The 123,476-nt window shown below is 40.3% G+C and overlaps 1 protein-coding gene across 2 annotated transcripts; it reads left to right on the forward strand.

Moving 5' to 3' along the window:
- Positions 1-8,126: 8,126 nt before the first annotated feature.
- Positions 8,127-113,023, forward strand: LOC121515515 (protein inscuteable homolog). 2 transcript variants are annotated; one of them, XM_041796323.1, is made up of 13 exons: positions 8,127-8,353; positions 51,882-51,974; positions 74,493-74,859; positions 75,379-75,431; positions 76,460-76,583; positions 77,653-77,766; positions 85,599-85,724; positions 96,506-96,677; positions 98,367-98,545; positions 99,905-99,971; positions 105,017-105,172; positions 108,660-108,736; positions 111,925-113,023. In XM_041796323.1, exons 2-13 carry the CDS (start codon positions 51,901-51,903, stop codon positions 112,051-112,053), a joined length of 1,638 nt encoding a protein of 545 aa, XP_041652257.1. In that variant the 5' UTR covers positions 8,127-8,353; positions 51,882-51,900; the 3' UTR covers positions 112,054-113,023. The 2 variants fall into 2 exon arrangements, with proteins under 2 accessions (XP_041652257.1, XP_041652258.1); XM_041796324.1 differs by lacking the exon at positions 8,127-8,353 and adding an exon at positions 26,694-26,838.
- Positions 113,024-123,476: the final 10,453 nt, after the last annotated feature.

A 123,476-nucleotide genomic window follows, 5' to 3' on the forward strand; every position in this document is an offset into this window, starting at 1 on the left:
AAATGTAGAGGGTGAAAGGAATGTGGCAAAATGTAGGAAAATTCAGTCCATATTCAAATTAAGGCTTGGGAGAAGATCTATTTTCCAGCAAGACAATGAGCCAAAGCTTACACAGAAATGGTTTAAAGACAACATGGTGAATGTTCTGGAGTCAAAGTCCAGACCTCAATCCAAAAAAGAATTTGTGGCTGGACTTTAAAAGAGCTGTTCACGTCTGATTTGTGTGTTACCTGACAGAGCTTGAGCAGTTTAGCAAAGAAGAATGGAGTAAAATTGCAGAGTCCAGATGTGCAAGCCTGATTGAGACCTATCCACACAGACTCAGTGCTGTGATTTCAGCCAACGGTGCATCTACTAAATACTGACATGAAGGGATTGAATAGTCATGCAGTCATTCATTTCATATTAGATATGTTTATTTAAATAACATTACTTTGTAGAAATCTGTTTTCCCTTTGACATCAAAGACTGTTTTTTGGGTAAAAAAAAAAAAAAATTATATTGACGATGAATGATTTATAAAATCAACAAAAGAGTACAAAAAAGTCCAAGTAGAAGAATACTTTTTATAGACTGTATTAAATTGAGCAAACAAGTTCACAAGAATATACTAGTAAATGTTTGAAGATAAAAGACCAAAAGAGACAGGGAAACTAAAATTAAGCAAAAAATAAGAACTGAAAAAAAAAAGAAAAAATATTCCAACATCTTCAAACTGCACATCTGCTCCATGCACCTCACCTTACTGACCTTCATAAGTTTAATCACATGAATGATAAATGGACATTTTGGAAGTCCTGTTCTTACAACTGCACTCCAACAGATGGCAACATAATTACCCCAACTAAAGTTTCACTGCAGCTCTGCAGAGTCTCACAGGTCAGACTTGAATTAAGAAACAACATAATTGTGATCAAAAAAGTCTCCATAAGTAATAAATAAGACCTCAGTGATCAGATAAATATCTGTTTTTATGGTAAATACAAGAAGGAAAATCCAAAAAGGTGAAACAAGGAGGACAGAAATCATGATAACTGAAGGTTTTTCAGTGTCTTTATGTCCTTATCAGAGCTGTTCATGCATCATTGAGGTGTAATAGTAACCTGTTAAACACACCTGTAGGTGTATCATGAATAGGAGTCAGTGAGCCAGCGCCAAATGACAAGGATGTTTGGTTTTAATGGGGTTTGATTAATGAAAAATGGTTAATTACATGTCATATTGGTTTGCAAATAACACGTTAAACTTTAAACCTCCAACTACAAAAGATAAAGGCTGAAGGTTGTCTACTGCAGACATTAAACATAAATGACTCTATTCTGCAGAAGTTGCACTTCATCGGGGTTTCCTTATCCAACATTTTTACCATTTATGAGTTAAAGAACGCGTTCTGTTTTTGGGACTAACGATGAAAAGTGAAAAACAAAAATGAAAGGAAATAAGAAATTATTTTTAATAAAGAGCATGACAGTGTAATTATTCTATTCGCCATCACTTACATTATGTCAGGTGCAAAAACAGTTTATATGTTCCTGTTTGTTTACACCAGGATTAATACTGTCTTTTAGTCTTCCCCATGCTGTCCCTATTGTTGATTTGTAATGAGCTCTGCTAAATTAAGGTGAACATCCTGATTATCTCAGACTGTAGGACTTACCTTACAGCTGATGGATGGCCAGATTTCATGTCCGTCCAGGCAAAGTGTCAGTCTGAAACAGTTGTGCCAGGTCTGAAAACTAATCAGTGTTATTTGAGGGGAACAAGGTGGTATTTATGGGCAGGTTGTACTGGTGGCCGATAGCAATAGCTGCCGCCGGTATAGATATAGACTTCAGGGTCGAACGCTGATGACGTCAGACTCTGATTTTTGCTGTGTATAGATCGCGCCACTTTAAAACTATTTTTGTGCTGTTTTAAGCGCACCCTTATTTTGATTATTAATCACCACAGACTCTGAATGTCTACCGAGTCCTAGTTCCAAACCGGTAGCTCTAATTTCTGTTGCGATTGTAAGTTTTTACAAGTCAAATCTTTGAGCGGTCTCACCGCCTTCAGCACACAGTGTTGTTTACTTTAGCAAGATATGACATCTACCTCACACGACATAAGGACTATTCACTGCGAGGGTTGTTTAACCCTTAGAGAGGACATCCGGAGGCTCTCTGAGGAGCTGCAGAGGAAGGACACCATGCCATCAAGCTACATCGACATGGCAGCCTCTGAGTCCAAAATCTACTGGCCATCCAGACTGAAATCTCAGACACCATGCTGTGGGATCCCATGCACCCACGTCCTTCCTCCTGCTCAACACCTAATCCCCGGGAATCCTGGACAGAGGTTGTGGTCCGAGGAGACAAAAACAGGAGGAAACAATCATATTCTCCCCCACCACTCCTCGTCAGTAATCATTACACGGCGCTGCAGGACAATGCCTTGGGAGATCCAGGTGAAGCTGGACTAAACACCGACATGGCGGGCTGCCCTCCTGGGTCTACACACTGCGCCTCGGATGCAGTTGGCGCTGCCGCTACCTCTGCGCCTCCTGCCACCGGTGCTGTCACCATCTCCACAGCAGCAGCTACACCTGCCTGTGTCCCCTCTCCACCCCCTGGTGTAGCTTCCACTTTATGCCCTGCGGCGTCGTCGTCATCTGACGTCTTCCTGCCCTTCCTCAACACCCTCTATGGGAGGTATCCCAGATGAATGTGAAATATATCAGTTTACAACACCCGACCTGTGCTCGTGATTTGCATGCTAACACCTGTATGGTCTGGGGATTGTGCATAGCGTGAGTGCTCATGCTGTACAAGTTAAGTCAGTACATACTGCAAAGGAGAAGCATCCTTTGAAAAGTGTCAGACACAGGTAGATGTCAGATCATTTGTCTCGTATGCACAACTTAAATACAGTCCCCTCCAAAAGTATTGCAACAGTGAAGCCGTTTTCTTTCTTTTTGCTGTAGATTGAAAACATTTGGGTTTGACATCAAAGGTGAATATGAGACAGGAGACCAACATTTCAGCTTTTATTTCCAAGTATTTACATCTGGATTTGATACACAACTTAGGAGATAGCTTTATTTGTAACAGAACACCAAATTTTGGATGAAAAAACTAATAATATAGGGTTCAAGTCTGGAGACTGACTTGGTCAGTCTAAAACCTTCCACTCCTTGCTCCTGATGAACTCCTTTGTTGTTTTGCCAGTGTGTTTTGGGTCATTATCTTGCTGCATGATGAAGGATCTCCCAATCAGTTTGGTATCTTTCCTTAAACTGGCAGGCAAAATGTTTCTGTAGACCTCTGAGTTCATTTTGCTGCTGCCATCATGTGTTACATCATCAATGAAGATTAATGAGCCCGTCCCTGAAGAAGCCATGACATTACCTCCACTGTATTTCACAGATGAGCTTGTATGTTTGGGATCATGAGCAGATCCTTTCTTTCTCCAAACTTAAACCTGTCCATCACTTTAGTAAAGGTTCATCTTTTTCTCATCAGTCCAGAAAACTTTGTTTAGAAGGTTTGAGGCGCCTCCCTGTGAATTTTGGCAAATTCCAGCCTGGCCTTCCTGTTCTTCTTGCTAATGAGTGGTTAGCATCTTCTGGTGTAGTCTCTGTACTTTGGTTCATGACATCTTCGGTGAACAGTAGATGGTGATACCTTCATTCCTGCCCTCTGGAGGTTGTTGCTAATGTCACTAACAGTAGATGGTGATACCTTCACTCCTGTCCTCTGGAGGTTGTTGCTGATGTCACTAACAGTAGATGGTGATACCTTCACTCCTGTCCTCTGGAGGTTGTTGCTAATGTCACTAACAGTAGATGGTGATACCTTCACTCCTGTCCTCTGGAGGTTGTTGCTGATGTTGCTAACAGTAGATGGTGATACCTTCACTCCTGTCCTCTGATTTCACTAACAGTTGTTTTAGGGTCTTTCTTTACAGCCCTCACAATGTTTCTGTCATCAACTGCTGCTGTTTACCTTGGGCTACCTATTTGACATCTGTTACTGAGTACACCATTAGTTTCTTTTTTCTTTAGGACATTCCAAATAGTTGTATTGGTGAGTGTTTGAAAATGTGATCACCATGGATGAGAAAATACAATTTTTTCCTGGTAAAGAACCAAATAGTCATTTCCAAAGTTTGAAAGAATATTATAAATCAATATCAAACATTTATGTGGCAGTATTGATTTGTTTCTGAGTAATTTAGGTTCCTGTTGTTTTTCTTTGCTAGATAAAGTCATGCATCATTAATGATATTGTAGTTATAAACCAGCTGAGTGATTTCTTTCTATGTTTTTGCATTTTTGGAATTTATTACTGAAAGAGTGGCTGTGAGAGTCCTAATATGCTTCTGTTGTTATCAGAATAAACAGCACGCTGGTGCCAAAAATGAAAGTGCTTGGTTCATCACTCAATGCAGGAGACAGTACACAACCACTATATAAGCATCAGATGAATATTTTTTAGGTCTGCATCAGTAAATTAAACATTTACTTTAACATCAGTCAGGCTAGTTTCACAAACTGGAGCAGATAAACATGGAAATGCATGATTAGAGTGAGATGTGTGAACTCTGATAATCTCTAAACACCGTGCACATATCTTCTCAGGTATTTAAGATGCAGCCTTTCCTGAAAAATCCCAGACAGAAAGCTTAAAAAAGCAGCTTAAAGAGAATAAATAAAAGCCCTGCTGCCATTTTTGGATGACAAATAGGTGATGTAAGTTTGGAAATGGAGGGGATAATGAGCCCATTCAATAAGGGTGAAATTGAAAAACACGATACAGTCGATGCTGTTCGTTTGCACGGATGGATGCCAAGTGTGCGCTGGAGCAAATGCAGGATATTTGTCACAGTTTGGATCTCTCAGCCAAGCACACAAAGAGCTGTCAGGATTAAGAGTAAAGATGCTGTTTTGTAAAACATCTTTAGTTTGGACAGAATAAAAGGAAAATATAGCAGGCATCGTCACTGGGCATGTTTGAGCACTTAAGCGATTACTTTCTACTGATCTATGATGGAATAGGTAAGAAGAGTATGCGCGCTTATGGTATAGAAGAATAGACAGGAACGGGGATTTATGCTCTTTCCTCCCTCAGCTTTTAAACCCTCATCTGTCAGTAGTTTTTACAGTCTTTCCACTCATGCTCCCTCTCTGTCGTAGTATCTGTCTGCTGAAGCTCTACACGGAAACTTTTCCTGCATGACTGAAGAGGAAAATCATAACCCCTCTTCTCTATGCTCTGATAATTGAGGAGGATGGGAGGTTGAGGGCTGATTCGTGGGTCGTTTTGGGTTTGAAGTGTCTTTCCTCAGCAGTAATCTAACAATCCCACTATGCCAATGAGAATAGCGGTCCTAATGGCACACAGCTGCTTTGAATGGGGCCCTTACAGTTGGAAATTAGACGCTTCGTACGAGAAATAAACGACAAGCAAGCAAGCCCCCCATCTCCAGAGAGAAGACGTGCCGCTAGTCCAGTTCCCAGAAATCTTCACCACAAACCAATTTCTAAACCTGAGGCTTTGGAAGACGCTGCTTTTTAATGTTTTGGGGGGAAAAGAGAGGGAGGAATGCGTCATTCACTGAGAGCTACGTCCACTGGTGGGGAAATCATTCGGCGCCACAATATGCGACTAGGAACTCAAATGTGACCAAAATTCCTCGGCCATTTAAGTTTTAAACTGTTGTACTGTCAAGGAAATAGCCCAAACTGCATACTTCCACACTTCTCATACTAAATATAAGGTCAGATTGAGTATATGCATTCTGTAATTCATGGTATGCAGTTTTCTGCAGGCGTATGTAGGAATTGCATGGACGTATACTAGACTGACCGCACCTTTTCCCATAAAATCCAGAGTATATTAGCGGTCTTTTATCTTCAAGTCTGTCAAACATGTAAAGGGTTTAAACTGTCCTCCTGTGTTTCTCCAGTCCATAACCTGCAGCTTCTGTCCAGCTGTGTTGCTCTTTCTGTACCATACTTTTTGCTGTATGGAGTTTGGGCATCTACTAGCTAAAATATGGTAATTTAGCTCTCAGCCTATGGTGCAGCGTGGGAAATTAATGACAGGCATCAGGCTGCAGACCTCTATGCAGGGGCGGTTTGGGCTCATCTGTTGCAGACCTCTACAATGGAGTGAACTCCACCGTGGAGCGGGAGGTTACGTACAAGCATCAGATGGAGTGGCATAAAGCGGCGGTTCTCAACTGGTCTAGCCTCAGGACCCACCAGACCCTCTTACGAGAAACCGTGACCCAAATATCCAAAACATTTTCAACAACACATGTTTAGATAATTGTTGAAGTTTGGAGCATGATTGGACCAATATATGAAAAATAGAAGGGACACAGTCAAGTGACAAGTGTAAATATTAATATAAAAGTGTTAAATTGACAAAAATGCAGCAAATTTTGCATACTCTAGTGCAGTTTACTGCAAAAATCATTTTTTTCCTGTTATATCAGTGCATAATGTGTGGAAGAGTGCTCTGGAGTGTTCTTAGATTTTGTTCTTAGTTACTTAAAGGTGACATGCAAAAATCTCTATTTCAGGCTTTTTTAACTAATGTGCCCCTGGCTTGTCCACAACCCCCTGAAGTACCAGAAAAATCCATTCCCTCACCCTCTCTGTTTCTCTACCTTTCAGAGAATGTGTGCTGAAACAAGCTGTTCTCAGATTTTCCCCTCATGATGTCATGTGAGGAGTTAGCCCCACCCACAGGTTCAGTTGGCTGTCACCACTTGGAAGAAAGTTTGTCCCTCCTCTCCTCAGGAGAGCCATATCCATGAAACCAAATCCATTACCTGAGAGGAGCGGAGTCAGACAGCTCAGTAACATTTAAAGCCACCAACACAGAAACAGCTCGTTCTGAGCAGGGCTGAAACAGAGGGGTTTTTAGACATGCAAAAATCCAATACTGGAGTGTTTTTTTCAGCAACAGACTTCACGGTCATGTTTTGGGGACCTCTGGGACCAATATAAAGTAGTTTTAAAAGGGTAAAATATGTGACCTTTAAATATAAGAAACAATTCTAAAATCATTGTAAAATCTGTATACATGTAGTTTAAGAACAAATTCCCTCCTTAGAACTGTTGGTGTATGAAGCTCATTGAGACTTTTACTCTGTTATATCCATAAAATGTGTCACAGAAGTCATTTTGTCTTGGTATTACCTTTGCACTTAGTTATGCTCCTCTAAATGTGCGTATTTGAGTTATCCCTTGTTGAATTTACCAGGAAATGAGGTAAAATTTTTGAGGAAATTAGCTGTGTACATTCAGATTTAAGCTAAAGCTAATATTTATTGACTACATACAGTGTAACACACCCTTATGTGCACACTGGAGCGTGTGTGGAGCCGCCCCCTTCCCATAATCACGTCTTAATTATTCACTCCAGAATACGTAGCGAGGCGAACTACAGCAATTCGGCCCAGCTGAGCCTCGCTCTTAATGGGAACCAGCCGACTGCCGTTTATATTTTCATTTTCCTTCCTCGTTTTTAAAGCTCCCAATTTTTCCATAAGGGAGTCATTTCCAAGGCCGATGTGAAACCAGACACCCTGGAGAAATCATGGTTAGGGTCCAGAAACAACATCAGGCTGGTCCGACATCCTCTCACCTTCCCCAAACCCCCTTTCCCGTCCTGTGTGACTGTTCCTGGGAAGGTAAACACCCTTTCACCGAGTCAGAGACGGGATTTCATTCTGCTGCAATTGCAAGTTCGCTCATCTGGTCTTCTCTCTCTCTCTGCGTCCCTCCCTCTCCCTCTTTCTTCTCCCCTCCCTCCCTCTGCTGCCACATCTGGAACCCAGCTCCCCATTTATTTATGTGGTCTGTGTTGTTTCTTCTTTTTTTAAGTCTTATTTAAAAGTCCTTTACCTTGTCTTGTTGGCAGTTTCTCTTCATCTGATGAGGTCTGCAATTACATCCCACCATAACTGGTCACTCTGCAATTACTCCACTCCACCACAGAATCTTTCTACCCCCAACCCCTCCTCTGAGCAGCACCGCTGCTCATATGGCAGACCAAAATAGAATAGTTTCATGTCTGTTTGGATGGCGGCCCAGCTGAAACTATGCTCTGCTGCTTGACTGACAGTGGGATGTGGTGCTTTTTTCTCTCCCACAAAAACCTTTAAGGGCCAGTCTCGTTCAGACTCAGAGCAGTGCTTCTCCGGCAGGCTTTGGTGCTGGTCGGCCCAGCTGGGCTCCAGGACGGGACACGCAGCGACACGGTTAGAGAGACTGTTTCCAGTGAAGAAGACGAGAACCACGAGCTGCTGCTATGAACCCTCCTGGGAACACTTAATCTTCAGATGCCGGCTGAGAGAATGGGTGAGTTTAGCAGCCAGTTCAGGCTCTTTCAGAAACTTTGAGTCCATTCATGAACTTTAATTCAACTTAGAGACAAAGCTCCCTTTAAATGACTTCAACTGACTTAGTGTGCAGCAGGTACATCCTGATTTAGATGGAAAACTTAATACAGGATATCCTGCTGGGTTATTCATGGACTGACTGTAAAGGAGTATTTCGTAGTAGTCAGTGCAGCTGTCACATCATGCAAGGTGCCTGCAGTGCTTTCGTTTTAAACCACTGGTCTTTTCTGACCAAAGTCTAAATAAGAAGCCTTGAAGCTCATTTGTAAAGTGGCATTTCAGCAAAAACTCTTCTTATTTAAACACTAACGCTATTATTGATCAGGTGCCGCCATTACAAGAAGGCTACCCAGTCCTGTTAAACATTTTTTTAGCTCTAATAAGCTTTGGTTTTACAATATCACTCTGCTAACAGTCAGGAAAAGCTAAAAAACGAAATGACATAAACTAAATCCAAGTGATGAACAGGATTAACACCCTGTTTCTTGATGTATGAAAAAGAGAACTTATGTAATGAAGTCCCTGGGAATAACTGACATGCATTTTATTTTAAGATATTTCTGATTAATAAAATCTCAATCATCATCATTATTTTAAAATGAATTTGTAGTTGCTGAAAGTGAATTTCTTCAGTGTTGTCATGTTAATCCTGACCCTTATCAAAATTTTGATAAACCTGAAGTTCCTTATTTTATTTCAGAACAAACGTTTTTTACAAGCAAGGAGTGAAATACGCCAAGCTTAAGGCAGTAAATTCACGAAATAAAGGCAGTTTCTTTAGTTGATCTTTTTGTTAAATTGTCAGCCTTTGCAGGATTACTAATTTAGCAGGAAAATGCAAGCTTTCACACTGTGGCTAGTATTTTCTGAGCACACATCTGACCAAGAAAACACTCGCTGTAGCCTGCGGTAGAAGAGTTTTGGGCCGAGGAGTAGAGCGTTTAACATTGCATGATGTTTGTTCCCTTTCATATGAATATTTGTCTGTATGGAGTGCTATTTTCTTTTGTTTTTAAGTACGACATATCCATGCGAAGGTCCCCGGTTCACTTCGTGGTCAGGGCCTTTCTGTGCGGAGTTTGCATGTTCTCCCCGAGCATGTGTGGGTTCTCTCCGGGCTCTGATTTCCTCCCAACACCAAAAACATGCTTGTTAGGTTAATTGTTTAGTCTAAATTGGACGTAGGTCTGAATATGAGTATGCCCACTTGTTCAACTCTATATGTCTGTCTGTGATTGACTGCAACTAGTCCAAGGTGTACCCCACCTCTAACCCAATGACAGCTGGGATAGGCTCCAGCCCCCCCGTGACCCCTAACAGAATAAACCATGTAGAAAATGGATGGATGTACATGTGAATGTAAATGCACTAGGTGCACAGCTGGGACTGTTTTCAAACTAGTAGCTCTTTCTGTGAGAGAGCAGTCATACGACGGAAATAACAGACGTCAGAAATTCATCCATGTCCAGAGTAGCTACTTAAGCCAAGGTTGGCCATTGTGTCCCACCAAACTAAGCACTGCAAACCAGTAGCAGAATAGGCCTGAAACAGCGTTAATTTTGTCAACTAAAACTATGACTGAAAATGTTGGTAGACAGCCTTTTTCTTCATGACAAAAACTAGACTAAAACTAACAAAAAACAGGTCTGCGATGACTAAAACTAGACTAAAATGTAATGTAGTTTTTGTCGGACATTCAAAATCTATGATGTTTCTCCACTGTGGGTAAATCTGTCAAAAAATAATGCAACTGTAGTTATTTAGCCTCTCAGCTGTAGAAAGCAGGGACCTCAGGTTTGGCAGGGTCTAAAATGTTTTTGAGTTTTCGTCGACTAAAATTAGACTAAAACTAACAAGGATAGAAATGATTAAAATGTGACCAAAACTAAAAGACATTTCATCTTAAGACTAAAATTAGAACTAGCTGTCAAAATTAACACTTGCCTGAAAGCACACGGTGTATGCCCGCTGTGTGTACAAGATGTGTCTGAGCTGACAGATCTGTCTGGGGTCCTGCGTCTTCATCATGCACCTTGCGATGACCTCACAAACACTGTTGATTACGGCAACTCCACATGGACAAATATGTAAATATTTTAATCATTCATCTTTAGAGGAATGTTTTTGTTTTTTTACTTAAAGTGACAGATTTTAAGTCTTCTTACTTTTTTACGTAGGTATGTTACGTATGTTTACGTATGTATGTGAGTATGAATATCATCACGACACTAAAGTTAGCTTTCAACCCGGACAGATCTGCCATGAGCTCAAAACTGACGTACGAACCAGACCATTGCACCCCCCAAGCAATGGTGCAGCTTTAGGAGTAAAGCAGTTTGCTACTGTAAAATGCATTGTTGCCTCAAATCTTTATTTCTCTTGGCTTTTAAATAGTTGGACATAAATAGCAAAATAAATAACACAAGTTTATTTTAATACAGAATTGTAATACTTAAGCAGGGCCATTCCAGCTTTCTGCTGTGTCATTCAGCCTAATTTAACCCAAAGAGTAAAGGCGGTAGGAAAGAATTGTTTTTGATGTTTATATTTTAAGCACATAGTACTCTCATTTATGCCACCTTTGTGTGAACTCACATTTTACTGATGAATGTAAATAACCTTCTCTGTGTCCTTTATCTGAAACTATGGTCTGTTTTTGTTCTGAGTCATGCTGGAGCTGAACACCAGCGTGGTTCGAGCTGTTTTGGCTGGTCTGGTTTGTGTGGGAGTGAAGGAGGCTGAAGAAAACAACAGAGATTGTAGAGTGAGACTGAGGACACAGCTACCACTGGTCTACTAAAGGCTTCTGTTAGAGTGATGTGGTGATTTCTGTTTGAATGATGGTGGAAGAGACGATTACAGATTACAAGAGAGAGGTTTAATTATGTCTTTCCTTATGAAAAGTTTTGGCGACTTTGTTTTCTGTCTATGAACGTGGCGGCTGACTATGGATGACTCAGACTTTAGTAGCTGCAAGTTTATTTATCATTCACCTCTTTTCATGCTTCCCTTACCCAGTTTTAGTGTTTTACTCTTCAAACCCTGAACCCTCGCTCACACGCTTCAAAGTCCTGAGCTGGAAAAACGACAAACACTCAGAGTGCTAACACAAAGTAAGAGCGAAGATGCCACCAGCAGCTGAAGAATTTCTGCGGCTGTACTCGTCATGTTTTTTTCTACATAATTATATGACAAACCACCACATGGAGCTGAAGATTGAGCTATATATATATGAATTTCTTCCGGTTAGTGAGTTAGTGAGACTTGTTTATTTTTTTCCTTCCTACTTTGGTGGAAAATGGGTCAAATACAGCATTTGATTTAATTTAGCTGTGGACAGTTGTCAATGTTTTTATTCATGTTGTTTCCTCCAATCTAACAAAGTAGTGTTTGTAAAAATGTTGGTAGATGCTGTTCATGTAAACATTTATATTTATATATTTATTCACAATATGGAAAAAAGTATTGGGACACCTGGCAATTACACCATCAGAAACTATAATGATATTGTACTTTAATATGGCCTTCTTTGAAGGCTTCCCACAAGATTTTGGTGTATTTCTGTGGGAATCTGTGTCCATTCATTCTGTAGAGTATTTATAAGGTCAGTCACCGATGTTTGAAGAGAAGGCCTGGCTCGCAATCTCCGTTCCGAATCATCCCAAAGGTGCTCCATAGGGCTGAGGCCAGGGCTCTGTGCCGGCCAGTCAAGTCCTTCCACATTGAACTCCTCTAACCATGTCTTTATAGTCCTTGCTTTATGCAATGGGGCACAGTCATGTTGGAATAGAAAAGGGCCCTCCCTAAACTGTTGCCACAGAGTTGGAGGCATAGCATTGTCTAAAATCTCTTGGTATGACGAAGCATTAAGATTGGCCTTCACTGAAAATAAGGGGTTGAAAAACAGCCCCATACCATTACCTCTCCTCAGGTAACATTCTCCCGACATCTGCCAAACCCAGACTCGCCCATCTGACTGTCAAAAAGAGAAGTGTGATTCGCCACTCCACAGAACACGTTCCCACTGCTCCACAGTCCACAGTGTCAGTGTGATTTACACCACTCCGCTCCATCTGATGTTTGGCATAGGACTTGGGGTTGTGAGGCTTGAATGCAACTGTCTGGCCATGAAAACCCATTCAAAGAATCTCCCACCACACAGTTTTAGTGCTTTCATTAATGCTAGAGGAAATTCAGAAATCTTCAGATATGGAATCAGCAGAGTGGTGGCGACTTCTACACACAGTACGCCTTAGCAGTCGTCGACCCCACTCTGTGATTTTACATGGTCTTCCACTTCGTGGCGAGTCTCTGTTGTTCCTAAACGCTTCCACTTTCTAATACTATCACTCACAGTTGACTTTGGAGTATCCAGAAGGGATGAAGTTTCATAAAACCCTCTTATTGCAAAGATGGCATCCATCACAGTACCATGCTTGAAGTCACTGCGCTCTCCAGAACACATTTAGGATCAAAATTTTTTGTAAATGGAGCCTGCATGGCTAGGAACTTAATTTTATACACCTGTGGCAAAAGGTCTGATCCAAACACCTGAATTTAACTTGATTTTTTCACAGCAAACATAATACAAACTATGTAACCTAAATGCATTTAGAGACACAAGATAAGGAATTTCTAAAAGTAAATATTTATCAAAATTGATTTGTAAATTACTCAAAGCATCTTCAACCAGATGTATCTACCTCCAAGTCAATTAACTTCCTCTTAAAGCATCCAATGAGACCAGTTCATTAAGTTTCAGTTCGCTTTGCAGATTCAACACCACTGGCAGGCCTGAAGGGGCTTCATCTGTCTTTTTTCTCAAGGACCATTGAGCACCTTTGGGATGAGTTGGAATGGTGATTGCGAACCAGCCCTTTTTGTCCAACATCAGTACCTTGACCTCATAAATGCTCTACAGCATGAATGGGCTCAAATTCACTCAAAAACACTCCAGAAGCTTGTGGAAAGCCTTACCAGAAGAGCGGAGGCTATTTTAGCTGCAAAAGAGGACCAACTGCGTATCAAAAGGCCTCCAAATACTCTCTAGCTATGGCAGCTGGTTTCATCCAGAAAGTGCAGATAGGTATTGAGTTTGGTTTATATCCTCGCTTTAACTGAACAGTACCAGAGTCCATGAAAGCAGAGCAAGAGCCACATTTTCAAGCGGTCTTAGAGTCACCAGAGTTCAGTGGACAGCTTTCATACCAGTGCAATAGAAACTGAACCAAACATGACAAACAGACTAAGTTTGTTTTGACAAAACTGCTTAGGTGTGAAAGCATCCTCATCCACAAATCCCACATGTTCTCTTTGTGCAGCAAGTGTAGAAATGGGCAAAACCCAACAAGCATGCTTACTTTGGAGGACAAATGAAGGTTTTGTTTCATCATCTGAGGACTACTAGGTCTCTAGAATTACCAAACATATAAAGTTTAGTAAAAACATCTCAAATCTCTGGCTCTGCTCTGATTTGTCATATCATGCTACTCGGTAAGCTCTGCATTTGGTCACCACGACCTTTTAGCATGATTTACAGTGACATGTTGGCATTTTGGGGTAGTAATTGACTATGCAAAGTGTTGCAATTGATGCTTGTACAACTCCTAAAAGCAAATGATACCTTAGAATCCGTTTATAAGTATTTTGAAAAAAGGCGGCATGCTCCATGCTGGCCGTAACGGCTCATTTAGCAACTGCAAATGACAAACTACGACAAACACTTCCTGTAAACATCTGTTCAAATCTCCTATTGAATGATATATGACTGGCTGTGGATAAACTCTGTGGCACAGTTCCTCTCTGTCGTGCATTCTCCTCTGGCCCGCCTGTTCTACAGCTGAGGGCGTGGTGGCTCGGTTTACATGAACCACACATGCAGGTGTGGCCCTCACTGTGCTGTCACACTGTTTAATTAGGTTTTATACCCACGGGCGGGGGCATCTCCTGGTTTCCGCTGTAAAATGTGTCTCAGTCTCACCCACACACTCATTGTTTAGCGTCTTTGCTGGTGTCGTCTGATGAGCTGTGACTATCATCACTGAGGGTGCAACTGAACTTTGTGACTGCAGCTAACGACGGAAGCATGAAGCTGCACTTTGCTTCACACTAGTCAGGTTTCGGGTCAAAAGAGCTGTATTCAAACTTGTGCTCATGCTTAAACCTTTTTCTCTCTACAAAGACTGATAACTCTTCTAAAGCTCACCATCAAGGTTTCTACAGGATCCCACCCTCATCACTGCCAAGCGTCCATCATCCTCCATCAGCAGTTCTTTCCACTGGCTGTGGTACTTTCTTTCTTTCTTTGTGTGATTCCAGTTTTCCAGCCCTCCTCTTTGTTTCTGTGTGGCCTGTAAGAGTCAGAGCTGGGTCATTTTGGTTCTCCTCCCACAAATCTGGGGTTCCCCAGAAGCTTTTTCTCAGACAGACTTGGCCTTTCCCCTGAATGTTGCAATCCAGATGCCCAATTATTGCATTCTCTGCAGGGAAAATAACTCTGGGTTTTATATGTTTTAGTCCTTGAATTGCTAATTGTAATTCAAAAAGACCCATCATATTGTTTAACTCGAGGAAGACTTGAAAAAACTAATGGCTCTTCTAAGCCTTTTGTGCCCAATAACATACAAAAACCATCACAGAAGTGCTTTCATTGGTAGCTTCAAGTAATTTTAAAGATGTGCACTTCAGTCTGTTCAAAGTATCCCTGTGGTGTTTGTATTAAGTTTCTGGATCTTATTATGGGGCCATGATTTGGTTAAAGGGAGCACTCAGCTATTACTTAACCTTGCAAAGCAGATGGATATGCCCATTTCTTTGTTTTTCACTGGCCAATCCATCTTGCAAAGCTCCCATCTGAACCATTTGGGCCCGGTTAGAAAGTGACAGGACCAATCAGCAATGAGGGGCAGTGCTCTCAGGTGCAGCAGTGTTGTGACATAAACAAGCAGCAGCAAGAGCTGGTGCAGTTATGGAGGAAGAGCTCAGCGTGGATGCTGCTAAAGCACCAGTATTATCAGAACTTGACAACATTTCTTTGTTGAAAGAAGAACAAAGAACAGCAGGGAGTTTTCTTTTCAAAACGACAAAAGTCGAGTACTTACATGTCTGTAGTCGCCATGGTTCGCGTTATTCCTCAGTAGCTGCACATGCGCAGCTTGATATTGGCTACGTCATGTGTTTTGTTGCTCTGATTGGCCCGTAGACATGTGAAACACATCCATCTGACTTGTCAGGTTAGCTATTACTGTTATTTGGACAAATAAACTGATGTAGTAATTGTCTATTTTGTCCATTGGTATTATCAATTTCCATCACTGACATCAAACTACTTAATGGTTTTGTTCCACATTATTAAGCAAGTTGCACCTCACGGAGATGCACCTCACACAGTCTGCTCCACAGAAGTTTCTCTGCAACATTTGGGGGATTTACTTCACTCGACAGAGTCACTGACAACTGTGTCAAGGAGGTCAATGTGTCTGCTACTTTCTCTCACTTTTATTGTGCTTCCACCGTCCACTGTAGTGAGTGACTTCACAGTAGTCACATGCCTGCAAAATGTCTTTTTATGAGTGAAAAATCGGATCAGATGGCTAAGTTTAATAATATGTTTGATGGAGACAGAGGAGGCTGCGGATCAAGAGATAGAGCTGGTTCCCTTACAGTCATACATCCAGTATTTTCAAACCAGGGCATTCCACTCCAATTGCAAGGGGTGCAAAATCAGTCGTAAGGATATATGAAGTGTGTAGGTAGCCTAAAGTGAACATTTTAAGCAAGTATTTTTGCACAAAAAACCAGCTTAATTTTGCAGCCCAGAGAGTTTCTGCTTGTTTTAACCAAACTGGAGAGGGAAAATTGCAGTTTTTGGATGTGGAGGTTTGGAATCTTTCACTGCTTTCTTTAAACCTTCACCATCAAAGATCCCAGTCTGTCCAGCAGACAACATTCAAAACAGCTCTACTTCCCGCAGTAATACATTTTCACACTTGCACTGCTTCAGAGACAACAGCGTCTCCGCTTGCTACCTTTGAGCTGCTGATCTTTGACCTTGGAGGGGAACAGACAACAACATCCTCCACATGGAGCCAGCTGCTTGTCTCCAACATTAATCAAAGATGGAGGCACTTTTATGGCCTCCAAACAGCTGGAATCAAAGAAGGTTGGGTAAATAATGTAAAAACACACAAAAAATATATACAACCCCAATTCCAAAAAAGTTGGGATGCTATGTAAATCTCATAAACACAGTTTATTCACAATACAACCTGAACAACATATCAGATATTGGTACTGAGACATTTTACCATTCTAAGAAAAATATTTAGAATTTGATGGCAGGAACACATCTCAAAAAAGAAGGGACAGGGCCATGTTTACCGTTGTGTAGCATCCTCTCTTCGTTTAACAACAATCTGTTAACATCTGGAAAGTGAGGAGACTAGTTTTGGAGTTTTGGGAGAGGAATGTTGTCCCATTCTGATGTTGGATAGTAGCTTCCAACAGTCCTGGATCTTCTTTGTTGAATTTTTTCTCTCTCTCGCTCTAAAGCCTCTATCTACTTTTTCGCATTGATAGATCCTTTCCAGATGTGTAAGCTGTCCACGCCATAGGCACGAATGCATCCCCATACTATCAGAGATTCAGGCTTTAGGACTGTGCACTGATAACAAGCTGGATGGTCCCTCTCCTCTTCAGTCCTCAGGACACGTTGCCTGTTGTTGCCAAAAAGAATTCAAATTTTAAATAATCTGACCACAGAACAGTTATCCATTTTGCCTGAGTCCATTTTGAAAGAGCTCTCGCCCATATATGGCTACTTCTTTACATGTTACAGTTTTGACATGCATTTGTGAATGGCAAGGCGAACTGTGTTGACAGACAGTGATTTCAGGAAGTGTCTTGAGTCCATGCAGTGATTTCCAGTGCAGAATAATGCCTGTTTTTTAATGCAGTGCTGTCTGAGGGCCCAAGATCACAAGCATCCAAAACTGACCTTCAGCCTTGTCCCTTTCTCAGAAAGATTTCTCCAAATTCTTGAGATCTTTTGATGATATTATGGACTGTAGGTGGGGGGATATTCAAAGTCTTTTAGACTCTTTTAGACCCCATTTTTCAGGCGTAGGAGAACCGCTGCCCATCTTTACTTTTGAGAGTCTCTGCCTCTCTAAAATGCTCCTTTTATACCCAGTCATGCCACTGACCTGGTACCAGTTAACTTAATTAGTTAAAAATGCTTCCTAAGTTGTATTTCATTAGTACCACTTACTTTTCCAGCCTTTTGTTGCCCTGTCCCTACTTTTTGAGATGTGTTGCTGGCATAAAAAATCAGACAGCACGAATATAAAACTGTAAAATGTCTCAGTTTCAACATCTATTATGTTGCTCATGTTCTATTATAAACTAGAAGAGCACTTGGAGAGCGCAGATCTCCACCATTAGCCCTACCTCCCAATAGTGAAGAATCCTTTAAAAAATTCCTGGGTCTATGGGTGGACTGTCAAGGTGGAAGCGTTGCCTGCCGATGCCAACAGATGCACTGACAGTCTCATCCATGGTCTCACCGGATGACTGGAAGTCATGGCAGAGGGTGAATATTCCTCTATCCCTCCCAGCATTGTGAGTATTCTTGCTATAATTTGCTCTCTTTTTCTCTGTTATGCTCCGACTCGTCTCCCCAACCGAGCGTGCATCTTTCAAACTCTATAAGCTCCAAAACTTTGAATAGAAACACACCCACAAATGCTGCTGGGATTAAAGTTACTCATGTCCGCCATCTCCTGGTGTAAAGTGGTAACAGCACAGACCTCCGTCATTACCCCTATCTCCCACTAGTAAAGCATCCTTTAAAAAAAATTCCTGGATCCAGACGGTGATCCGGATCAGTCCCAAAATATAATCAGTACTTACTTATGCCATTTCTGACATTTTCTGAAAATTCCATCAAAATCCATCCTTGACTTTTTGAGTTATGAGTATGAGTATAAAATATGGGTTCATGAGATTTGACAACCATGTTTTGTTTTGTTTTACATTTACACAGCGGCCCAACTTTTTTGGAATTGGGGTTTTATATTTATATTCTAAACCTTCTGCTCTTGCTTGAACAATACGAGAGAATGAGAACTTACAATACTAATCAGCCTGAACTTAAAAAGTATAGTTTTTTAATGAAGTATTGATATTTTGAGAAGCCAGATCTCAGACCTCTCTCTCTGACATTTAACACTTTACACTAATCAAAGCCTACAAAGCCCGTCTTTAAAATCCCTTACATCATAATAGCTGGACGTTGAGTGTGCGTCACGTGTACATGTGGGCGACGGCGACTGTTGACACATCACTGCCACGGTGTTCATGACTCAGTGGAGCCTCTCAATTAGGAGAGTGCAGGTATAAATTTTTGCGTAGGTGGACCCAATATGGCAGCCACTCCGGGGCCCTCGGCTGAGGGATAAATCAATATGAGACTGGTTTGAATTAGAGCGTCAACCTGCAGCTCTCTTGCGTTGACCTCTTTCTCTGCTGTCTCTTTTTCTTCCCATCTCCATCCGCTAATTGGATGGAGGTCAGTCCGTTTAGCCATCTCTTCTGTCTTTGCGATCTCCTGTATTTGCTCTGCGGTCTTCATTACAGTTCATTGGGGAGATGATGAAAGGAAATGGAGACTCTAGTACTTTTGTGCATTTGTTTGCTGTGTAATTCACGGATGGTAGAAAGGTCAACACTCCCTCCTCCTTGTGAAAGTCTTGACGCTCATAGAAGCCCCTCAGGAAGTCTTGAGGAGTTACTATGGCTCCTTCTCTTGAGTGGTGTCCTTTTCTGTTTGGGTAACCTCTGAGACCTCAGCACTACCATCTCTGGTGGCTCAAACAGCTTTGTATGGAAGCAGTAGCTCTGGCTTTGAAAGTGTGAATTCAACTGCTATTTACCTGAGCATTACACTACTTTTCAGTATAGATTTTATTTAGATTTCTGCTTTCAAGTAATGGATATTTTCCCTTTGGTTAAGACATATTTTACAGAAAAGACTTTAAATGATTTGTAGTCTTAACTAGAGCCCACCAGTTTGGGAAACAGCAAGCATATCTCAGTGAGGTGACACTGACACCAAATTGTAGCTAATGAATACAACCCAATTCCAAAAAAGCTGGGGTGCTGTGTAAAATGTAACTAAAAACAGAATGCAATGATTTTCTAATCTCATAAGCCCATATTTTATTCACAATAGAACATAAACAACAAATCAGATGTTGAAACTGAAACACTTTAGCATATCTTGAAAAATATCAGCTTATTTTGATTTTGATGCCAGCAACAAAAGTTAGGACAGGGCCACAAAAGGCTGGAAAAATAAGTGGTACTTATGAAAAATAGCAGCAGGAGAATTTTGCAACTAATTAGGCTGATTGGCAACAGGTCAGTAACATTACTGGGTATAAAAGGAGCATTTTAAAGAGGCTCTCAGAAGTAAAGATGGGCAGAGGTTCTCCAATCTGTGAAAATCTGGAGAAATCTCTGGGTGCAAGGTTAAAGGTCAATATTGGATGCTTGTGGTCTTCTGGCCCTCAGGCGGCACTGGAATAAAAACAGCTGGAAATCACTGCATGAGCTCAGGAACACTTCCAGAAATCAGTCTGTCTACACAGTTCACTGTACCATCCACAAATGCAAGTTAAAGCTGAGTCACACAAAGACAAAGCCATGGGTGAACACAATCTCTCTGCCACAGCTCATTTAAAATGGACCGAGCCAGAATGGAAAACTGTTCTGTGGTTATATGAATCAAATTTTGGAATTCTTTTTGGAAACAACAGGAGAGGGACCATCCAGCCTGTTAACAGCACACACTTTAAAAGCCTGCATCTCTTATGGAATGGGGTTGCATTAGTTTCTATGGTGTGGACAGCTTACACATCTGGAAAGGATCTATCAATACTGAAGAGTAGACTTGGAGCAACATATGCTCCCATCTAGACCAGTGGTTCTCAACTCTTCTAGCCTCAGGACCCACCAGTCTCTCTTATACCAAATCGTGACACAAATTTTGCAAAAACAAAAAAACAAACAAACAAAAAACGTCAACAACGCATGTTTAGTTAATTGAATATTTTGCAGTTTTAAGCATGATTCGACCAAATTTCATGATATGTAAAAGAGAAGGGACAAAACTTACAAGTCTTACACCCTATTTTCCCATCATTATGTGTAAATTTTTGCAGAGATCTTGATAAATTACTTTATTATCATGGGAAATGAGCTGTATTCATTGGAAGAAAAGGTGTTAAATTAGTTGGAATACTGGCCAAACATTTAAATTTAACCAATTTCACAGAAAAACAGGGTAACATATAAGCTATCGATGCATGTCCACTGAGGACTTCAGGACTTTTGCCATTTTTTTTTACAGACACTGATTCGAGACCCACTGAAACTGCTCCACGACCCACCAGTTAAGAACCACTGATCTAGACAACGTCTCTTTTAGGGAAGGCCTTGCATAATTCAATGCTGAACCACATACTACATAACCTGACACGCCAGATGGATTTGTTTCACACATCCATCTTGGAAAGCTTCAATAGGAAACGTTTGAGAAAAGGCAGAGCATTTGAAAAAATTAACGTTCTGTCGTCAAGTTCTGCTAAAACTGGCGCTTTAGCAGCATCCACGCTAAGCTCTTCATCCATAACTGCACCAGCTCTTGCTGCTACTTGTTTACGTCACGACTCTGCTGCGCCTGAAAGTACTGCCCCTCATTGCTGATTGGTCCTGTCAATTTCTAACCGGGCCCAAACAGTTCAGATGGGAGCTTTGCAAGATGGATTCGCCAGAGAGAAACATGAAAACGAGCGTATCCATCTGCTTTGCAAGGTTACATACTACATCCATCACAACAGCATGGCTTCACAGTAGAAGATGCTGACTTGGCCTGTTGGCAGTCCAGACCTTTCACCAAATAAAAAAGATTGGGAGCACCATGAAAGTTAAAATCCATCAGAGAAGATCCAGGGCTGTTGGAAGCTAGAATCCTAACATTCCTCTCCCACAACTCCAGCTACTGAAGAATGCAATGCAAATCAATGCATTCTGCTTTTATATTTTATACACTGGCCCAACTTTTTTGGAAATGGGGTTGTACATCAATTCTGTACTTAAACTTTGTAGGGGCTTTTTTAATCAGAGTTGTTTCCCGTAAAAACCATTGCTGAAATATGGCATATACAACTGCAGTGTCTTGAAAGTGCTTGTTTTTCGCATACCTCTTAAGCCCCAGTGATGTAAAATTGATAAAAAGCAAAATTGTAATGTTTTCGAGGTGCGGCTGGCCTTGGGGTTACGTTGCATGCCATTGTACAAAGGCTGTAATCCTCAAAGTGGGTGGCCTCTTTGACTTTAACTCTTGAATCCTTCCTTGCACGTCACTCTCTCCTCCTGGTTTCCTTCCCTATCAACTGCCCTGTCCCTCAAATTAACCATAAAATAAAGATCAAGAATAAACAATCACCAAAGCAGATATTTGGTCTTTATATTCCTGCATTTAAAACATTCCTGTATTTTTAATTATTCCACTCATACTCACTTTGTAATACAAACTATGCCTTTAGAGTTTTGGGAGTTTTTCTTCTCTTTCCCGTCATTATTTTTATGTTATTTTTAAGTGTTTTGTTTGGTTTATTTCAGTAAAGTGCAAATAGTTTGAGTGCTTTGTGGTTCAAAGCAACAATAATGTGCAATTTCAGCTTTTTTTCATCACATTGTTACATATTTATTTCCTAGCTTATGCTGTATTTTGGAAATGAGACATGGCAGACTGTGTTTCAGACGTAATTATCCAGAAAACTCTCACGTGTTTACTTTTGGTGCCCAAAGTGGAAAAAATAGCACTGAAATGTGTTTGAAGTACCACGTGTGTGCTTGGTGGGCACATATGGAGCTTTTTTTTATTGCATACCTTGCGATTTCTGTGGCCGATATTTACTTATCACATTGACCCCATGTGTGTCCCATTTAGCGTGCGTGTGCCTTCAGCTCTGCAGTAGAATAACAGTCAAAAGGAAAACGCCTTGAAATTTTCCACCCTGCCCTGAAGTGCTGCTCTGTGTTCCTCGGCTTAGATCTGGGCAGTGAACCTTTCCTCCACCCCTGATTCTTCTTCCCCTCTCCTTTAAACCTCCTAATTTACTCCCATGTCCTAATGCCAAACAGCTGCAGAGTCGACTCCTGAAGAACTGCTGCTCTTGCGTCCTCCTCCCCTCCCTTTGTGCTCCGCCGTTTTGTGTGTGGCCCCAAATTTCAGGTCACTCTCAAACCAAAACCTTGTGTGTAGAGCGAGTCTCCTCCCTGGGTTTATTTACGATCCGGCTGCTGGATATGACATCACGAATTTACATCGTAGGTGCCCGTGGGCGGAGATGGATAGACAGACAGGCAGCTGTAAATCCAGCGTATGGATCGTGTTTGACGGCGATGTTTTGTAGTCACCTGCTCTCCCTGACATGTTAAGCTGGGCCGTAACTGGGCCAATGCCATTTCCAAAGCACTCCATCTATCTGAAGGGGCTGCTTGACATTAATGCCAGTGAGGTCATCCTCAGCGTGATTGACAGGAGAGGATCAGGCAATGATGCTGAGGGTTGAGAGCTCCTGCTGCTGTCGGGAATCTGCTTCAAAGGATTGCTTTGGCCACGTGCCTGCAGTCTGACCTGGAGACTGATTTCACGCACTTTTCAAGAATTAATCACTGACTCCAAAACTTTGGACACAACATGAAAGACAATGCTGGAAATCGCAAAAGATATGGTACTGTTCTGATCATGATTGCATAGCAACATGAAACTTAAGTCTGTTTTTCAGGAAAGGTTTGATACCTCATGTTTTTTTTGCATCTGTCAAAGTCATTTGAATTTGGCATTGATTATTCAGAACAGGCTGCAGATCACTTCTCAGTGAAACTTCACTTTAAACACAGTGTTTTGCCAGTGTATTATTTATGTGGATATCAACCATAGAACAGAACTAATAAGGCCAAAATTTGCAATACTACAATTCAGTACAGTGCCGTGGTGCACAAACTTGAGCCATATGAAGATCACCATCTGGATGGCTGGACCCAGTGTGTTTTTTCAAGCAGTGAGAAAGCCACGGACTCATCTTCAGTGCACATTCGAAGAATTATGCACATTGAATATAAAGCATCAGATGTAGTAAGCAAGGTTTGAGTGTGTGATTTTTGTTTCTGTTGGGTTACGGACCCAAAAAAAACACGTCTAAAAATAAGACTGAATGTGGAATGGCCTTTAGGGTCATCAGAATTTTAAAACCTCACCGTAGTACCTTTAAAAATAAGGCAACATCAGTACCTGTTTTTATACCTCAGCAACAGAAAAATATAGAAATATTTTAAAAAAGCAACCAATATTTGGTAACTTCCTGACATTTTCGGAAATACTTCCATGTTTAAATAATTGTAGCAATGTTTTGAGCAATTTAGACATTTTTTTCATGGATTCTTTGCTCCCTTGTGCACCTGTCTCATGACAATGTCAAACTTTTGATACCTTTTGAGACTATATACGATCAAAATTGTAAATTGTAATATTCTTAAACACAAGATTTAAAATACTGGCAAATTTGACAAGCATTTTAAGAGATATAAGCAACAAAATGAGGAAAAAAAAACAATAACTGAGAACAAATTACACAAATTTCTCTTTTTTTTCAGACGGACCCAAATAAATAAATAAAGATCACTACATGATCTAGCGACCTGATTTAGCAGATTCTTACAGGCCAAATAAAAACAACAAAAATCCAAAGTCTTGAGTTTTTATGGCACTCTCCTCTTCACTCAGACTGAGGTCTTGCTGTTTTGTGAAGAACTCAGACTAAAGGCCCATTTATACTCCCTTTACATACGAAAATGTATACGTCCTTTACAAACAATGTTGCCATCACTGCTCACATACTTCCATGCGTCCTTTACGTTGGCATGGATGTTAACCAATACACCCACGGGGGGGTGGGCAGCCCAGCCCAGAGTCAAAAGTTTATGACAACAACAAACTCAAAAGCAAACATGGCGACTGTGGAGGAGGTAATAATAATGTACCTCTTGCATAAAAGACAAAAATGGAGGCAGCGTTTCTAACCAGCTCGCACAACTTTTCCTCAACAATTTCCGCCATTGTTATTTCCTCTTTGTGTCTCACTAGAGCTACGCATCGGGTAGTGATATCAACACTGCCCCACGGTTTCCAGTGGTACTGCTCTGTTTGGCCCGTACCCATAAGCTTTATAGAAACATGCGGAAACACAGACAAAATGAACACAGAGCACGGACAGACGGCTCTTTCCGTTTCCGGATTCGTATTTAACGTTGAGCATAAATGGGCCTTAAGGCCTGCCACACACTATAGGATTTTAAGCCAAGATTTGACCCCCCGACAATTGTGGGGGCGCATACCTCGTTGCAAATGATTATTTGTCTGAGTAGTCTGCATGTGTGTGGTGTCAACACGATAAATTTACTGCTCCAAATCGCATCATAGCCTCCCAGACCCTGAATTGTAAATGTCAAACATGTTTGATTTTCTGGCATGTCAGGTTAGGATTTGTCTATATGTGAGATAAAAGTCAAAATAAGAAGTTTTAAAGGACAAGTATGAGATTATATTTTTAATTGTGAGTCTAAAAGGTCAAAATATAGGATTAAAAGTAAAAGTAGGAGTTCAAAAGGTCAAAACCTGAGATAAAATTCAAAATCATGAGTTGTAAAAGTGAAAATATGACTAAAAATTTAAAACTGTGCATCTGTAAGGACAAAATATAGGATTATATATAAAAGTCAAAATCATATGTTAATTCACAGTTGGGTCATGCAAAGTTGAAAATTTGAAATGAAAACACAAAGTAATTTCTTTTCCCATATTCCAAACTTTTTATTTGATTATTTTTACTCTTTACTTTTTCTAGATTTTTATGACTTTACAAGGATATTTTAAATTATCAGGGCTAACATTACATTTTTATACTGGAGGGAATCTGCAGACCTCATACTAGTTGGCCAGGTACAATAACATCTATTGATCTTGTGGTCCACGGACTGGATTTGCCCCCCAGGCCTTGAGTTTGACACCTCTGGTTTAGACCAAAAGATTCAGATGTTTCCATCATGGGACAGAACTAAATCAGTACTTCAGAACTGTGACAGTTTGGGGCAAATACAAATACAGCTAGACCCCTAATAAACCTTTTTTTAAACCCTCATAAAGATATGAACCATTATGACCAAAACTGTTCTTGAACAAGGCGATAAATATGTTTATCTCTGACATGTAAACGGACATCTTAACATGAATTATGAATGTGACTTGTAATTCTGCAGCCAGACTCAGGTGGACTCTTGATGAGCTGCAGACTTTTACACTTAAACATTTTTGGAGGCTTCTGCTTGGTTTTGTTCTTCTGGCTTTTGCCCTTCTCTGTTGTGCAACTCACTGCACAAACATCACTGATGATGTTTAGGACTGAGGTTCTCCAAGGTGAACACTGTCAGAACTTTCATCAGCTTATTTCTTCACATTGCGGCTCTGTTTTGCGTTTCAGTTTGGCTTGACTTTATGTGGGTTTGCACAAAGACCCAGTCGAAGCCTCAAGTTTCTAAATGGATGCCCTCCCGTCTCTTGCCTTTAACCTCGCCGTTCTGTCTTCCACCTCTACGATGACTCAGCAGGACGTTTCAAAGGGGACACACAGTTTTATTTCTCCAATCTGATTGGGTTTTCCCCTCTTTTCTGCCACGAGGCTTGCATTTCAGCCAATCCTGTTCTGTGTCAGCAGTGGGTGTGGACGTGGCTTCAGTCATTCATGACAACACCCTTCAATCCTGTTATTTTGGACACCACACTGGCTTGTAAGTGACTGATGTTGCAGATTTTCTGTCCTCCTTCAGTCACGTCTGTTTTTTTTTGCCACAAGGCTAAAAAAAGAAGTTTTACGAGACTCGACAGGATCAGTTTGACTGTAAAGTAGCACTAAACACACTTTGTGGCCTGCTATGTGAGTAATGCTGCAGAGTGATGACAAAGTACTTTGTTAGCAACATGTGTCAGGTTGATTATAGTCATAGAGTCTACTTTTACCTGACCATGCTGTAAACCTGCCTCCAATTATGTCTGTGTGGCTCCCTATTAGCCATGTGGTGTGCGTTTGAGCCCTCTGTCCCGGCCTTCTCATTCATTATTAAGCAGCTCCTGATGTTTTTGCTGCACCGGTGTCGGGTACCAGCTCGATCCCCTTCACTGAGCCACTCACCAGTCTCTCTTTGAAACAGTTCTGGATGTTTTCTTCTCTCTCCAGCTAACTCTTGATGGAGTTGGGAAGCTTAAAATGCATTTGGATATTTCTCTTGGCATGACGAAGGGGCTGTTTGAGGTCTCAGGAGGTATGTTGTTGCTATCATCCTTTTTTTCCCTGTTGAAAATTAAAATTACGGGAAGTTTTATAGCCGACCATAAAGTACTAAGACGACTGCGCTCACTTTAGCAGACTTGTGGTGAGGCGATATAGTTATTTATGTGGCTGAATTTCATCTTTTTGTGGTGGAAAAATGTGTCTCAGGGTTTAGGCGTGTGAGGAATGAAGGGCTGGTGAGATTGCTGCTGCCTTGAAGTATAACTGCTATCAGTCGTAGCGATCTGTCCACTTTTATTAGAGTGACAGTCAACAGGGAGGCAGCAAAGTTGAGGTTTCGTGTCTGTGTGAACATGTCTGTGCAACTTGACCCCGTCTGATCTCATCTCCATAAGCGCAGGTTGCCTGGAAACCCCAAGAGGACACTTTCACATTATTATGCCAAAGTAAAAAATGCTCCTAGACACAAATAGATCGCAAAGTTTTTGGCCTTAGAAGGAGAGATTCATATTTAGTCCCAGGCAGATGTTTGCTGAGAGTTTTAATCCACTAAACTGTCTGCAGACAGAGAGACATGAGACTATTATGGCCTCTCTCCTAGACAAAACCAAAAGAGGCCTAATTCCCAGTAAACATTTTATAGAGTGTTTTTACTGTACGCACGGCTAAGAATAGCTATTTGTCATGTTTATGGTGGTTCTGGGGGACAAAATACAAGTTAAATCTATAAAAGTTAATGATGCCATAAAATACAACAATACGTCACAAAACTCAACTTTGACTTTCCTATGTCATGGATAACACAAATAATGATTTATGTAGTTGTAATGGTGCATATGTTTGTTGTTACCTCAAAGACTGCTACACAAGGAAGCATACATTGTAACTGGAAGCTGCTGTTCTGTTGCTGTATTTCATTCATGCTTTCTGCTTCCTACTTGCAATGGACCACAACGTCCCTGCAATGGTAGATAGAATGTGTAAGAGGCAGGGTTGAAAACAGCAAAAGGTTCACTCTTGGCTGCTCCAATGGTAGATAAACTTGATAACATGCCCTCTAAGGTGCCCTCTTAGTAAAAAATATGATAGCATGCACCCTGGACAAATTGTGATAAAGTGCCCTTTGTTTGCTCGGTAGGTGGATAAGATTTGACTTTTTGCCCCCTACAATTCTCTTTCAGAGGACAAAATGTGACAAAGTGCCTTCGAAGTTGCTTGTCCAGTGGGCCAAACGAGAAAAAATGCCCTCTGACAAGACAATCTATGATAAAGAGCCGTCTTAGTTGCCCTATGAGTGAACAAAATTTGACAGTGTCCTTGCTGCTCTTCCAGGGAGCAAAAACAAGATAAACTACCCCCTAACTAGAAAAATTATGATAAAGTGCTCCCTTAGTTGCCCTTTAAGTGGGCAAAATTTGACAAAGTGCTCTCTAGACTTTCCTTCCAGTGGACAAAACTGTGATGAGGTGCACGCTTTGTTGCTCCTTAGATGGACAAAATTGACAATTTGCCCTCGAGGTTGCTCTTCCAGAGGACTAAACCATATGAAGTGCTCTCTTGCTTGCCCTCTAACTGGACAAACTGGGATAAAGTGCCTTATTGGTGCCCCATAAGTGGACATATTTGACAAAGTGCCATTGAGGGTGCCTTCCCAGTGGACAAACTGCGGTAAAGTGCCCTCTTGGTTGCTAAGTAAGAAAATAAAATTCACAACATGTCCTCAAGGTGTTTCTTCCAGCAGACAAACTGTGATAAAGTGCCCCCTTGGTTGCAGTCTAAGTGGACAAAGTTTGACAAAGTGCCCTCTCTAGGCCGTGCACCCAATGAACCAGAAGTACCCTCTTGGTTGCTCTCTTAGTTCGCAAAATTTGCCAAAGTGCCCTCTGCTGCTCTTCCAATGGACCAAACATGATAAAGTGCCCTCCAAATGGACGAAATTTGACAAAATCTGGCAGTGGCCTCTGGTGTGCTCTTCATGTGGACTAAAAGTGATGAAGTTCCCTTTAAGGTATCTCTCCCAGTGGATAAAATTTGACAAATTGCCCTCTTTGGTGCCCTGTAAATGGTCAAAACCCGATAAAGTGCCTTCTAGAGCACTCATGTCCAGTATTGGAGAAAATGCAATTGAGTGTAGTAAGTTTTGTAGTTTAAGGTTCATTTTCACGGCCATCCTCACCTGCATATCTTTAATGGCTAGATGAGTTGTACTACCATGCATTCTTTGTTAAAATCATGTTTTGTTGAAATTCGTTTTGAGATTTTCTGAAAAATAGTTTGAATATGAAAATGTTGTTGAAGTATTTAACCCACATATTGGAGCGATTTTAGCCCAAGGAGATCTTTACTGTGACTCAAGTAATAGAGTTTCCTCTTCATCCACCACTGTCAATAACCTGGCTAAAGGTTGTGTAAAATGGTGAGCAAACGTCTCATTTCTTAAACGTCAGTGGACAAAAGGTAAAAGAGTGAGTATGATCCCTTAGGTACGTTGAGATCTGAGTTTCACTCTGGGTATTACTGAATGGGTGCAGAATGAGTGACAGACGTTTAGGGATCATTTCATGTGTCAGGAGGCCGTGTTCTCTTCAGACTAACAGAAGCTGAACTGAACATTCTCAGGCTAGAGGATTTTTTAAGTTGGAAAGACTTACAGAGACATATACAGTCCATGAAAAAGAAACACACTCTTCTCTTTCTGTCAGTGTTAACTTTTTAAAACTTTGCTCTCTAATAAACTATCAGTGATAGGACTGTTTGTCCCAGAACAATTCACTGAGTGAAGTGTTGCCAGAAAGACAGCATAAAGAAAATTCTCATCGACCACTTTGCCAATCATCTTAATGAAGCCCAGCAGAGCCTTTTACAGCTCCAGTAACATTTTAAAGACTATTTTACCAGCTGCTCAACTTTAACTGACTTTATTTAGCTCTATTTTTGAATACTTAATTATCCACTGTACACCTACTCCTCATGTTAAATGTGGTGGGGAGGATGTTATGCCAAACTCAGACATTATGTGTGTTTGTGTATGCATTTTCAGATAAATAAGAGGAATGTGGAGCAGATTAGGATAAAAGAGCTACTTTAATGAAGAGATGTATGGAAAACAATGGTGTTGTGAGTTGTCCTGAATCACTCCTGTGCATAGGGTCATTGTCTATTGGGAGGTGAATCTTCTAGCCAGTCTGAGGTCCTGCGTGCTGCAGAGCAGGCTTTCACTGAGGATATCTCTGTACTTGGCTCCATTCAATTTTCCCTCCACCATGACCAGTTTCCTAGTCCCTGCTGCTGAAAAGCATCCCCACAGCATGATGCTGCCACCACCTTGCTTCACTGTTTGGATGGTATTGGGTAGGTGATGAGTGGTGCATGGTTTCCGCCTGACATAACATTTAGGATTGAGGCCAAACAGTTCAATGTTAATTTCGTCAGACCAGAGGAGCTTGTTTCTTACAGTCTTAGGGTCCTACGGGGGCTGTTTTTTTTTTTGCAAACTCCAAGCAGGATTTCATGTGTTTTGCACTGGGGAGAGGCTGCTGTCTAGCCCCTTTACCATAAAGCCCAGATCAGTGGAGGGCTTCAGTGATGGTTGTCCATCTGGAACTTTATCCCATCCCGACACAGGGTCTTTGGAGCTCAGTCAGTGACCATTAGGTTCTTGGTCTCCTCTTTTACTAAGGCCCTTCTCACCTGATGGCTCAGTTTGGCCAAGTGACCAGCTTTTGGAAGAGTCCTGGTTGTGCCAAACTTCTTCCATTCAAGAATCATGGAGGCCACTGTGCTCTTGGGAACCTTCAGTGAAGGACATGCCTTGCCTTCCTCTGACCAATCATGGATAATCAGGAACCAAGATCTAAGTGAACACATACAAACTTAAATGACCACATACTTTTAAAAAACTCTGCTACTACTGAATGACGTAGAGCTCCATTTAAATACCTCTGACCCTGAACACCTACCAACCCTGAACCTCCCACGTTTAAGAAATATTTCTGCTACAAGCTCTTACTCTAAGAATATCTATTCAGAGAAGCATTATCGTAAGAGAAGTGTTTTTACAGCATTACCTATTTTACCCACAATCCAATTCCCATGCGGCCCCTTGTTATTCTTCGTCCTCTGGAGTATTTTCAGTCTTCCTCCTTCCCCAAAACCTCTCCGTCCACTTTATTTTGGTTGTGAAATGATGATGATGGACACAGGACCGGCGGTTCCTCTCCTGTCCTCCTACACGGTTATCTTTGACATCACAGCATCTGTGACGATCCTGAAGCCTCTGTCAGCATCAGCCCAAGACATGTCAAGACTTTGACGCTGGTTTTCTATCATTAGCCACACAGATATAGCAGTGCTGCTGCAGAGTAAGGTGCAGTGCAGCACTTTTAAATAAACTCAAACAGCCATTGGTGACGATGCACATGATGTAACACTGCATCTACATGCACATGGAGGGAAAATTGCGATCAGTAAAATAAACAGCCAGAGTCAGCCAACAGCCAATATCAAGCATCCATGGGAACAACCCACAGCACACTGACTGGCATGATCCCAGGCTAACTGTAAACAATGAGTTTAGAAGAAAAATCTCCAAGACAGTCTCATCAAACTCTAAAATGCCTTTTTAAAGACCCTGTAAAGTGAAATCCAAACTTTGTGTCTTAACACTAGATATGTTGGAATAAGGTTGCTGTAAACATGTGAAAACACCCAGATCTATGTGTTTCCAAATTTTAGATTTCGATCATTAGAAAGTTTTTCACCTCTTTCCTGGCTGGGTTTAATTTGGGCGGGGCTAATGAGCGGTCTGGTGATGCCACCCACCCACCAGAGCATGTGAGCAGAGTGGAGCGATGAGATTTCCCGCTCCTCGCTCATAGAGCTGTTCCTTGCGCCCGCTCGTCCGCTCAGAGGGGATTCACGCCGCTCCGCTCATTATCGCTCCACCGCTCACTCAAATTTCTTCCCGCTCCACTCCAATCACTCATTGCTCACTCAACGAAGACACGGAAGCGCATTACCATTACCATCTTCTCAGTTTCAGACACTGGGAAATACTAATGTTTTTAAAAAATGACAATGGTGTTAATATTAGTATATCAGCACTGTGCAGGCATCTCAAGTCTCTCGCATTATTCCGGCGGAAAGCCCAGTCTGACATGCTGGATGTCGCTGTCTCTCTGCAGGAGCAGTGAAACGAACACGGGATGCTTCACGGATACAAATTCTTGCAGATGCATTCTGGGTGAGACATGCTTGAGACGCATGGTGTGAGCGGTACCGGAGCGAAATTGGAGCGCAAGATAAGGTGCCGGTCCACCTTTTTTGAAAAAACCACTCCGCGCTCTGGCCAAAATCCTTCCGCTCGCATCCCCCGCTCGCTCCCGCTCCACTCACATGCTCTGCCGCCCACACTAAGGAATAACTATAGACTGTAAAGATTGGACAAAGTCTGTGTGATATCAGCTGTCTACTTACAATAGGTGGACTCAAACAGCTTTTGAAGCCAATCTGTTGCGGCTTCCATATTGAAATCGCTGTCTCAACCAAACTCTGGATAAACCTAACAGCCCGCCCAATAAATGCGACTTACTGTCAGCCTGCTAGCTAGCATTCTGGTTGACAGAAATGGAGCCTCTGCCTGCCGAGCTATCTGTCAATCAAATGAGATGTGCCAATCAGCTTTCATCCTAAATATAATCCAAACGATCGTGGTACAAAAAAAATCACCCCCCGAACAGTGGGAGCGCAATAAGACACTAGCTAATGAGACACGTCTGTTGTTTTGAACCAGGCTCTAAACCGGATTATTTCTAGTGTCAAAACCGGCTGTTTAACATGTGTCCAGACGGGACTTCTGGTTTTCCTGCAGCCAGCCTCAAGTGGACATAGCAGTTTTTTGCACTTCCACATTGGCTTCATTTTTCAGGACCAGAGGTTGCCGCTTGGGTTTTTCCTAAATATAATCAAGACGATTGTGGTACAAATCCAGCCTGTGGTGCAGTTATACCCGGCCCACCAGATCATACGATATTTTTATTATAACTGGCCCACCGGTATGAGGTCTGCAGATTTCCTCCAGTATAAAAATGTAAACTTTACTTTGATGATTTATAAAACATTAGAAAAAGTAAAGATTAGAAATAAATTGATAAAAAGTCAGGAAAGTTGGAAAGAAATTTGTGTTTTCGCTATATTAAATTTTGTGTCTCACAGTTTTGACCAAAAGTTATGTTTTTATTTTATATTTTAACCTTTAAATCTCATAAATTTGATTTTTATCTCATATTTTTACCATTTAGATGAATAATTTTAAATTTTAAATCTTGTTTTGACCTTTTAAAATCATTATTTTGACTTCTTTTAACTCATGTTTGACCTGTTTTAACTCCTAACTTTGGGCCAGATCCTCAAAAGGATTGCACTGCTTTTGCGACCGCTAAACCTGTGCAAATGACAGAAAAAAATAGCGTGCAATCCTCAAAGCATACGCAAAGGGTGAAATGCACGCAAACTGAACCCAAACTGCACTGCCACTCCTCGCTGCGCCGGTCCAATTTGCATGCATGTAAATTAGGGAATATTCATAAATTCAGCGCAAAATTGCCCCCTTCCTATGCAAATGAGCCTCATTGCAAATACCACCTAATCCTCAAAGACCAGCGCTAATTGCCACAGGCAGTAAAGCGGTGCTATTTACCACCAGTGAGACCCGTGTATTAAATCCGTGCAATATCTCTTTCTCCCTTTCTCACTCTCTCTCTCACTCACAATGATTGCAAATTGCTCTCAATTGGTGGTAACTGTGGAGCATAGCCTATATAAGGGCTGTCATGCCAGGACTCTGCGGTAATCATGGCAGCAGTGATTGTAGCCAGGCGAAGGCGCCGTGGCAGGCGAGATGGCAGGTGCGCACAAGAAAGGATTTATTGGAGGAGAGTATCACTTTTTGATCTAAGCGACAATGAAATCATCTGCAGATACCGGTTGCCAGGCCGCATGATCCTTGCGCTACTAGATGCCATGTGGCTTATTGCAATCAGAGGCGCAAATAGCGCTCAGCTGCCAAACTGTGTGGGCGTTGTAGCACCTGCATATGATTAGAGCAAATTCTTTTGAGGATAAGGCGCTAAAACAGGGCAGATTGCATGAGCTAGTTCTGTGCAAATACACGGTGCTATTAGCAGGAGCAATCCATTCTTTGTGGATCTGGCCATTTGACTTTTGTTTCAATTTTTGCCTTAAAAAAACTGAAGATTTTTTATTCTATCTCAGGTTTTTGACCTTTTAAAGTCATAGTTTTGACTTTTATCCCACATTTTGACCTTTTTCGAAATCCTAACTTTGACTTTTATCTCATTTTATTACCATAAAAACTCATGATTTAAAATTTTATTTCAAATTTTGACATTTTAAACTTATGATTTCGATGTTTATCTCATGTTTTGACTGTTTACCTCATGTTTTGACTGTTAAAATTCATGATTTTGACCTTTAAATGTCATGTTTTTGCCTTTTTTACTTGTAAGTTTGACTTTTTATCTCAGATTTTGAGTTTTTATGTTATCATGTTGACCTTTTAATCACTAAATAATTTATCATAAGTGCTAAGTTTTTTACTCCCATAATTCATTTCTGGTGAAAAAAAGGTTGACATTTTATTGCTTAATATCCACCTTGTTATCTTTATTTATTTATATAGACTTGAAATTGTTCAGCCCTCAGGTTAGACCCAAGTTCACAATTCGGCCCCTGCTGTGATTGAGTTTGACACCCCTGCTTTACAGGATCCTTAAGAAATGTAAAAAACCAAGAAACTAACTCTTTTTTTCTGTAATTGGATGATGTTTTGGATTTATTGTCCTTTTTATTTTTGAAATCAGTAAAAATGATTAGATTTGAAGACTAGTACTTTTACTTTTACCTAAGTAAATTTGAACTACAGTAACTACTTTTACTTCAGTACAACAGTGATGTACTTTTTCCATCTCCATGATTTTATGGGGAGATCTGTCCCTGAGTCTGTATTGTCATCCACAGGTTGCCAGTCACTCACAGGGCTGACATGTGGACATATGCAACCATGTAAATGAACCAGCAACCAGCCGAATGCAACAACAAACCCACTGAATAGTTAGAGTGGCCATTGTGGGGGGACTGGAGCAAACCCGGAGAAAACCCTATCTTGCACGGGGATGATCATATGAACTCCACTCAGAAAAAAAGTCCCTGTCCCACTGTGAAATGGAACAAGGAACTTTCTTCCTGTGAGAAATTTGTGCCAGCCACCGTTCATGCAGACCCAACTTCTAGCAAAAGCACATGAGAGCTTCTATATCCTCCATGGCTCTGTCGGACCAGCTGACATTCCTGTTACTGTTCAGTTCTTCAGTTCCTCTATTCAGGTCCTCTCGTCCCCAGTCTTGCAACATTGAGCATTTTCAGTGTCCCCTTCAAATTCCATGCCAGCACATTTTTTCTGCTTTTATTTAACCCTCCCAATCAGCCATTCATAGAAGAACCAGAACTTGTCTATAATCCCTCTAACAAGTGAGCAAAACCAGCCAAATATTGTTTTTATTGTCCCAGACTGCATGTCTTCCCTGCTCCTGTCTTCTGGTTCTTCAGCTTGGATATTATCTGGTCCTCCTGGCTGCTGAAGGTCCACGGATGCTGGCTCTTTGGTGATACTGCTCTGTTGGAGGCTGTCTGATACGAACAGATGCTGCTGGACCTCCAGGGGTTTGATGCGCTGATCTGGATCCAAATGCATCATTTTTTCTATCAGGTCCACCAACTGAGCGTGCTCTTTGCTGTGTCCTCTCATAGCACTCAAAAAATCCACCAGCCTCTTTAATGTGTAGCATCTGTTGTCTGAGTGTTAATAACCGGTCTCGCTCTCATACTCCTCTGGTGTCATTAACCTCCAGGGCTCTGGACCATCAACTTGATAGTAATAGTCTGATGTGTACTCTCCTCGTTCCAGGACAGAGACTGGAAGCTGTCCCTGCATGTCTGTGATGTATTTTAGCATATCATATTTTGTTTTTCCAGGGTACAGAGGGAATCCTGTGGCAATCTCTGCAGCTACTGTACCAAGAGACCACATGTCAGCGGTCTCATTGAACTGGCAGCCCAGAGTCACCTCAGGGGCTCTGTACCATCTGGTCCCGATACACACACCAGCCTCACAGTGAGATACCGGACACGCCAGGCCGAAGTCAATCAGTTTTACCCTGAGAGGCTTCTTATGGTGGTCCACTACCATCACATTCTTTGTCTTCAGGTCTACCTGCACAATCCCCATGGAGCCCAGGTGGGACAGAGCAGTGGACAGCTGATACAAAATAGACCCTATCTCTGCCATGGGGACTTCACTGAGGCACGTTTTGTTGATATATTCAGCCAAGCTCTGATCCAGGAGCTCAAAAACAAGGCAAACACTGGTCTCTACAAAGAAGTAGCCGTTCCACTCAACAATGCAGCTTTCCTCTGGGTCAAGAGTATGCAGTCGCTTCAGGATGGATATTTCCTCTCTTGCCCGCCGAAATGTGTGAGGGCTGTTTTTGTTGACCTTGATGGCTGCATACTTGTCAGTGTGGATGTTGCGACACTTAGCCACAACACCAAAACTGCCCTCCCCAAGGACTGATTCGACTTCATAATGCTCTCCGAGAAAAGTCCTTTCTGGAAGACTAAAATCTCTTTCTTCCCTCATGGTGATTTGAACTTACAGATATGAAAGATGATGGCCGAATTCTATTGATATCAGTCAATGTTAAAACTTAACCAGTGATGACCTGATCCTGTTTCTCACTTTATCACACACTTTGCCTAGAGTGACTTAGCTATTACCTCATCAGGGTTTTGCTTTAATCTTTGATTTGATCTTTGGTCCAATCAGATTCTAGCATTTTTTAACAGTGTGACAGGATTGGTCTTTCCTGGAGTGGGCGTGGCTTCAGCTCTTCCAACTGACACGCCCACGCCATCCTGGAACAGATTTTCTTTGATCTTTGGTCCAGTCAGATTCTAGCATTTTTTAACAGTGTGACAGGATTGATCTTTCCTGGAGTGGGCGTGGCTTCAGCTCTTTCAACTGACACACCCACACCATCCTGGAGCAGATTTTTCTGCCTCATTTTTCATGATTTTGATGCTCAATTTTATAAACTTTGAGATGTTTCATTTGACTGAAATTTCACCTGTGGTTCATAACATAGTAGCCTGTCATAACAAACCTAAATACAGCTTTTTTTCAATCACTTTACAGGGTCTTTAAAGCATTTGTAAAGTAAATTTGTTCACTGCAAACAAGAGAACCTTTAAACTGATTTCCCAAACTACGTGTTAAACATTTAAAAACAAGTGGCTGTCCACAGATTTTCAAGGCTGTGGCAGCTGCCTTGCAATCAGTCAACTGCTTTTCAGGTGCAGTGATAAAAGTGCGTTTGTGTGTGTGTGTTGGCGTGCTAAGCCCACATGTGTGAGTGTGTGTGTTGTCTTGTCTTTGGCAATGTCAATCAAAATTAAAACCCACAATTCCTTTCTCAATAAAAGTTTTTAATGTGTTCAAATGGAAATGGAAATAATGAAATTTATCTCTTCAGTGTTGCCAACTTAGCGACTTAGCGAGTTTTCAGATCCTTCCAGCGACTCTTTTTCAAAAAAGCGACTAGCGACAAATCTAGCGACTTTCTCTGGTGTTACTGGAGACTTTTGGAGACTCCGACATTAAAGCATGTATCGTTGTTGCCCCTTTCCGTGGGCCCCTCCCCATCCCAAAGCACTCACAGGCAGCACTGTCCTCGCAGCAGTCTGTCTTGGCTGCAGTCAGAGCAGGAGATGCTCACACCCCCAAGTCAGACTGCAGATTAACTGCTCTGTGGAGGTGCCTTAACAGTTTTTCTATTGTCTCTTTTTGGTCAATTTGAAGTTGTAAATGAAGACTTTATACAAAAAATATTTTTAAATTTTATGGTTAAAAATGTTAATATTTCACTGGAATTTGATGTAGGCTTGTAAGTGGACCATAAGGTTTAAAACTAAACAAAAAGTAAGAAAGCTAAACTTCTAAGAAAAATAGAATAATTAATAGAATAATAAACTAAAAATAAAACTAAAGTTACTCTGCCAGAGTATCTCTCGAGTCATTTTTGCCTGTCCAAAGCCCAGAAAAAGGATGAGGGTTGGAATTGTGATGTTATAAAAACAAGAATTGACAGAAGCAAGTTCATTTGTACTTCTATACATCTTAAAGATCTTTTTACCCACTTTTTGTCTTTCTCATGACGTTTTCCTTCTCTCCTACAGCGTCCATTACAGTTATGCATGATTTTGCAAATTAGGTGATGACGTCATTTAGCGACTTCTGGCAACTTTTAGGACAGCCAATAGCTACTTTCCTTACTGAGGAGTTGGCAACACTACATCTCTTCTGCCCCTGCTCTCATCAAGACCTTGACACGAACTGCATGTTTGTATAAAATTCAATTAAAGGACTCTATTTGAGCATTCTTTAGCAAAAGTTAGATGCATGTGTGCACAAACTTCTCAGCCTCATGCTCCAGTAACTGCTATTAAACTGTGACTAGGCCACGTGAGTAAAAGTCACAAAAAACTGCAGACATTTGCAGGATTATGGCTAATACATGTCTCACTCTGGAAGAATTTCTCATCTTCACAAAGCTGTCTTCTGTCCTGTCCTCCTGGTCACTTTTTTTAATGATTTGTAACTACTCCCACAATTTTTTCGTACACTTCAGACACTCTTCTCATGTTATCGCATATTACTCGTAAGATTATTTTAGCAATTCATTGCACCATTGTCAGGCCTTTATGTCTTACTTTAAAAATACTTCTCATTTAGCTGTTTGCGCCAAGAGTAAATTCATCATTTTTTACTAAACTTTTTAAATATTGTTCATATGTTGTGTTTTCTATTCAAGTTGTTAAGTTTTATCAAGTCAGATGACAGATTTTGACTTATTTTTCTCAAATGCGCAAAATCAAAATAGCGCAATAAAAAACTGGTAATGGAAACACTTGAATTTTGAAAAAAAAAAAAACCTAAAATTTCACTAAAAAGTGTTTACACTTTCAAGAGGAGGTTTTTCAGGCGTTTTGATACAGAAATATATCGCAAAAGTGTAATGGAAACACTTTTTCCACATTTACAAGTCACGGGAATTGATGTACGATGTCACATGACCAATCACTCTGAGACAACATGGTGCAGTTCACGTGGACAGAAGAAGAGATGAGACTTTTCTAAACATCATACTTACGCCCTTATGCGTGGCTTTTGCCATACATACAGACTCGACTTTACCTCTTAACTACCATCCGTTGCCTTCGTCTTTTGTTCAGAATTATCAAGGCAACCGCCGTAGATGTAACCAAAACCGTACCAACACGCAACAGGTTTTGAGCGTCAAGCTTCCTTGCAGCAGATTCATGCGAGATGAGATTTTACGAGAACTGCGAGGCCAACGCCCAAAACTCCCTTCAATGGAAATGCATTCAAAGTGTACTTAATCGAAATTTAAGAGATATCGCTTTTATTTTGCGAAAAACTGTAATGGAAACCCAGCTACTGTCCAGCTACATGCTGCTTCAGCCTGGACTTGGACATGACCTTGTAATGACAAGTCAGATCTATTGTCATAAACGACCTTGCGATGAAACTAGCACGCCCCTCTTGCGATTTCCACTTGTGGAAATTATCTAGTTTTTTATTTCAGTGCCAATTCGTGTTTTGATGCCATCCTATCTTTTTCATACAATAGGCATGTTTACATGGACCACTTGTAATCCGAGTAAATGCCTGATCGGAATGAAAATGCTTCATATACACACTCAATTTGGAATGAAATGTTCCGATCTGACACATTCGGAAAGGAATTCCATTCCGAACAAGAGGGGTGGTTTATGTCGATCCTCGTTCGGATCAGCATCCATGAAAACACTTGATCTGATCACCTCTCCCTGTTTGGGGCGTTTTTGTTTTACTGCGCATGCCTGCCCCATGTGACATGCTTCGTTGTTCTCCTCCTTTGAATGGACTACAGCAGAAGCCTATGTACAGCTGAGCTTGCTGCTTTGACAGGGGAAGCACCAGAAACATCAGAACCGTCTGCAGCACACGTAAAAGGTCTATTTCTAAGTACAGTGAAGTAAAAATAAAGATAATATAAAGTACAAACATGAATGAGTGTACAAACCAATATTTTCGCGCAGGGATGAGTTTAAAAACATGAGTGAGTGATCTGATGGTGTAAAGCAGAGTTCCTTACTTTTATCCAGAAATATTTCAACATCAGAAAGCCAAGGGCCAGACATTGGATTTTTTCCACCCATTACACCATTAAAATGTTTTGGATGTTCTAAGATATAATCTAAACAGGACAGGCATAAATGTGCTATGTATTTTTTACATTTTTAACTCATAGACTCATAGACATAGACTCATAGAGCTACACCCCTCATCTACTGAGTGAAAACTTGACTTTAGGGCAGGTATGAGCCCTACGGTCATTCTTCTGCATATCCGTTCTATCAGAATCCCTCTTACCCTGCATGCGTCATGAACTGACCTATCTCCGTATGTAATTTTGGATGCCTTTTAGCACTGCACCTAGTCATAGGACAGCCTGTGTACAGATTAGGATTAAATTTGTAGTTATAGAGAATTTGTTTTTACAGTTATGAGAAGAATTTTTACCATTTGATGAGACCCGGAGTTTAGTTGATATTAGTTTGGCATTTAAAATTTTTATAATAAGGGGTTAAATCAGGCTGACACTGAACTGAATCACTCACCAAAGTAAGGTACGATGTTTGCGTCTGTGGCTGATTGACTTTTACGCAGGGAAAGTATTTGCTATTTCCTGACAGCAGCTGTTTGAATCCCCCACAGATAGAAGTTTGGTTTTTAAAAGGCAAAAACCTCTGGCTCTGCTATTTGTTATGGCCTAAAGATGCAGACAGGGCTGGACTCTAGAGAGCGAATTGCAGCTGTGCACGGTGGTTAAATTCTTCATCTTAAAAAAAAAAATAAATAAATAAATTTAAAAAACATCAAAAGTAGACAAAATAAATTAATCTCCTTCAGTCTAAAAATTCATGCAGTCTGTATCAGCCTATTTTAGACAGCATGTTTGCAGAGCTGAGAGGATGCGTTGGTGTGCACCCTGCTGTGCGTCTTTTTATAATGTTCCTCCCTGCTCTAAAGAGAGTTCAATGTACGTTAAGCTATTTAAATCATTTATTGCATCATATTACCTTTCCTTGCTATAATTATAGATAGATCGTGATAAGTGAGTGGAAATTTGAAATATGTAAATATTGTAAATTAACATTAAAAAATATCCATCTTTTTCCCCAAACGTCTCACGGGCTGGATGACACCTGCTGGCACCAGACCTGGCCCACTGGCCATCATTTGGGGATGGCTAGTCTAAGTCAGGCGGTTTGTTTACAGATGCAGAAGAAGAATTTCTTCTACGGCAAATTGTTGGTAGATCTTGAAAAAAAGGCTCATGTAACCACAGCTAATGAGTGTTTCAAAACCAATTCATTTTTTTTCAGTTTCATTTTTTTCTTCTTTTTTTTTTCGGATGACAACTGAAATTTACAATGTCAATTTTTAAAGTAATTATTCTGGGTCCATACAGGTTCCCTCTGCTCTGGTTTTAGAACAACAGTTGTACAGTTGGCCTGAATCCTTGTATACTCTCAATAATTATCTTAGAATAACAAAGCTGTCATCCTGTTTATTTGGAGAGGACTTGAACAAAATCTGTATTATTGTATTATCAGGATTATACGGACTGACCTCTGCCTTCACATTGAACACTGACTTTAGCGAAGTGTCAGCCTGGGAAGAAATAAATGTACCTAAAATAAGCTAGCCATGCCTGGGTTATCTGAGGAATGTGCCACATTTAAACTACTGTGATTAAAGTCAAGAGGCCTGTTGTGTCAGCAGAAGACAAGTGTGGCTCTCCAGTGGTCTGGGTCAGAGCATGTGTTTACTAAACTAAGAAAGCTTCATGATGTGTTAATACATGATGTTACCTAAATTCAGAATGACTTGTTAATGTTCCTCTAGCTTTTTATGACGTGACAGCTTACATTTCGCTCCTGTGCCACCATAACCTATTTTCGCCTGTTTATGCTTTGACAGCAAATCCACAGCTTAGCTTTGCTGTCAGGGGCCTTTACTGACATGAGCAGTATATATAATAATATGCCTAACCTAATACTACACAAACCAGCAAAAAGAGCAAAACAGAGTCAGGAGTTAGCACACCTGAAGTCCAAAATCAAAGAAGATCTGAGCCAGGTGTAGATTTATTGTGACTCATAAAGAAAATCAAACTTTTAGAGTTTGCTCTTCATAAAACGCATCTGCTGTGAACCATGCTTTTTCTCGCTGATGTTTATCACAAGTTTCCACTGGATGAAACGTATGATGTTGGAGTGGATAAACATTGGCAGCATTTGATCATACTGCCACGTTTGCCGAGAAGGTAAGAGTTGAGACCGCATAGCCACTAAAATAGCTGAGGAAGAGGATGGAAGACTTTTTTGTGCTTGTTCAGCCAATGATTTGATTTTCTTATTTAATTTTATTTTAAGTATTAATTATTGCACAGATTATTTATTAAAAACCTTTTATCCTTTTTTTCCCACCCATTTCTGTCACTTTTAAAACCCCTATATATCCCCTTTTTGCCCATTACTGCAACATCTTTTTGCAACTTTTTTCTGAATTATACCATTTTGCTGCATTTTGCCCATTTTCAACACTTTCTACCCATTTCTTGCCACTTTGTATCCTTTTTTCCACTTTTGCATATTTTTGTCCCACTAAGCCACTTTTTGCAACTTTTCACCCATTTTACATTGTTTTTTTCCTCTTAATTTTGCCACTTTTGACTGATTCATGGCATTTTTTTTTAACTTCAGTAACCCATTCTTGCCACTTCTCACCCATTTTTGGTCTCTTTTCAAATTTATTCAGTTAGTCCATGTATTTTGGGAATTGTTGCTTTGGTAACAGTGGGTTTTATTAAGGTTAAATATAAAATATGGTTATCACAGCTTAACTTTACAATGGACCATGATTTTGACTAACTTCATGGGCCCCCAGTTTGGCTGGGCCCCAGAAGGCTCTCCCCTTCATCCCCCCTTATTGACGGCCTTGTCTGTAGCCATTAAATTTACACTAGAGTACACACAGTATACTTAACACAGACTGGCAGTCCCACCATGCCAAGCTGGCCTATTACATTTTTGAGGAGGTGCACTTGAGGTTATGTGCACAGGTTCAGGGCTAGATTTGAATTTACACCAGGTGTAAGTGTCAGACAGGCTTTATTGAACAGCTTACATCTATTTTTGGGAGTTTTAAATCAGTCAAGTCAAGAATATTTGGTATTACTCCGAGGCTCCATGACCTTAGCATGGCACTAAAACAGACAGAAGTCTGAATATATATTTAAACAAAAAAGCTTTACTTGTAGACTATTAACCCTCTTAAGAGGAAAGCAGACTGGTTAAAAAGCCACCCCTGCATTATACAACACAAATGAGCTGACTCACCAAGTGTCAGGCAGTAGCGGTTCACACCAGGCATTATCTCCTGCCCTGTGGGGTCTCTCTGTGCAAGTACAAGGGCCCACTTTGAGCCAGCCCTCTGTGTGTGGGATGGGAATGTTGGGTCCATGTCTCAGCACAGCCTGCTTCTAGCTTGTTCCCACCCTACCAGCCATACTGTACCCATCCTTCTCTGCTCTCCTTTCCACATGACAGCTCTGTGGTGGGACTGTGACCGCCGTCTCCTCCTGTGAACCCAGATCCCAGCTCAGCAATAGGACATGAGCAGCACGGCACCAGCTAGTTGCTGATGTCCACTGATTTTAAGGGCCAAAGTCCAGAGACATCTTCTTTAGCAGAAGATTTCTTCAGCCTGTGCAAGTTAAGACAGCAGCAGGAGAAAACCATTAATAATCAGCGGTTCTGAAATACTGCCAGAACATAAGGAATGAGTTACAGGAAACTGCAAGGACATTAAAGTACTAGCCTTCCTCACTTTGTCCTGAACTCCATCACGCTGCTTCAGTCTAGTTTTGGCCTCTGAAAATGGTGAGTGGCTTTGCTTGTTCCATCTGATTTCCTCTGTTTGAGTTCTTTTGTTTTTCTCCAGTAGAAATTCATTGCTTTTGGCACTGGCAGAACTGAAGTGAAGCCATGGTGGTGTGGTATTTTGTTTTCTGTAGACCAGTTTTGTATTCATTTTGTGGTTTTTACCCAGAATCTGCAAAAGGCATTCTACTTTACCACAGAATATTATAAAAAGGTCTGGAAATGTATTTTTAACCAATGATTTTGCGGCAATGGAGAGCTCAGACAGTGAGGTCAGTGGACGACGAGTGCTTGGTGGTGCATTAGCATGCACAAAATGTTCCTTTAGTAAGACAAAATAAAGACTTTAAAAGAGACCTTAAACTTAAGCAGGCTGTTAGTGAACAAGAAGAGGATATATCTAGTGTGACAGTTCACTTAAAACAATATTTATTCACCAGTCACGAATACTTTAACTTTAGAAAGGGACAATTTTGGTTGCCAGGTCTTGTTAAGGCTATCACAGTCAAAATATTTCATGCATTAATACACCCAAGTCCTGGGGTGTATTACCTTCAGTGTAAAATTAGTTGAAGTTCCTCGCTAAGAAAGCAGCATTTGATCTGATAAATGCTGCAGGGAGCTGCTTTTAGTCCATCCACTGTTTTTAAAGAATTGTCCATGTGCTCTTAATTTTGCAAAGCAGATGCATTGGTCAGATTCCATTTCTGTCCGGCAGATCCATGTTGCAAAGCTTCAGTCTGAAGTGATTGTTCCAGCCAGGTCTGAAAATGGTCTGAGACTAATCAGCGTCCTTTGAGGAGAACAAGGGGGTAGCTACAGGCGAGGTTAACTTGCATTCTAGGCTGGTAGCAGTGGCTGCTGGCGGTGTAGCAATCAACTTGGATGTAGCTATAGTATAGCAGCAGAACCGGACCACATCCCTTCATTGTTCTTTGCTCTTCATATAATAAGGAAATGTGGTTCAATTTTGATAAAGCTTCCGCCACACTATTCTATAACTTCATTAGAGCTACATCGGTGGCAGCCCTCGCTACCTGCTTCCAGTACAGCTACATCCCACCTGTAGCTACCGGCTCATTCAAATGACACTAGCTAAACTTTGAATCTAAATTAATTCCTGATTGGAATAAAAATGCTTCATATAAATGGTTGTTTATGCTGATATTTGTTCGGATCAGCATCCATGGAAACACTCGATCTGATTAGACTGTAACATGGTGGGAGCGAAACAAGACTGGTCTGTTGCCCAGATAACTTTTAACTCGAGACTTTAAAATAGCTCAGAATAAAGTGGTGCAGTCGTGGTTGAAAACCCAGAAGTTTGCATCGCATGGGTTCCCTCGGCGTCCAGCCTGTGGGATTTTCAATGGGTTTTTGGATTATTGCTGAAAATAAGATCTGTGTCCAATAAAAGTTCATGAAACTTACACATTTTGTCCATAAATATAATAAGTAAAAAGCTAACGTCATGTTATATTTAACTACAACACAGTCAACTGAATGTAACGTCATAACCTGCGGACACAAGTGAACGGCAGGCTCAGTTGCCGCTCTTCGGATGATGACATATGGTCTTCCCGACAAATGCTGTAGTCCTTGTTAGCTATCTTTTAGCAACCGCCTTTATCAAGATGTGAAAATATACACGATTCAAAGGTGGGGCACGTTTTCTATGTATTTTATCTCGTAGAATAAAACGTTAAACTCTCTTGAGCTTGTGTTCACCACAGACCTTATTTCAGGCATTTAACCAAAAACTCATTCAAAAAAATCCCATAGACTTCCAGACAAGGGGACCGGAAGTGCTAAAATGCTAACTTACTTCCACGTTTTAGGACTCATTCCTGGACCACTCTATTGGCACTTTACTAAGCCCTGCCCCCCTTGGTTACTGTTGCTACATTGGGCAAGCTTTCACATCCGCAGTGCTGAATACCTAGTTTTCCAATGTGTAAGTAGGCGTTACTCTGAAGGAAGTACTGTCAAATTTCAGTAGATTTGGTCACTGGGATGATGCTGTGCATGTCAGATCAGTTTTATTCAGATCAAACGTATGATGCATGAGCATGCACATCTGAATCAGATCACATCTTTAAGCGTCAGAGAGAAGAGAGAAGTTTAAATCGGCAGTAGTAATAAATGTAATTGCATTGTGAAGAAACTGCTCATGTAACAACAGCTACTGATTGGTCATTTGGTCTGTTGTCAGACCTGGCACAACCATTTCAGATTGGGGCTCTGCAAGACAGATTTTCCTGATGACGGCCATAGAACCTGGCCAATCCATCTGCTTTGCAAGGTTACCTAGCCCACCCTCTCAAAAAATATCTGTTTCCCCACCAGATTTGAAGACTGGGCCATGAAAGGCCGTGACAGAAGAGATGCCGTCGAACTTGACTTTGGCTGCCTACTAACACATGGCTCCCTGGGCCTTGCAGTGAATCCTTGGTTCCCCATATGCCTAAAACTGCACACAGCTGTGATTCTGTTAATCCATTAATGCAAGGGGTGCTCGTGATGTAGACACCTCAGCACCCCCCAAAAACCACAATCGGTGTCCAGGCATGTTACAAGGGATGAAAAGGCCCAGATAAAAGCTGTTGAGCTTGACCTTGGCTGCTGACTGGCACATGGCGCGGCGGGCCTTGCAGGGAATCCTTGGCGCCCTGCATGCCTAAAACTGCACATGGCTGTAATCTCCTTTCATTGCAAGACCTTGTTTTATTAGTTTGACAATAAGTACTTCTACTACTGGATATCATTTGAAGCACTAAATACATTTTTAAATTGAGGGGAGAAACTGCAAAATGGTCCCTTTGGTCATAAGAACCCCCTCCTGCTATACTAACTACAAGCCTGACAGCAGAACCTCTAAGTCTGGTTTTACTCTGATTCTGTATGGATTTAAATGGAGAGGCTGGCTTATTGTGTAAAGCTCAGCTATGTAATTGTTCATCCTAAGATTAGTCAAATATTGAGTTACACAGCCAGGACGTACGAAGGCTTCTAATGGAAGTAGAAGTTAGCGTGACTACAGTAACATTACAGGAAACATCTCAGAAAAATTGCGAGTGACAGAAGCATTCACATGAGCCCACTCCAACATTTAAATCCCACTCTACACACATGCAAAGAATGAGCCCAAGTTCTGCAGTGAATCAGGAAGGCACTGCGCACTGATTTCTCTCACACATCCAACTTTCTGAGTGCTTGTTATTTTACCGGGCATGTGACATAAGGCTGAGACAGAGGTGTCCTTTGTTAGGCTTACCTACAACTGACACGTTCTCCCCAGCAACCGAGTGGGGAAACCCTCAGGGCCACTCAAGTTTCAGCCCAGACATGAAAAGAAATGTCCACCCCTGCAAGAAAATTAGCCAGGAACTTGTCAAAGCTGACCATCTGCTAGGAAGCTCATTTTTCTGCAGCACTTGGTGCACTTTAAAATATTTAAACTGCCAGGCCTGTTGCTTCACAAATGTCCAGCTATTAATCTCCAAACAGCCATAAAAATCTTATTGATGGCCTGCAATTTTATTATAGTGATTGTCTGTTTTTATCTGAAAGATTCACATCATCATTACTAGGCATTTTTTTTCCACTTGTACTGTTATTGCAAAGCCAAAACCTAGTTTTTAGTTTTAATTGAGTTTTTAGTTTAATTCATTTAGTTAAAAACAGTTTTTTTCAGTACAATAAAGCCTAACTAAAATGTAAACCCCTTTTCTCTAACCAAAATTTCCCCTTTTCCTAGTGTCAATAATGTGTATGGGTAAACTGATTAGAATATTTGGAAAGTTATGCCAGACTTCATAGCTAAGCCATGTTGTGCACAAATGTTAGAATGCCAGAGAATAACAGAAAAAAAACATTAAGGGAAAAATAATGAAATAATTGTCTGTCTGTGTGTATGTGTGTGTGTGTGTGTGTGTGTGTTTGGGGTGGTGGGGGGGTGGGGGGGGGGGACAAAATTTGGCTGAAAGGGGCAAAAGGTGGAGAAGATGGAGGGGGAACGGTGAAAAGTTGCAAAAATGGGTCAATTAAGGCAAAAAGGGAGCAAGAAATGGGAGGGGGAATTGATGAAAAGCAGTTAAAAAGTGGCAAAAATGGGTCAAAATATGAAAAAGGGGGCAAAAGTGGGAGGGGAAATGATGAAAAGTGGTTTGAAAATGGCAACAATGGAATAAAAGAGGCAAAAAAAATGGGTCAAGAGAAGCAAAAAGTGGATAAGATGGAAGGTATAATAGTAAAAAGTGGCAAAAATTGGTTAAAAGATGCAAAAAGGTTCATAAAGGCCAGAAAAGGGTTCAAAATAGAAGGGAAAATGGTGGCAAGTGGCTAATAATGGCAAAAATAGGTTAAAATATCAAAAAATGGGTCAAGACAATAAAAAATGGGAGGACAAATGGTGGAAAGCGGATAAAAGATGGCAAAATTTAATAAAAGATGCAGAAATAGGTCAAGTAAAGAAAAAGGGGGCAAAAAAGGGAGGGCAAATGGTGAGAAGTGGTTGAAAGCAGCTAAAATTGGATTGAAGTGAAAAAATTGTAGACATAACTTGAAAATTGGTCAGAATCAGTGATTAAAAAAGAGAGTTAGTGGCGCGAGTAAGTTGTTTCAGCATCAGAACCCAATAATAGCTTGACATACTTCTCAGCTCTAAAATGTTAAAATGTTAGTAAAACAGTTAGCCAGGACGTTAGCACCAATGCTACTGCTCCAAAACACATGCATTGACATCAGTGAATCACAACTGGGGAGGGCCCATTGCCTGGGTGGGGCCCACATAGTTCTGTGGGCCGGCCTGGGTCTAGTGTGCAGGTTGGAGGATTATAATGATTAAAAAAACCTGTTGAAACTAGTTTTAGTGTTTTAAAAAGCCAGGTTAGATTTGAAAACCATTGGATCTGCAGCCTTTCTACAGGATCATTAACTGTACAAAACTAAATCTATCCCGCGGGATGTAAAAGAAACAGTCCTGGACTGAAGAACAACCTGCTGTAACCTTTGACCTCATCTGTAGAAAAATACCCCTCTCTTTCTCCTCCTTCATGCATCGTTTACAGTCCTGCAGCCACTCACAGCAGAGCGCCACAGATCACTTTCAGCGTGATGGTCCTTAACACGGCACTTAGTGGCACACTCTAAGTGCTCAGGACTGAATTGCTTGATTGGACAACTCATCTCCATTTGTATGGTAATCCACTGAAGAGCAGCGAGGCACATGTAATGGAATCTGCTGGATCTGTGTCGTTGGCGGTGACCCTTTGCTCAATTATGGGGCCGGTATAATTAATCTACCTCTCTATTGTAATAATCTAACAGTGCAATTATAGCAGCTGTGTTATTTTGTATTGTTCTCTATTCATGCTGGCTGTAAAGCTGCGTGTGCGTCACCCCCCCTTCTAAGACTGTGTTCCTACTCTCAGACTTCCATGATCCTGGCACAGGATTGGGATAATTTTTGATTCGCTGCAATGCTTTCTCTGAAAATGGCCTTTAAGGAGCCATGCCAAGACTGCAGTTAAAAGACCCCCCTCCTTATCCCTCCCTATCTTTCTCTGCATTTTCTGCTTCTATTTTTATGTGCATCAGTTTAACGAGTCAGTCTCTTCACCAAGTCATCCGTCTGGATAATCAGTCACTTTAACCCCCTAAAAAAAAAGTGCTTTATCCAGGAGACGTCGCGCCGGTTTTTGTCATAATTACGTAACCCGATGAGTTTCTGAGAATTGAAAGCAAACTCCTCTTCATCTCTAAACCACGACAGGATGGATCAGTTATTTTGTCACTGCGGCACTGAGAAAAATGGGCCATCAAAGCTGTGACGTTGCACACCTTCCATTATTCGCCATTTCTTTATAGTGCGTTCCCCTGTTTACGTGCATCGATCCCATAACGCTCTGGCAGTTATTAATAAAAAGCATGGTTGAAAACCGCTCCGTGACTCTGGGGGGGGGGGGGGTCATACGTGTTTGTGTTCACTGCTGGTCTCGCTTTGTAACTACCTGCTAATTATACCGCGCAGTAAACATGAAATGTGTAGCCACGCCACTGCAGGATATCATTAACTAAAAGGATTAGAGCGTGCTTGGGGCAGGAGGGCGTCCGTGGCTTCTCCTGGTTGAAAATGGACTAATCTAAATGGGATACATCAATAAAACGGTGGAATAAAGTTGCGGGCACTTAAGAGCGTCAGGCTCAAAGTAGGAAAGAGAGTCACTGGCTGGCAGCCATCCAATAAATTAGAAGATAAGAAATATTATTCCACTGGCACAGCAGCGGCTTGCAGCTATTTAAAACAGTGAGGTTTATTGATAATTGAATTACTTGGAGGAAAAAAAGACAAGACAAGAATAGAATGCTTGGAGGCGGATCAATAAAGAGATGTTGTGGCAGATAACGCTGCAGAGGGAAGCAGGGAGGATGCAGAGTGTCTGTGAGTAAGATGGCATGTGCAGGATATTTAGTTGAAATTTGAGCAATTCTCATAATCAGAATCAGCAACTGGTTTATTGTTAGGAGTGCTCACAAAACCAAGAGATTCATCTTGCTTTTTTGGGGTAAAAATGTGAAGTCTTTGTAAGATTTAATGAAACAAAAATCACCAAAGTGCAATGGAGGGGCACTGACCATTTCACCAACAGGGAGAGTAATGATGTTGTATTCAAATTCATGTACTTTAGTATGGAGTTTACCCTCTTTTACAGCCTCCACTCTTTTTGGAAGAGTGTTTCTGTAGGAAATGTGTCCATTCATTCTACAGAGCATTTATAAGGTCAGGCACTGATGTTGGATGAAATGGCCTGGCTTGCAGTCTCTATTCCAGTTCACCCTGAAGATGCTCCATAGGGGTGGGATCACGGCTCTGTGCAGGCCAGTCAAGTTCTTCCACACCAAACTCATCAACCCAAGTCTTAATAGTCTGTGCAGTCATGTTAGAATAGAAAAGGACCTTCCCCAAACTGTTGCGGCAAAGTTGAAAGCATAGCATTGTCCGAAATGTCTTGTTATGCTGAAGCATTAAGATTGGCCTTCACTGGAGATGAGGAGCCTAGCCCAAACCCTAAAAAAAAAAAACCCATACCATTATCCCTTCTCCATTAAACTTCACAGTTGGCACAATGCAGTCAGGCAGGTAACGTTCTCTCAGCATCCGCCAAACCCAGACTCACCCATCTGACTGCCAAATGGAGAGGCATGGTTCATCACTCCTCAAAGGATGGTTCCACTGCTTTACACCACTCTATCCAACACTTGGCATTGGACTTGGGGATGTGAGGCTTGCATGCAGCTGCTCAGCCTTGGAAACCCATTCCATAAGGCTTCCATGGCGCGGTTTTTGTGCTTACGTTAATGCCAGTGGAAGTTCAGAATTCTTCAGCAATGGAATGGTGTTGGCTGTTTCTTTTTCTCTTGGCCTGGAAGGTCAGTTGGAATTCACTGGGTGCTAAAATCTGCTGTTATTACCACTTCACTTCAAAATAAAAGCCCCATGATTACAGCTACACTACTCTGACATTTAAGAATATGCAAAGTGCTCAAAGAAGTTTTCTTAATAATCTCAGTTGCTTCTAAAGTATTAATTTTCATAACATTTTTTTGCTCATTTCAGGTTTTTCCAGTATAAAACCATGCCAAAATATTCAAATTGGAATTTATTATCTTTCAAATGCAAATTCAAATGCAAATTTACTTGTCTAGAAGGTCTAAAATGTCAAAATATGAAATGTTTTTCACTTAGTTTTGATTGATTTAGTTTCTCTTAAAGGTATCTGTTAAAAAGTAACTTACTGTAAAGAAGAGAGGAAGATAAATTCAGCTATTGTTCTATGTGGCTAAAGTCAGAAAATGAGATGTAAACTCTCGCCTCCAGAGTTACTTATATCCTGTAACCTTAATGTCCACGTTTTTATTTTCCAGGTGCTGAGCTGAAGTAAAAATGGCGTCGGACAGAATGGCGACTCCTCAGAGCAGCTCCAGACAGAGCAGCTCGCTCTCTTCATCTCCCATGAGGTATGTAACTCATCATCATCATGCATCAGACTAACTTTAGTGAAGTATATATAAATAGATTGATATTTTTCTTTTAAAGTAGAATGGTTAGTTAAACTCTACTGAAATAACCAAGTATTTGTTCTCAGTTAAATTCCACATCTGTCCACATCACATCCATGTAGCAATCCAACACGTCTATAACAGCCATGATAGAAATAACCCCGTCCTGACCACATGTGGCAAGCTTTGGCCTCTATCTCCGTCCGATAATGAGCTGTAATGGTGTCAGTGGTGTGACAGGCGCTGGTATCCCTGCCGCTCGTAGATTAAGGTGAAAGGGTCTAGATTTGTCATTCGGTCTCGCTGGTCTGTGAGGAGATGAATTTATCTCAGACATGTTTGGTAACAGAGCAGGATGCTGTGAGAGAGCCAGGCTGTATTTATACTCTCAAAAGTTTGTGAGAAAAATGCATAACAACAAATAAAACTTCACTGTATCGATGGATTTTAGAGACTACACTGAGTACAGGTACCCTATAGGTAAAATATACCCTCCAATAAAGACTGCCATAGAAAAATGTATGAATTGATAAATAATTTAATTTTTTTTAAAATAAATACTGTTATTAACTTCAGTCCTCACCATATATAATGAATATTACCTGCATTACAAAATTTGAACCCCTTTAGTTCCAGTTGTTGTGATTAGAACTTGATTTTTTGTTAAAACAAAAAACACAGAAAGTAAATTAATTTCCATCACATTTAAAAAATTGAGTTTTTTGGGTGGAATTATCTGAGCCCAGGAAAGTCAAAGATTGGCATAAAGTTTGATTTTTACAGTCTTTATTTTTTGTATAGCGTCAGATTGTATAAAAAGTGAGACACCCATGTCCCTAAGGATAAAAAATACCCTGTGCCACAGAAAAATACAGTACTGTGCAGAAGTATGTGTAAGAAGCATGTAGAACGCTAACAGTTCTTCACAGGTCCTGATGTCCCACAACCCTGGGCTGAAGAGAGGAGGGAGGGCGGCCAGAGTCAGTGTCGACACATTTGACATGTACGCGTGTCGCTCAGCAGCCAAGGTCAAGCTTAACAGCATTTCTTTTGTCCGGGCCTTTGCATCCCTGGTAATACGCCCAGCAACCACCAACAGTTTTCAGGTGCTTAGAACGTACACACAACAACCAGGGGGTTGTGACAATCTTCCTACCCGCCCTAACAGTACCCTAGGCTATATTTAGGCACCACATCTACCCATAACTCCGCCCTAAAGCTGTGATTTTTGTTTTGTTTCATCAGATTATTTTCCCATGCCCTTGGTAATGTACAAAGACGTCCCGAGCATGACCTGGGTTGTGTCAATACTCCTTTCCGCCCGATGGGGCCCTCAGGTGGACGTACTCGCTGTTACACGCCTTACTTCAGCCTCAAATTTCAGCCCAAACATTTCTAAAACTTCTGCACAGTACTGTATTTGTATTAATGTATCATTCCTAATTTTTTAATACTATAAGTAACTTCAGTCCTCACCATATAATGAATTTTCTTTCTGTTTCAAAATCTTAACCCCTTAAATGCCAGTTTTTGTGATTAGTGCTTGACTATTTTTCAATCCTCCTGTGTCCCGAAGGACACATATGCCAAATGCATCAACGCAAACAAAGTTAACCGAAAAAGAAAGTCCGAAAGGGTAAAAAATGCCCTTAGGGACACAAGAGGGTTAAACCTGTTCTCTGTTACGTCTCAAGGAGATGTGATTGAGTCTGTTATCTTGTAAATACCTTGGATTTTTGAATTGAACTTTAAATCAAGCAACTATCTGATGACCAAAAAGCACCATTTTGGTCTCATCAGACCAAATACCTTTCTTCATTCACTGCACTCAGGTGATTCCTATTTCACTAATTGTAAGACTACTAGCACCAGTAGGCTGGACTGTGTTGTATTAGGTCAGTCACTTTAACGGGGTGAATATTTAAGCAGTCACTTATTTTGCCTTACATATTTTTATTTAATTTGCATTACTTTGAAGAAATCTGTTTCCACTTTTACATTAAAGAGTTTTTTGTTCATTTTTGGTAAAAAGAAAGAGCTAAATTATATTGACCATGATTGATTTATAAAGTCAATAAAAGGGTAAAACATCCAAGGGGGTGAAAGATTGATATGATTGAATCGGTTGGCCTTTATTGACCACACAAAAACAGAATCATTGGCATATCTGAATATATAAGGCTAAACCCAATCTCCTTCCCGATGTGAGATTTTATTCATGTGAAAAGTGCTGAAAGCTGCAGTCCTCACTCTGTGACTCAGTCACAAGACTTACTTTTGCCATCTGTGCCCAAAGTCCATCTGGAAATGGGTGGAAGGATTTTTAGGTATGCTGCTGCTGAAGCCTGGAATCTGCTGCAGGAACATATGTGTCTGAGGAAGCTGCTCTCTTCTCAAACGTAGATTAAAGGTGTTGCAGGAAGATGCATCGGGTTGTAGATGTTTTTACTGATGACTTTGTGCTCTGTGACCAGGATTTGATCGATCTGTGTTTGTCAGAGTCTGTAACTCTGGTGAATTTGCTGCTGCCTGTCTTGGCCAGGACACTGAGATTATGGATCTCATGGAAAGTTTCCTGATGAAAGATTTGAATATAATTATTATATGAAACAAATGGGACTTAAAATCTGAGTAATCTTACATTTTTGCTTGCTAAATTGAATGTTCCTAGCACACCTGTACTGTTCGTGTTCCATATGGTTGGCAGCTATGAGTTCAGTGTTGAAACTCAGTTGAAAAAGGGTGAAACCAAGTAGATTTGTCCAAGATGTTAACTGCTGCAAATGTGCTGCACGTTAGAGAAAACTCCTGTTTCTAATATGTTGACTTATTTATTTTGAGTTTCAACTTTTTTATTTTCAGAAAAAGAGAGGTGCATTACAAAAGTACAAAAAGAAGAAAAATAGACCCCCCCAACCCAATCCATCCCGGTCCTCTTCTTTCATAATTAAGGCATTAGCGACTTGTATACTAACTTATTTACTCTATTACTTTATGTATTTTAGCATTTGAACAGTGATAAAACTGATTCTGGCAGTGTTTCTTCCTAATTATTTTTCAGCATTTGGTGAAATCTGTCTGATGTGAACACGACAGCTCAGAGACATCCCAAAGAGAGCATTTGAAGAATTCCCCTCAGAGATAAAAAGAAAAAAAAAAAAGACATGCCAGGTCAGGTACCTGACACAGCTGATTGATACCTAATGGAGCGGGATATTGGAGGGTCTCGGGGGCATATGATGGTGACAAGTATCAGACTTGCTGTGGAAGTCGTGTGATCAAATACAGCTCTACTCATTTAATTTCATCACTGCTGACTGGGGAGCACTCTTCACTGCCATTTTAGCCAGTATCAGAGATGTGTAACGGTTGCCTTCACTAACTTTTAGACCAGTCATTCTAAACCTTTTCAGCCCAGACGAACTGCAGGACCATGGAGGTCAGCAAAACCACGGCCAATCGTAAAGTTAAGCTGTGATATCCATATTTTATATTTAACCTGAATAATAACAACTCTTATCAGATAAACAAATGTTTCTTTGTGCTATACTAGAGAGCCTTCTTAAAGATGTAAATTTCTCCTCTTAAAAACAGAATTAAAATGAGTTACAATGGCTAAAATGGGTTAAAATGGCTAGAATGATTTTAAAATGGCAAAAACTGGTGGAAAAGGTGGGGAATGAGATTTTGAAAGCAGCAGAAATGGTTTAGAAATGGCAAAAAGCAGAAAAAAGTGGCAAAAAAATAAGCAAAAATGGCAAAAATGGATTCAAGTGGCATAAACGGGCATTGAAATGGTAAAAAGGGATCAGAAAGTAGCTAAAATAGGCTTAAACTGGCAAACATGGGTGGGAAATCTGGTGAAATGGAGAGGAAAAATGGTTAAAACTGGCACAAATGGGTTACCTGATGCAGAAAAATAAGCAGAAATGGGTTAAACTGGCAAAAATGAACATAAAAATTGGTTAATAGTGGCATTAATTGGTCAACAGAGACAACAATAGGCAGAAAGTGGCAATAATTGTTTTAGAGGTGGCAAAAACAGGCAGATAAAATGTGGTGAAAAGGGTTTAAAATAGACAATAAAGGGTTTTAAGTGGCAAAAATGTGTTAAAATCAGACAAAATCGGTGTAAAGGGGAAAATGTGTAATTAAAAATAAGCAAAAATGGATTAAAGTGGCATTAACAGCATAAAAAATAGTAAAATGGGATTAGAAAGTAGCTGAAATGGGTTTAAAGTGGTAAAAATGGTCAGAAAATTTGGTGAAATGGAGAGAAAACATGGTTTTAAAGGGCAAAAATTGGTTAACTGGCAAAGTGGAAAATGTGTAAGTTAAAAAAATTTTCTCAGTTTATTTAAGGCATCTGGAGACCCCCTCTTAGTTTCTCGCAACCCCCAAGGGGGTTCTGTCCCCCACATTGAGAACCATTGCTTTAGACGTCTTTTCAGTGGAAACATACATTCAGGATTTCACAGCAGTCCATTTCTGCTGAATCTCAGACTAAATAAACTTTTAAAGATGTTCAGAAATGGTAAGGCTCAGTTTATGGACTGGTATCTCTGAAGCTGCTGATTTAAATCACATCCTCCCCTCCTTCATATCTGTCCTGGGAAATATTTACCAGCTGATATTTGTTTGTTCGTTGTCTTCAAACCAATAAAGTGGTCTTAGCCAGGATCGTAAATCAACAAAGATTCAGTCAATAGAGAGAGGTGCAGAGGTCAAAACCTTTGTGACAATTCAAACACTTAGAAAAACAGGCAAACGCTCCCTCTTCTTCTCTTACACAAGATCTGAAAACATCTGTCCTTGGTTTGATTGCACATTTGAGGTGCAGCACAAAAACGTCAGTGATGGAGACCAAATAATCCCGGAAAATCTGCCGGACAGATGCAACGGGGCAAAACACGATCAAACGGTAAAAGCTGAAGCAAAACCAGACGAGCTGTTTCCACACTGTCACGAAATGTTGACTTGGAGCACAAACCTGCCAGCTGACTGGGACATGAACAGCTAGTTTAAATCATGAAATCAGTACTTGGAGGTTATTATCATTACTTTTCCCCAGTGAAAGTGTAGGGGTAGAGGCATCTGGGCCTGTGACCACAGCTGACCTGTTTCTGCTCTGGCAGCAGCCACAATTTCAGTTTCACAGCCTTTCTCACCAGCGTTTGTTGTTGGTAGGTTAAAAAAAGTTGACTCCATTTTCTTCAGTAGCATGTTTAACATTGTTTTAATTCTGGAGCTTTCAGCTATGTGACTGGGTGGTGGCCAGGGGGCAAAAAAGGTTGGCAGATACCATTAACACTCATGGTGCTGCAACACTGGCATTTCATTCTCTCTCTCTTAAACCCATGCATATTTGTACAAGTATACATTACCTGACAAGTGATTTAAAATATACATTTTTGCCACTTTGGACCCACATACAGCACCTGGACAGGTCAGGTCAGGTATGGGAGTATATGCAGGTTCGGCACTTTGCCACATCAACCTTGGTCCTGTACTGCTCTCACCTGATGGCCATCCTACTGGCCTGTGCCAGGCCCATGCCCCATCTCCCCAGGTATCCTCCCAGTAGCCCCCTCACAAAGTCCAGCCAATAATAACCAAAGATGCGCCAAACAAAAGTTGTCTCAAAAAAGTCCAGTCGGCACCTTTGGCCATCAGTCATAGTTCAGGCCTATAGTAAAACCCAGAGGACAGAAAGACTGAACTTTGACTGGGACACCATTTAAATCAGTAAAATTAGAAAAGTGTGAACCAGAACTTGGCTTCGGTGATGTTGAAGCGTCAGTATGTCTCCTTAAACCACTATCTGAACACACTTCAAATACAGTACCTGCCTGTATGTTTGGGTCTTCTGGGGTTTATTAGCATGATTCAGGTGTATTTACAGTAGAAATTCTATACTTCACGAAAAAATGGCCCAGTTTTTAAAATTTCTTCCCAGAATGCATTGTGTTCTACAGTACAATACTGTAAGAATTTGGTCGTATTTTTACAGCAATTTGTCATAGTGCAGTTTAACTTCTTTTATTGTGAGCACAATATTTCAGTGATGCATTGAGGGATTTTTGCCAAATTGGTCACAAAGCTTCACTTGAACTTGAGGGTTAACTCATTAACTTTTGGAGGTCAAAGGTCACTGCATCCTTAACTATTGTAAGGTTGCAGTGACCTTTCACCATATTTTCATACATCAGTTGAAGCCCAATACACCAAACTAGCTCTTTAATCCAAAGTTCACCACAAAAAATGCACCTATATTATTCCAGAAATAAGTTTTCTGCTGATCACGCTGTCGGAGAAACTACCCAGCCCTTTGTCCAGGCATTTAACCACCACTAGTTTCACCTCTCTTAACCACCCCCCTCCTCAGCCTTTCTTGTGTTTCATGAACTCCAGGCCAAAAAAAACTCACCCAAAGCCCGTTGTGTGTTTTCAAACCTTCACGGCTATCACCTCTCAAATAAACGTAACCAGAAAGTCTCTTATTTTTGCAGATCTACTAGACAAACTCCTACCACCGCTGTGATTAATGTGTTTGTTGTAGAGTGTCAGACGCTGATGTTTTGTCTTTTAGTGGCTGAAGCCTGTTCATCAGCTGCTCTGATGGAGTCTATTCCAGTCATCGATAATAAATGTGAATATATATCTTCTGACAGTTGTGTGTTTACAAATGCTTACACAGCACCACAGAAGACGCGTAATGAATGCCCTTGGATATCAAATCAGTACAGCTGTCACGCCATACAACGGTAAACACACGAACAAACAAACTTGCTGTCTTTGTCTGTCCGTTCCTCTCGCACACTCAGACATAAATCCTATTTGTTCAGCACATGGCTCAGTAACAGTCTGTAAATCGACTGATGAAAGGAGCCAAATGACTGAATTGTATTAGAATCAATTGCAAACACAGATGGGGCTCCCACACATGCACTCAGATGACAAACATCTCCACAACAGAACCAGCGGTCTTCTGGGATCGGTTTATCTGGACAATCAGAGCCTCAGGTTACAGACTGGCTCAGTAGAGGGCAGCTTCAGCAGGTTTCTGACTGTCATGTGTCTGTTCTGTCTTAGTTTGTTGTGGATTTGTGTTTGCAGCCTGTGCAGGAGTGATCAAAGTTATGTAAGAGTGGCCATACTGATGAGAAAGGAAAAAGACTAAAGAATAAAAAGGAACAAGAGAGAGGGTCAGCTTGAGCTGGTTTAAGACTCAAAGGAGAATCCTTCAGCTTTCTCTCTGATAGTCAGTCAGGCTGGTTCCAGAAGTTGATTATTAGAATAATGTCACAGCAAACCAAAGTAGACTGACTGCGAGCTATCTGAGTGTGAAACGATGGTCTAAGCTCCAGGTTCTTATAAACTATGCTTTGAATAATGCATGTTTATCTGCAATCTCAAGGAAAACAACTAGACCACCCAAAATCCTATAGCAGTGTTACTCAACCCTGCTTAACCTAAATGCCAAGTTGCTGAAAAATACCTTTCCAAAAGCCATATGTAAGTGGTGAAAAGTGGCAGCAATGGGTTAAAGTGGCAATAAAAATAAGTTAAAGGTGGCAACTATGGGTGAAAGCAGCAATAAGTGGCAAAAAAATGGTAAAAAGGGACAAAGTAGGCATAAATGGGAAAAAATGGTGAAAAGTGACCAAAAAAGTAGCAAAAATGGGGGGATGTGATAAAAAATTAATTACAGGTGGCAAGAATAGTCAAAATATGGCAAAAACTTGACAAAAATGAGTGATAATTGACTAAACCAGGAAAAAAACAGCAAAAATGTGGCAAAAATGAGGGGGGTGGGGGGCATTAAATGGCAGCTGAAATGGGCAAGAAGTTGCAAAAAAGGGGAAAATTGCAAAACGCATAAAAAAGAGTCAAAAACTGATAAAAAGCGGTGAATCAGGATAAAAGTGGCAAAAATGGTCAAAAAGCGACAAAAACATGGCAAAAAAATGAATGAAAATTGACTAAAACAGGTCAGAAGCAACAAAAATGAGGCAAAAAAATTGAGAGAAAGTGGCATTTAATGGCAAATGGCAGATGAAATGGGCAAAAAAGGGGAATACAACTGCAAAAAGCAGGTTAAAATAGGCAAAAGCTGGTTAAAAAAGGGTAAAAATGGGATAAAAGAGGCAAAAATGGGAAAAAAGGTGTAAAAAAAAAAAGTGGCAAAAAGGGAAAACAATTGCAAAAAGCAAGATAAAATAGGCAAATAAACTGGTTTAAAATGATAAAAATGCGATAAAAGTGGCAAAAAATGGGCAAAAAGGAGTGGCAGAAGCCGGCTTAAATCTGTAAAAATGATTTAAAGTGGCAAAAAATGGAAAAAGGGGCAAAAAGCTCAAATAAGGGCAATGGAAATATACAGACAAAAAATAAAGGTTGACAATTAAAGTCAGCTGTATATGTGTGGGAAACTAACTGATTAGCTTCCCTTTTGTCAGGTTTTTCGGGGGAATATTATTTTAAATATGAAATAAAGGAGCCACAATCATCTCTAAAGAGCCACATGTGGCTCAAGAGCGATGAGTATCACCGTCCTAGATTGTCATAACAATATCTCAGATAGTGCAGCCCATGAATTTTTGCTGCCAGCTCTTGGTTACAACTACACACACTATGAATAAAAGCAGTCCAATGCCACCACCAAGAGATTGAACGGCAGTAGATTGGAAAACAGTTAAAAACAGTGGCGTCCGAGCTCTGTGGCCTCGATTAAAGTGGTCAAATGTCCAACCACTCCTTCTTTGCAGTATTGAAAGGATGACAGAAAATTTTAAAGGCTGTCATTTTGACTGACTGGAATAATGAGGACGACCCTCACACAGACAGACACACCTCACCTATTTTGCACGACTGGCCCATCAAGGCGGTCATTAAATCTATTAAAAACTGACTCCTTTTGTAGCCTGTAGGCTTTATCACAGACGTCGATGCTGTAGATTACTGAACACCCAAACTATCCACGCTGACAGCTCACTGAGAGGCTGGTCTGGAGGTGTCCCAGCACGTCAGTCTACAGAGGGCTACAGCTGCTGTTGTGGTGCAGCGGGTCAGCATGCTTCAAACTTTGTGGAGAGTTTAAAGCAGTGAGCATGTTGCGCAAACTGGACAATGGGTTTAATTCAAGATTGAGGAAATAGTTTGGTTTTATAAATTACTTCTCGGTGCAGGCTCTGCAAAGAATCATCAGCACACAGAGGCTGAGCCATTACAGAGCTTTGTCCTGGAAATGTTGTTGTCTTTACATGCAGTTTACGTTTTTTTTTTCTGATCTTACACCTTGATGGTAGGACACAAAAGACACTTTTAGATTAATCTGGAGACAGACAGGCGTAGCAAATCTGTTCAGTGAGGAGTTTTGGATTAACGGCCTCACTGAATGTTTTGATACAACATCTGTCCAGTTCTCAATCGTCCACAGACTTCATGGACTCTGACCGGCACGCCACGCAGCTCCTCTGGAAAAACACTGCAACATGTGTTAGTTCATGCTTTTATTCCGTTCTCTGGACCCGACTCAATCTGCTCCGTCTGTTCCCATCACAGTTTTCTGATATGGAAGTTATTCAGAGAGATGTAAGCGGGATGAAGGCCCTTCCTGTTATCCGGCGTCTGTTTTTCATGGATATCACAGCCTGACGCCTGATGTCACTCATGAACAAATGGAAATTTCAGTCAAATACCACAACAGAACCACAGTCCACGGCTACAGAATGAATGGAAATGTGGGCAGAATGAGCTGTGAGATTTTGAGGAGCAGACCATTATGGCTTTGGCTTCCAGTGACAGAAGAAACAAGGACACTGTTGTCCCAGAAAGAATTAAAATGGAGGCAGATATACAAAGAGGCTGACTAGGATGCTAAAGAATTCCTCTACTGCTTAGAAACCAGAATATCTGAGCACACCAAGGCTACAGCTGCACCGGGGAGGAACAAATTGCAGCCTCGCTGCGTAAAGAAGTGACAGATGAGCTCAGCAAATGGTTAAAGCATATGGCTAATGGTACTTTTGGATGTGAGGGTCACGCCTTGAGTTTGCGGGCGAAGGTCGAGTCTGCGCTCCTCCTGAAGTAGCGCCTGGTAAGCGGCCTCTGACTGGTACAGCTGAATCCTGGCAGCCGAGGCAGACATCTGACTTCCAGATGTTTCAGATGGCCTCTAATGTTTAGCCAAGGGTAGACTCACCTAAACCAGAACACTCTGTCTGTTTTTTATTTATTCTCTGTCTCAGGGTCTGACTCAGTCCAACTTAATTCTCTCTGTTGTTTGTTCTCTTTCTCATGACTTACACTCCAGCTCTCACACACGCCTGTTTACATCCAGACACATAAAAATACCCACTGAGTTAACACAACATGAGACCTAATAGTCCTGATATTGTGGCATCTTTTTTTTAGTTACAGTGTTTTTAAAATGTTCTCCCCCCTTTTATTGATTTTATTAATCATTTAAAGTCAATATAATTCTCTTTAATGTCAAAGTGAAAACAGATTTCTATGAAGTAATGACTATTAACTAAAAATATGTAATGTAAAATAAGCGTCTGCATAAATATTTTCCCCTTCAAGTCAGTATTTAGTCCATACACCTTCGTGGATGGGTCTCAATCAGGCTTCCACATCTGGACTCTGCAATTTTACTCCATTCTTCTTTGCAAATTGCTCAAGCTCTGCCAGGTTACACAGGGATCAGACATGAACAGCCCTTTTATAGTCCAGCCACAAATTCTCTGGATGAGGTCTGGGCTTTGACTCGCCACTCCAGAACATTCACCTAAGCCGTTTTTGTGTAGCTTTTGCAGTATGCTTTGAGTCATTGTTTTGCTAAATAAAACTGATACTGATTATGATGTTCCTTTATTTTGCTGCATTCATTTTACTCTCTACCTTTTCAAGCCTTCCAGGGCAGGCTGCTGAGAAGCATCCCCACAGCATGATGCTGCCACTACCATGCTTCACATTGGGGATGGTGTTTTTGTGGTGTCCACCAAACAAAGCATCGTGTCGGATGACCTATAACCACCATTTTGGTCTCATCAGACCAAAGAACTTTCTTCCACTTGACTGTGGAGTCTCCAAAATGCCTTCTGGTGAACTCTAGTCCAGATTCAATCTGAGTTTTCTCTTTGCCACTCTCCCATAAAGCTTTGACTGATGAAGAATCCAGCCAAGAGTTGTTGTATGCAGAGTTTCTCTTATCTGCAGCTGCTGAAGCTTGTAACTCCTTCAGAGTAGTCATAGGTGTCTTGGTGGCCTCTCTCACTAGTCTCCTTCTTGCATGGTCACTCAGTTTGTGAGGACGGCCTGATCTAGGCAAATTTACACATGTGCCATATTCCTTCCATTTCTGGATGTTGAATTTAAATTTTCAGTGCCTTTGAAATTTTTTTTGAATCCATTTCCTGACTTATACTTTTCAGTATCATTTCCTCTGAGTTTCTTGAGGTGTTCTTTTGTCTTCATGGTGTAGTGGTAGCCCTGGACCCTCCAGTCACTGGTGTCTTTAAAACACAGGTGATCCCTATTTCACTAATTGTGAGACTACTAGCACCAACAGGCTGGTCTGTTGAATTAGGTCAGTCATTTTAAAGGGGTTAAGTATTTTATATTTTTGATTGCTGTTTTTCCACCAAATTAAATCATAGTCATTAGTACTCAGGTAGCTGGTTTGCTTGGTTTATGCATTAAAAATGTTGACATGGGGGATATGAATGGGGAATTTTACTTCTGGACCTACAACTGCAGAATAAGTGGATGGGCACTGTTAGACTCTATAAACTGCCTTCAAGACTTATCAATCTACACCTGTCCTCCAGACAGACACAGCTTCATTTCATCCTCTGCTCATGATCTATGAAGTGTCGTATGTAGCTTTTTATAATACGAGGTAAAAGTGCAGTAAAGTTCATCCACCCCTGAAGAACAGATCACCTCCTGATGTTCAATAAAAGCCCAACCTGAGCGACAACCGTTCCTCCACGAATGTCTCAAACCGCTGCACTAGCTAACGTGAAACACCTCACTCAGAGCTGGTCGTGTGTGAGGCAGAGACGTGACTCTCTCTCCGGTTTAAAGCACATTTATATTGTCATTTATTTCCCTTATCTTCATGATGCGATTAGCTAGCATCCCACAGACAGCACACGCTAAGAGATTAATGCTCACAGTGTTTTCATGCGGATGCTGTTGCTGTTTTTAGCCTCAAACTGACTCACACCCTGTGATGGAATTCAGTCGTTTGTGTGTTTCTGTTTTCTTTCTTTGTCTGCTGAAGGTTTCCCTCTTTGAAAAAAAAAACGCTGATGATTCAATCTTTAAAGACGCTGGATGTGAAAGAGTCTTAGCTTTGAAAAATGGACGAGGTAACTGGATCATTTGAGGGACATTTTACTCATGAAATTGCATCAGTGACTTATTTTCATTTGTTGGAGGATTACTGAATATCAATTTTATGATGAATCACTGCAGCTGGTCAGAAATCCCTGTGTTTGAGGGGAAATTAATATTTATTATATGTTGGCTGGAGCTACAAAAAGAATAATAAAGCAATGCAGTTTTTTATCTTTAATGGTTTCAGAGCAAAGTTTGAGTTTTATGACTTTATAAACCATGGATGTAGTCTTTGTGTCATCACAAGCTGGCCTTGCAAAGCAGATGGATATGCCCGTTTCCTTGTTTCTCACTGGTGAATCCATCTTGCAAAGCTCCTGTCTGAACTGACTGGGCCCGGTTAGAAAGTGACAGGACCAATCAGCAACGAGGGGCAGTACAGCAGTGAGTTGTTTCTTTTTAAAAAACGACAATAGTCGAGGACTGACATGTCTACAGTCGCCATGGTTCGCGTTGTTCCTTGGAAGCTGTGCACGCGCACCTCGATTGCGGCTACGTCATGTATTTGTTGCACTGATTGGCTCATAAAGATGTGACAGACAGAACGTTCATCCAATCACACTGAGTTTTTTTTCAAATCCTCTGCCCTTTCCCAAACGCTTAGTATTGATTGTTTTCTGGCGTGTCAGGTTAGATAGGCTCCTTATCAGAGAAGGCCAATCTTAATGCTTCAGCATACCAAGACATTCTGGACAATGCTATGCTCCCAACTTTGTGGCAACAGTTTGGGGAAGGCCCTTTCCTATTCCAATGTGACTGCAAGGTCCAAGACAAGGTTCAATGAGTTTGGTGTGGAAGAACTTGACTGGCAGAGTCCTGACCTCAACCCCATCTAGCATCTTTGGAAAGAACTGGAAAGGATATTACATGCCAGGCCTTCTGGTCCAACATCAATGCCTGACTTCATAAATAAAAACCTCCAAAATCTTGTGGAAAGCCTTCTAAGAGTGGAGGCTGTTCTAGCTGCAAAAGGTGGATCAACTCCTTATTAAAATATATATATTGTAATCACAGTCCCTGCTGTGATGGTCAGGCAGCTGTATTATTTTGTCCATGTAGTGTATCTGTGTAGATGGACTTTATAGTCTTGTACAGTGTAAGCAGAGCTGATTCCCTAACCTTAGTGCTTTTCCTGGATGCACCTGCAGAAACTGGCTGACAGCACCTGAAGCCCCACAGCTACGATTTGTTGATACAAATAAATGAAGGAGCATTTTTATTTCCATGTCTTTTCATTTTCATGACCCATTTCTCATGGAATCCCCAAGACACACACGAGTTATGAACCAAGCATGAAGAGGAGAAGCAGCAGATCATTAGTACGCTGATTTTGTTGCAATAATTTGTTGAAATTGGTGATTTTTAATGTCTAAATCTGAGCAGTCTGAGCTCTCAGGTCATGTGTGATAGTTGTATCATTCATTTTTGTACGATTCACTTCCTCCACTTACAGCATGAGTTGGCATTACACCATGGCAAACAGCCACACAGCTTACACACAGTTTAATGGAGGAAATTACCCTGGATTATTAGTTTTTCTTTATTTAAAAAGGGCTAACAAAATCACACTTCTACACAGCTTTCCCCCAGTAACTGTGATGTCTTACAGTACCTTAAATATGTAGCTGTCAGCTCAAAGAGCCATGAGTAGATGATAAGGTTATTTGCTCCATATTTTAGCTGAAACCGGTGCACCCATCAGGCAGACTACACTAACAAAACCCAAAATAAAATGGTACTGTTTGTCTTATATTGCAGGTGCAGAGTATTAAAACCCCCAAATAACCAATAATAACAACTTAAAGGCTAAAAATAATCCCTAATTTAATCTACTGTTAACCGTAAACCCAGCACACATACAGAGGCTGGTTTAGCCGTCAGTAACCCCTGAGCTTTGTAAAAGTGGGTTTGAATCAGAGCGACGATTATGGAGCAGAACAGTCAGAGCAGAGACCTCTCGGTGACTCATCCAGCAGAACAACTCCAGATCTCATGAAAAGTTAAAAAAGTGAATCATCTAAAAGCTCAAGTTAACGTTTCCTCCTGAAGTGTAACAGGAAGAGTGAGCTCACTGCCTCAGCGACATGATTCCTTACATAACCAGAATCAGGACATACTCCCTGCATGTTTACAGATGTTATGCAATTCTGTGCATTGATCTCTCTTTTTGACTTTATGCAGCTGTCTGCCTGTTATAAAGAAAGTTTCCAGTCTTTTAAAAGCAGCTTGTGTTCAACATTTCAGCTGATGTCAACAGCATCTGTGAAAGATCTAAACCAACGATGTGCCGCCGCGCCTCACAAACTTTTCTGCATTTCCTGTGACACGTAAAGCCTTGTCATGGATTCAAGTTTGATTTTACTGACAGCCTGTGTGGGCCTGATTTACAGTACATCCTGGTTCAGGTGAACATCACAGATAGCAGATAACACTCTGAGTTAACAAGTCAAAATTTCCATCTAAATCAGAATTTCATGGTAAAATCCACACAGTAACTCTGAGTTCTTTCTTTGTTCTAGTTGTTTCCTCTTTATTGAACTGTGAAGCTCAGCTCAGACCCATGGTAACTATCCCAGAGTTAAATCCAGACCCACATGTGGGGCTGATTAGCTCGACTTGGTTTGACTTGTTATAATAGCCCAGCACGGCAGGGGAACCGAGCTACCCATCTAAGGGCCCGGCTAGCATTGATGACGCTGTGTTTTGAGTCGATGACGTTGAATAAAAGTACCTCAGTAAACATAGTTTGGTTCCAACAGAAGAAGAAGTGCCCTACGTCAAAGTTTCTTCGCCTATGAGAGGCCTTTCAGTCTGGCAGGGCACCGTGCCTGTTCCAGTTCCTGAACCTAATTTTGAACTGGCCGGCCCATTCAAACCAAGAAAAAATTGGTTCTGAACCTGAGAAGTGCAAAGTTGGCTGGAGACCTACAGAATTCCAGGTGAAGCTGGGAAGTAGTGCAAGTTACATGCTGAACTTGCGGAAGAGATAGCAAAGGCTGGGTTCACCTGAACACCAGACCAAATAATTAACTTAGAGAACTGAAGAAGGAATACCTGGACAGCAGGAGAGACTTGGGCAAAAGTTTAGCTGGACACAAAGATCCAAGATAGATCCTACTTGTAGTAAACATGGGCAAATGCAAGGATCTCTAGATGGGGCCTATATTGGACTCATATGGGCTGATCCACACTTGCAGGTCCTCACAGGTGAGGCCTCCATGGAACCCACAGACAAACCTACATGGAACCCATACGGTAGCCTGCATATAACCCATATGGGGCCCACATGGACATGCTGGCTGGGTTGCTTGCAGTTGTTGCCACCAAGGGTGGCATGACCAGTTATTAGTTTGAGGGACCTTACTTTTTCACATAGGCCCAGGTAGGTCAGGATGGCTTTTTTATAACTAGAGTTTTGTACCTGTGACAGAAAGTTTTTGCAGATAATTGCACAGGTACCCCAAGTGTGCTCATTGTAACACATTGTAAGCACTACAAATAGGTGAGATACATTAACATTGCTGAATTGATAGACTTCTACTACTCATTATAAAGCATGTCAAAATCTTAAAAGTTCAGTTTTTATAAAGAAAAAGAGGAAATCTCTTAAACATCCTTGCTCCTCCCATTGTTGTTGAGTTTTCTGACAGCCGCCCGCCATTTGAAAGCGTGCTGCTTCATCTTCACAGGATCCCGTCTGTGATAATAGAGCCGCTGTTGTCTGACCCCCTCTTGGCCCTGCATGTAAATATTTGTCATTCCCTGCGAGCTGAAGAGCACCGCTTCCCCTCCTTTGGAAAACAAACCTATTATTATCATCTTTTTTCCCCCTGCGCAGTGAGGGGAAGGTTTTGTGGTTTGATGGGCGTGTAAATCAAGACGAGTTCATCCTCATACGCCGCTGTTATATAACTGAGGGAAATGGTTTCAGATAGCCGCACCGGGTCAGAATTTAGCATATTTCTGCGCTTTTTTTTGATCAAATTGGTTGTTTGTTTATATGTTTCCGGACTCAGAGTGTCGCTTTTGTGCTGCTTATCATAATAGAAGTTTCCGGACATTTCCTGTGGAGGCTAATTGGGTGAAATGTGTCAGAAAATGATGCCAATTAAGAGTGGAGAGCTCTATTCATCTGCTCTTCATCCGTGACAGAGATCGAGCTGTGTGGCTCATTTGACTCCATCTGAGTCACCGTGTTATTCACAACTGTGTGATTAATCCCTAACAAGTAACGCGGTGAAGGAGTGTTTTGTAATGTGAGACAGAGGGAGTCAGTGCTGCTTTATTTCTAAGGAACCTTCAGGACATGCTAACTCCTTTAATCATGGAGATTTCCCCTCATATTTCTTTCAGAAGTCACAGTGATCAGGAAGAGCCCACTGAACAGAACAACCCCCTTATTAATCAGAAGTACCTCATGTGACGATGTGCTCTTATATTTTACCAGTCTTCATTCACAGTCTGTTAAATCCTTTTTCAAACTGAGGGAAGTTTATTCACCGTAGAGTTTTGAACAGTGAGCCTCCTCGCTCTGCAACCTACAGATTTGAATTTATTTATTATTCCTCCTCCTCGTCTGACAGGTGATTGACTGAGAGTACGCTTTATTTACATATTCATATACATCCTCAGTGTGGGCTTCTGTGTGTGTTGTGTGTGCATTTGTGCTCCAAAACTTTCTTTTTCAGGAGGACGTGACGCTTGGACAGAATAATTAAGGTGAGACAGGAATATCAACATTAGATGGATTATTGTTGCACATTTACCAAGGACATAATCAGGCTTTGTTTGCACGACAACAATCTACAACAGTGTTAACGCCTGATTCTTGAGTCACATGTGGCTCTTTTGCGATGATTTGTGGCTCTTTTATGTCTTAATTTAAAATATTATTCCCTCAGAAAACCTTCAAAAGAGAAACTTTGACCTAAGAATACACAAAAAAGCAATTTTTTTTTTGTCTGTATATTTCGAATTAACCTTATTTGCAGTTTTTTGCCCCTTTTTTTCAATTTTTTGGTCAATTTAATTGTTTTTCACTTATTTTAGCCCATTTTTTGCCACTTTTATCCTGCCTTTTGGCAACCCCCCCCCGCTACTTTTTGCCCATTTAAGCTGACTTTTAAAATTAAATGGGCTTTTTTTTTTCCAATTTTTGACCCTCTTTGCTGCTTTTTGCCCAGTTGAGTCACTTTTCACTAATTTTTACCTCCGCCAAGGAGGTTATGTGATCGGGAGGGTTTGTTAGTGTGTTTGTTTGTTAGCAACATAACTCAAAAAGTTATGGACGGATTTTGATGAAATTCCAGGAAATGTCAGAAATGGCATAAGGAAGAACTGATTAGATTTTGGGAATGATCCGGATCCAGGAATTTTTTAAAGGATTCTTTATTATTGGGAGATAGGGCTAATGGCGGAGGTCTGCGCTCTCTGAGTGCTTTTCTACTGTTGTTACTACTTCACACCAGGAGATGGCGAACAATCCCAGCAGCATTTTTGGTGTGTTTCTATTCAAAGTTTTGGAGTTTATAGAGTTTGAAAGATGCACACCCAGTCAAGGAGACAAGTCGGAGCGTAACAGAGAGAAAGACAGCGAATTGTAGCGAGAATACTCACAATGTTGGGAGGAATAGAGGAATATTTACCCTCTGCCATGACTTTCAGTCGTCTGGTGAGACCATGGGTGAGACTGTCAGTGCATCTGTTGGCATTGGCAGGCAATGCATCCGCCATGACAGTCCACATGTAGCGAAACCAATGCTTTGCCTCACGGTGTTTCCACCCTGCCGGGGAGGGAGTAATCGGTGAATGCCGTGGTGGGGGGCACATGGGGACGTGGTGGGGGTATCTTGGGGGGGTTCAAAACACTGCGAATAGTGACGGAGATTGGGAATGACAAACACCGTGGAGGTAGAGACGTGGTAGAAGCCTAGAGCCATTTTTTGACAATTTTTGCCACTTTAATCCTGCTTTTTGGCAATTTTCCCCCTTTATTGGGCATGCTTTTCCAATTGTTGCCACTCTTTACTGCTTTTTGCCCATTTTAGTCACTTTTTACTCATTTTTCATAATGTTTTTGCCGTTTTTGACCATTTTTGCCACCAGTAACTTGTTTTTTTGCCACTTCTCCCCATTTTAGCCACTTTGATCCTACTTTTTGGCAGTTTTTCCCCTTTATTTTGGCATGTTTTGCTACTTTTTGCCCATTTGATTTGCCTTTTGAAATTAAGTGGGCAATTTTTTCGATTTCTGCCGTTCCTTGCGGCTTTTTGCCCATTTTGGTCACTTTTCACTCATTTTTTCATTAAGTTTTGCCATTTTTTGACCATTTTTACAACCAGTAACTTGTTTATGCCACTTCCTCTCTCCTTTTTATCCACTTTCACTAATTTCTTGCCACTTCTTGGCCTATTTGCCATTTTTGCTTTTCTATACCGGGTCTCTGGCTGAAGTCTTTTCCTTGAGTCTTAGTCCGTCCCACCAGAGACTCATGGAGAGACTAGAGGAATCAAAGCAGAGGCCTGAAGATTTCTAACGACCCATGGGACGTCCTTCTTTCTGCAGCGTCACGTGAAGCGATATCAGTTTATGATGACGGTGCCGACTGATCATCAATCAGCTGTCAGGAGGCATAAACATTGGTACTGTAGTTATTTGAATCAAATATGGTACATGGCATACGGCTATAAACAGACAACCAGGCACACTCACATTCACACCTGCAGCCAATTTAGAGTCACCAATTAACCTAACGAGCATGTTTTTGGTGGTCAGAGGAAGCCGGAGAACCCGGAGACAACTCAAGCATGCACAGGGAAAACATGCAAACTCCATACAGAAAGGCCCCGACCAGGAACCAGGGACCTTCTTGCTGTGAGGCGACAGTGTTAACCCCTTCACATTACTTTGTATATTTCCCATTGTTGTATTTTAAGGCTTTTATGGTTGGGTTCTTGTATTTTCTTTCATTTCTCACAGTAAATATCTTAGAATGGACTGGTTCACAATATTTTATTTAACATTTATGCTGAGTTAATCTGTTTTACCATTCAGTTAGACCTTTTTCCTGACCTTTCTAAAATCTGCGTTGAATCTCCAGTAAACAGCTGCAGTCTGCATGCTTTGACAGTGGATTAAATATAATTGCAGCTGTGGATTCCTAATGATCTGGCCTGGCCTAACCAGCTCTGGCTGAAAGCTGAAACCAAACACCTGCTTAAGGATACTACATTATGATGTAAGCTGTTGCCCACCTGTTTAAAATCTATGTTTTGAGTTTACACACAGCCACAAGCTTTCCTTTAATCAGAAATAAATCCCAAAGCAATATTTAATGTCTCCAGTGAGCTGCCGTTTTCCACAAACTGCAAACATGAGGGTTCATTAGAGACATACTGCCTGTTTGTATTTATTGACCATCATTTTTTAAGGAGCTTTTTCTCAGTGGATTCAGGACCCTGGATTTCCCCCTTAAGCCTGTGTTCATTAGGGTCAGTCCTAGGAGGGACTGTATTGATTGGAGGGGAGTGTTTGTTCACTGCAGAGAGTCTTCAGAATCGTCTCCATAATGAACGGACAAGTGGCAGTAATCTGAGGATAATTAACCTCAAGTACACAGCATTGATTTTAGGAATTCTGTGGAGGATTTAAAGCACTGAACAGGTTGAGTTTATTTTGGGGTTTTATTTGCTTATGTATAAAGGGCCAATTATGGTGTTAGACTCATACAGCATGCATGTTTGAAAAAACATATTCAGATTTCAAGTAGAGTTACCAAGAGAGATGGGTACCTTTCATATCTGAACCAATACAGGTCACAAATATTGCAGCATAATCTGCATTGCATTATGAAAAGTGGAGCCTAACCTTTGACCTCTTCCTATCAGCCATGCTTGCTTTGTTGATTGAATAAGCTGCTACGTCAGTGTGCTTTTGTGTGTGCAATGCTGTGTTCATGTCCGGCATGGAAAATCACCTACTCTTCCACCCTCTCATAGTCATGAGGATATGTTTAGGTACAGAAATATGGTACTGTTTGATTTTACATGAATCAATCCTTGGGAGTACCAATGGAATTAGGTTGGTACCTATTAAAGTGCACACCAAAAGAGCTGAATTTTCAGTGTTAGACTCCAAAGTTAAATTTTAACTCCACTGAGAGAAAAGTTGTCAGTAGAGTTTTTTTTTGACAATGTTAATCTAACTGTATAGAATCAGTTGATCTATTTGATGTATTTAGAAGTTGTGTTTACATGGTGCCTGTTGTGAAGTGATCACTGCAATGATTAATTTGCTCATGTTTCAGGTTAATTATTGTTGTTTTTAAAGTTAAACACTTCTGCACCATGAGTGAAGTTATCCACTAAGTTTGCCACAGTTGTTTGATGTGAGGTGCAATCTATATATTTATTAAGAATGTAAAGTGCTCTGCACTGTATAGTTGAAATTTATAAAATCTTAGATTTACACTGGATGTGAAAGGCATAAACAATATTGCGTTTAAATTACACTTTAATGTGTAAAAAATAACACTGTGAGTGCTTTTTATGTTAACACTAATCGAGTTAAACTACTAACACTTCCTAAAGTGTTTAATGTGTTAGAGAGTATTAGATTCAACAGTCCCAATGTCAATTCAGCTCTAGCGGTTTTGCTGTGTACCAGATTTGGTTCTCATTCCTAATTACTAATATTCTTTCAGTCTCAACATTCAGTTTAAAAACAGTTTAATTCTTCTTTCTGTTAAATAGCTACAGGTGCAAAGTCAAGCAGAATTAAACCATCGAGAGTTTATAGAAACACTTTAACCTAGCTAAACCTTATATGTAAAATTTAGATGACGTTAATCTGGGGGTGGGGATTATTGAGGCTCTAATGTAGTCTGTAACTTTTTATACAGTGAGCCTTCTGTAAAGCAGTGGTTCCCAACCTTTTTTTTATATCTAAGAAAACTTGACCCCCCTTAGGACCAACGCAAAAAAATAGTGATACTTTGTGGCCAAAATGAACATAATTTTTTTTTTTTTTTTTTGTGTAAATTCAACCGAAGCAGCCTTGCACTCAAATTCTTTTACCCATCATCCATTGTATGAATTACTTCTAAGTGTTGTGCCATGATTTCTGTTGATATGTGCAAATCTAATTGTAACAACCTCAGGGCAGACAGAGCCTCGCACCCCCCTGTGATATCTGGCAGCCCCCTAAGGGGGTCCTGGACCCCAGGTTAGGAACCAAGGCTGTGAAGTGAACTTACGGCAGAATGGAGCTTACCAGGCTGCACAACACAGGAATAAATAATAAGTAAAGCCTATCTTTGTATGCTTAGACACACATGAAATGTTACCTCACATGCTTAGACAGTGTATGATAATTGTTATGGATTGTGATTTTTTTCAAAATATATTTCCTAGTAAAGCCAGGGCTGAAGAGAGCATTTGAGCTATAATGCACAGAGAGGAAAAACATGAGACAGAGGATCCTGATGCAGCTCTGTTTACCTGTGAAAACAATGCTTCACCTTTAAATCTCTTTAAGTATCCCTGTAATCAATGTTTGTTTTTCTAAACCTGGAAGTATTTTGTTAAAGGATTGAATGGAGAGCCTGCAGAGGCAGACTCTTGCATGTGCACGTGGAAAAATGCATATATAATGTGGGTTTTTAAACACCCAGAATACCGTATACCCCAGTAAAATCTGGGGAAAGTTTGAGGGCATTAAAAATCTGATACAGACGGATCCTGCTGTGTAGTGCACATTTGTATGCGGAAAGTTTGGAAACCATTTTATGAAGTGTAAAACAAAGCATTTCCAATTGCAGTATCTCTTTTGTAACATAAGCAATAAACAAGCTAATGCTATTGTAGCACACATTAGTATTATGGTTTAAAAACATGCCCTATAAAGCCCACTTACTACTTGTATCTCCATTTCTGAGTCCTCATCATATGTTATCACTCTGAACTTTAAACCACATGTCTGTCCTCTGGAACAGAAAAGGCCTTCACAACAGCCAAATCTGTTCTGCTAAAATGAACTCTGCCTTATGATATTTATTTTTTCCTCCCACAGTACCCGCATGCAGTCTCTCCAGGTGGACTCGGTCCAGCGATGGATGGAGGACCTCCGCCACATGACCGAGGTGGAGTGCATGTGCGTCCTCCAGGCCAAGCCCATCGGGGTGGAGGAGGACTCCCAGCAGGGAGAGCTGATCGTGGCGTCTGGGGTTGGTGCAGGCGAACACGTGGCAAGGAACAACCTGCAGACTCTACTCAGGCGAGCGTTAGTGGTCAGCACGGAGCTGGGAAAGATGTTCCAGCGGCTGGAGAAAGGCCGCTGGCAGAGGGTCCACAGCACCGCCGTGAGGGCCAACTGTCACGTGCGCTCTCTGGTGCACGAGTACAGCGCGGCCCGGAGTACACCGCCTGAGATGCAGAAGGTGAAATATGAAGCATGTCTAGATTTGTGAGATTTTCAGCAGTAAAGGATGTTTTAAAGGAAAATCTACAGTGAAGTTTTAGAATTTAGAGGCCTTCCCGACATTCTAATTTAGAGGTTTTTTTTAAAATGCTGTTGCATGAAAAGGTCTCATTTTAGAATAAAGCCTATTAAACATTTCCTGCACTCATCAGTGTATTAATAGTGTCTTCAAAGGCCATCATGTGACTGTACTGTCACAGCTAAATTAAAAATTATTCACTCATCTCTTAGGCCCAAACCTTAATTTAGGTCCTCAAGATCATGCAGAGAAACAGTTGTCACATTAACTCAGATAAGATATCAAAAACACACATTTTTAACTTTGACTGAAATTAACTCTGAATTTTGTTTTGCGTTAACTTGTAATAACAAAAATCAATAATTAGGATTATTGAGCTTACAGTCATGCTATGAAATAACAATGTGTTCAAAAATCACTAATAATTGTCTGTGTCTTCTTTTGGTTTTGGTTTTGCAGTATGAGAAATCTCTGCTGGAAAAATGCATGGAGCTGACCAACATCACAGAAAGGTGAAATCTCATAACAAAATACCAGACTTCGGTCCTCATTCACCACTAAAATCTTAATAATTTTCTTCTTTAAAGTTTCAGTTTAAGAGAAACCTATGTCTGATTGAAACGTTTTCTTAAACAGCAAACGTTGACCCTCATGATCTCTCTCTGAGGGTCATGGGATGGAGGGATAAGAACAAGGGTCATGGGATGAAGGGATTAGAATAAGGGTCATGAAATGGAGAGATGAGGGTAAGGGTCATGGGATGGAGGGATGAGGGAAGGGGTTGTGGGATGGAGGTATTGCGGGAAAGGGGCATTGGATGGAGGTATTAGGGTAGGGGTCATGAGAAAGAAGGGATAAGGGGAAGGGTTGAGAGATGAGGGTAAGGGTTATGGGATGAAGGGTTGAGGGTAGGGGTCATGGGATGGAGGGACTGGGTTAGGGGCCGTGGGATGGAGGATTAGAGTAAGGGTCATTGGATGAAAGGATGAGGGTAAGGGTTGAAGGATGGAGGGATTGGGGTAAAGGTCTTGGGTTAAAGAATAAGGGTATGGGCTATTGGATGAAGGGATGAGGGTTAGGGTTATGGGATGGAGGGATTGAGAGTAGGGTTGTGGGATGGAAGGGTTAGGGTCATGGGATGGAGATATGAGGGTAAGGGTCATGGGATGGAGGGATTACAGTTAGGATTCATGGGATGGAGGGGTAAGGGTAACAGTCAAGGAATGCAGGGATGAGAGTAAGGGTTTGGGGATGGAGGGATTGAGGGTAGGGATTGTGGGATGGAGGAACTGGGGTAGGGGTCATGGAAATAAGGGATGAGGGTGAGTCGTGGGATGGAGGGAGTTGGTTAAGGATCATAGGATGGAGGGATGAGGATACGTATCATGGTATGCAGGGATGAGGATAAGGGTGGCTAAAACTTGCATTTTAAGGTTTTAAGAACAAATTTGAATTAAGAATGGTTGGTGAGTGAGGCCCAATAATAATAGTTTAAACTGATTTATGTGGAATGCAAAATAAAATGTCCTTTTACCCACAGGTGTCTCCATACTGATGATGAGTTCTTCCTGAAGTCCATGAGAGAGGCCATCCACGAGATCCTGACAGACGTCAGTGATTCCTTCAGCAACATGATCGACATGGCTTTGGCCAATGAGATCCGGGTATGTTAAGTCTCCCACAACTACCACCTCCAAAAGCAGTACTCTCTAAATATACAGAACTTCTGCTGAATTTATTCAGGATCCATTTATGCAATCTAAAGGTGACCCACACTTTTCCCCTTTTAGTCCCCTGTAATTTAAATTAAATGTCTGGTCTGGGATTTAGTCAAATTATTAACATAGATCGAGCACTAGAGGAGGTTTTTGACCCTGTATAAACAGCCTTTCTCACCGGTGGAAGACTCTGCAATTTTGGGGCCCAAGGCGAACATCTCACGATCCTTACCCTAAGATTAGACCACCACTGTTGGATGCAGTCAGTCTGAGCAGAGGCAGGAAAAAAAGTATGAAAAAAGTCTACACGCATATCCAAACCTGGGTGGGCAGGTGCTGAGCCGAAAAAGAGACTGACATGGAACAGAAAGATGTCTCGCACACTGCAGGACTCCAAAAATATAATTATTTATTGCAGTGTCTGATGAAGAGCTACTCTGCTCAAAACATCACGTTGGTGCAATAAATAATTATATTTTTGGAGCCCTGCAGTGTGTGTTCCAGGAAAAAAACGTATGAAAATGTATTGTCAGAAGCAGAAAACTTTGGGCCCTACTCCAGATTAGGACTATTCCAGGTGCAGCTCACCAGTGACAGAAAAGCAAATCAGTTAGGCTTGGTTTGGATTGGCGTGGCCAAAAGTCATAATTGAAAAGCCCCAACTTGGGGGTGTTGACGGGGACCTCGGCAGTCCAGGGCCCCAGTCAATCGCCTGTCTTTTCCTTTATAATAAAGTCCGCCTCTGTTTCTGTCATAACTCTAGGATCTCTTAACTTCATGGTGGAATAAAATGACTTTTACCCAACACCTTGGCCACTATTTTTAAATTTGCTTTCTGTCAGATAAACCTGATCTGCTTTTGTTGTACATTTCTGATTTTGGCACTTCTTTCATGCAGAAAATTTAGGGATTTGTTTTAGAAAATCCAGTTTCATAAAAATCCCTTCAAACCTAATTAAACACATGTTAAAAGCAGCAGAAAATTTAAGTCTAATTTAAAGTTCTGATCTTTCAGGTCTTGATCAAACAGATCGAATCTTCAGACAATGTTCACACCATCGGCAGTGCCATCAGCAACCTGCTGTCTCTCACTCAGGACGGACCTCAGCTCTGCAGCATCATTGCCAAGGTATTGATCACTCACAAAACCATGGCTTTAATATTGAATAATCAGGGACAGCAAGCAAGATCTGACTGGCTGTCTGGATGCAATAGTGGTCTCTGGTGATTCATTTCATAATTTGTTTTGTCTTTATGCTTCACTTTTCTACACTGGTAGAAGATGGAGATGCATCATCCATCTTTATGTATAGTAAATGTTACTAAAATGTCTAAGAATTAATTTAGCACCACAAACAAAATACCTGTAAGTAGGCAACTCTTCCCAAAGATTTTACTTGATTTAACACTTTAATTCCAAAAAAAGCCTCAGTTCAAACCAATATCTGAGAAGCAGCCCGTCCCTGCTGACGTATTTAATCGTGCAAAAACCTGCTATGTCAGAAAACCTGACGTCAGTGACAAGTCAGCAGCGTGATCTAATATATTCTTGCAATTCTTCCCACCCGGTCTTTGGCAGAGGCAGCTTCATTTGATATTAAACCTCCACCCCTTCCTTTACTCTAGACCCCTCCTTGTAATGAGCAGCTCCACCTTTAGCCAGCGTTCGTCCTGCAGATATCTCTTTACACGTGCGGCTAAAAAGCTCTCTCTCACCCTCAGATAAGATGGGACAGAGCAGACAGAAAGTCTCAGTAGGACATTAGTTTGCAGTCTGCTTCCAGGATACTCGTGATAAGACTCTTCCTGATGGCCCCCACACACACACACACTTCCTTTACTGCCAGATTGTCAGATCAATACTGTCAGCTCCCATTAGCAGGGAGCATTGATCACAGGCTGCTCGGGTATCTTTACCTTTCAGTCCGCTCCACCTTATTTTACTCTCTCTCCATCTGATCCCTCAGGAGGAGAATGAGTAAACCAGCCTGTCAATGGCTGCTAATGAATACCCGATACTAAACAGCCTCCACCTGTAGTCTCAATTCATTAGCTAACACCAGAGAGTCTGTCACACTCACATTTACACCTTTAATAACAGAGTGTGCTGTTTGACTCTTCACTCGTCTTGTTTTGAAAAATCTGCTGTTAGCACTTAAAAAGTATATGATCAGTTTTCGCACTTATGCTGGAAGTTGCCGCCCTGCTGTATTGTATCAGATGATTTCAAATGTATATGTATCTCATTCACGTTTTGAAAGCGTGAAAGCCGTATATCAGCAACATCCAGAAGCCCAACAGAGCTCATCTGAGATGGACTGACCTGGAGTGTTGTGGTCTGAAGGGTCTGCATTGAAATTCTTTTTTTTTTTAGAAATAATGTCCGTCGAGTCCTCTTGACTAAAGAGGAAAAGGACCGTCCAAATTATTATCAACACAAAGTTCAAAATCCAGCATATGTGATGGTGTGTGTGGGGGTGAATTAGTACCCATGGCATGGGTCACTTGCACATCTGTGAATACAACATTAATACTGAGAGGTATATCCAGGTTTGGGCAGCCACCATCCAGATGACGTCTTTTTCGGGGTCATTTCTTTTTATTCCAACAAGACAATGCCAAATGACATTCTGCACGGGTCACAACAGCATGGCTTCACAATAAAAGAGTCAGGGTGCAAGACTGGCCTGTCTCCTGCACCAACTTTTTTTGTTACGTGTGTGCACTGTAAAACAAAACAAGATGAAGGTACTCAAAATATTTGCTGAAACTGATTACATCAAACTTTTTATGTAGTGGAAATAGAGTTAAGTTAAACTGCACTGTCGAAACTTTTCTACACTCAAAAATTCTGTTTTAGTCGAATTCAAAACAACATGTTTAAGTTCTTTTCAAAAATAATGTGGTCTTTACTGTAATTTCCTGTTGTGTCTTTTAATACTTTATTTATTTATGCACCTAAGAGACTAGAGGTGACAGCAACCGAAAGATGCACACTGGACCACTTCTTTAAAGGTCACATATTTTACCCCTTTAAGACAAGTTTATATTGTTCTCAGAGGTCCCCAAAACATGCCTGTGAAGTTTGTTGCTGAAAAAACATTCTAGTATTGGATTTTTGCATGTCTAAAACCCCCTCTGTTTCAGCCCTGCTCAGAACGAGCTGTTCCTGTGTCTGTGGCTTTAAATGTTAATGAGCTGTTTGACTCCGCCCCTGACTCTGCCCCTCTCAGGAAATAGATGTGGCTCTGTCGCTACCCGATCCTTCCCGGAAACCCAATTCGTACTGCGCATGTGCAAACACATGTCTACATCCGCTCCGCAGAGAAGGGTCTAGCTGCAGCTGCAGCTGCTACAAGACACGCCCCCTACAAAACACGCCCCATCGATCCATACAATAAATTAATTCTAACCCTAACCAGTGGAATTTAAATGCTAAACCTAATCCCAGGAAGCTAATTAATTAAAATATACACCTACCCCAATGAACTACCCCTAAATCTTACCAGTGGAAATTAAAATGCTAAACCTAACCTAAAGCTAATTAAGGCCTATCTAAATTAATGTAAGTTAACCTTAAACTAAGCCAATAGCACAAGTGGGCTGCCGAGTGGATGTAGACGTGTGTGTGCACATGCGCAGTACAAATCGGGTTTCTGGGACGGAGCAACAGGCTCTCCTGATCCTGAGAGAGGATCAAGAGAGGAGAGCGGAACTTTCTTTCAAGCGGGGAGGGCCAACCAAACCTAAGGGGGGTGCTAACTCCCCACATGACATCATGAGGGGAAAAACGGCTTGTTTCAGGACACAATTTCTGAAAGGTGGAGAAAGAGAGGGAATGGATTTTTCTGGTACTTGAGGGGATTGTGGACAGGTCAGGGGACATATTTTTATTAGAAAAGCCTGAATATGTCCCCTTTAACTCAGTGAGTAACTTTATTCATGGTGCAAAAGGGTCTAGTGCCCAAAGGCATCCTGGGAAACTCAAAATTAAGGGATGATAGTCAAATAATTTGAGTAAAATGCCAGTGCCAATGCCCTTGAACTAAAAAACAGTTCTATTAACTCATAAAAATAGAGCTGGTAAAGCTGTCTTAGATTTTTAAGTTAACACAACTACATTTTTTAAAAAACCTTCAACTGTTCAGGCTTACAGTGTGTAACTACATACACACATTCTGAACTGAGTTCAGAATGTATGTATGTAGTTTCATAAAAATATAAATGAATTAATTTTACCTGTTTTTCCATTAAACATCACGTCTTTTGAGCTGTTTTTAATGGAATTAATGTTTTTTTTAAATTCCATGTGTTCTGTGTTTGTTTACATTTCATAAACATCCCAGCTTTTGGCATGAGGTTTGACCTCTAAATACTATTTTGTTGATTATAAGCTTATAATTTGTTTGCATAAATTAAAGAGATTCTGTGCCTGACAGAATAAAACCAACACTGATCATGATATCTGTACGTTCTGCTCTTTAAGTGAACAAAATCGCTGCGTGACATCTCACATCTCTCATCTCACTGCCACCATAATAACTCATTTTTACAAACATACCCAGTGTTTTATTCCGCTAATGTGCCTCTTAATGTATGTGAGTTTCACACGTTAGAGCTCGTGATTGCACTTAAATGTAATCGACACTAAACAGTTTGAATAACCAGAGGATCGTGAATGAACTGCATGACATTCAGATAATTAAAACATCTGTGTCTGCTGTGGCTCGATTTGATGATCACATATTTATCTAAAAACCTCTATATTTTTTCTTCACCACACTGAGAAAGTCATCTTTCTCTTCTTTTACTAGGGTTTGTTAGGGACAAACATGTTGACATTTAAGTTGATTTAGCATCTTCTTTTTGACCTGATGTGCCCTTCCTCAAACTTGCTGAGGAATCAGGAGCTCAGCTGTGGGAACGTTCAGCCCGTTTAACAGAAAAATGTTATGAGCCGACAGTTTTTAATACAGGGCCATGTGCTGCGTCGTAAATCAGACAGCTGCTGAAATATTAGAGAGCAGCGGTGTCATGACGTTCAAGTCTGTGTGTTTACCCTCCTCTAGTGATGGATACTAATCTGAATGTGTCCGTGCTGGCTGGGTGCTCGCTTGTGTGTCCTTGTAGGCATGGAGAGCATGACGTGGCGATAATTCAGGAAGCATGCAAGCTGTGTTTAAGAGGGCAGTGATGCTCAGAAATATAGCAGTGTGGATTAAGATGTTCCTGTTTGACAAATCCAGGAAAGAAATGGATCATCCTTGGTCCTGCTTGCATGGAAAATTAAGTGGTTTTCTTTTTCAAACAAGCACTGCTTTGCCCAGTGAAATGAAGACATTTTTCACCAACAACCTTTTTGTTTGCAATCACGAAGTAAACCGCCTGCAGCTTCTTGTAACTCAGAAAACCACTGGTGCCGCAGCCAGAGCTCAGACTTCAGTTCAGAAAACAGTGAGATGGAAAGAAATTACACGCTGCGTCGACTGTTACAAACAAACAAATGGGCTGAGAGGTATTTTTAGTGAAGAAGTGGAGTTTTACATGATTATGTTTAGGCAGACAAGTACCAAAACGCATGGATGCATTCAGTGGGCTTCACTGAAGGAATGAGGATGAAGTCAGTGGAAACGAAAGAACTGCAAGTCATTTGATGGGAAGAGAATAAACCGACGAGAAGCTAAGCCATCTGTGAAACGGAGAATCAGGAGGTAGTCTGAGAATAAGACCAGCACAATTCTAGTTCTAATCAATGTCTGATAAAAACTACACTTCAGGTTGGGGCTCTCTTTTTACTTGCACTCGTTTCTAAAATTAATTTGATTATCAGACAGTGTTTCCAGTTTATATCCTGCAGTGGATGTCCCAAGAACCTGAAAACCAGTGGTGCTCTCTGGGCGTATTACCAAAAACGAATGGTGCTGAGCTTAACCTTGGCTGCTGAGCGACACGTGTGTTGACACATGTCGAGCTTGACTCTGGCCAGACTGACCCGCATCTCCAGCCCAGGTTATGGCTTATTGAGTCCTATAATGCAGTGATTCTCAACCTTTTCAGCCCGCGACCCCCAAAATAAAGGTGCCAGAGACCAGGGACCTCCACTGTACCTGAAGGTGTTTGAACACAGCCATATACAATTTGGAATTGTCACGTGCAGAGGGGAGGACTTTCTGCCACTCAGCCAAACTGGGGGCCCATGGAGGTCAACAAAAACTATGGTCCATTGTAAAGTTAAGCTGTGATAACCATATTTTATATTTAGCCTGAAAAAATAACCACTCTTATCAAAGAAAAAATATGTTTTTGTAATCATTTGTGCAGTAAAGCCTTCTTAAAACTGTAAATAACTTCTGCTAAAAAAAAAAAAAGGATTAAAATTGGTTTAAAAATTGTTACAATGGGTTAATAATGGCCAAAAATGGTGGAAAAGGTAGTGAAATTGGGTTTTAAAAGTAGTCAAAATGGTTAAGAAGTGGCAAAAATTAGACAAAAATGGTGAAGAAGATGGCAAAATTAGGTTAAAGTGGCAAAAATGGGCATAAATAGTGGTAAAAGGGAGTTAAAAAGTGGCTGAAATGGCTTTAAATGGGCAAAAATGGGTGGAAATTTGGTGAAATGGGATTAAAAAAAGCTTAGAATTTGGCAACAAGGGTTAACTGAGAAACACAAAATAGGCAGATATTGGCCGAAATTGGTTAAATTAGCAAAAAAGGGGCATACCAAATGGTGGGGTTAAAGGGGATAAAAATGGCCATAAAAAGTGGCAAAAAGGGGTTAATAGTGGCAATAATGGGTCAACAGAGGTAACATTAAATTCAAGTGGCAAGAATTGATGTAGAAGTGGCAAAAACAGGCAGGAAAAAACAGTACTGGAAAAGTTTAAAACTGACAAAAATAGGTGTTAAATTGCAACAATTTGTTAAAATTGGTGAGGAAAAAATGAAAAGGGGTTAAAATCTGACGAATTTGGTGTAAAGTGGCAACAGTGTAATTTTAAAAATATTCTTAGTTTTTTTAGGGCGTCTGGAGACCCCCTCTTAGTGTCTAGCGACCCCCAAGGGGGTTCTGACCCCAAGGTTGAAAACCACTGCTATAATGAACCCTTGACACCTAAAATGTATGCACATGACTGTATAGCAATGACATGACATTTTTTTGTGTCCAAATCTATTATTAATCAGAATGGCTTATATCAATTTTTTCACCTTCTTTATTAAATACACTTTCAATACAGTGCAAAAGTATTCATACCCCTTGAACTTTCACATTTATTCACGTTACAACCACAAACGTAAATATATTTTATTGGGATTTTTTGTGATAGATCAACATAAAGTGGCATATAAATGTGAAGTGAATGGAAAATTATACTTGGCTTTTACAATTAAATTTATTTATTTTTTTAAATATTAGGACACCCTCTGAGCCAAGCAGTAAGTCTTGGCACCATTGAATAGCTTCTTTTTTTTTAAGTGAAACTAAGTGGTTGATAAAATTACACAACAGCCCTTTATCTGTTGTGTTAGCATGAAATTAAGTTTTAACATGAAGAGAAGAAACAATATTAGAGTTTAAAAACTTTTTTTAAGGGCGTCCAGCAACATCTGCTTTCAACAGACAAGAAAAGACAGATGGTGATGCGGATACTTCATTTCTTTGACGTACAAAAGTTGTGTTTAGTTAATGCTTTTAACAATTTTTTACCTGTTTAAGTAGAAATAAAAGGCAAAACAATTATTTAAATCTTTAATGCAAAGTAGCTATGATTGGCTGAATGCAAACCCAAAGCTCTAAAGTGCATTACAATGATCAGAGATCCTCCCCAGACTCATTTGGAACATCATATCTGAAAGCTAAGGGATCGTCTGCGTCACAGAGAAACAAACGACTTCTTTCTCTCTAACACAGCTCAGCCTGTTTGGATTCTCAGAGGTTTTACTGAAACCTTTCCGTCAGTGCTAACACTTCTTCCAGGTACAGTGAAGCGATATTGCGTAGGCAGCGATCAGGGCGGAGCAGTCAGGCTGGAGGGCAGGCTGATTATTCACTCCAAGCCCCTGCAGCGTGGCCTTCACAGCATACGCGACATGCCAGCCCAGTATAATGGCCTTATTAGGATAATGGTGGGTATTACAGGCTTCGTCTTCCTCCTGGTAATTCTATCTATCTGCACACTGAACACAACTCAGTACCTGCAAGTGTTTGTTGTCAGAGAGGCGCTTTAGTGTGGATGCCGAGCCAACACAGGAGCTATTTTTGTTTGTTTACACCCGGCATAATCTCACAGAAAATGCCTGCCTATTACCGCAAATCATCTTTTTTTTCTGCTCAGTGTTTTCCATTCATGAAATATGTATATTTTGGCTGCTGTTATCTGACGTGATGGATTGTGTGAGCTATTTGATGGGTTCTGTGGTTGGCAGGCTCGCCAAGCAAAGCCGGCCAAATCCATCGGTCATTTGGGGTCTCCTGGACTCTTTAAAAGCAGCGTGCTGCTGTTGGCTCTGCTCTGCAGGACCTTTTGGCTCCCATAGGAGAGTCCAGCAAGGAGCAATTTGATCCGTCACCCTGCACAATCATGTGAGCTCAAAGACAAGGGCTCATTGTGACGTGTGGTGTATAATCTAAAGGTCTGAAGTTAGGCCTGAGGAAAGCGTCAGAATAGTTCTCTGGAAGTTTTCTTTCCCAAACCCACAACCTTTTCAGTCCTCTGTTATGATTCAGAACAAAAATAGAAACAGAGAGAGTCATGAAGAAGACAAAAGAAAAATCTTTATGAGACATAAACTGTTTTACTTGAGAAGGATTTTATAAAAGTCTCTGATTCAAAAGTAAGAATGTAGCTTTATGTTTTTAAAGACATTTGACGAAGAAAGGGTCTAAACTCACCATGACGACAGTCTCTCTAAGCACTGTAGTTTGTTCTGTCAAACATTAAGTATTCTTTGTCTTTGTCCTCAGGAAGGAGCTGTAGTCGCCCTGTTTAAGATCTGCAGACAGGACCGCTTCAAAGAGCTTTACGCTCACGCTCTGAGGACTGTGGCGTCCATCTGCTGCGTGGAGGAGGGCATCAACCAGCTGGACAAGGTAAACATGACCGTTTGAGTTACGTTAGGGAGGAGAAAGAGAAGCAAAGATAGCCCAAGTAAATACAAAATGCAGTTTTTGAAAGCTGAGTTCAATTTCATTATCCATAATCAGGCCTGATTACTGCCAGACCTGTTGCATCCAGAAATCCCTTAAATAGAACCTGTCGGACAGTAGGCTGGTTCTGAAGTAGGCTGAAAGATCTCAAAAAGCAACACATCATGGCACCATCTAAAGAAATTCAAGAGCAATGGAGAAACAAAGTCAGTAACATCTATCAGACTGAAAATGCTGACAAAGCTATTTCTAATGCTTTGGGACTCCGACAAACCACACTGAGACTCATTATCCACAGATGGGGAAAACTTGCAACAGTGGTGAACCTGCATTCCATTTACAAGTTGGAATGTTGGTGAAGCTGGGAATGTTGGGGCCTTTTTTCCTCCATTCTTGCCAAAAAGTAGGCCATAGTTGGCAACTTTTGAGAAGTGGGTGGAACTCGCCGGTTCTACTCACTTTTCAAAAGTTGCCAACTATTTTGACAGTCAACATGAGGGAAAAGATTTTTGGTATAAATAAGAGTGGTGAACTTTCCCAGGAGTGGCTTTGGGACTCAGGCGAAACATGATATGAGCCATTATCCACAAATGGAGAAAACTTGGAACAGTGGGGAACCTTCCCAGAAGTGGCCAGGCTACCAAAATGACTCTAACACACTGACGACTCATCCAGGAGGTCAAAAAAGAATCAAGGACATCATATAAAGACATGCATGCCTCACCTGACTCAGTTAAGGTCAGGGTTCATGATTCATCAATCAGAAAGAGACTGGGCAAAAATGGCATCCATGGGAGAGTTTTGAGGCCAAAACCACTACTGACCAAAATATAAAAAAATAAAACAAAGGCTCGTTTCACATTTGACTTAAAAATATCCTGATGATCCCAAAGACTTCTGGGAAAATATTCTGTTGACTGATATTTCATCTTAAAGGTTTTTAAATTTGTGATGCATTTAGAGGGAAAGCCCACTTTTGCTGCAGTCACGTCTGCTCTGAAGGTTAAAGGAGGTCAAACCTTGTAACAACAAGGTGTAACTAATAAAGTGGCTCCTGAGTGTATATCTGATGGAAAATATCCCAGCCTTAGTCATCCTTTTTGTTTGGCTATGTGAAACCACACCCTGGTGTCGATAACAAAAGCGATCACAAAGTATGAAAGGAGTGCAGCCTAATTATTCAATCAAAAGAAAAATATCTGTGTGTGTGTGTATGTGTGTGTGTGTCAGATCCAGACAGAGAGAGAGAAAATGTGATAACAGGAATCTTAAATAAACACTCAGTTCTCCCAGTAAGGCTCCCTGTAGTCCACTTTGTGTTCGCTTAGATCAGCAGCATGAGATCGGGTGTCTACATTTGGACACAATCAGACGGGTTTCATTACTGTGTTTTGACTGGGAGAATGGTTTATTTTCACTGGTGAATGAGTGCCAACAATGGCAGCAGGGCGAGGCTGAGCTGAATGAAAACAACGCTTTTTTTTTTGTTTGTTCTGACGACAAAGTCATTCACTTTTCAAACTATAAATAAACAGACACTATCTTGGGGCTGTGCTAATGGGGCTGGTTACTCAAATAAAAAGACCAGTTTCCTGAACACAGTCGATTATTTTCATGTTAAGAGTTTGTGGATGGTTTATTATTAATCGCCATGCTTGAGATAATTTTAACCAAAACACTGAGGGTCCAGCTGCAGTCCTCAGTGGATCACCAAAAGGTTCACAGGGTATATGCTGCAAATCCTGCAACAATAAATATACCTGTAAAGCCACTTTAATCTTCAGAGCAATCGCATGCATGCATGTCCAATCACCCGAATGCAAATTTAAGGATAAGCTGATCAGAGTTCAATAAAAAGTTGATGCTACTGTCAAGTTTCTCATTGAACTTGACCAGTCAATGTTGCTGCAGCTTTCATCTGCATGTAGGTCTGATACACTGCATGCAAGCTGATCTAAGGAGAAGCACTAGTGTTATAAGCCAGCCTGTTAAAATTAAAAGTGTGCACCTCATCCATGATTCAAGCAGAGTGAGGCTGACCAGCATACAGATGTCATGATCAGACTTTTTAAATCATTTGTTAGTAAGTTAACAGGACACAGAGATGATTTTAACTAAAGAGTTTCTATAAGAAAAAATGAAGCAGTTTAAACTACTTTTCCTTGTTCTAAATCTCCAAATAACAAAGTGATGAATGTAACAGCAGTTTTTTAAAGCAATGACAGGAAGTCCACCTTAAACTTTAAACTTTCCATGCATCTTTTAAAACAAATAGACCCCCCCAAAAAATAGAGAAAGGGTTTCTCGGTTTCCGTATCCCTCAAAGAGTGTCTCTGAGACAAGAACAAGTCTTAAACTATGTTAGTTCTCTCCTTATTTCTTAAAAATGGCATTATCCTGTCAGTGTTTTGGGAAGATGTGTGGTTTTGGTAAAAATGGCTCAATAGTCATTCCAGTAAAGCCACCAGCCTGCCGCAAAAAAATATTTTGAGGATGAAGTAAATGGTAAATGAGCCTGTATGGTAGTCAAAGCTCCTTCTACACTGCAGGCCTCATTCATCCATTTAAACCACATTCACACTATTATGGCAGAGGCTGCTGTTTATATGTGCATTAAGGCTGTTAGCATTAAGGCATTCATTAAAGTCTGAAATCAGGGTTTTCAATCAGTTTGAAAATTAGCATGAATCATGTGCTATTTTTTTCCCCTTTAGCTAAAGCAGTGCAGTAGCTGGATATGACTCACTTTAGCACCTTCCTGTTCTGACTGTGATTTAAATGAAGGTCAAAACTGAATCTTTGAATGTCTCATGTCACTTTAAACACCAGACAGTTCTGTGGACAAGCCAAAAGAAATCCAAGACATTCTGGCTGCAGACCACTACTGTGAGACAGCACATCTGTCAGGATGGAAATAAACACAAAAAACTTTCAAAATAAAAGGCTGATTAAACTTCCTGTTTGCATATAGGTATGGGTTAAGGTTAAAGGTTAGAATACCAAAAATAAAAAAAAAATCCTGACCTGAAAAACCTGATTAAAAAAGAGGTTAATAAAGGAGTACACAACCTGCCTTACAAAAAAAGCTTTAAAACACTCTAATGCAGCTAACATAGCTAAGGTTAAAGCTAATTAAGCTAACAAAGCTACATGAGCTATGCAGGTAATGCAGCTTTACCAGCCATTTATCTGTTTACTATTCCCTAAAAAACAGCTACTTAGTTAAACCCAATAAAGCTATATAAGCTACAGGATCTTATGCTACATTTGCTAAAGCTAACTTAGATAATATATACAGTTTACTTTAGCTACGTTACCTATGTAGCTTACTTAGCTTTGTTAGCATTAGCTACATTTGCTTAAACTCACATTTTAAAATGTTAATGTAGCTAACTTGGCTTAACAAGGTACCATTAACTAGGAAGCTAGTGTAGCTACTTTAGCTTTTAGCTTAAGCTAGCAGAGCTAGAGAGAAAAACCGCTTGCGTAACTACTTCTAAAATGAGTCTATACATAATTTATTCCCAGATTAGACCTTTGACCTTTTGTTTTTTTTTTCTGAAATGTTTTGTTTGTAATGTTTGCAATGTGGTTATTTAATGAATGTAACTTATATACTTTTTTATGAATAAAGTTGAATTTAAAAAGAAAAAAACCTGTGAAACAGGAAATTGTACCAGCATATTATGTCCTGACAGATGTGGTGTCCCACAGTAGTAGTCTGCAAGAGGGAGCGTCTGAGATCTGCGGTCTGCAGCCAGACCTCTGTCAAGAATGCCATTTTTTATTTTTGTGTTTCTTTTAAGATATTTTTGTTTACGTTTCAATCCATATCAAGTTGTTTTTTTCAGTGATCAAGTTAATGTTCTTACCAACCCAAAAAATTTCAAAATAAAAGCAGCCTTTTTGTCTAAATAGGAAGTAAACTACCCTAAGCTTCAGCAACACAAAGTAAAGCATAGCAAGGAACAATTGTAGCGTACATGCTAACAACGAAGCAAGTTAAAGTGAATTCCTGAGACTAACTGGAGATCTTATTAGACCACAGTGAGTCATTTTGTACATGCACTCTTGTGTTTCTCAATTAATCAAAAGACAGTGTCTGGAGTTTGCTGACCAGTCTCTCTCTTGGTCTCAAACTAGTTGGATTTGTTTCATATTATAATAATAGACTTTTGACATTGAAAATCTTGTCTGCAGTCCCAAGTATTTTCTAATCCCATTCATCTACATTTACATGCCACTGATGCAGCAGTGGAAGCAGTTTGGTGGTCTGTGTCTTACCCAAGCGACTTGACATGTGGCTTTAGAGGCTTGGGATCAAACTCCCAGTCTTCTGGTTGACCAACTTTACCGCTGAATCACAGCCGCCCACACATATGTGCATGAAAATGCTTGGAACTGAACTGTTTTAGAAAACTATAAACTTTGGCAAAGTTACCTGAAAACACGTCAACAACATCCACAAAGTTTTGCCATTCTCCCTTGCAGTCATCAGTTTAGGTGTGAGGTCTGGGATGAACACCAGCATGTTCATGTTAGGTTTATGTTTGTTCTGATGACATAATGATGCACAGAAAGAGACATGAGGTTATTATATAATACCCTCTGACCTCTGAGGTCAAACATGCAGACCTGACTGACCCTGCCTGTGTTTGTGATAGAAAAAGGGAAACCTGGCTAAAGGCAGCTAATGACCCATTCGTCTTTGTTTGTCCTTGTTTGTTCTCTGTGGAGAATTCCACCTAAATAAACAGCAGACACACCTGTGTCAGTGGAGCGTTTACAGACAGACAAATATAACCTGAATGTGGTGAATAATGAAGCCACAGCGGCGTCTGTGTTCACGTAAAGAGCAGCTGGGACAGCGTGAATCATCCGAGTGTAAAAACTCTCTAACAGGAAGCAAAAGTCCGCCTCAGATTAGCACGCCGTCCTCAGAGAGACGCTGTCAGGCTCCGCTCACCGTCAGCGCTCAGGCTTAAGAAACACACCTGTCAGTGAAGAGGGGGACGGTACGCATCTGTGCTGCTCATTGGTGGATACACTTAAAGTTTCATCCCCCACTGGAACATTATGCAATCATAACACGGTGAATGGGAGACGCATCCATTCTGAGCACATCTGTAGGAGAAGTTCAACAAAAAAACTTAGACAAAAAAATCAAAGTTTTATGTTATGTTTCAGCAACAAACTTTCTCTCATTAATCTACACTCAGTACCCCATCATGACAAAGTGAAAATAGAGTCTTAGAATTTTTTGCAGATTTGTTAAAAAGAAAAAAGAAAAATATTAGATTGGCATAAGTACTCAGACCCTTTACTCAGTACTTAGTTGAAGCATCTTTGGCAACAATCATAGCCTCCAGTCTTTTTGAATGAAATGCAGATTTACACACCTGGATTAGGGGATGTTTTTTGCTGTTCTTCTTTGCAAATCCTCTCAAGTCAGGGCTCTGGCTGGGGCACTTGACTCTCCCTAAGCCACTCCTGGCTGTGTGCTTAGGTTCATTGTCATGTTGGAAAGTGAACTTTCAGTCCAGTCTGAGGTCCTGAGTGCTGCAGAACAAGTTATCTCTACTTTGCTTCATTGAGCTTTCCTTCAACCCTGCCCAGTCTCCCAGTCCCTGCTGCTGAAAAACACCCCCACAGCATGATGCTGCCACCACCATGCTTCACTTTTGGAATGGTATTGGGCATGGTGGTGAGTAGTTCCTGGTTTCCTCCAGACATAATGTTGAGGCCAAACAGTTCAGTCCTGGTTTCATCAGACCAGAGAATCTGGAATCTGGATCTCTGGAGCTAGGTAAAAGTGACCATCAGGTTCTGGGTCACTTCTCTTACCAAGGCTCTTCTCCCCCTGATTGCTCAGTTTGACTCTTGGAAGAATCTTGGTTGTGCCAAATTTCTTCCATTGGAAAATTCTGGAGGCTACTTTACCATCGGGAGCCTTCAGTTCAGCAGAATTTCTTTGTAGCCTTCCCCAGATCTGTGCCTTGCAGCAATCCTGTCCCAGTTTGACCTCATGGCTTGGTTTTTGCTCTGATATGCATCGTCAGCTGTGAGGCCTTCTATAGATTAGTCCATATCATGACTAATCTTGTATAATGTTTCGATTTTGTTTTCTACAAACATCTTCATGAGATTAAGCTTCTCTAAAAGCCTTACAGTGGTTGTTTTGGACAGTCAGGAGCCCTGACTCTTATTCTGACTGTCAGTGGAGATGGTCATACTAAAAACAGACAAATGCTGTGGTACAAGGTAGTACAACAAAGCCCTGCACTCAAAATAGAAGGATGCCCATTTGCATTCACTGCCCGTGCTACAATTATTCAAGGATAGTTGGAAATCTGACAAACTGTACATACTGTGTAAGAAATGTCAAATGTAGTGGTCATTGTGATACAGAGCTTTGGTAGGAAATCTGCCGTAACATCAAGCTGTGACCCCTTCAGGAAAGGAGGAAGGAGATTAAGGAGGAAAAAGAGTTTAGAGGGAGGGGCCTAGGGGAATAATAAGTAGTATAACATTGGAATGATTAAAAAATAAAAACAAACAGGAAGAAGCACTTCCTAGACTTAAAAATGCAGGTTCAGGTTCAGGTCACCTTCCAGAAAGTTCAACTTTTCTCTTGTCAGTCCACAACATTTTTTTCCCAGAAGTCTCGTGGATCATCAGGATGATCATCACTGTTCAAAGTTTTCCCCATTTGTGGATAATGGCTCTCATTATGTTTTGCCAGACTCCCAAAGCCTTGGAAATGGCTGGCCACTCCTGGGAAGGTTCACCATTCTTGTTTATACCAACAGTCTTTCCCTCATGTTGACTGTCCATTGTTGGCAACTTTTGAAAAGTGGGTGAGAACTGGCGAGGCCAGTTTTACCCACTTTTCAAAAGTTGCCAACCATAGCATACTTTTTGGCAAGAATGGAGGAAAAAGCCCAACATCCCCAGCTTCATCAACATTATGTCCACCCACTTGTAAACAGGTTCACCCCTGTTGCAAGTTTTCCCTATCTGTGGATAATGGCTCTCACTGTGGTTTGTTGGAGTCCCAAAGCCTTATAACCTTGCAAAGCAGATGGATATGCCCGTTTCCTTTGTTTCTCACTGGCGAATCCATCTTGCAAAGCTCCCATCTGAACCCTTTGGGCCCGGTTAGAAAGTGACAGGACCAATCAGCAATGAGGGGCAGTACTTTCAGGTGCAGCAGAGTCGTGACATAAACATGCAGCAGCAAGAGCTGGTGCAGTTATGGAGGAAGAGATTGGCGTGGATGCTGCTAAAGCGCCAGTTTTATCAGAACTTATCAACATTTCTTCGTTAAAAGAAGAACAAAGAACAGCAGTGAGCTGTTTTCTTTTCAAAAACGACAATGGTCGAGTACTTGTCTACAGTCGCCATGGTTCACGTGATTCCTCAGTAGCTGCGCACGTGCAGCTACATCACTTGTTTTGTTGCTCTTATTGGCCTGTAGAGATGTGACAGACAGAATGTTCATCCAATAACACTCCAAGTTTTTTTTCAAAGCCTCTGCCTTTTCTGAAACGTTTCCCATTGAAGCTTTCCCAGATGGGTGTGTGAAACAAATCCATCTGGCATGTCAGGTTAAAAGCCTTAGCAACAGCTTTGTGACCACTTTCAGACTGATGTCAAATAATTAGTTTCATATGTGTACTTTAATAACTTTACTTCTTGTGATGCAACCAATGACTTAACTTTAGACGCTGGGTTCAGTGTGAACCTGGCAGCCAAACTTAAGACAGAACATAACTGTAGCTGATGCAACAGGCCATTGATCCTGATACGCAGCTCAGATATTGACAGAATGGAAACAAGCAAAAACTTTCCCATGAGTGGGCATCATAAACTTTGTCATTCCTCTTCAAAATGCAGAGAAGTGATCTGGCATTGGCTCTGAATGAGAAACATCCGGTGTTTGCTAAATGAGGAGTTGGGGAATATCCTATTTTAAGGGAGGAGGAGGTGCAGGTAGGGACACTGGTGGAGGGATGGAGGGTAGCTGAAGGGGAGGTGTGGAGAGTGGATTGTTCCACGTCAGTGGGTCGCGCTGCCACACTGCTGCTGACGTCCACAGAGACAAAAATAGGGGACGGTCCTGTGAAGCTGAGCGCTGATGCTCGTCAGCGGAGAAGACTGACAGGTGTGTGTGTGTGTGCTTCACTCTGTCCGAGAGCCAAAACTTCATTCTGCAGGAGACGGAGGAGGATGATCACAAATATCAGTCTCTTTTTTCAGAAACAGAGGCAGTTTTATCCCTAACAATGCTTTACACATGTAAAGACATCATGCTTCTTTGGTACAGAAGAAAATGCTGATTTAAGTGGAGTAAAAGAAAAAAAAAACAGTGAAAAGTTGTGCTCGGATAGTCTTACTTTTTAAAGATAAACAGAAAAACATTAAATATAAAAAGCGAAATGATAAAATAAGTAAATGCATTAATTCTTCCTTAAAGTGATCAAGGTAGATGTATTTCAGGATGAAACAAGGTAAATTTATTTTAGATTGGACTGTGATTTTTTTTGTCTAATTGCTGTGAATTGCCAGGACCAGTAGGATTATATTTTAGGGTTGTCCATCTATCCATGCATCTGGGCTATAAGCATGAACGCAGTATCTTAGAACACTTTCTTCAAACTCTGCAATCATGTTTACTCTGATTACGGGATGAACTGATTACATCTGGAGGTCAAAGGTCAAGCTCATTAGGCCTCATGTTCCCTCAACTGGCAACCACTTTTGAGGAATAAAGCCAATGCACAAGTGTCCACTTGAAATTGGCTGCAGGAACATTTGGATGCTTTTCCCTTTTATTGGTTTTTATAAATCAATCATGTTCAATATAGTTTGGCTTTTTGACAAAAAATGACGAGAAACCTTTTTAATGTGAAAGTGGAAACAGGTTTCTACAAAGTAATGTTGATTAAATCAAAGTATGCGATGTTAAATAAGTGACTGCAAGTTTATTCACCCCTTCATGCCACTATTTAGTAGATGCATCTTTGGCTGTAATCACAGCTCTGAGTCTGTGGATTGGTCTTAATCAGGCTTACACATCTGGACACTGCAATATGGCTCCATTCTTCTCTGCAAAACTGCTCAAAATCTGTATACCATTTCTGTGTAGTTTTCTCTGCTTGTCTTGCTGAAAAATAAATCTTCTTCTAAGCTGTAGTTCTCTTGCAGACTGGATAAGACTGTCCTCCAGAATATCCCTATATTTTGCTGCATTCATTTTATCCTCTACCTCTACAAGCCTTCCAGGGCCGGCTGCTGAGAAGCATCCCCACAGCATAATGCTGCCACCACTGTGCTTTAGTGGGGATGGCCATAAATCCCCATTTTGGTCTCATCAGACCAAAGAACTTTCTTCCTCTTGACCATGGAGTCTCCCACATGCCTTCTGGTGAACTCTAGTCCAGATTGAATCTGAGTTTTCTACAACAGTGGCTTTCTCTTTGTCACTCATAAAGCTTTGACTGGTGAAGAGATTTACACAGATTTACACAATATTACTTCAATTTCTTGATGAACTCCAGAGCATGTTTAGCGCCTTGGAAATGTTCTTGTATCCATCCCCTGACTTATACTTTTCAATGTCCTTTTCTCTGAGTTGTTTGGAGTGTTCCTTTGTTTTCATGGTGTAATGGTAACCAGGAATACCTTCCAGACACAGGTGTCTTTATGCTCCATTCACTTGAAAAACATTCACTGCATTCAGGTGAACCCTATTCCACTATTAGTGGGACTTCTTTCTTTCTTTCTTTCTTTCTTTCTTTCTTTCTTTCTTTCTTTCTTTCTTTCTTCCAGGTGGTAGTCCTAGTTTTCAGTGTTTTCTGTTTTTCATTAGTCCTAGTTTTCGGTGTTTTCTGTTTTTCATCTTGTCTGCAAGACTTAAAAATAATGTCTGCAGACATCCATAGTCAGCAGTTGTATTGAGTATGAACTGTGCAATACTGCCCTCAAGTGGGCGAATGTCAGTCTTACATCTCCATTAATCCTCAGCCAAAGCTTCTCAACTCAAATACACAAACTTGTAAATGAAAATAAAGACAGAAATACAAAATAACAGCCTCTTGCTCGTGACATATCTTCTCTTTAAATATAAGCGAGAAGGAGACATCCTGCTTTTCCTTAAGTCTGGGCGTCCCTCTGAACCCGGTGCTCTCGCCTTGGGCGCCTGCCAGCAGGAATAATTTCTAGGTGGCAGATTCACCTCGGAGGCGGCCATTAAATCTGAGTGCTGTGTTTTAATTGTGATGGTTTTACGGGCAGAGCTGTGAGTTCCAGCCAAGCTGACAGCTCGGACACTTCCCCGTCTGTCTGGATGGTCAGGGATGATGCGGTTTTCTTCTCAAGCCTGGAAACAAAATGTTCAGAGAGAGTCTAGAACTCAGTGACAGAGGCATGTAGCTGTAAAACTGAGTCAATAAAAAGAAATCTAGTCTTCTCTAAGAACCTAAAAAGCCTTATTCAATGCTTTTTTTAAAACCCCAGGAAACCCAACGTCACAAAACTTCTGTAATTTTTCTGTTTAGCCTGATTAAAACAATATATTTAATTACTTCTGCAACATTTGATTTTATTTGAATGCAGAATCCTGTGTGTTCTCCTTAAAATTCCACCTCTCCAGCAGCTTAAACTAATATTTAAATATGTATTCATTGGTGCTGAGAGTGAACTGTGTGATATCTGATGTACAGGTTGATGGGATCCTGTGTCTGGCAGACATCCTGACCGATGAGGGCAGCGTGGAAGCAGCGAGGGCCGAGGCAGCGGCAGTCGTGGCTCAGATCACTTCTCCTCACCACACGTCCACTCAGCATCTCGCCAGCTTCCTGGAGAGCATGCATGACATCGTCACCGCACTTATCAGTGAGTAGACGCAACACTGTGTGCTAAGCACTGACTTCACCTGACCACTACACCAACAGGGACTGTAATGACACTGTACTCATATCCAGTTTGAATATACAGTAATACATGCCATCAGTTCAGTTAAAAATAAAACTGAGGCCTGTCTTACAACTGTTAGGAGCTGGTTGTCGACAAATTTCTGCTTCTGAACTCTGCTAAGACAGAGTTGTTGATTATTGGACCAGCTAGACTTAATCATCTGTTTGATTATTTCATTCTGTCTTTGGGTGACTGTGTTATTCATTGCAAAGACAGAGTCAAGAATCCTGGTGTGCTCTTTGACCCTTTAGTTTGATTTTCATGTAAAAGAGGTGACAAGAGTGGCCTTTTTCCACCTCAGAAATATCGCCAAGATTAGACCAGTTCTGTTGTTTCAGGATGCTGAGGTCCTTATTCACGCTTTTGTTTCATCACGGTTAGATTATTGTAAGGCCCTCCTGTTCTGTTTGCCAAAAAAGAGTCTTTGTGGTCTGCAGATGGTGCAGAACGCAGCGGCTCATGTTCTGACCAGAACAAGTAAACATGAGCACATTACTCCAGTGCTGGCCTCTCTTCATTGGCTTCCTGTTCAGTTTGGAGCAGACTTTAAGGTGCTACTGCTAACTTATAAAATTGTAAATTTTCCCCATCATGCCTGTCTGATTTGGTGAACTCTTATGGAAATTTGGGAATTTCTCAAAGAATTTCCTCATTATCTTGGGGAAACCAATTTTATCATGGGGGACAGAATATAAATAAGTTGAAACCTTGAGGAAAAAAAAAAATAAACTGACTTTGTATCACTGGACAACCACATTTTTTTTTGTCCTGGCACCCATCTGTGACCCAGTGGAAAAAGCTTCACAACCCACTTTCAGGTTCCAACCCACCAGTTGGGAATCATTGCTTTACACCCCTCCGTCTGGTGCTTGGCATTGGACTTGGTGATGTGAGCATGCAGCTGCTCAGCCATGGAAACCAATCACATGAAGCTCCTGCTGCAGTTCTACATTAATGCCAGTGGAACTTCAGAACTCTTCAGCTCTGGAATCAGCAGTGTTGGCGACTTTTACACACAGTAGGCATTAACACGTTGACCTCACTCTGTTATTGATCTTCCTCTGTGTGGCTGAATTGCTGTTGTTCCTAAATGCTTCCACTTTCTAATAACAACATTTACAGCAGGGAGGAAATTTTACAAACTGTCTTAGTGCAAAGCTGGCATCCATCACAGTACCACACTTGAAGTAACTACGCTCTTCACAACGACCCATTTAGGATCACAAATGTTTGTAAATGCAGGCTGCATGGCTAGGTGCTTGATTTTATACACCTGAGGCAACAGATCTGAGATTACTAAAACCATTATATATCAAAGATAAGATAAAATAAAAAAACAAGAACAACAGCCGACTTTAATGTATCCTCATATCTCTAAGCAAAGCACTCAAACCTTTTTATTGTATTTCAAATCATCTTGAATACCATCTAATAACCCCACTGTCCCTTATGCAAAATATTTAATTTAATTTCTAACATTTAAAATGTGCACTTATGCAGTTTAAGGAGAAATGAAGATCCATTTTTGAGATGCCACTTCCTGACATTATTATTTGTGTTGTTTCTTGTAAGAAAAGCTTTATAGTGAGTCGTGTCTTTGTCTCTCAGAGTTGTGCGAGAGCGCCTCCTGTGGTGAAGTTTTCCTCCTGGCGTCTGCAGCCTTGGCAAACATCACCTTCTTCGACAGCATGGCCTGTGAGATTCTGCTACAGCTCAACGCCATCAAGATCCTCCTGCAGGCCTGCAGAGACCGCCAGAGAGTCGACACGCCATACTCCAAAGACCAGGTATGCACATAGGAAAGATTCTACACCTCACAAAACAGAAAAAATACTCAAAAAATAACCAAGATTAACACTACACTCAAGTAATGAGCTGAGTAGAAAAACTGGAGAGGCTTGTGATCAGGCAGAAAGCTCTCATAGTGTCTGGGATTTTGGATTATACAAATGAAAGTGCAGTACTAGAATGGCAAAAATCACTGAGTATTTCCTTTTGTTGCCCACATACTTTAAACCAGTGATACTCAACACATGGCTCTTGAGCCACATGTGACTCTTTTGTGATGATCTGTGGCTCTATTATGTCTTAATTTGAAATATTATTCTTTTAAACTTTGACCTCAGAAATTAATCATTGTAAGTCACATCTACCAGTTTGTTTCCCAGACTTATTCAGTACGTTTTAATGGTCAAACTTAATTGACAAACTTTATGTTTGCCCTTTTTTAAAATTTTTTTTGCCACTTTTAATACTTTTGTAATGCTTTTAGCTCATCTTTACCACTTCTTTTAATCACCTTTTCAACCATTTTTGCCACTTTTTCCCATTTTTGCCCCTTTTAATCAGTTTAAGCCACTTTTATCCTGCGTCTTTGCAATTTTTTGCCCATTTAAGCTGCCTTTTTGCCATTAAATGCCACTTTCCCCCCATTTCCCCACCTTTTTACAGCTTTTTTTCCCATTTTAGTCACTTTTCCCTCATTTTTACCACCTTTAGACCACCTGTATCTCAATTTTTTATGACTTTGCACCCATTTTTGCCCCTTTTCATCAGGTTTAGCCACTTATATCCTGCTTCTTTGCAATTTTTCACTCATATATGCTTCCTTTTTGCCATTAAATGCTATTTTTACCCCATTTCCCCCACCTTTTTACAGCTTTTTTGCCCACTATACTCACTTTTCCCTCATTTTTTGACACTTTTTGACCACTTGTATATCAATTTTTCATGACTTTGCACCAATTTTTGCCCCTTTTCCCCCCATTTTTTGCCATTTTTAATCCATTTTTGCTGCTTTTAGCCCATTTTTACCACTTCTTTCAGGCACTTTTCCCAACCATTTTTGTGACTTATATCCCATTTTTGCCCCTTTTCATCAGTTTTAGCCACTTTTCTCCTGCGTCTTTGCAATTTTTCCACCCAATTAAGATGCCTTTTTTGCCATTAAATGCCACTTTTCCCCCATTTTCCCACCTTTTTATAGCTTTTTTGCCCATTTTAGCCACTTTTCGCCATTTGGATTGCGGCTCTTGCAATGGTATTTTTCAACAGTCTGGCTCTTTGGTTGAGCAGGGTTGAGTAACACTGCTTTGAACAGAGGTTAAAAATAGTAAGCTTTTCATTGTGAATGATTTTTCTCCCAGGTGGTGACGATCCTGGCGAACCTGTCTGTCTTAGAGCAGTGTGCCTCTGAAGTCCTGCAAGAACAAGGTAACAGGATTTCCATTTGTAGCTTGTTTCTTGATGTCACATAAGATGCAATGTGATGCAAAGTAAAAATATAGGCAGTTTGTCCTCGGCAAAGGTGGGCAGTTTCCCAGGGCCTTCTTCACAAAGAGGCATCAAGCATAGGCAAAAGTGTGCTTTAAATGTAATGTATAAAAAATTATTTCGATAATTGAGAGAACTATTATGAATGTAAATAAGGTGTTAAGAGTGTATAACAAGCATTAAAAAGCCTCCAGACCTCATAAAGCCCCACTTTGCCTTCATATGACACAAATTACAGCAAGTTAGACCTACAAAAATATCAAACCCATCAAAAGTGGATTACTGTATGGTAAGATGCTATTCAGTAATTCTTCATAAGTTACACTTGTCAAATGCCACATTTAACCAACAAGATGTGGCTTTATAACCGAAGAGAAATGCTGGAAAACATTTCTCTTCTCTAACTATGATTGCTTTAAGCTAAACATAAGAGGACCTCATGTTGCCCTTTGTCTGGGGCCTCTAGATCAGGGGTTCTCAACCTTTTCAGCCTGTGACCCCCTAAAATAAAGGTGCTGGAGACCAAGGACCCCCATTGTACCTGAAGGTGGTTGAACACAGCCATGCACATTCAAGAATAGTCATGTGGAGACAAGGCTGCCCATTAGGGGGGGAAATGGGAGAGCTTTCTGGGGCCCAGCCAAACTGGGGGCCAGCAAAATCATGGTCCATCGTAAAGTTAAGCTGTGGTAATTTATATTTAACCTGAATAATAACCATTCTTATCAAAGAAACAAAATTTAATTAATTTGTATAGTCATCAGCCCTCTTTTCAAAATCCTTTTGTTGAAAACAGGATTAGACTACTTTAAAAATAGCTAAAATGGATGAAAGCGGGTCAAAATTTGGCAAAGTTGTTATAAAGTGGAAACAGTGTAATTTAAAAATGTTCTTAGTTTTTTTTTAAGGCATCTGGAGACCACCTCTCAGAGTCCCGGGACCTCCAATGGGGTTCTGACCCCAAGGTTGAGAACCCCTGCTCTAGATGACCAAAACCACCCCTGCTTATAAAGGGTAATTCCAACAAATTAAACCTTTGATAAAACCTCAGAAGTGATCATAAAATGGCAATGATTGTTTCAAAGGGTTCACCGTTGCGCGACTTTAAACAAAGTGTTTAAATTCTACAACCTCTTAATCAAAGTAAAAGCAAAAATAAGCAAAAACAATCATGGTCAGATAAAACACATCAGCAGATTTAGAAAAAAAATGAAACTTGTGCACTGGTGAAAAACAAAGTTCACTTCCTATAAATTTCACAGGATGGTCCGAAGAGACTTTAGCTCCCATGTAGATGCGATCCTGGTCTCTACTGTTTTTCATGCATGCATGTCTGTCTTAAGGCTCATTTATGCTCTGCACATGCACGAAAATAGATCTCTGAAACCAACAGTCAGTGGCCTCGTACTGACATTGAAAAACTAATCCACTAGAGGTCACTGACTTCTTTTGAAGCTGCTCCGCCTGTCCGTCCCATAGACTGAAGAAAGAACATTCAGTCCTCTGCTCAGCTGTGCTCTTGTCTGTCTCTGTGCCCAGGTGAGCTAAAATCATGGATGAATTTGTATTTTCTAAAAACTCTCTCAATATGCAGCAATATTTCCTCGGAAAACTCAATTTAAGTTCCACCTTTTTTTTGTTGTGTTTTGCTGCTCTGGGTTGAACTGGTGGCCACATTGCTCAACTCTGCCCCACGATCGGCGGCAGTATTGCCACGTTTGGTCGTATCCATAAGCTTCAAGAAAGATCCGTCCATATCCGTTTCAAACTAAGGGCATAAATGAGCCTTTACCCAGTCCATTTACAGTGGACTTGCACTAAACCAGTAAGTTATAAATGTTTCCATTAAGCTGAATATTTTGAAAAAATGTGGTAAGTTTTTGAGAATGATGAGGTCCCCAAATTAGCAGCTTGTGTGCTGGAATAATTAAAAACAAAGAATTCCTTCAGTTTCATTTGGGCTCTTGTTTCAAGTTTGGCACTCAGGCCCTAAAGATGACAAGCAGAGATATGCTCCTCAGCTCAGCACACCCTCGCTGCTTATTTCTGGTTTTGAATTCACTGAACAGCACACTTACGTTCTGGTTTCACTGTTGAGGAAAAAAAGCTGTTAAAAATGGCAAAGCATTTCAGGATCAAGTCACGCCAGTTAACATGTATTGATAAGTAAAAAAAGCATCTACATTCCTATGACTCCTAGGGGACTCATGTAACCTCTAAAGCAGTTGTTCTCAACGGATGTGGGGACCCAAAGGTGGGTCTTGGAGCTGTTTTCAGAGGGCTGCAACTTTGTGCCTGGGAAAAAAGGTGGCAAAAGTCTATGAAGTAGTAAGGTCATTAGCAGACAAACATCCATACAACGATTTTCAAACTTTTTTTGCTCAAGGTGCTCCTAATACCAAGCCAAAATCCAAAGGCATACCACGCTTAAATCACCTCTTTAATATGCCATCTTCACTCGATGTTCAGTTGTAGTAATAATGCATGGCTGTACAAATTCCCAAGGCACACTGTTGTGCCTTGTCACACTATAAAAACCACAGCATCCATACATTTCATTGTTCTCTGTTTACAGAGATAAATGGCTAAGCAATTTTTCCGTGATAATATGGTAATTCTACAAGATCTCTGGAAAATTGGAATATGAGGTGCAAAATATATTCATTTTTCCCATCTCTTTTATCAGTCATTTATCTTACAACATTTTCATTAAATAAATATGCATTGTTGAAATTATTGGAAAATGTGGGTACCATTTTGTCATCAAAGAGACTGTGGTGGTTCTAAGGCTAGGCCTGATGAGAACCTCTGCTCTTCAGCACCTTCTGAAAACAATTAAGATGTCTATTCTTTCATGGAATGGGCATGAAGACACAATTTTGACTGACATATGTCTACTCATTTGCTGACCATAGATGCAGACATGATTTCAGGAAAAGGGCAAATGAGAATTTCGAATATAAATGTCAGGATAGCTTATGAGCTGCAACAGGTAAGCCACCCTGGTGGCTTTCTTCTTGTTTTGAGCTGACTGTCTGGTCCCTACTTGACCTGGAAATACCTAGGAGGCCAGCAACTTTATGGGGGTGTTCTGCATTAGGGATGTGAGCCTGGGTGACTGAACTCACAACCAGTGGTAGAGAATCATAATTGTGGTCCACCACAAATAAGCAACACAAAGCAAATGAGCAACAGTCACACAGGAACAGTTACAAATACTGTTACAGTCATAAAACACGTCTGTGATTGTTCAAGCATTTATTATGGCAGCATAGTATTTGTTTGGCGACAGGCCCTGACTTGAGGAGTGATAAGAAAACATCTTTACCGCCCTGTCTGAGTCTACAGGTGGATGCAGGGGTGGAGGAGGGTTGAAAGTGAGAGAACCATGATGATTTAGGGCAGAGCTGGCAGCTGCAAGGCAGAGGATGAGGCTGGCAATCTTGCAGCTTGACTAGACCGTTGAATTAGAAAGATGTGTGATTTGATCTTGATGCGTGTCAGATGTGAATCCTTAAGCTCGAGATTGACTGCCAGAACTAACTTGCAAGTGTCGCTCCATTTAAGAATTTCTCAGGCTTTGATAAAAGTTGGAAATATTTGAGGTAATGTAAGACCTCAACTAAGATATTAATGTAATACTGGGCTGGTTTTTAAAATTAATGACATTTCAGTGCAAAAATTCTACACATTTTAGCTTTAAATGTCTTGAAATCAGGGAGTTATTAATCTCTTTTGGTACATAAGAATTATCATTTCATTGTTATTGCATTTAGTAACAAAACTGCCTCCTGTTTGATGAGACAAAATTAAAACACACCACCAAGTAATCACCTTATATTAGAAAAGAAGACTCTATATAATCCCTTTTTAGTCCACAAGGTGGCAGCACCAGATAAAGTCTTTGCCAGCCTGGGAGCACTTTAGTAATGATGAACCAGAGATATACAATACATTTATTATTATTATTCCCTTTTTATATTTTTATCCTTAAGTTTAACTTTTTTAAATATTCATAGCAAACAATAAAGGATTTTTTTTTTCATTTATTTTCTTTTAGACAAATTCTGTTGTAGTTCAGAAGTGTTTTGCAAGAGAGTGGAATAAATAAAAAAAAGAATAGTGTGCAAATGAATTTGTGACAAATGCACACCAATGTGTTTTAATAAAATAACACTAAAAATTAAAGGTTAGAATAAAAAGAGAGAAGAGTTAAAAGGCAAAGCAATTATGAATTAATATAAACAAGAAACATTGGGAGGATATTCAGATATGATAAAACAATGTTAAAAGACAAGTAATGTAAGCAACAGTCCCTAATAGGACTCTTTAATTAGTAGTTTATATTTAACACAGCTCTATTATCAGTATGCAGACATACGGGCACTGTAAACAAGTCTCTTGGTGCCAGTATCATCATACTCTTCATCATACTCTTCATCATATTCATTTAATTTTGATCACATCAGATTGTGATGGATGCTCATTCCTGGTCACTTTGTTTCCTCATCTAAATTCAGTCTCATATTTAGGTTCTCTTTAGTTAATATTTTGAAAAAATATAGTCTTTATAATCAGCAGACTGCAGTGTTTAACAGTTCTGTTTTTGATTTTGTCCTGAAGTGGTGAATCTCAGCAGCTCTCAGAGAAACCAGATCAGAGGAATGATGTTAAACAACCTGAAGGCCTGAGTGACTCAGCTCTTTCTGTTCCTGATCAGTCTTAGATTAGTGATATTGTTCTTTTTCCCCATTCAAACAGCTTCTTTCTGGATGTTTTTAATGTTTTTAAGTCACCTGAACGTTTTGTTTGGTCTGTGTCTCGGGGTCTGTTCCTGTGTTTCATCTCTTTGTAGTTTATTGTTCTTTTTTTCTGTCTGTTATTTTTATATTTTACATCACATTTGTAACTTGCGCAGTAGTTTCCTCCTGCTGCATTTGTTTTTAATTTGTCACCTCGTCTGCTATGCACGTCTCGTCTTTTAGGAATCGAGCGCCTGCTGCTGCTGCTTGGAGAAAAGCCGTCTTCTCCCAGCCCATCAGAGGGCGCCGCCTGCGAGCGAGTTCAGCAGAAAGCAGCCGTCACTTTGGCCCGTCTGAGCAGAGACGCGGATGTGGCCCAAACAGCCATCCAGCTGAAAGGTGATCCAGAGCTGTGTTTCCTATTTACTGATGAAGACACTGATTAGAGTTTGACTGAAAGGTGGAGGAAGCATAAAAACATTACCCTGGTGGTTTAAAGCCTCAGATCCGACCTTCCTGCAAAATCTCATTCTGCAGCTCAAGAGCAGTGTGGATGGGAAGTTGGCAGCCAGTGCTTGCACTTCTTTGTCTTGCAGAATGCATCCTTCATTTACAGCCACTTTGTAGAATGATGAGATGCCTGACTTAAGCTTCAAAACAAGGAAAAAAAGTGTTTAGAAAATATTCAAAATAGACATTGTGCTTTATTAAATAGGACTTTAAACTAGCAGTTAAATGCTAAACCTTCTCGGCAGCATATTACAGAGAAAACTAATCCAGAGAGAATATCATTGGCTGTTACAATCTTAATTCTCTTTTCATTCAATAGAATATGAAAAAAACAGTCTTTATTTTCATCTATGTTTAATTTTAGACTTGAGGATAAAATGTTCTTCAGTTTTAGTCATATCTAGTCATACCTAGTTTTAATAGATGAAATCTAGATTTATTCTCTTGGTCTAAGTCCTGGTGCCAAATCAAACACCAAAACATTTTACATAAATATTTCATTGTCAGTGTTAATTTTCACAAATGAGATTATGATTAAAAATGCTCATCAACAGCCTTTCCCCCATGGAGTCAAGACTGAGGAGCTAAAATTAGATCTGTGGTGACAAATGTAAGTTTAATTTTACCAAGGAGACTAAAACTAAACTAAGATGTGATTTATTGTTCATCAGACATTTAAAACCCATGATATGAGAGAGCACGAGCTGTTAGGTCAGATGAATCCGTAGCTTTTCTGCCCGTCAGCTGTGGAGAGCAGGGATTTGGGGTTTTGCAGGTTGCATCAGTTTTATTTGCTCCAGGTCAGACAAAAAGAATACATATTTTGGCCGAGAGTGGGAATGCATGGTATTGGATTATTGATGATATCCGATAAGAGGATATTTACAAATTAATTTTAGCCAATACTGATATATAAATGTACTTTGGACCTAAACCCTCAATCCTTTAAACACACACTTTAAAGTCTGAGGATGAACAAGTGAACACATTTCAGCCCTTCAAACACACTGAAGTGTAAGGAATGATGATGAGTAAAGAAAAGACTTCAGCTGTTGTAGGTCTGTTGGTCCATTCTGAAACTCCACTAACTTATGTGTTCGTATGGCGATATTTACAGCTCATGTAGGCAGGTTTCTAAAGGCAAAGTTTAGCTTCTAAACAGACCCACAAAAAGAAGTGCAGGGGCCCCAGAACAACCCAGTGAGTTGGCCCTCTCCCGTTGTGATTTATTTATGATATTAATGTGTGTTGGATCAGTCGCACTGGTGTTAGCATCCTGGCTAACAGTTACCTCGTTATGGAGCTGAAAATTGGGTTCTGATGTTCTAATTACTTATTTGTGCCACTTTTAAACCCCTTTTCATCGCTGTTCCTATCCATTTTTTTCATTTTTTTCCCCTTATTTGACCCATTTCTGCTTCTTTTAACCAACTTTTGCCACTTTTTGCTAACTCTAGCAACTTTCAACATCTTTTTAAAAAAATTTTAAATTTTTTTGCTTTTCAATGCTTTAATTTTGGCGACTTTTAACCCATTGTTGCCACTTTTAAAGCTTTTTTTTTTGCCATTTTTTTTACTACGTTTCACTACTTTAACAACCCATTTTTTGCCTACTGTAACCAACTCTTTCCATCTATTTTTAACTTATTTTCCATCTTTAGCTGCTCAATTTTGAGAAATGTTCTATTTTTAACCAATTTTTTCTACTTGTTGCCCCTTTTTGGAAATTCTATCCTATTTCCTAACTTCTCTTCAGTACCTTACTGTTTTTTTGTCACTGTAAACCAATTTTTGTCATGTTGTCCATTTTTCCCTCTCTTAACCTTTTGGTTTATTGCTATTTTATTACTTTAGCTGCCCTACTAGCAGTTTTTTTGCCCCATTAACAAATTTCTGCTACTTGTTTCCCATTTTTGCCACTTCTAACCTTTTTCTTTGCTATTTTTAACTCATTTTCACTGCCTTAACAACCCATTTTTGCCTATTGAAACCAACTTTCTCCATCTGCTGTTTTTTTTTCTGATTTTCCATCTTTAGCTGCTCAATTTTGAAAAATGTTCCACTTCTATCCAGTTTTTGCTACTTGTTGCCCCTTTTTGCAGATTCTTTCCTATTTCTTTGCTGTTTTTAACTCCTTTACATTAGCACTTTACTGGCCCTTTTGCCGCTTTTAACCAATTTTTGTCATGTTGCCCATTCTTGCCACTTCTAACCCTTTTTTTCTATTTTTGATTCCTTTTTATTACTTAAGCTGCCCATTTCGCAGTTTTTCCCTCTATAAAAACAATTTTTGCTCCTTGTTTCCCATTTTTGCCATTTTTAACCTATTTTTTGCTATTTTTTTAACTCCTCTTAACTAGTTTAACACCACTTTTAATTTTTTTTACACTTGTTGCCCATTTTTGTGACTTTTAACCTATTTTGCTTTTTTCCCAACCCATTTTTACTACTTCAGCAGCAGATTTTTGCCAATTTTTTTACAATGTTCTGCCCATTTTTAACCCTTTCTGCCAGTCCCTACCTATTTATGTTGCTTGTATCCTATTGTATGCCTCTTTGAACCCATTTTTTCACCTCTTTTCCAATTCTTCATTTATTTTTGACCTTAAAGTTATGTCAATTCCCTTTCTTTGGGTCCTAGAGAGCTCTCCCCTTTATCCACTCTTATAGTTGGGCTTGGTTGTAACTTCTGGAAGAAATTTTCAGATATGATGCTGATAATATCCTGCATCTCTATAATCTAAAGACTTAATCTAAGACTACTAATTTAAGATGATTTAACACTGTCCAATTACTAGATGCAGGACAGACTAAGGAAATCTCTTGTCATGACTGAATGTAGCATTTTAAATAGCACAGCTGAGATTTGTTTGAGTTATTCACTGAAATTGTTTTCTTTCCGTTGTATGTTGCATTATCTTCATTCATCTCTATATCTTACGAAATTGTTTGTGTGTTACTGCTAGCTGAGAAGCAAATTGCCCCTTAGGGCACCAAATATATCCTTCATTCTTCATCCTTGGACAGAAAATAAACTTTATTCTAATATAAAATGTCTAATCCTTGAGCAGATTGCTGTGCTTCATAAAGACACCCTGCATGAAGCTCAATGATACCCAATAATTTGACTGACTAGGCGGGAAATGTCACATTTCATCCTCTAACATATCTAATACTAAAAAGATTTTAATCATGTGCTAACATTTAGTCTGATTCTTCTTACGCTGAGTCAAAATGTGTGTCTAAAACCAATCAAAAGCATTTAATTATGCCTTTTCTGCTGAATTCTCGTGGCTCCTACTGCTCTAAAGCCGTTGATGTGAATGTTTAGGAGTGAGTCGAGCTTGTAACCGAATTTTCCCCTTGCTCTCTTCAGCTGTTCCTCGTCTTATTGAACTGTGCCGCTCCCCTACTGAGAGGAATAACAGCGACTCGGTGCTGGTCGCTTGCCTGGTAGGTTTGAACTGTGTGCATGTGTGCTGATATGTTCATGACTCCACATCCTGAATACAAATCATCTATTCAAACTGCCTATTTCAGTATCGCCTGTGAAATACTGTACATTTTCAGTGCAGCTCCACACTGCACGTTATATCACATCAGTGCACCTTTAATGACGTCCACAGGGCAATATCTGCAAACTGAAACTACATCACCCTCTCAGTGTCTTTAAGCTACGTTATCATAGCTGACCGCTGCACATCATCTCAAACGTTGTGTGTTTAAATATGTACATCTCATGAATAATACCCCTGCTGCTTTTTTATCACTCTCTCATTCTGATTATTAAGACCACATCTTGGAGGCGATGAGGGGATTGGAGGCGTTATAATGGTCAGGAGGAGCTTCATTAGACTGAGAGATGCCCTCCTCCTCTCTGTAACCATGCTCATCACTCTTGTCAAATTAATGCGATTCTATTTTATCCCTTTTGCCAAGGGTTAAGCAGAGCATTTGTAGTTGTTGGATTTTACCTTCAAAGGATGCTGATGCTCATTTGTAATCTTAAATGTTAATGTTGGAGGCTTTCAGAGCTAGAAGAGGTTAGTGCCATGAAACGTATTCATCAAGATCAGCACATAACGAGTGGAAAATATATACATTTATTTTAAGAAACAGCCTCTTATTTAAGATAGAGTTAAATTTATCGCTATAGAGGACTATGCATCACTAACAGTCAAATCTGATAACGTATAGAGTTAAAAATATTACATGAGTATGACCACATTTAGCAGACAATTCCAGATTAGCATCTTATTGTAAGATAGAAATGAAATATTTCATAATAATAATTTCCAAAATTCCAATAATAATTTCCAAAATCATTTTTTATGTTTCTACAATGGTTAATACACCAATATGTAGAAGCTCTTTATCCCAAATTATATTTTAATGCTAAAATATAATTATTATTGTTATCCATGAATTTTCAAATTTACTGATTTACAAAAAAACTGAAAAAATAGTAAAGCACATTAATGTTTCTTGAATAATATGTCAAATTATAGTTATTTACTTGCATTCCTGAATAGAAAAATAAGTTTTAAATAAGTTCATTTCTGAATTCTCAGAGAAGCCCAGTGATGAAATTTGGGTGGATTCAGTTTGAAATTCCTCATTCCTGTTCAAAATGGTAAAACGTGGAGAGCTCACTGAAAATGAAAGAGTCCGCATTTAAGCACTTTATGATGCTGGATGGTCTCTGAGATAAATATGACAGTTGGTCTAATAAATTTGTTAATCTATGTATTTTTATATATATATATATATATATATATATATATATATATATATATATATATCCTTTGTCCCAGAGTCTGATTTTGCACATTCAGTCCTTCTTAATATTGAATTCAGTTTTGTTCTAATACTAACTTTATAGACCATAAATGTACCACGTGTTGTAAGATATACAGTCATGAACAAAAGTATTGGCAGCCCTGGAATTTTTCCAGAAAATACACCACTTCTCCCAGAAATTGTTGCAATTACAAATGTTTTTGGTAAACACATATTTATTTAATTTATGTGCACTGGAACAACACAAAAAAAAAAACTGAAGAAAAAAGCCAAAACTGACATAATTTTACACAAAACTCAAAAATGGGCCAGACAGAATCATTGGCACTCTTTCAAACTGTGGGTAAATCATTTTATTTCAAGCATGTGATGCTCGTTTAAACTCACCTGTGGCAGTAACAGGTGCTGGCAATCTAGAAATCACACCTGAAGCCAGTTAGAATGTATAAAAGTTGACTCAACCTTTGTGTTGTGTGCCTGTGTGTGTCACACCAAGCATGAAGGAGAGAAGGAAGAGCCCAGAATTGTCTGAGGACTTAAGAAGCTAAATTGTGGAAAAATATGAACAATCTCAAGGACAAGGAACAATCTCCTTCTGTATGTAAAAATCAGTGAGGAGTGATTAAGTCAGAGCCTGACACCAAACATGTTCTGTTTCCATAAAAAATGCTAAACAAACTACAACATGAGATTATAGGGCAAAATGTCTTTTAATTTTAGTCACTTTTATTTCATTTCTACCCCTCATAGATTAAGTCCAGTTTTGATTGGCAAAAAAAACCTAATAAACATTATAGCCTAGTTTTAGTCCTCACATTTTAGTCTAAACTTTTGATCCTAGTATTTATTCCCTTACCTGACTCTGGTACCAAATCATGGTAGTGTGTTCTCTGCAAATCCAAACCTGGGATCCCTGCTTTCTACAGCTCATGGATTTCAACTGTCTGACAAAAACTAAATTACATTTTAGTTTAGTTTTAGTCATCAAAGATCTATTTTTGGCTAGTCTTACTCTAGTCTTTCCCATGGAAAACGGCTGTCGATGAACATTTTTAGTCATGGTTTTAGTCAATGAAATTAACACCACCGTCTAGCCACTCTGCTATAAAGCCCAGATCAGTGGAGGGCTGTGATGGTTGTCCCTCTGGATCTTTGTCCCATCTCCACACAGAATCTCTGGAGCTCAGTCAGAGTGGCCATCAGGTTCTTGGTCTCCTCTCTTACTAAGGCACTTCTCCCCTGATTTCTCAGTGTGGACGGCAGCTTTTGGATGAACGCTGGGTGGTCCAAACTTCTTTGGACTTTGTAGCCCTCTCCAGATTTGTGCCCGTCAACAATCCTGTGTCTGAGCTCTGCAGGCAGTCCCTTTGACCTCATGGCTTTGCTTATGCTCTGATATGCATTGTGAACTGTGAAGCCTTCTATAGAGAGATGTGTTCCAAATCCTGACCAATGATGGTGAACCTCTGCCCATCTTTCCTTCTGAGAGCATCTCTAAAATGTTCCACTCATGTTACTTACGTGTTGCAAAATGAGCCACTTACTTTTCCAGCCTTTTGTTGCCCTGTACCAACTTTTCTGGTATATGTTGCTGACACCAAATTCAAAATGGGCTAATATTTTTAATGAAATGTCTCAGTTTCAACATCTGATGTATTCTATTGTAAATTCATTCTGCTTTTATATACATTTTACACAGCGTCTCAACTTTTTTGGAATTGGTGTTGTATGAATCGAGTCTGCTTGCACACATGGTGCACAATGATCTTGATATTTGCCTCTATAGATGTGTTTTTTGGATGTGCACACTCTGAAGCGTGCGTGTTGCTGTGTGTCTGCAGGCTGCCCTGAGGAGGCTGGCAGCAGGGTGTCCAGACAGCATCGAGGCAGCCGACCACCAGCAGCTGATCAAACCGCGGCTAGTCGACTCTTTCCTGCTGTGCTCCAACATGGAGGAGAGCTTTGTATGACGGCCTGAGCACACAGTACCGACAGAGGAGGGCTGAGCTCGTGTACAGGAGAGGACTGATGAACTCTGGAATGTTGCATCCATTTCCTGACTGGAACGTCGTAGCCGTTTTTGGACTTTTGGGCAAATGTTTTTAAAATGCATCATGGTTTTAGGGTGACTTAATATGTATGTTTACATAAATCTACAGCCGCAGATGAAACAAAGGGTACTGAATGTGTTTGCTGTTCTAGAAAGTTGGTCATAGGTTTGTACATTCAAACAAAGATTCAAAATATCAGTGATTTTTTTTGTACAATTAGGTGCTACTTTTAAAAATGAAAGTTTAACCTTCTTTGAATTGAAACACTTTATATGCTTCCACTGTGCAATTATTTTGTTCTTGTCTGAATATGCAGCATCAAAAGCGTTTTGTGGTTGTGGGAACAGAGGCGGCTCCTTCACACGAGTGGATTATACAACAAGATGTCCCTGACACCGACGTTCATCTGAGGCATTCAGAATTCAAATGCCAAGATGTTTGTCTGGGAACATTTTTCCTTAACTCTCTTCATTGTTGCTCCATTCAAAAGAATTATTTCTGATGTTTTTCCTGAGAGAGCAGACGCTTTGTTTGAACAACATTTACAAATGAAATATCAAAGTTGAATCAGCCATGTCTGTTAGAAGAGGATCTTACCTAAATGACAGCACAAAGAGTACTTAAATTTTTGAGTAATGATTGAATTATAAAGAGATGTGGCCGTCCTTGTGTGCTGTTATTGTTTATTGTAAGGGATGACAACTTTTCCTTCATGCCATTCGTGTCAATCATCATTGTAGCCACTGGAGAATGAAACTATTGAATTAAACTGAATATAGAACTCATTTTTATTTAAGAGATTTACCATTATTGTATGCCATGCATGGAATAAAGGCAATTGTATCTCACATGCAGCGTGTAGGCTGAAGTTTTATTATTTGACCTCGGTAGATGACTCTTTTATTCTGCAAGATGCAGCTAACATAGCCGACCAAGCAGAAGCTTCCAATGTTGGTGAATGAACTTAAATAAAAAAAAAACTTCAGTTTTTCAAGTGTCCACTTTCTGCAAAAGCTATAGAATTCTCCGTCTTAACCCTTCAAGCCCTGAGTTTTTCAAATAGCTACCATCTTGTCCTGCCTCGACTTACCACCTTAAAAAGATTGTAAAACATCAACTCTGTGGTGCACGGTCAAGCTTCAAACATCCTTTTTTGTTCAGGACGATCTGGGCATAAGAATACTAGAGTCCTGGACGGGACTTTCTTAATCCCGCTGGATTTCTGACCATTACAGTCCGTTCCCTGTGCCAAATCCTGCCCACATCCCACCCGCATCATGTTACAACTGTTGACCTATTAGTGCCACTTTTTTAACTTTTTATTTACAAGTACAAAGAACATTAGTTCATCATGGGCGATACAGTTAAAATCAAAATGTTCTTTTACACATACATACATACACATACATCTTAGCATAAAGTCTCACTATCCAATGTGCATATACACCATACATTTTTCCCAGCGTTCCACACACTTTTCCTACTGAAGTCTTAAAACAAAAGTAAGTCTCTCCATACTGTAAATTTCTTCAGTGAGCCCCTACCACTGGACCAATGTTTGGAGGTCTGGTTGCAACCACCTTCTGGTTATAGCTTTCCTGGCACTTGCCAAAAGGATCTTCAATAGGTACCTGTCCTTATGAAGGACTGTTTCTGGAATTTTACCGAGATATAAAATAACAAAAAAAAAATCTAAACCCACTCCCATTATTTTATTTATCTTGGTTGACACCTCCATCCAAAATTATTAGTGCCACTTTTACCCATTTTTGCCACTTGTGACCCTTTAAAATCATTATTTCTGCTGGTTTTTGTAAGTTTCAATTTGTTTTTGCCTTTTCCTGTCTGTTTTATGCCTCTGTTAACCCATTTTGCCACTTTTGTCCCATTTTCTCATCTTTTTCTTTATATTTTTGCCTATCTAAACTATATCTCTCCATGAGTTCTGCCCATTTTAGCCACTTTTTGCATCCTATTGCCTATGTTTACGTATTTGTGCCATTTAACCCATTTGGCCACTTGTAACCCCCTTAAACCAACAATTTCTGCAAGTTTTTGTCACTTTCAATGCATATTTTGTCCTTTTCTGTCTGTTTTATGCCATTTTTAACAGATTTTCTCATCTGTTTCTGTACATTTGCCTATTTTAACAGCATTTTTTAATAGTCATCCCCATTTTTGGCCACTTTTAACTCATTTTTGCCAATTTTAACTACATTTCTTTCATAGTCATGCCCATTTTTGCCACTTTCTGCCTACTGTTGCTTCTGTTGACCTATTTTTGCATCTTTTAATCCCTTTTCTCATCTTCTTATGGCCATATTTGCCATTTTTACCTACATCTCTCTATCAATTATGGCCACTTTTGCCACCGTCCGCTTATTGTTGCTTCTGTTGACCTATTTGTGCCACTTTTAAACCATTTTTGCCACTATTAACTACATATCTGTATTGGTTGTCCCCATTTTTGCCACATTATGCCTACTGTTGCCTCTGTTGACCTATTTTTGCATCTTTTAATCCCTTTTGTCATGTACATATCTCTCTGGATAGAGAGGAAGTTTAGAAATATGTGCTGGAGAGGTCAGAAACCTGGAAGGCTTATGGGAGGACCTCACCGTAGCCTGTTAACTACTTACTTACGATAAATGTTCAATACATTAGGTTTTGCCAATTATGCCAAATTTTTGCCACTTTTAACCCATTTTCTCATCTTCTTAATCCCATATTTGCCATTTTTAGACATCTCTCCCTCAGCTATGCCCATTTTTGCCACTTGTTACCCCTTTGAACCATCATTTCTGCTAGTTTTGTTCACTTTCAGTGCTTTTTTTTTGCTTTTTTCCGTCTGTTTTATGCCTCTGTTAACCCATTTTCTCATCTTTTCTGTACGTTTTGCCTATTTTGATTACACGTCTTCTATAGTTATGCCCAATTTTGCCACTTTTTCCACCTTTTTTTTGGTCAATTTTAACTACATTTCTCTATAAGTTATGCCCATTTGTGCCACTTTTAACCCCTTTAAACCAACATTTCTGTTGATTTTTGTCACTCTCAATGCATTTTTGCCTTTTTATGCCTGTTTTACGTCTCTGTTAACCCAATTTTGTCACTTTTAACCCATTCTAATTTTGTGTTAAGTAAAGGGGATCACATTTTCTTATATACTACAGCATAAAAATGTGTTTTGAATTGATAAGAGTGGTTATTTTTCAGGTAAATGACATAAAAGTTGTTTATTACAGCTTAACTTTTCAATGGACCTTGAGTTTCCTGACCTCCATGGGTCCCCCATTTGGCCGGGCCCCAGAAAGCTCTCCTCTTTATCCCCCCTTATGGGCAGCCTTGGTCCCATCCTGTCATATACCACAACATTGGTCTCAGGGGGTTAAAATGCTGATTTTTACTGCTAAAAAAACACAATTTTTGACATTTCAAAAACAGCTTTGTCTTTATAGGTCATTGGTTAAAATGTTTTATAATGCATCTGTTCTGATGCATCATATTTGCAGATTGAGGGCGTGTGGTCAGTTTGACTGACACGTGAGCGCTTGTAGATGTTTAGGAGGCTCAAGGCTGTTTCAGACTGGCGGTGTGTTTTGCTGTGAGTGTGTGCTGCAGGTGTCTGGTGCTGCTTTCTCACTGCTGTCTCTTCTGCCAAAGCCTTGTCCTTCATCATAAGTTTTACCTCAGTAAACCTCCAAACAGGTGACCTGATTCATTATAAAGCAGAACCGACCTGGGTAAACACTTGTCTAACCAGCTGCTCTGATGTGGGACCTGGACTGGCAGGTCAGTGAACCAATCAGAGAGCCGATAAAGGGTCTATTGCATGAACTCATTCAACCAAATGCACTGACCTAACAGCTGATTTTTTACAGTATATTTTAACCCCGTGCATGTGTGGATTTGTGCAGCTAAAGTTCCTTGGAGGATTCCAGACCTGCAGCTATCTCACAGGAACTGCTCTGTCTTGTCACAAATGTAGAAAAAGGCTTTGAAAAAGATTCACAGAGAGAGAAAGAGGCCAGGAGACTATGAGGAGTTGGACCCAAAGGTGTACCTGTTGGTCCTCTGTGAACCGGCACAAAGAGGATGAACAGTCTCTATTTAGCCTCCAACTCCTACAGTCGCTCTAAGTCTCTATGGAAGCAGCACCAGCTCAGAGAGTTGTTAAACTTATCCTGAAAATGAAAATGTATTCCTTCACAATAGCTTTAAAAAGGCTCTCAAGCACAAGTGCTGCAGAGTTTCGAACAACTCTCAGGACACGAGTGTTCAGGGCGAGATGTAGCGAGTGTTTGCAGAGAAATATGAGAGAGCTCGTCTGCCAAACTTGTCCTTTGTATTGTCACGCCTTTGATTAAAACATTCTCAGGTTTTTTTTCACTCCATAAGCCTTCCTGTCCTTGGAGAGACAATTGAGGGTCTTCTTGCTTTCTCTGTAGCTTCTTTTTCACCTTAGGGCACGTATTGCTGAGGCTGGACTTGTTACGCTGCAGCCCGGCGTCGAGACAATTGAGCTGCTTTGTGTGCGCGCCTGTGCGTCGTCCAGCGTACACGTGGGACCGGGTTCAGAGGCCTTTGTGATAGAATATGCTCCTGACTCGCTTTGTTGAGAGCCGATGAAATATGTAAGGGCACAGAGGAGGACTAAACAGACGGCCTAAAAACACAGGTTCCTTTGATACTGTTTTGGTCTGACCATCATCGTGATCCAGAGGAGAGCTGGAGCTCAGAGTTTCTCAGTTTCTAAGCTCTCAAACTTTCACTCGAATCTCTCTGTTCATTGCCTTTAGTGTGTTTGTTGCTGCTGTCCTTATTGTTTTGGCTCATTTCATCAAATCTTGGTGGGACTAAGTGATAAAAGGAAGCACCAAACTAAGTAAGATGAATAATTTCATCAAAATTACTTCATAAAAAAATAGAAGTCATCACAATCACTGAAACCTGCCTCCACATTTTACAAAACCCAGAAATAGATCGGGTCTGTTTGTCCTTATTGCATAATGTTACACCTTGAATCTGCATCTTTTAAATCAAGCTACTGGTGCACAAACATGCATTGACTGTCCATAAAATTTCAGAAAAGAAATAAGTCCAGTCAACAGGCATTAAACAACACAATTATTGTTGAATCTAATTCCATTTACTTTCAAATGGAAGTGAATTCTGTTACTTTCAAGCTACCAGAAGTTCCTTAATTTCTTTCAAAATAGACTTTTTTTTTTTTTTTTTTTTTGTCCAAGCAGGAAGAAAATAACCATCAGCTCTGACATTTGAACATGCTGTCACATTAACCAGGGATTGTCAGACTTTGGTGAGCCATTTTGTACATGCACTTCTGCATATTACTTAGTGCTGGGAATTCACGTCCCCTGGGCCAAAACAAAGATCCAGGCATTTGGGCACCTTGAACACCTTGGACTCACACATGGGGCAAAGGGATTGCTGAGCAAAACAGAGTGGCGTTCCCAGTAACTACAACCTGACAAAACCTCCCATAGACAGTGTTTGGGAAAGGGAAGAGCCTTTGAAAAAAAAACTCAGGGGGTGATTGGATGAACGTTCTGTCTGTCACATCTTTATGGGCCAATCAGAGCAACAAAACACATGACGTAGCTGCTACCGAGGAGTAAACTCCATAGAGAACTGCATAACGTGAACCATGGCGACTGTAGACATGTCAGTACACAACCTTTGTCGTTTTTGAAGAGAAAACAACTCACTGCTGTTCTTTGTTCTTCTTTTAACGAAGAAATTTTGTCAAGTTCTGATAAAACTGGCGCTTTAGCAGCATCCACGCTAATGTCGTTCGCCATAACTGCACTGGCCACTCCTTGCTGCTTGCTAACGTCATGACTCCACCGCACCCAAAATTACTGCCCCTCGACACTGATTGGTCCTGTCACTTTCTAACTGGGCCCAGACTGTTGGGCCCAAACTGGGCCCAGCTTTACAGGATGGATTCATCAGTGAGAACACGGACACAGGCGAATCCATCTGCTTTGCCAGGTTATGCTGCAGGTGCACTCTTTGTAAATTGCTTGGCAAAGCTCTCTGTTACACCTTTCTAATGACGCTCTCCACGCCTTCCTACCTCTTACAGAACGTTTTCTAGTGAGAACGGAACTTGGCCGACATTCTGGGGTTTTTAAAGAATAAATCAATGGCAGCAACTCTGATACTGGACATCTTTTTACCCATTTATGATCCATTTTTCAATCGTTCCTGAAGTTAGTCAGCTACACCAGTTAGCCTGCTGCTATATTGTCTGTTTGTATCCCAGAATGCATTGCTGTGGGCTGTGACAACTAATTAGAAGCTTTGCTGAACATCACATGTACACAGACTTTGAAAAGGACTTTTAAATTTTTTTTTTAAATGTAAATATTTTGATGACTTTTTGTCATAAAATTATTATTTTTTATCCCTTTAGTCCCAGAGAGGTTGGAGAACCAGTTCTGCAACAAAACACTCTTAGTCATTAATGTTAACTGTGTTTAACACATAACAATCTTGAGTTTTAATTCAGATTAGTTTTTCCTTTTGTTTTTACAGCCCCATTACTTTTTAAAAATTCAAGTGACATTGCTCCAACACACATATTCTTAAAGCTCAGGTTGTCCTGAAGAGAAAGGTGTGAAGAGCTGGACTGTGCTCCACAGGGTTGATGTTTAACCAGATTTTTAAGACAAAAAGTCCAGGTGAGACATGATGGTTAAAAAATAGCTTAGAGCTCTAAGGGTTAATGATACAAGACAGATGGAGCTGACTTCATTGCTGATGGTGGGGAGCTGCTTCAGATCATTTAGTAGAACAAACACCCCAAACACAGAGGCTAGAGTCCTCAACACTGGTGGTGACTGTGGTATTAATACAGACATGGTTTTAGAGTCTTAATAATGTCTCACAGATAATTCATACAGTAGCAGTGTACATTTTGTGTTCGCTGATGAAAGCTGCTCTACAGACTTGTTTTCATCCTCCTCAACCATAAGTCAGAGACGTTTGGAGTAAGAAAAGGATCAGAAGACTTGGAGCCTAATGCAAGACGACACTTCTCCGTCTCTCTCCTGAGACGTTAAAATTTAATGTCTCACATCTTTTGCTTTTTATTCTTGGAGAAGTTTTCTCTGGGTGTTTTTAAAGTCGGGTCAGCAGAAAAGATTCACATTTCTTTTTCCTTTGAAAACACTCTGGTAAGTTGGGATTGGATTTTAGATAAACTTACAAACTGATGTGAACTGATTTGGCCACATTACAACGATTTAGGCAAAGTTAAGAAGGGACACAGCCTGCACAAACTTTAACTAAGAGCTGAGGACTTTTGTTTTCAGAGGACTTCATCCACACCTTAAAACCTTTTTACTTCACAAACTTGGCTCAGGAGCTGCACACATGGTCTGAACAAAACACCTAAATAGAACGATTCGGATCGGAAATGTGCTAAAAAAGTCCAGAGTCAGCGTCTATCAGAGGATTTATAGCACTCCCTTTAAATGTTCGGCACATTATAAAGCTCATTTAAACAGTGCATTTTGGATGCCCAATCATGGTCTTAAAAGGAGTCCATATGTTTAAGGTCACGTATTATGCCAAAGTCACTTTTCAGGCTTTTTGTAACAAAAATATGTGCCCCTGGCCTGTCCACAATCCCCCAAGAATCAGAACACCCCCCGCCTTCAACTTTCAGACATGTGTGCTGAAACAAGCCATTGTCAGATTTTCCCCTTATGATGTCATGTGGGGAGTGAGCCACGCCCCCAGGCTTGGTTGGCCCTCCCTGCCTGGAAGTTTCGCCTTCCTCTCCTGATCAATTAAGCTACATTTATTTCCTGAGAGGGGCGGAGTCAGAGGCGGGGTCAGACAGCTCATTAACATTGAAACAGATGGGTTTTTTAGACATACAAAAATCCAATACTGGAGTGCTTTTTCAGCAACAGACTTCTCAGGCATGTTTGGGGACCATTGAGACAACTATAAACTTGTCTTAAAAGGGTAAAATATATTGCTGTTATCTCACTTCTTAAAGAACAAGTATCTACTCATGTCTTCTTTCTAAACAAACATAAAATCTCTAAACTCTCCTCGTCTTTGGACTTGTTAAACTTCTACATTAGCCTCCTCCTTCCTCTGCAGCACAGGCAGACCTCACAGCTCAGAGGCTAATTATGACTTCAGCAGCATCATCTGTTGGACAGCCAATTAGCGGTGATGTTCATGTTTACTGATGTCGCTGCTCCAGTCCCCAGCTGGCTCCCATTACAGCACCCAGAGGGGATTTTAATTGCTGAAATGCAAACGAAACATCGAATATAAATTAATATCAGCACCCTGTGGTCGCAACTTTTTGGCCGAAAGTCAGTGGAGGGCGAAAGGTTTACGCCACAAATGTACAGGGGTTTGTGTGCAGTGGTTCATCCCAGTATATGCGCCATGAATTAGTTCATCACAGAGTGGGAACAACTGCACAAAAAATACCACCTCTTATCCGTATTCTCCCAGCTGAGAAAGTGGCAGCAGCTATTGCACAGCTGCAACGTTGGATGATAATTTTACATCTCCTCGAAATGACGTCTACATCACCTGAAAACTGCTTTAAAACTTATTTTATTTAAAAAGGAAAGCTATACACACTTTAGATTCTTATACAGCTCCTGCAGCACTATTTTCTGCAAACCAGTGTAATCTTGTCCTTGCTAAGTAGATTAATTGGCGATACTACATTTCTGTCATCAGGCAGATCCGTCTTGCAAAGCTTCAAGAGGATATGCTTTATCTAGATCAACAAGCTTTTGTTAAAGAGAAGCTACAGACATGGTTTTGTTAAAGCAATTGCAAGCCTGTAAACAAAGATTAGCGAGGATGCAGGTAAAGTTTCAGTCAGAACTGGGCAGCATTTCTTTATAAAGGGAAGAGAAAAGAACTGTACTGAAGGCTCCTCTTAGGGCAGGGGTGTCCAAACTTTCTCTGCTAAACGCCACATGTGAAAATATATAAGGATGATGGGGCCACTTTCAAATCTGAGGATTGTAATGTTAGTAAAGCCAACCTTATGATGGTTAGTGATTGGGTATGCTTAAATGGCTAGTTAATGGCTGACAAGGCAAATAGCCAATCATTTTAAGGACTTTCAGGAGGTCAGTCAGGTCTCCAGAGGCCCTGGTCGGCCCTGGCTTCTACTAGTTTTGCCCCTAAAACACCATCGGTACTGCTATAAGCCTTCATAATCCATCAGGGCATCACAATATTGTTATTGTGTTAGTTGCCGATGTGTTTTTCATTTACAGCATTGTCTTTGTTCAGTCGCAAAATACTAAAATCATTCATTCTTCTCATTATTCTTCTTTTACAGAAATAGCGGTAGCACTGCCTTATGCAAGTACAACACAGTCAAGCACAAGCTTCATGTTCCAATCTGGGCCATATTTTATTTAAAGTTTGGAATTTGTGCAGGCCAGTCAAAAATGGACTGTGGGCCTCATATGGCCCCCCAGCCATAGTTTGGACACCCCTGTCTTAGTGGAAAAGATGTTTTTCTTTTCTCTGGCTTTGCCCAAATTTTTGTCCAATCATCTGCCAAGTGTTCAAGCGATTTTTAAAGGTTCTGCCCTTCCCAAACAGCATCTATTAACCCAACATTTATATTTAAGTTGGACGTTATAATCAAAATTAGAACTCACTGCTCAATGCTGTCACTTCTCTGTCGTACTTTGGAAATTTAAACTTCATAAATCTCACAAGACTTGATCAGAGCTGAGCTGGGAAAGAAGGCTGTTAGGTTCTCTGCTCCTTTTGTGTGGAAAAATCTGCAGACTGAATATTTTATTACTATTTTATATCAAAACTGAGACAGGAAAAATAAAAGTATTCTGTAAAACAGGGAGGATTTTCTGCATGTGGTTTATTGGAAAAATAATTCATGTGTTTGAAACTGGCATTCAAAGGGTTAAAATATTTTAAAATCAATGAACATTTGATATCAATAATTAGGTCAATTGTAGGTGGAAAAAAATATCTCAATGAAAGAAGAATAAAGTATTTATATATAATATTTTCATAGCTACTGTATAAAAAGCACAGTTTTTGTGCTTGGCAGCTGGGGTGTCAGTATTTAACATTGCACAAAAAATAATTATGCATAAAAATCAATGTTGCTGCAAATCATTGACTTATTCCAGGGTGTAATAATTCAACACACACACAAAAAAAAAAAAAATACTTTGCATGTTGTTTATTGAAAATAATTAATTTTTCCATTGTTTTTCATTGAAAACATTGTGGTATTATGACAAAAAACAGGCCTTCAAGGGGTTAAAATCTTTTAAATGAATGAGTATTTGATATCAATAATCAGGTCAGTTGTAGGTGAAAAAAATAGCTCAATGAAAGACGAATAAATACAAGAATATCATATTTTTTACATCTACTGTATGAAATCACATTTTTTGCTCCTAGGAACATGAGAGTGAGTATTTGACATTGCACAAAAATAATAATGTATAAAAATCAATGTCACTACTAATCATTGACTTTTCCAGGCTGTAATAATTCAACACAAAATAATTACTTTGCACATAGTACATCGAAAATATTTTTCCCTGTTTATTTTCCATGATGTTGGCATCATGGAAACTCAACTGGTATTCAAAGGGTTAAAATATATTAAAATTAATTAATATTTGATGTCAATAGTTAGGTCAGTTGTAGGTTAAAGAAGTAGTTGAATGAAGGTAGAATAAAATATTAATGTATAATTATTTTTATAGCTGGTGTATGAAAAGCATGTGTGGCGCTTAGCAGCTTGATTGTGACTAATACTAAAACGACCCCTAAGAATTAAAGACACATTTCTGTATTACTGAAGCTGGGTTGTTTAAGGTACTTGGTTACAGTGTTAATTTTGTTGACTAATTATTTTCGTTATAGTTTTCGTTAATAGCCTTTTTTCCCCTGACGAAAACGAGATAGTAACTAATAAAACAAGTGCACATGGACAAAAACTAAAACGAAATTAACTGACATTTTAGTCAACAAATAAAAACGAGACGAAAATGTTTGACAGAGACTTTATCCAATCAGACCTAATTTGGTCATGTAGAAAGTAGGGGCAAGTTAGGCATACATCCAATCACAGCTACTTCGGCTGTGTGGAAAGGTGGGATGAGATACGAGGGAGATCCAATCACAACTGCTTTTGCTGCGTGGTGGCGGGGTAAGTTGGGGAAAGATCCAATCAGTCAACTAAATTTACTGTAAGTTTCATCAACTAAAACTAGACTTAAACTAAAACAATTTAAATGACTAAATTATGACTAAAACTAAATGATATTTTTGGC

The sequence above is a fragment of the Cheilinus undulatus genome, linkage group 9 (assembly GCF_018320785.1).
Source record: "Cheilinus undulatus linkage group 9, ASM1832078v1, whole genome shotgun sequence".
NCBI classification, from domain to species: domain Eukaryota; kingdom Metazoa; phylum Chordata; class Actinopteri; order Labriformes; family Labridae; genus Cheilinus; species Cheilinus undulatus.

What these genes read in the sequence shown, in the direction of transcription:
- LOC121515515 (XM_041796323.1), top strand. Translation starts at nt 51,901, where the DNA reads ATGGCGTCGGACAGAATGGCGACTCCTCAGAGCAGCTCCAGACAGAGC. An exon ending in GCATCAACCAGCTGGACAAG is followed by an intron (nt 85,725 to 96,505) that starts GTAAACATGACC and finishes TCTGATGTACAG; the next exon opens with GTTGATGGGATCCTGTGTCT. An exon ending in AACAGCCATCCAGCTGAAAG is followed by an intron (nt 105,173 to 108,659) that starts GTGATCCAGAGC and finishes TGCTCTCTTCAG; the next exon opens with CTGTTCCTCGTCTTATTGAA.